The sequence below is a fragment of the Punica granatum genome, chromosome 3 (genome assembly GCF_007655135.1).
Source record: "Punica granatum isolate Tunisia-2019 chromosome 3, ASM765513v2, whole genome shotgun sequence".
Lineage (NCBI taxonomy): Eukaryota > Viridiplantae > Streptophyta > Magnoliopsida > Myrtales > Lythraceae > Punica > Punica granatum.
The window spans coordinates 7,345,940-7,484,350 of record NC_045129.1 but is presented as its reverse complement, the minus strand read 5'-3'; the positions used below and the strand labels follow the sequence as shown (position 1 = coordinate 7,484,350).

Genomic DNA, 138,411 nt, shown 5'->3' with positions numbered 1-138,411 from the left:
TGGCCTGAGTTCAGCACATCTCATTTTTTTGAAGGAAGTGAATACTGGCATTTATCGTCCCTTGTAAAAATCAGAGGTGACAATGAGTTGTGGATGCATGACGAACTACGAGAGCTAGGAAGACAACGACTTGCATGTCAATGTGGTGACACAGATTTCCCGATGGAAATTAAACCTCAGACAACACGGAGAGACCACGGCTTGTTTGAGGGCGTGAAGATGGAAATTAAACCTGAGACAACATGGAAAGACTACGGCATGTTTGAGGGCGTGAAGGTAAACCGTTGGCCAACAAGCTACTACTTGATGTTGTCTGTAATTTTGATTCAATATTAACAAACAAGTAGTGTTAGGGTAAGTTCCGCCAATATTCCTTGTAATTTATGCAAATGACACACAGAGTCCATTGTTTAAAGGTTATTCATATCCTTTGAGCAATCTATAGGAGCAATTTATTGACGCGCTTAATTTCTTGTTGATATTCTTCTGTTGTGTCATGGAACATCCTTTATTTGCAAGGAGACTTTCACTGATTTTCTTCTCAAAATCATTAATTTCTCATGATAGGGAAAGGGGAAAGTTGGAGCACTCATTCCTCAATGTGATGATCTAGCACCATACGAAGATATGAATACCCAAGGGATGACAGGCGGAAGGTTTCTCAATGTGGAAGATGCAAGTATCAATAGATACGATGCTTTTCCAGATTTGAGGTGGCTCCAGTTGCATAGATGTCCTCAAAATTGTGAAGAAGCTATATCATTTCCGAAGAGTTTAGTTATACTGGACGTTTCATGGAGCAACATCGCTGAAAGCTGGGAGGGTTGGGGGCAAATCAAGGTGGTATAACATACATGGCTGTAGCCTCCTTTTCTTTTATATAGATATCTTTAAATTTGTCTGCTCTTACATTCCAAAAGGATAAAAAATTTGATTTGGCCTAATTTTCTCTTGCAACAGATGGTGAAAACGTTGAGAGTTTTGAACCTTACAGGCTGTAACCATTTAATCACTACTCCAAACTTCTCTGGTTTCCCAGACTTGGAGGTACTGATTCTTGAACAATGCTGCCATTTGGTTAAGATAGATCCATCGATTCGCCATCTACAGAACTTAGTTTCACTGAATTTGAACTTCTGCACCGAACTCAGCACCTTACCTAAAGAATTGGGCTTCATGAAGGCACTGAAGGAGCTGTTAATAGATGGAACTTCTGTGCAAGAAATTTCTGCGTCGATTGGTCATATTGAGACACTCCAAACTGTCAGTGCTTCCGGCTGTCTTTCACTCGATCGACTGCCCAGTTCAATTGGTTATCTAAGATCCCTTTTAGTGCTCTCTTTGGATCATGCAAGAATAACCGAAATTCCAAGTTCAATAAAAGAGCTGGTAAACCTTCAGAAGTTGTCATTAAGGAATTGTCGCTCGTTAGGAGAACTACCAATTACCTTCGGAGAACTGGGATTTCCATTATGTGAGTTGGATGTTTCGAAAACGGGCATCTCAGAGTTGCCTGATTCAATTGGAAACCTCAGTAGCCTGAGAGTGCTTAAATTGGAGTCTTGTTTCATTGAGGAATTTCCTTCAACGATTGTTAGGCTTCAAAGACTAGAAGAGATCCACGCCTCATACTGCAGGAGTTTGACGAAGTTCATTCCCTCTGATTCATATAATGTTGCATTTGGGAGACTTATGTCTTTGAAAACATTAAGACTGGGATTTTCTCGTATTTCTGAGTTACCAGAAAACTTCCGTAGCCTGCCGTGCCTCGAGACCCTCGACTTGCTTCAGTGCAACATGCTCAGGAAATTGCCACTTCTTCCCTCTAGCATAACTCCTTTGCGGTATACTTGTAAAGGAATGAAGGAACCAATGCTCTCCTGGTTGGATAATTTGAAAGAAGTGCTTTTGGCAGATACTGACCCTGAGGAACTCATTTGCCGAGAAACGGGTTCTAAGGAACCCACATTTCGGCAACGTAAATTTTCACTTAATGGCGCTCCAAAATTGAGGATTATAAATTTTCGCCTCTCATGGGTCAATGAGATCTCCTTCCCATCCTTTTCCTGGGCTCTTCATTCACTCAAGAAAGTTGTCTTGTCCTGTGTGAACCTAAAATACGTTTCCGCATTTCCTCCAACTTTGGTAAGCTTAACGTTTCAACACTGCCGGTCTCTGAAGAATGTGTACCTCGGCAGGTTGAAAGCTTTGAAGGAATTATACTTGGACCACTCCGCCATGTATCAAATCGGCGACCTCCATGAGCAAGAAGCTTTGGAAATTCTGAAGTTATCCCACTGCAGAGTGGAACATCTGGGGGGGCTCCAGAAGCTAACGTCTCTAAGAAGTTTGACTGTCTCTCACTGTGATCACCTCAGCAAGTTGCCGGATCTATCCAAACTGAAAGCTTTGGTGGAATTAAACCTTGATAAGTCTGCCATCAGTCAGATCTCCGGCCTCTCTAACTTACAAGCATTGGAGATTCTGAAGGTATCCGACTGTGGAGCACTGGAACATCTGGAGGGGCTACAGGAGCTAACGTCTCTAAGAAGTTTGACTGTCTCCCATTGTGATCGACTCAGCAAGTTGCCGGATCTATCGAACCTGAAAACACTGAGAGTCTTAGACATTCCGGGTGGTTGGGATGACTGATGGTATTCAGAGCCTCTAAGGATTTGACATCAGACCAAAACTGAGTTCCTCAATGTTCTTATTCAAGGTAGGAAGGATTAAAATTAGCATACATTTTCTTCTAAATTTCGTGCATGTATTAAAATAAAAAAGGAGAAAGAATTTATGACCTGCTCATTATGAATTCATCGTTGATAGCTGTGCTCGTGTAAGCTAGCTGTGCACATGTTGCGGATCCCAATTGGATGGATAGATCTGACATTTTCTTTTTAAGGATTAGTTCTGCTACGGATCTAATTTTGATACATAGAGATCTGTCTCATTTGATGCTTGCTTTTCTCTTATCAGAAATCTACTGGTAGACTCAAAGATGTTCATTCACTGATGTCGCTCTGCCTACGGATTGCCCAGCAGTTGGCACTTGATTTCCTTGCAGAGGCTCCGGACAATCCGAAGCTTAAGTGTGAATAGCATCTAAAGGACAGCAAATGTAACTCCGCAATGCAACCACAAGACATTCGGCACAATGTCATGGAAAGGGCCCCCACCAGAATAATTTACAAATGCTTGCTCTCTGTACATCTGTGTTTTTTTTTTTTTTTTTGGGATGTGAATGCTCTCTCCATGTCAAGGATGAACACGTTGAGGAAATCTTCCCAACTTTTGGAAGCATAGGCATCATTTACTTTGCTCGGATCACGTTCTTTCTTTGGACATTGACTGCAAAAGTAGTCCTTATGTTTAGTGTTGTTTCCAGTAACTCTTTTCTGCAATGATCAACAAATGGCCAGTGGGTACGGCTCGCCTTACGATTTCCCTAATTGTTACGGCAAACAATCCACACAGTTTTCTATCATAGCCATTAGCCCGCACACATGGCCCTTATGGCTGCCTCATTATATCCTCGACTTATGATTTGAAGCGGTTCGATTAGCTTATGTTCCCTGGATTCGTATTTATACGTTGATAAATTCCAATTATATCGTCGACTTATCTTTGGTTTTATGTGAATCAATCAGTTTTAAGTGTTTGAAAGTCGTGATTTGTCACCAATTGATCTCACTTTAGCCAAAATCCGAGGTTCATGTTTCTGTTCTTCAGCTTGCTACTGCTACTGCAGAAAAACGCCCGAGAATTGTGGATGGCTTCAAGTGGAGGAGCGCTCATGCTGGTGAATTGCTGCTGCTGCCTCTGGGACTTGATAATGAAACACCCTGAAGCATTTGGTCTATGATATTTTTCTGGCGTATATATGTGCTCCGAATCAGTATGCGTGTTTTGGACTTTCAATCCCACCTGTTGCTCAAATATAAATTCACACACAATTCATTTTCTTTTGAAGGAATTATCGAAAACCTTTCCATGTATGTTATAGTAATCCAATTCATTCGCCGAAGAGATAACGAACTTTGTCACTGTCAAACGTATTGGCAGTTGTCGTCCATTTAAACAAGAGCATCCATCAGGTAAGCAAAAGGACCGGACCTGCAAATCGGTTGTCCTGATGTTAGGTCCTTCCAAGTCATCTGAGATTCCATCAGAGAAATGCTTGGTTCTGCATTTCATCGTCTTCGGACCAATGTAGTGAAGAAGGTCGGGAAGTGAATCCGAAGAATCTGCCACATCCATATGTTCCATATGATACCTTCAGACATTCGAGCAAACACAATATCCAGATAGGAAGAGATGACGACCCCATCCAGGCAGCTCACTCAATACACATGAGGCTCCAAAGCGAGCTTACACCGTGGATTAGCATCCTCAGCATTCCATCAAAAACCAAACTTGAGAACTTAGCTCGACTATTTCGGTTTTTTAATTACTTGGATGTCGCGGTAATTATAATGGTTCATGGCTAGGTATATATAGCATGAGTCGAATTGTGAGGCTTTGAAGGCAATGTCGTCCTATGCTCAAATACTAGTTCATCACTCAAACAGCCTCCCAAAAGACGTTATCAAAGCTTTTTATTTGACTTTAAGATCCCAACCGAAGCCATCCTCGACTAGCCAAGGTCGATCTCATGTTTAGGATGTTTCATTTTCTTTAAAAAAATTATTATTATTATTATTATTATTCTTTGAAATAATGTTTTTTTCCATGTCTAATTCTTGTAACTTTCTTGTTCATCAAGCTTAGTTGGCCTCATTTTCTATACGTTCAGTCACTTCCTGCAGCTTCTGTCATATAGATGTGATTGCCTATAAAATTACACTCTTCCTCCAATCATATACGGGCGAATGCAACTATCCAAAAAAAAGAAAAAAAAAAGATAATTTTGATAATTCGACTTTTTTTAGTCCATTTTTGTTTCATTGTATTTGCATTGGACACTCCATATTTTCAAAAAAATAAAAAAAGAAACATAATTTGATCATAGAAAGACTAATCTATTATTTTATTATATTAGGTCTAATGGCATTATTTTTTATTTGCTGAATGAGGTGTAATGGCATCAAATGGAACAAAACTAGCTTCTTTCCAGACAAGACAAAAGCAAGCACATTCAAACATTCTGTTCCCATTGATTAATGAAAAAGGGGGAAAAGGACAAATAGACAAATGGGGTTTAACTTTTATATAGAAAAAAAAGGAAATTAACTTTCATTTCCCCCCACTAGCGCTAGTTGCGGATTATTATAAATTATATTAGTTTTTATTCTAATAAATCTTAGTCATTAAGTTTTTTTTTTTTCTGAAAACTGACATCATGAAATCCTATTGAATTCTGACTAATTCAGTTAAGTTGGATGACTCACTAAAGGGTAAAATTCTTCCGCCGTGAATATTCTACATTTACATGGTCTAGACATTACTTAAACGAAATAAAGATCGAACCGTTTAAATCGCTCCACGTTTGCTCATTAAGTGTATTTTCAATGGTCATATTCAATGAAATTTCAGTACTTTCCGAATTCTAATCTTGTAGCAAAACTTGTATCCAACATCTAGTTAGTTCTGCTTTGCACTGTTCCTTTTTTTTCCCCGAAGATTTTTATAGTTCATAGTGCCAGATAATATCTTCCGCATATGAAGTGCTGGTTGTTTGATTAATTTCAGCACAATTTTCGAGTTCAAAACATATTGGTGAAAAAATTAAATATTAAGCAAAATAAGCGCAGGACATGGAATATATTATTAAAAGTGCATTATTATCCTATGAACGCACTAACGCTCATAGAATAGATTGTAAAAGTAAAATCGAGAGTCGTAAAACCGAGAGCCGAGCGGAAGAAGCACCACTCATTGGGCCATAGTGTAGAAATGTGCTGCTTCTTTGCTTTTCCATATTTGTCTCTCTCTCTTTTTTCAAATTTTAGAGAAAAATGTAAAATCTTTTGGTCTTCCATATTTGACATTACAAATTTCAAAGCCCCGACTCGACCGTTAGACCCAAAACCCCTCACAGATAGACAGACCGATTGAGGGGAGAGACCGAGGCAGAAGAAGAGAAACCCTCTCCCTCCGCAATGCCGACAATGGGGAGAAGACGGGCGACAACCCACGGGCCCGCCTCAACGCCGGACCCACAACCAGAGATCGACCCGACCCCGAAGATCTCCCTCTACGAGCAGAGCAGAGAGAACCGGATCAGGGAGAACAAGGAGCGGCTGCAGAAGCTCGGCATCATCGAACTCTCCGACAAGCTCCGGTCCTCCGCCCCGAGACGCACCCCGCAGCGCCGTGGGTCCTCCAGCGAGGACCGGCCCACTCCCGTGCTGCCACCTATCCCCACCCGCCGCTCTTCCAGGTGATTTTAGCAAATCTCTTGAACTCGCCGATGTTCTGTTGGGCTGTGAAATTGATTGTCTTGCATGGTTGCTGGGACAATGTTGCGGAAATGGGTTGATTTTCAGGACTTTGCCGTTGACTTGGCCTGAGAAAGATGGCACCTTTGCTCGTGTTTCTTGAAAGTATGTGTATGTGGCTGAAAGATTTGGACGTATTGTTCGAAAGCGGGTAGTCTTATCTGGTTAAAGATAAAACCTTGTGGGAAAATTTGCTCATTTTGGGACGTACTGTTACGTGTGTCTGATGAACTGTGCTCTGTTTTTTTGAGGTTTAATTAAGAATATGAGATGCTGGAGTTGTCGAACAAGTAGGGGTCAGTTGAATAAACTATGTCATATTTTCCGTTATTTTGGGTCAGAGAATGCTGATATCTAGATACTTTTTTTATTAAAACTAACATGACGGAATATAGCCATTTCTGGTAAACTTTTCCTAAAAAGTATGTATTTTGAGGGGCAATAGTCTTATATGTTACGTTCATATAAATAGTTTAATCCACTTGGTGCTCGTGTAGTCTTATTTCGCAAAAGTATCAGTCTCTAGATACGTGAAATTTTTTAGCAAAATTGTGTGGATTTACGTTCCCTGAACTGAAAAAGAAAAGTTATCTATTTACACCTAGTAAGTAGTATGCTTACTCTGGCCACCAAGTATGGAAGTAGTTAAGAGCGTTGAATGGTAACCACTGCATTTAGTCTACTTTGTTAAATGTATAATTCGTTTAGTTGTTTTGCCAACTATCAGTGTTTAGATACGTGAGATTTTGAGCAAAATTATGTGGATTTACCGTTCCCTGAACTGAAAAAGAAAAGTGATCTAATTACATAGTAAGTAATACACTTCCTCTGCCCAACCATAGTTGTTTTGCTAAACTATCCGTGTTTAGATACGTGAGATTTTTGGGCAAACCTATGTGGGTTTACTGTTCCCTGAGCTAAAAGAGAAAGTGATATAATTACACGATAGTAAGCAGTAAGCTTACTCTGCCGAGCAAGGATGGAAGCAGTTAAGAGCGTTGAATGGTAACCAGCGCATTTGGGCAGACTTGCCGGAGAACCGTTAATTACGAATCTTGACTCTATTAAGTATAAGAAACTCAATCTGTTCAATTCATTCCTTTCTCTCTCCAGCTGACATCGTAGTACTGAAGCAAAACTAAGGTAAGTACTACATTAGACTAATAGTCAGAAAGTTGCTACACTTATGGGACTTCCATAAAAACTTCCGTTTCTGTTCAGTTCATAATTCACGGATATGCAAACTTGACAGGTTCTATTATCCCTGCAGATGCATTAGTTATTTTTTGGCTTCCCAGATTCAACATACTACATCTGATTTCCAAATCTGTGTTTATATTTTGTCTATTAGGTTGCAGAATGTGACTCCTGTTAGTTATGCGGAAGTACCATTAAAGAAGAAAGAAGGGGGTGGTTCAGAAGACCAGGTCATTGTTCTAGAGGAGGGTGCGAAGCCTGAGATTTACACAGAGGAGCATGAGAAGCTGTTGGGCAGCACTGAGAGGAGCTGGGAACTTTTTGTTGATGGCTATGGGAAGGATGGGAAACGGATTTATGACCCCGTCAAGGGAAAGACTTGCCACCAGTGCAGGTAAGCCCATAGTTTCTCATCGAATTTCTTTTGTTATAGGAGGTGATCATTTGCTTTTAGTGCTTTTCAAATGTTAGATCTTTGAACTTTGGATTTGCACCATATATTATTGGAGAATGAGGAGACTACACGCTTATAATATACAAACCGTCCCCCTAAGGCATACTTTCCTCTCTTCCAATTTCTTCTAGCTGCAAGCATCATAAGGTTGCTATAATATATCGTATTTATGTCAATGTTAACCCAATATTGTGTTAATGCAGGCAGAAAACTCTTGGTCATCGTACACAATGCTGCAAGTGCAACATGGTACAGGGACAGTTTTGTGGAGATTGCTTGAAAATGAGGTAAAATTGCTTGAAAGCATTTTCCAGACATCTGGCCGCTTCTCACGCCCTATGTCTTCCTTTCATTCTTCTTGGCTATGTAGTTGACAACTTGTTCGACTTAAGGGTTTGAAAACAAACATGTTTTGAGACAACAAGACAGGCATGATGAAGACTGAGAATTCACATTTAATTGACCAATCTTAGAGCATCTTTTCAGTATTATTTCCATTGATCCAAACCGTGTGTATAAGCTGCTCTACAGGTATGGAGAGCATGTTCTTGAAGCCCTGGAGAACCCGAACTGGATCTGTCCAGTTTGTCGTGGAATTTGCAATTGCAGCCTCTGTAGACAAGCAAAAGGGTGGGCTCCCACCGGTCCACTTCATAGGAAGGTAAGTCTGTTTCGCTTTGGAAAAAATAGGGGAAGATTTTCCAGCTTTTTATTTTTATTTTTCAAAAATGAGGGAAATGCAGAAAAAACACATGTTGGACATAGAGCATTCCTTCATATGTAGCCTACATTTAGTTCTTGTTCCCTCTTATAGGTATCAAGGTTGGGCTACAAGTCGGTGGCACACTTCCTTATTCAAACCCGACGGGCACAAACAAATGAAGAAGAAACTGATGACTTAGTTATTCACTCATCGGTCAAGAGGTCACTGCCATTCTCAGAAATTGAAGAAACCGTGACTGAAGAACCTCTTGAATCTAATGACAATGAAACTAGAACTTCTGATGGGGAGATCGAGGGAGAGGAAAAAGAGAGCATTCATGCTCATGCAAAGAGGTCACTGGCCTTTTCCGGCAAGGAAGCAGAGGAAACAGTTGACGGTGAAGGAAATACAAGCACTGGAGTACTGGAGCCAAAAGTTGAAGGGACACCCGAGCAGCACAAGAGCGACGAGGATGAACCGGAAGTTCAAGTTATCGATAAGGAAAATAACGCAAAGCCAAAGAGGAAGTATGCTATCAGTGCGGAACCTGGCCAAGATAGTATTGGTGGAAGGCTGAGGCAGAGGCGTAGGATGCAGAATGGGAGCAATGCCTCAGTGGTATAGGAGAAGAGCTCGGAGTTGAAAGATTTAGTGAAAGATTCGTGGTTGGCGCTTGAGATGAGTTCCATGACGTTTTTTGGATGTCGAGAGGATCCAAATAGAAGCTGAAGGGATGATGACAAAGAAGATCTTGACGTACATTTTGGTCGATGGCTCAAACAATGAGCAAGTAGTATATTACTAGAGGGTAGCTAATCTTAGTGTAACCCTGAGACTTATTTCTTTTGTGCCTGCCTGACGGTATATGATATATAATGTCTTCAGATCTTGCCGTTAATCCTTTATGTGGTCTCCATCGTTTCCGCCCATGGAAGAAAGAGCTGAGTTTTGATCGACTAATTGTTTAATTTTACTATCATTCTACAAGTTGTGTCCATTGGTATCATTACGAAGATCTCATATGGTCAGTTCAAGTAGAACGTATTAATTATATGCCTTCTGGAATTATGCGTGGTACCGATCCTTTAGTCAACAATTAAACGATCCGATCCTTAAATTACAGGATGATGATCTATGAGAAGTTGACTTGAAAAGTTAGACTTCTCGAGTAGTTATTTGAGTTTTGGGAAAAAAGAATGTAATTATTTGAGTTTCAGGCGATGTCATTGATACCTGCTTTGACTGATCTGACTCATCGATGAGAACCAAAAGAAGATATTACGAGGAAAAAAAAATTTGTAATAAAAAGATTTCTTTTTTCTTTTTTTTGGTAATTTTTTATAAGAGTAACAAAAGGATTTCTTGTTCAGCTATGTTGTTATAGTGACCTAGATTACTTATCACAGGAAATAACTATTATTTATTAAAAAAATAGCGCTTTGACCCACGTCTAACCAACAGTTTCGGGTTTGGTAATGAATTTTATCAGTTCCATGAATTTTTTTGATAACCAAAAAATAGATAATGATCATTTTCTTTCGAAAAAATTATATGCCTTGTTTGTTAATGGAGTTTTACAACTCCACTCTACTTCAGTTCTTTAAAATTTTAATAATATAATAATTATTATTTTATCTTTTTTTTCTATTTAATAATAAATTTTCACACATTTTTTTCTAATTATTATTACAATAAATTTTTAATAATAATAAATTTCCTCACTCCATTCCATTTTTTTATCAATTCAACCACATAATCATTATTATTTTTATTTTTCTCATATTGTATAATAATTTCTCACACATATATTTTCCTAATCATCATTATAATCTCACTTAAATATATACATTAATATTTAGAATGGAGTAGAATTAAACTTCACTATATTACCAAATGCCACCATTATTTTCTAGATTACAAGACTCTTGAACCTCGCTAAGGTTGAATAATTATCGAGATATCACATATCATCAAGGACAAATCACTCCTCAGTTTTCAACATCATTAAACAATTACCTTTTGCATATGAAAATATTAGACTGCCCAAAAGACAAGTAACAATAAATAACCATTATCTTCAAGGGATTTTGTTGGCATGACTCCGTGTCATAGCACACGACTTCTCCAGCGTTAGAGGCGCATGGGCCTCACGACATATTAAGCATTTAACGGTTCAAAGACCCATGTCATGGAGACACAAAGTCATGCTAGAATTTTTCATCTTCAAGATTTCAAGACACTTGGTGAGGTTGAATTACCGAAAAATCACAAACAATTCAAGGAACAAATGACTCGATTTCTATCGCCAGTTCAAGAACTGTAATTACTATTCAAATAATTGTTTTATGGTCGCTCCTATATAGTTTCTGTTTCTCTAAAATAGTGAGCAACAGTGATGGCAACATTACCGCCTCTCGTTACGCAATGTTCGGGCTCTCATGTTTGACCGCGAACATATCAGACAAACTGAATAACCAACGCAAGCACTAGCCCCGTCATCGTAGTGCCACCAGAGGTTTAGTATAGTTCACAGGAGCCGAAGACGATCCTAAGCTCAAACCAAAGAGCCTACCCTAACATATGTGTGCCTCTCTCTCTCTCTCTCTCTCTATATATATATATATATCTTCCATATAATATTGCCACAAGAGAATACTACGTGCATTTGCCTTCTCTGTATTGCAAATGGGAAGAGACCCGCCACTCAAGCGGAAGAAGAAGGCTCCTTCCTTCTTCAAGCTCTTCCTCGGTGACTTCCCTTCCGAACTCGTACGCGTCTATGATATATGTCTCCCTCACTCTTTCACGCACTTAGCTTACCAAATTCAACACGATACAGTAAAACCATTTTATTTTTTTTGGTGAGACCACAAGTATATGCTCAGCCATTGCGGCATCCGCTAGTAAAACCGTTTTGAGTCATTCGATTTATTTTTAAAACAGAAGGTGCCACCAGCATTCGTCAAGAACTTCAGACGGACGCTCCCCAACAAGGTCTGGGTGAAATCAGACGGACGCTACTTGTCACATGGGTGGGAAAAGATTGCGAGGGACTTGAAACTGAAACTCGGAGATTTATTGATTTCCAAGCTCGTGGCCGAGGAAGCCCTCGAGGTTGTCGTGTATGACCCGACTAGTTGTGAGAAAGAGATCAGTGAGTTGCCACATATATACATTTTGACGTACCATTTTTCTTATTGGATTCCTCTCTTGGATAATGCATCCATTTAGTATACAGTGTCAATGGAGTGTTATTACGTTTAGGGTTCATTCGAAGTTTGGAAGCTCTAATCATTTAATTGATTTGTTTTTTTCTGTGTGAATTTAATTGATTTGTTTTAGATATCGACCTAAGGCGAGGCGGAAAGGGAGAAGATCACCCCGGAGTTAATGTGAATGAGGAGGAGGAAGAGAATGAGGAGGATGAGGAGGACGAAGAGGAAGAACGTGAAGAGGAAGAATGTGAAGAAGAAGAAGGTACCGGCATTGATAGTAGGGTTTCTGATGAAGAAGAAGCTGGGAGAAAGCATGCTGCTCGTGCTGCTGCCAGGCCGTCGTCGTCTAGGGGTCTCCTCCCTTACGAGAAGACCCTTGTCAAGCATGAAATGAAATTCTTCGTAATTTCCCGGATTATCATACTCTGATTTAGTATAATATTTATTTAGACACTGATCTTTTTCTCTTATTTCTATGTGATTGTTAGGGTGTTTTCAGGTACTACATGGCTATGAATTATTTAGCTATACGTCACTTCGAATTGGATATTTTGCTATATATCAAGGGCTCGGATGGTCGGAAATGGCATGTAGCAGTGAAACTGCGAACCAAAGGTTATCGTAGACTCGACTATTCGACGGGGTGGAGCAAATTCATCAGGGACAACGGCCTCTCGCCTGGAGGCACAGTCTCCCTCTACTTCATGGGAGGAAAAAATAATCTGATCGAGGCACGAGCGACTGGGAGGAGCAGAGACCCCTATTGCGGGGCGGCCCCGCGTCTCTCTCGCGGCAGCTGGCCCCACGTGGCGGCTTCCCCACACACTTTTTTTTTTTTCATGTATTTTAAGAATGGGGCAGTTGGGGCACCGGCCAGATTTTGGGTGGTTGAAGCCCAACGGCCTTAATTTTTTTTGAATTTATATTTTAAAAAATTATCTATATAATTACCCCATGTCAGATTCAATTTCCCACCGCTGCTTCAACTTAGCACTCAATTATCTACTTCAACTCGAATTTCACCCCAAATTTCCTCCTCTTTTTTTTCGATGAAAAAAAGGTCGATCCAAACCAATTGAATCGTTTCGAATATTATATGATGAATCCGAACTTCCCCCAAAATCCAAATTCCCGACCTTTTAATGCCTCCAACAACCAAAATAGTAATCATCCCAATCAGACACTTCATTCACGCCCGTATTATCCCCAACCATATGGCTTCCCACTAAATACAAATATTGAATTTGCGGATTCACCCTCTCAATTTATGGGTTGAACGAGTTCGGAATCTGGAAGCGCCAATATAGAGTCCAGTCAATCTCCACAGACGAGTTCTCCTTCGTCATTCTTAATTTAATTATTATTGATTAATATTCATTAAATAATTATTTAATTATTAATAGGATTTAATTAATTAAATTTAATTATCAATAAAAATAATTAGTAATTGTTTTTTTATGTATATTCATTATATGCATACAAATAAGTGTGTGGGCCTATTAAAAGATTTGAAATAAGAAACAGTGACTGTAATAGTGAGTTCCTCTTTTTGGCGAGTGAATTTTTGTCTGACGTGATATTTATGTGGCAACTGTAAGACCATGTTTAAAGACCCGTATAGAGATTAGCATTGCAGATAGTCTAAAAAGCAAATTCGACGTTCACCTAGGCGTTAAAGTAAAGATCGGCTTGGGACTCCATCAAAAATAGATCGGCATGAACCTGGTGTTATCCTTATTAACTATGATATCGCTATAGTGGCCCGAAATATGAACCGTTTTCATTTTTAGCAAGCCGATTTGAAATGTCGGTTTTTGTTTCCATGGTTAGGTTAATGTATATCATCTGACTTCCTCAATGAGCTTGTGTATATTTGCATTATTGTCACGTAAATCTTGGAGAAAACTATCAAAACATCAAATTGCCATCAATTTTGGGCCTTTAGAAATTTTTGCACTCTATATGATTTTTCAAAGATCATATTGTCATCAATTTGGTCATTTAAAGATTTTTGTCATCAATATGGTTCTTCAAAGATCTCATCAATATGGCCCTTCAAAGATCATGTCATCAATCAAATTAATCCTCCGTTAAAAACACCATTTAGTATTGCCTAGCCCCGTTAAATAGTTTCTATTAAAAAAAAACTAGAAAAAGAAATATATCTGCTAAAACAAAAAATCAATAATATTTCTCACTCCAACATATGCGTTGTGATTCTGTCAACCGCCTGATAGTCTCCATCTCCACCTCCATCTTCATTCATTTACATCTTTTCCATTGATATTAAGAAGGAAAAAGACACTAAATAGACACGTACATTTCGAAGATGAACATATACATACTAAGTGTTACAAAGAGAGTGTGAGAGAGACTGAGGGAGAGCAATTTTTTCATCTACCTAATCTTTTTCTATTTTTATTTTTATTTTTATATAAATTATTTGATGGAATTAAATAATTTTAACGGTTTTTTAACGGAGAATTAAATTGATGGCAATATGAAAAAATTGCTCTCTGGTGAAATAACATGTATTAATCTTACTCTGGCGTCGCTTTAATTCAAGCCACAAGATGTCTTAAGTGGGTTTTGTATTTATGTACTGCAAATAAAATGTTTATTAGGAGCTTAATTTGCCATCAAACCACATCATCGATTCATTGCGCTTTGGACAAAATTCATAAGAACGAAACTTTGTTTATCATCCAATGAATTAGTGTATTTTTCTAAAATATAATATTTAATCGTATCAACATATATTAATTTAAGCGGTTCGGTGTTTGTTCCTCTTAGGCAAAATCTCGGATTCGAGTTTTGTGAATGAAAAAAAGTTTGCTTGGGAGAGTTTTACGCTTTAGTGAACCAGACCGACTCAACTGAATTAATCAAAAATATTTTAAACTTCTGAATATCATAGTGCATACTAAAAAAAAACCTAACGGTGTTTGTAACTTTTTTTGACACGGAAGTGTTCAGGGATGTTATTCGGGTTTTGTCTGAATCTCGCCCATGATCCCTTTACAAAGTCTCTAATGTCAGGTCATTTTACATACTCTTTTTTCTTTTTTCCTGTCAATACAGGTTTTGTAATATAAGTTAAATTTACACACAGGTAAGGTTAACTAATCATCGTCAAAATAAGTTAGAAGTTATTACACATCATTGTGAAAAATAGATGTCTGCCTAGGTGCACTGAGATGTGCGCATTTTGGGCATTGTAGTTTGGAAAAGGGCACTAGTTAGAGAGATAGAGTGCAAACTGCAAAGAAATCCCTTAAAATTTAGAATGTCCAACTCGCTATCGCGTTTTCTCCTTATTGCTATCATTACTTTCATCACAAACTATAGAAGTTTGGTAACCAGAAATGTTTTTTTGAGACTGAAAAAAAATGGGGTTGGCATCGCAAAGATTCATCAGTAGAAAAGGAATAAAAAAGACAGATTATTCTAGATCATCGATTTAAAACATGCAATCCATCTATTAAAAGCTCGTATATATGTCACCATATCATGACAAATAGAACTAGCATAATCAAGTCAAAGGAGTGCCAATAAACTTTTGATAAGCCGTCGATCATCGGCTCGTGATATTAGTCGACCAATTAAAAACGTTGGGTTATTGATCGATTTCAACCTGTTAGGGTTGAAAAATTGATCTGACCAATCCGTTTCGACTTACCATTATGGGGCATATCTTGATGGGCCAAAATTGTTAATGAAACCCTATTATGAGTATATTCTCTTGATATCTTTGATATCTCTTATATATTCTATGATGTTCAATTAACATCCTTATGAGATATTATACTATATCTAAAACCTATATTTAGTAAGTATACATACTTGTTGTATGCAATTGAATATTTGATATATAATATCCTATTAGAGATTTGCTATAGTCTCTATACGTTCCAGGTATATCTAAAGCTCTAAAGTTCCATTATTTACTCTTTCAAAGCACTCTTTCATTTAAAAATTGGAAATGGAGATCGAAACTCCCTCTCGATCTCCCTTCTTGCAGGGTGTTCGTGGAAGCTTGAGACTTATGATTTGCACGTAATGAAGGCCCGAATTTTCACGAACCCAACACAACAAAAAAATAAAAAAGTAACCATTAAATGAACGAAAGTCGTGTTATAATTTTTTTTATAAGTATGTTAGAATTTTTTTCGATGAGAACTGATAAGTGGTGTTAGAATTTGAAGAATTTAGAGTGCGTTTGGATTTAGAGTTGAGTTGAGTTGAGTTTTGGTTTTAATTGGTTTGTAATGATTGTATTGTTGAATTATGAAAAAATGTGTGAAAAAGTAATAAATAATTGAGAGAAAGTAATGATTGTGTTGTTGAATTGTGAAAAAGTAATGAATAGTTGAGAGAATTTAATATTAAAAATTGAATTGAATGGTTAAAAAAATTTTAAAAATAAAAAAGTAATGATTGTGTTGTTGAATTGAAGATAAATGGAGTGAAGTTGAGTTGAATTGAATATTTTTTAGAAAACAAACACACTCTCGGCCCCGCGGCACCCTACCCATCCTAGGACAGGGAGACCCCATGTCATACATCAGAAATTCCCTTAATTTTATTCGGAAATTCACCCTATGAAAAAAATGAGCTCTCTGATAGTCCAACTCAGGGTATTGACAAGAAAGAAAGTGCAGCCAATTCATCAAAAATATTTGGGAAGTACAGAGCGGATCCTGGCCATAGAAAAAACAAAATTTTGAGGGTGGAGATTAAAGTGTGTTTGGTTTTAGAATTGAGTTAAGTTGAATTTTGATTTTAATTTATTTGTAATGACTGTAATGTTGAATTATGAAAAAAAATGTGAAAAAGTAAAAAAATATTAATTGTATTATTGAATTGTAGAAAAAGTAATGAATAATTGAGATAATTTATTATTAAAAATTGAATTGAATGATTAAAAAAATTTAAGGAAAATAAAAAAGTAACAATACGCTTTTATTGTGTAGTGAATAAAATTAAAGTTAGAATTAAAATTTTAAAATCAGATTGCGAAATGAAACTTACTATAGATAAATGGATCAGCAACAAGCAGAAAATTTTGAAATTCAAAGGGGAAAGGTTTGAAATGGTTGCGTTTTGCCCGTAATGTTATAATTGACATTGAGAGCTGATTTGATTGGGTGACCAATGAGCGCCAAAATGGTATTCATAAAAATTGATGCAATAAAATTCATCTAAATTACATAACTTTCGTTTTTTCCTGTAATCAATCGAGTTTTTTACATTATTAATTAATTAATTAATTAATATTACGTAGTAAAAGTTTAAAGATAATTGAACTGCACAAGCTCGCAATTGTTCCGCTTATGTTAATACCATTGCCCTAAGTAAGAAGTCTTTGAAAAAAATCCCGATATATTATTATAATCATAAGAATAAATTTTGACGACATCCCGATGTTTATAAAATAATCAGTGACACTCCTCTTTAAAAAATTAATCACACACTACCTGTTCTTTCGCTGATATGGTAACAAGAGAATATTTACTTTGCTACATGTATCTCATATCACGGAACTGCATAAATTGACTAATTACTTGATTTCTTTATCTGAAGCAAATATGATCCAATTTAAGAAAAAGCAGTAAAAATCAACGAAATGAGAAGTGGTGTCCGACTAATTTTGAAAGGAGAAAGTGTCGTTGATCATTTTACAAATTATAGGAAGTGATCACTATCCATTAAGCGTATGTTCCACGACTTTTTTTTTTCGGTGTGAGACCCAGGACAACGTTAACAATTTGTATATTGCCTAAGTTCTACTGTCCAGTTCCACGGAACACTTTTTTTTTGCTAACCCGAGGTGTTCGGGTTTCGTCCGACTAATTCTCGGGATTTCATGAACCCTCAGCGGTGCACGAAACTGGTAATTACGCCAAAAGCACTCCAGTGGCCCCAAAGGGATTCGAACCTGAGTCTCGGTGCAAACTTAGGTGCACATTAACCATTAGGCTGAACCCCTTAGTTCCACGGAACACTTGTTATTGTAAGTGTTACTACCCTGCAGTCTCCCTTCTCTATTCCTTTTCTTCTTTTGACCCATAATACATATATGCATGTACATATATATGCTCCCCGTGTGCATACACACACACACACATATATATATATATATATTTCATGTAATTAACATTTGGCTTTGTCCTTTGGCTGTTCTCTTTGTCCGTCTCTCTCCCAATAGTGCATTGCATCACAGAAAAATGGGAAGACAGCCAAGCAAGCCGAAGAAAAAGATGATCACCCGCCCTTATTTCTTCAAGGTCTTGATCGGTGACTTCTCCACCAAACTCGTACGTCCATCGCCTCTCACCTTCTCTTCTCGTTCAAGCACTCATCATCTTTCCGTTACTCAACATGCACCGAACCATCAGATCATTAATATAAATCTGAACCCATTTTGCATAATTACTTCCAATTTGTTTTGACAGAGGGTGCCGCCGGCATTTGTGAAGAACTTCAAAGAGACTCTCCCCACCAAAGTTCTCTTGAAATCCGACTACGTGGGACAACTGTCATGGTATGTGAAGATGAAGAAGACCAAGAGTGGATGTTACTTCACGGATGGATGGCCGAAGATTGTGAGAGATTTGGAACTGAAACTGGGAGATTTCTTGGTTTTCAGGCTCGTGAACGAGGGAACACTCAAAGCCGTCGTGTTCGACCGGACTTGCTGCGAGAAAAAGATCCGTTAGTAACGTTACTGCTCGAGTTTTTCTGTTACACAATGCATGGATTTACTATGCTATACATATATGTATGTATATATACTATATATGTATGTTTCAGTTGAATCATCCATTTCCAAATTTGGAAGTCCTGTGATCAGTTGACTGATTTATTTCAGATATTAGATCAAAGCGGGACGGAGGAGACGATCACAAAGGAAATGTTATGGAAGGAGAAGATATTAAAAGAAGACATGCGGATTCCCCCGAGGAAGATGGGAAAGGGGCCGCTGCTGGCGCTCCGGCTAGTCCTTCATCTTCATCTAAGAAGGCTCCACCCCGTCTTGAGAAGCCCCTCGTTAAGCATGAGATGCGTTGCCTCGTAATTTCCCAGATTTTTGCGCCTTTATGTATCGTTGGATTTCCTTCATTGCTTAGACATTATGTTATCTTTCTGATCGGGTTAGGATTTTCTTCATTACTAGCACATTTTTATTGTGTTATATGCGGTTTTAGACTCATGCGATGGAGATTGATTTCCTTAGGAGTTCAGCATGATCAATCTGCCTAAATAATCGCACCCGATAATATGTATTGCAGAGTATACCGACGAGAGTTGCAAATGAGGCGAGGCAATGGACAAGGGAGAGTGCGGTGATCAGAGGCTCCAATGGCCGGAAATGGCGCGTAGTGATAAAATTAAGAACCAAGGGTTACCGTCGACTCGACTTTTCAACGGGGTGGTCCAGTTTCATCAGGGACAATGGACTCTCCCCTGGAGACACTCTTCGTCTCGACTTTAAGGGAGGAAGGGATAACCTGATTGAGGCCGAAGTGCTTTAGTTGGGTTTCTAGGTCAGCAAATTCAGCAGACACCTAAAGCGTTCAATGAACCACCATCTCGGATCTTCTCGTTATATATGTTTACGTATAATATATCATGTTGTTAGACCTAGCGGTCGAACTATGGTCCGTTCTATATAGATCTTGTGATTTTATTGGGCTGTGTATTCATGCATTGTTGTGTTCGTTTTGACTAGGAAGCTGGAAAATGAAGATACTGGGCTGCATTGTATGTAATTTCGATCTAATTAGTTGAATGAACTCTGGTGCATTTTATCTTAAAAATCCTAAACCAGTTCATACAACCATACAACATCTCCTTAGGTTATCTAAATTTTGTTGCATCTTATGGATTAGCGATCATGAGATTATAGGGAAAATGTTATGGGAGGATGATGAATTTCTCAAGTGATTCTTTAAAATAAATTGGATAAATCGATGTCTGAGATGGAAATGATCGATGAAAATAGAAGACAGATTACTAAATCAGATAGCTTGGCTATGCTTGTAGTTTTGGAGATCGCCTGGCTATTGTCATGTAAAATTCCGGCATCTTATGGATTAGCGATCATGAGATTATAGGGAAAATGTTATGGGAGGATGATGAATTTCTCAAGTGATTCTTTAAAATAAACTGGATAAGTCGATGTCAGAGAGGGAAATGGTCGATGAAAATAGAAGACGGTTACTAAATCAGCTAACTTGGCTATACTAGTTTTCGAGATTGCCTGGTTATTGTCATGTAAAAATCAGGTAATGTCAGTTTTAGTTGGTCCAAGATATGAATCCATTGGAAGCGTGAACATTACTAATTATTTCAAGATTGCCTGACTGTTATCATTATTAATCTGAATCCATTGACTGTTCTCAAGAACAGTTTGGTTGCTCTCAACAAAGAGACGATTAAAGGGATCACGACCTCCACACTTGGGTTGAGACGGACGCACTTTGGTTACCCCCGACAAACAAATAATTAAAGAGACTTGGCATGGTGTGAGTTCACACGGGCGTTCAAAAGCTTAATTCACTTTGATATATATCATATAAAATTCTACTGATTCAATAAGCAATTGAGTTTATCTCTAGACTAAAAGCACGAGTTTATAGATTGTGAAATCTAATTCTAATATCTTATAAATTTATGCTTTTCTATTTTATTTTTCTGTATGGAATTAACTTTCAATATAAAATTTGGATAAAGTGAATTTTAGTTGTCGGATGAAAATCTGAACCATCGGAAACGTGAACATTACTAATTAGCAATACTCAAGCTGTTGACTACATGGATAACTAGGCTAGCATAATATGATCACGGGCATGAGTAAGAAAATCTGCATAGCAGAAACGCGAATCTATGGCAAACATCACTGCATGTGGATTTCGTGAGATCATGCATAGAGTTAGGGAGGTTCTGGAAGCTGGACAAGACAACACCCAGCTCGTTAGATCAATTGATAGTTTGACTTGATTTTCACCAAAGGGGGGAACAGAAGAGTTTTCCCATGGAAAAGACCGATATTACCCTCCAACAGACATATATATATATATATATACACACACCCATACATACCACACAATTATTCATATTCTTTTTCTTTTCCTTAGGAATATTATAATTATCATCCTCTAATAAATTGATGTTTGTTTTACAAAAATAACCATCGTTCCAGGTATCTTTTCCACAGATTCAACTTATACCATAATAATACATATTACATGGCATGTGCGATAATCCAGGCTCGGTTTTCTACCAACTTATAAAACCCTAATACTCTAAATTATGCAAATTTGTACGCTATCCCAGATACTTGACTTATAAGCTTATGGATAGATGCTATATTTTTCTCCGAAATCTTATTGAGATCGCGGCGACAAGTCCAAATCCTCGATCCAAGTGTAGTTATGACTCAAATTGACATTACGCCGGTCGCTCTCTTGACCTCTTCCCTTTTACTCATTGAAAAATATGTCACGTTAATTTCACTTTTTTTCTTTTTTTTGCTTGACCGTTAATCACTATATCACGACAGTACTCCTTTGACTTTGATTAAGTCAGGTGCTGGATCATCCATTCGTGACATTAGCCCACCAAATAAAACAGTTCGATCTTTAAATTATTCGATTGCAGCGATCAATTTCACCTAAAAATTTAAGTAACGATTAATTAAGAGTAAAGGAAAGGCATGTTAGAATTGGAAGAACAGAGAAAATGGAACTTCAAAGAGTTTGGTTCAATGATAAGAAGTATAGCAACCACTTCATACCGACTTTAAAATCCCTTGAGGTCGCCAATTAGCCCCATTTATCCATCCCAGGCTTAGCAGAGGTTCCCGAAATCAGGGAATCAATAAGACGAAGTCGGAACATCTTCAATCGGGGAAAAAAAAACGGAGAGAGAGAAAAGGGCAACGATCCCAAATTTTATTTTGATGGGAATGCACTGTGTGAAAACATGGGAGAGGGCTCTGATAATCCAAGTCTGGCTATTGACAAGAAAGAAAAGTACTGCAAATTCAAATGCCTATTTGTGAAGTACAGAACCGATCCTGACCGTAGAAAACAAAAATTGATGGCGGAGATTAAATGGATGGATCTGCATGCGAGGAGACAATTTGAAATTCGAAGGGGGGGAAGGCTGGAAATGTTTTGTCCCTAAGAGCACTTGCAATAGCAAGAAAAACCGGCACAGTTGCCGCTGAGTTTGAAAACTGAGCCGGGGTCATGCCCCCGCTCGTGGGGGAACAGGGACATGACCCCCGCCCGAAATATTTGGGCAGCTGGGTTTTTGGAGCGCGCCGGGTGACGTGTGGGGCCACGCCTGTCACCCCAATTCCCCTTTAATTTTTTTTGATAAATTTTGATAATATTCTTTATAATTTATAATACGATCAGCGACATTTCTTCATTTTAAAATTAATTATACACCACTTTTTCTTTTGCTATTTTTTTCTCTTTTTTTTTTTTTCAATCGGGTCTGATTTAATTTGGATAAAGAGATCAGGTGAATTGTCAGTTTATGCAGTTCCATGATATGGAATGCATGTGGCAATGAATGTTCTCTTGATGCCACGTCAGCGAAAGCAAGAGTAGTGTATAAGGGTGTCGCTGGACATTTCATAAACTATAAGAGTTGTTGTCAAAATTTACCCAATTTTTTTACAAGGTTGCCCCTAATTAATTTTTTTTAATCAGACAAAGAGCCGTTTAAAATTGTTCAATTTTCATCCCTATGTATACCAACCCAACATCATTCACAAACAAATTTCTTTCTTCTTTCTCATCTCAAATTCAGGATGGATCCACATAAAAATATCAATGATATTCTCCAATAGCTTCAAAACCATTCTTCTCAAAATCAAAATTTTCTGCAAAATCCAAATCACCCAAAATCATTCTTATTCTCAAGTTCCATCAACCCAAAATCCACAAGCCTTTTAATTTCAAGCCCCGGTCGAAAATGTCGGCACATCCTCGAGGCCATTTCAAGCATAATTTGGTGGTTTGGGATCGGAAGCCACCAATCTCGGAGGGTCGTGTAAGCAATCTCCCCAAACGCCTATGAGTTCACCAAATTCTCAAATGTCCGGCCACGTCGGGTATATCATCGAAGATGATGTCCAAGATGATGTCGAAGATGGTGGAAGAGATCGTGGGATACAATGTCTTAGATTGAACCAACAATGGAGCTGGGAGCAAGACAAGGACCTCATAAAGTGCATATTTAAACACCTCAATCGATGGTAAGGTCAGTACTGGCCAAAATGTCGATCGTTATTGGTAACGAATTGAGCATTATTGCATACAAAGCAATGCCAATTTGATGAACCAGAATGTGGCTGTATGGAAAGGGCAATGCGAAGCAGTAGGAGCGGTATAAATGATGACGACGTTAGAGTGAATGCGTATGCGCATGCAGAGAATACTAGAAGAACGGAGGATAAAAAGAATCACTTTGGAGAGGCACTCGAATATTCCCAAGGATCATCCAAAATGGGCAAGTTCTTTCACCACTAATAGTGGGGGATCGAAGAGAACAAAGACAAGTGCGTCTGGGCAATACTTATCATCTTTAAATCCAGAACAAACACAACCGGTCGAAATGTTGTGGAGTCTCTAGTAAGTCGACAAGGCAACAAAGCAACCAAGAGGAAGGCTAAGGGGAAAAGCAAAACGTCGGGCACCGTGAAGAAGTATGATAAATTGAAAATACAAGTAGTTAGGAGACTATCTCTCATGGAGGATTTCAACAAGGAGAAGGAATGGGGGAATGATTATGTGATCCTTATGGTGGACACCTCTATTATGACCGAAGAACAACGCGGATTCATGCAGCTCAGCTCGCGAAAATTAAGCTTAAGTACATGTAATCCTTAAAATTCAATTTCTCAATGTCATTTCAAATTTCTAATGCAATATTTTACGTGTGGAATATTGTTATTAATCAATTAGTATAATATTTTAACTCAAACTGAATTAGTTATAATTTCTTAAACTATGTTTTTCAATGACCTACAAATTTTAATATTTCAAAATAAAAAATATTCTTAATTTGAAATTAAATTACATAATTAAAATGAATTATAAGATTATTTAATAAATATGAAAATAAATTTATTTAAAAAACATGTGGGTCATAAATGGATCTCAAAGTGGATCTCTTTATTGAGGAAGAGATGGACAATTTTTTATTGAAGACAATTCGGATGAGGTGACATCACGCTGAGTTATCCGAATTGACAAATGACCTCATTAGAACACCATTGCGAATGCTCTAATGTTATAATTGCATTTGAGAGCTGATTTGATTGACTCACCAATGGGAGCAAAAAAAAAAAAGATTTTAAATATCTTTTTATATTTTTTGGCTTAGAATGTTTCTAAAGATCTTGACGTAATAAACTTAAGCTCAATTGCATAAATTCAGCTCAATTGGGCTACTTTAATTATACTTCAGCTCAATTGCATAACTTTCGATTTTTCCTGTAATTAATTGAGTTTTTAATTACGATATTAATATTAAGTAGTTTTTTTGTCACAATATTGCGGAGTTCAATAGTAAAAGTAATTGAACTGCACCTTGTTCCTCCTATGTTATTATCAGTTCCCATGGTAAGTCAAGATTTGCATGGAAAAATTCTTCCTTCTGCTCAACCTAATCCATGGACCGAGGCAATTGGGGATATATATTGACCGCTAATCCATTGCGTATCGATCCACGACAATATTTACAATTTGTATATTGCCTAAGATAAGATCTACTGTCCAGTTCAACAACACTCTTTTGTTAGTGGTGTCATTTCCATGGCATGCAGTCCCTTTTTTCTTCTGGTTTTCTTCTTCTTTTGACCCCATAATAGATACAATTACATATATATGGGAGCTCCTTATTTCATGTTAACGTTTGCCTATATGTCCGTTGGCTATTCTCTCTGTCGGTCTCTGACTCTCTCCCGATAATTGCGATCACAGGGAAATGGCAAGGCGGCCAAGCAAGCCGAAGAAGGAGAAGATCATCGCCCAGCCTTACTTCTTCAAGATCTTGATCGGTGACTTCACCACCAAACTCGTACGTTCATCGCCTCTCTCTTTCATGCACCCATCATCTTTACATTATTCAACATGCAACGAAGCATCGGATCATTATGATAAAAATCAAAATCCATTTTGCCTAATTAATTCCAATATGTTTTGACAGAGGGTGCCGCCGGCATTTGTGAAGAACTTCAAAGAAATCCTCCCCACCAAAGTTCGCCTGGAATATGACTACGTGGGACGTCCACTATTATGGAATGTGAAGATGAAGAAGAATAAGAGTGAATGTTACGTCACGGGTGGATGGCAGAAGATCGTGAGAGACTTGGATTTGAGGGTGGGAGACTTCTTGGTTTTCAGGCTTGTGAATGAGGAAACCCTCGAAGTCGTCGTGTTCGACCGGACTTGCTGCGAGAAAAAGATCAGTTAGTAACATCACTATTAATTGAATTTCTCTGTTTATATAATGTATTAAATATGCTATACGTTATATGAATTTTAGGGTTCATTCCCTGTTTGGAAGTCATCTACTTAATCGGTCTACTAATGATTTATTTCAGATATCGAAACAAAGCAAGACAGAGAATTAGGAGATAATCGCAAAGGGAAGGTCGAGGAGGAAGAAGAAGAAGAAGAAGAAAGTAGTGAAAGTCATGGTGGGGATTCCGATGAGGAAGAAGAAGGGAGAGGGGACGATGGTTGTGCTCCAGCTAGTCCTTTGTCGTCGTCAAATAAACATTATATCGTTCATGAGAAGCGGCTCGTTAAGCATGAGATGCTTTACTACGTAATTCCCTGGATTAATCGTTCTTCGGTGATTGGTTGAATAATTTCCTTCATTGTTTAAGCATTACTATGTGATCCTTTCTCGTTACTTCTATTCCTATCAGTTGGTTTATGTGTTTTCAATCGTACCGCATTGTATATCGCGTTATGTTTTAGGTCGTGCAATGGAAATTAGCTTGCTTTATGTTTTGGGGTGATCGGTTAATGTAGGGAGATTTTTCTGTAAGAAGGTTTTTGGATGTTTTACAGATTCTACCACCAAAAGTTGCTAATGAGGCGGAGCAATGGACCAAGAAGAGCGCTCTGATCAAAGGCACCGATGGCAGGAAATGGCGTGTAGTGATAAAAGTGAGAACCAAGGGTTATTGTAGACTCGACTTTTCAACAGGGTGGAGAAAATTCATCAGGGACAATAACGTCTGCCCCGGAGATACTGTTCGTCTTGTGTTTAAGGGAGGAAGGGATAATCTAGTCGAGGCTCAAGTGCCTAGTAGGGTTTCTAGATCAGCAAATTAGGCAGACACCGAGTGTGTTAAGGCGGTTGATTTATCTCGAGTTAAAGGATTGTCTTGGACCGTTTTGTTTGCGGATAATATAATGATGGAAAGTGTTAGTCTGCTTCCTTGGGTATATTATCTTGTGACTCACTCATGCTGTGTCTTTTTGCATTGTTGGGAAGTTACGGCCCTGTTTGGATTCAGGAACAAAAATTTATAACTTTAACTCAACACACTATACAACAAAAATACACATTTCCCAAGTCAAAAATTTTAACTTTAACTTTAACTCAACACACTACACAACAAAAATACACGTTTCCCAAGTCAAATTTATAATTACATCTCATTTGTCCTTTTCCATAATCAAAATCAAAATCAAAATTAAAGTTATTTTAACTCTGAATCCAAACGCACCATACGTCTTTTTCCTTGGGTATATAAGAACTCCCAGCATGTTCGTCTTAATAGGAACAATGCAAGTTGGCTGCATCTTCGACTTTATAATCCGTTATGTCCCGGTGCACAAGACTGAAGAATGCGATTTATCGGTCAGCTTGATCTAGTAGAAATTTTTTTTGATGCATCTTATGTTATCACTATTTTTTTTTTGGCTTGAATTGACAACATGGTTGTTTTTATTTTCTTGTGTGGTATGGAGTAGATCACAAGAAATGCGGGAAAATGGTCTGGGTTTGTAATGAATTCTCTCGAGTGATTGGGTCCGGTCTTTGGTTCTTTGCCTGATTTTCGTTGAATTGATGTATGTTTTGTGTACATAGCTAATGAAATGATACATACAAAACTAATCAGAAAAATTAAAAATTAAAAATTAAAAATGGTTACCAGTGCTTATAATGAAATCGAATGAATTACTGATATTGATGATCAGGGTTAGCTTTGTGAGCTGCTTATAGTCACGTAAAACTTGGATAATAATTATCAAAAGGAGGGTAACGTAGTAGTATGCGTCTTTGATAATTTCTGATAATTAAGAAATTTCATACTCGATACCTAATGAAATTATCTATAGATCTTTCTTATAATAAAAAAAAAAGATAATAGTTACCAAAATCTGAGGACATGCGAAATTTGCCTAGCCTAAAAAATTTAGGATGTGTTTGGTTTTTAAAATTTTTTTAACTCTACTCAACTCAACTCCACTAATTTTCAATTTAATAACACAATCATTACTTTTTCATTTTTTTTAATCATTTAATTTAATTTTTAATATTAAATTCTCTCATCTATTCATTATCTTTTTCACAATTTATTAACACAATCATTACTTAATCATTACTTTCTCTCAACTATTCATTACTTTTTCACATTTTTTCTCATAATTCAACAATATAATCATTACACACTAATTAAAATCAAAACCCAATTCAACTCAATTCAAAAACCAAACACATTCTTAAATGATAAAATCACATGCAAAACGTACAGTAACAAATCTGCAGCAAAAAGAAACGAGGATCTATGACACAGGGATAATCTACATGGGGATTTTCTGAGATCATGCATTGACAAGTTCTGCAAAATTCTTTGACTCGTTAAATTGAAGTTCCAGTAGTGGGGGATAAGACAATACAACTCTGCACATAAACTTGAAAAGATTGATTTGAATTTTCCCCAAATTAAAGTGAAAAAAATCAAGAGAGAGAGAGAGATTTTTGATCATATGGTTAAAATCGATATTATTTCTGATAAATATATGTAATTGTTTTCCACTGAAGAGATTTTGTAATTTTTTTATAAAAAAATATTTGACCAATGTATCTTGTAAATGGATTCAACTGAATGATGGAGCTTTTGGTTCGAGTATTATCACAAGAACAATATATTAAAAATATATGAAATTATTTTTTTTAAAATTATAGGATGAAATAAGATTGTTATGTTGATAAATATATTAAATTGAATTACTCAAAATATAGATTACAATCCAATGCATAATTTACTTTTAATGTGGGTACTGCGATTATAATATGTGATTGCAATCAGAGTGTGCTTCGTGTGTCTCATATATAACGTTTTTATCAATTATAATTATAAAGTTTTAATTCGAGATAATAATTACAATGCTTCACTTTATACCCTAATACAATACAAATATCCGACGAACTGGGCCACCGAGGAGCTGAGCTGCCTGCGGTGAGTCTCTGTCTCTTGACTCTTGATCTGTGATTATGTTGTAAGCTTGCCTGAGCTGAGCTAATAATTTTCTTGCTTGTTCCTGGATCATTCAACAATGCAACAACAGCCATTGGATACTGCCTTGCATTTAGGAAAGTTTGGAGATGGGATTTGGAGATGGTATCGGACTCTGTAAGTTTTTATTTTTATTATGGTCGGAACATATGGTGATGGATGATCAGATCCGAAAGGAATACCAACTGAACCTCGATTTTCTTTCATGTTCTTCCACGTCTTCTGTTTGAGGGTTCATTTCTAAATGGAAGTGCAGCAGATCAAGGTTTCTCTTTTGTCAACTATCTTCTTCGATTCTCTGAGATCCGCCCCTAATAGGAGAGATGTTTGCCAACTCCATTCATAGGGAAGAGTGAGCTGTATTTGCAGGATTACACACACACTTATATATATATATTTTGTATTTGCAGGATGACACATTAGAGAAAATTGAGGAGAATGAAATATTAAGTGGAGATTTGGTTTGGGCAGAACCCGAGTTAAACAAATAAGAAGTTCTTGTACTTGTATATTTGAAGAAAAGTAGGTGTGTTACTGAACCCATAGATTTAATCTGTCTTTTTGTATATGTGAAAATTCTTGTAATTGTAATTGATAATTGGCTATGAATAATTGCTTTTGCAGATGCTTGTTTTTTTTTGGCCTAATGATAATTATCGATAAAATTGTCAAATATGTTTACATTGTCGTTAAAAAGTTCAGGAAAAATGTAATTAAAAATAAGTTTTTCTTAGGGGTTCAATCTGGCATTTTTGGTCCGGTTGGGGAATCGAATCGAACTGAATGGAGTAATAACCAGTTAATCGAATCAAAATAACCGCTTTGAAAATGGTTCGATTTGAAAAAAATGGTTCGGTTCGGTTTTTGAACCAAACCGCACCATGAACACCCTTATTTATAGGTACGAAGAGTTATTCTAACATTACTCACCGAAAAAAAGAAGAAAATCCTAACATTCATAATAAATAATAAAATGCCCTTCAGGCTTCAGGAGCTGTTATTTTGACATAAAGTTTCAATTTTCATGGGAACTCCGAATTTTCTGACGTATATTATAGTGTTTGTATATAAGGTGAATTCCTATAATTACTTCCGGGGTTAAAATTGGACAATCGTGTTAGAAAAGACTTTTGCATTACCAATCAATATGTGTGCCTCATGGAATTCTAAATTCATACTAACGTAAAGACAAGCCAAACGTCTTAAAGCATGATTCAAATCATGAGTTGATATATACTATTATCAATATATGTAGATTGGACATCTGCAAGATGCACCACCACACAGCGCCATGGACCAATTGAACTTTACTGCATTTTTCCTTTTTTTAATGAGTTCATAAAGTTGCAGTAAAGTAGATATATAGAGCTATAGTTATACCAACGGCCGTTCATAAAGCATGCAGGTGCAATAATTACCACTGGGTTAATCGAAGAGCCATATCTTCTAAGCTGAAAAAGTGTTATATGCATGGCATTATAGAAATCATTATTAGCAAAATCCAGCAGTAATAATTAATGGATAATTTTCCTCCTTTATTATTTGATGGATTGATTCGCTTGAGATGACGGTGGAGTGGCCCTTGGCATTCCTGTCCAGTTCCCTCTGTCCCTTCCTCTTCTTATACAAATAGAAAGTAAACACAGCGCAAGTTCTTATTGCTAATTAACTATATGCAAGTTTTCTCTTCTGACAAGTCTTCTGGGTAATTAAGTTTTGGCAGATCATCCTGATCAGATGGAAGATAATATTGTGCATCGCATCAGCAGCTTCTTCCACCCCACAGCTCCCCATTTCTTCAAGATAATCCTCCAGCAGACTATTCGAACCGGAAAACTTGTAAGTGTTTCCTGAACATGTATACATATGCATTGTATTGGCGATAACTTGTTCAGCATGTCTCCCTCTTCATTTACAGTACCAGAGTGAATTTTGTCCAATGGTCATCGCATGTTACACGGCATGCTTAGCCTATTATATACATTTATACACAGGTGGTTCCGAAGAAATTTGTTAGGAAGTACGGGAAAGACCTGTCCCTGTCGAACGCTGTGATCCTTAAGGTCCCGAATGGGGATGCCTGGGAAGTAGAGCTAAGGAAAGGAGCTAGCGACGTCTGGCTGCAAAAGGGGTGGCTGGATTTCGCAAACTTCTACTCCATAAAACACGGGTACTTTCTCGTTTTCAAGTACGAGCCTGGGAGCTCTAACGGGTTCGATGTGGTGGTGTTCGACAAGAGTGCAACGGAGATCGAGTACCCAATGAAATCTAAGGTGACTTTATCATCGATCAAGGTGGAGAGCATCAACGAAGACGATGATATTTCTGCAGAAAAGTGGAACCCACAGCCTTCCTCAGGGACAAAGAGGAGTTGGACTAATACATGTCCTTGGGAATATATAGGTGCTACAATATAATTAAGATGATGTGTAAAAATATTATATATATATGTGTGTGTGTGTGTGCGTGTCTTTTTTTTTAGCTGCACTAATATTTCATGCTGATGTTATTATATGCACACAGGTGCACTCGAACGCGAAGAAAAACTTAAAGCACTTAAAAGAGCAAAATCTTTCGAATCCTCAAGTCCGTATTTGCCGGTGGTGATGCAGCCTTCTTACGTTCACCCATCCTATAAATTGGTCAGTACGCCTAAATAAGAAATTTATTAAGATTCTCCCAAAAGATTTATTAAGTTGCTCATGACAATATATTTTTTCCTTTAATTTTTGTCAGAAAAAATAATTTATGATAACATTTTTCTTTCTTTTTCTGATCTTTGCAGAGTTTGCCGGGAAGAATGCTACAAAGCTATCTGGGTCAACATAAGAGTGGTAAAATGGAACTTCTTGTTTCTGGAGACAAAAATGGTCCGTGTCATATTATATTTCAGCATATGTAAGCCAAGTTAGGTGCAAAATAGGTAGTGGTTGGAAGGCATTTGTGGTCGACAACAACATTGTTTTGGGTGATGTTTGTGTCTTTGAATTAAAGAGAGGTCTCAAGAATGTCTCACTGAAGGTTTCTATCTTCAGAGCGCCTCGAGTTGCAGATTCCCGCATCTTACGATCACAAGGTGAATAAGAAAGGAAAATAATTTCCTGTGTAGATCAGTTAACTTGGTAGATCTATAATTTCCCAATGATTAAAACTACTTCCTTTGCAGCCAAGAAAAAGCAGAAGATTGCTCAAAGTTCTGAATTTCAACTGGTTGCATTTATTTCCGAGCGACGTCCTTCATTCCAAATGGTCATGACCGAGGGCATTCTCTCGCATAGGTTTCTGGTATGTCTTTCACAATCTACAGGGTATTGTTTTGCATTTTATGCTAAGTATTTTTCATGGGAGGTTCTTGAATCTATTCATATTCGTTAACGTATACATTAAGAAATGTCTGACCAACGTTTTGGACAATTGGACATATAGAGAGAGAGAACAAAAGGGGGGAGATATAACCTATTTAAAAATCTTAAAGATGCCAGCTGGTTCATTATTTTCTTGTTCATATTTTCCTAATTTTACCCATTTTGTTTTTATTAAATCTGTATGCATCGATGACGGACTTTTTGACAGAAATTTTACAGAATGGCAGTTGATTTAATTTCTTTATGTAATCTTGTTAAGAGGACACCGACTAGGTTCGCATAGGTGTCTGGTACGTCTTTCTCGAGCTACAGGGTATCGTTTTGTATTTTATATTTGGTATTTTTCAGTAGTATTTTAGACCATGGGAGGTTCTTTGTTCAATTCATAGTCGTTTACGTATACATAAAGAAATGACGGTCCTTTTGACAGAAATTTCACATAATAGCAATTGATTTAATTTCTTTATGTAAACTTGTTTAGAGGATACCGACCAGGTTCGCAAAGGAGCAAATAAACTTGAAACTCCAGAAACAGATGGCGACTCTTCAGATTGAGGACCGATCCTGGCCGGTTAAGCTGATTATCAGCGGCCATCCTTGTCCACAGGTTATGTTCAGTGGTGGGTTAGGGGCTTTTTTGAAGGATAACTCTCTGAAAGCGGGAGATTTATGCACTTTTGAGCTCATTCAGAAGGCAGAAATTGTGTTCAGAACTTCCATCAGAGCCAAAAATGTGAAGAAGGATTAGGCAAGTGAGAAAGGAGAAGTGTGATTCTGTTGACATATATGGAACGATAACTCGGATGATATATATATATATATGGTGATAGCATGTCCGTATTTTGTACCAGAGCTAGATTTTTGTTGAGAACTTTTAAGGTTAATTGAACTTACGGAATTCAAGATGAATCGACCTGGACAGAAATTTTGATTTCCAGGATAACCACAATCTGGTATTTCTGTACGTGGCCTGTATCAACCATATTTGCCAATTTGAGTCCGGTGTCGACTCTCCCATGGCTCTGTTATCACACATGATGCGAAGCATTGTTGTTCATGAATCCAATTAGCTTAGTTATCAATCTCGACAAGAGTTATCCAGACCACCAATGCCCGAGCTGGCTGCACCATCAGTATTAAAAATTGCGCTTGAAATAATTACAGCTATGGTTGCTTGTGAATATGGTACTTCAAATATAAACAAGCAGCAGTGATTGATAGGAGATCTTCCCATCTGAAGGTGGTCCAATTAAAGAAGTGAGGTAGGGATGGGTGGAAAATCTTCATTCATTACAGCCAAAGTCTCATAGTTAAGGCTTCCTTGCTCATATAGGACAAGCAAAAGATTCGCACTGCAAGCTTCTTGTTGGGCAGATATGGCAAGCCGTACTCTCCAAAAGGAAGATGTACAGAGCCGTTGGTTCGACCCAAAGACTCCTCACTTCTTCAAGATAATCCTCCAAGCCACGATTCAAAGTGGAAAACTCGTAAGCATTCGCTTTTTGTAATCGTGCAATATACGTACAATCGACATGTAGCTAGTTGAACATATCGGTGACATTTGATAACGGAGTATATTATGATTTTATTTAATTCGGCCGGATGAAGACAAAAGAAGTTAGATAAATTTATTATTAAAAATTAATTGTAATGTTAAAAGAAAAAATATATGAGAATTTATTATTAAATTAAAGAAAAAAATAAAAATGTAACAATTGTATTATAAATATTTGAAATAATATAGTATTAAAAGATTAATTATAATAAATATATGAGAATTTAGTATTAAATTTAAAAAAATAAAAAAGTAATGATTAAATTATTTAATTGAAGAAAAAGTAATTTAGAGTTAAGTGGAGAATAATTTAACTCTATTGCCAAACAATACGGAATTTTAAAACATCCAGTTAATCATTTTACCTAATTGGTAAAACAATTATATTTGGCAAATAAGATGCATGAGTGTCTTTAAAAGTATGAATATCGACTTTAATTTACGTTTGACACTTAAGAATTGGGTACAACGTAACCGAACCGATTAATTCTTATCTAGGTTTCAATATTTTAAAAACTGAGTTAATCAGTTAACCGAATCGGAAAAACGGTTGGCAAATAACACATAAGAGTATCTTTGAGGGTATATCTAAAAGAGTTTAAAAAAGGAATGAATTGAAAAAAATTGCACATATATAAGTCTAGATTGAGAATTATTTAGAAAAGAGATCTAATTTGAGAATAAGTTTAAAAATTAAGTCTATTTGAGGCAAAAACTCCAGAATGAACGTAAGACCAAGTTTAAAGGCATGAATAGGAAAAGACTTATCAGACAACAATCCTCCATGACACGGAGTACGGTTGGAACCTTGAGGAATACGGTGTCATTTAAGAAAATCCTTGAGGAGTAAGTTATTTAAGAAAATCCGGCCACCCCTTCTGCAGCCATACGATGCCGTCCCCCATGCGAACCTCCACTTTCCCAAGTGTCATGGTCGGAACCTTGAGGAGTACGGCGTTGGACTTAAATGGACGTGTGCCATATTTCCTAACAAATTTCTTTGGTAAAGTCTATACAGAGGTATTTTTTAGTGTAACGCGGAAAAAGGAATAAATCCGAGAAAGAACTAGGCATCATGTGAATACACTTGCGAGTTTTCCACTTTGAATCATGTTATGCATGATTATCTTGAACTGTGAGGACCTTTCGGGTTGACGAACTTCTCTGTCCATCTTCCATTTAGGGAGTAAGGCTTGTCATGAATTGCCTAATAGAATTTTGGATGTGTGGCCGCTATATATAGGCCAGGGGAGCCATTTCTAATATGAGACTCTGAGATTGTAATCGAAGAAGAACCAGCTTTCCAGCTATTTCTTTGTCCTTTTCTTCTCCTGTCTGTTTCCTAGTTTTGGCAAATCACAGAAATTCTTAAACTAAGTGATTGAATATTCAGTCGCTACGTTCTGTATAATTCTTTTTTATATTTGTAAAATAACGTTTAAGAAAATAATCTTTCTTACGGGACCGACTAAATATTTAAGACTCAATAATTGCCCTTGAAAACAATATACTTACAGAGAATTCTGAGCGGACTTTTCACTACTTCTATGGTGCAACAGGCTGTCATTATCTGGCGGGATATTATAACTCAAGCTATATACATATATATTTATATGTAACATCGGAAATTCAACTGCTATATGTCAAGTATGCTGTCAAGGTTCTAAATGCGGATGATATGCTATCAAATATTATGAAATGAAACTTCCATTAAAATGGAAGCAGTCCCTCCTCTCCAGCTATATTTCTTTTGAAGCAATATTGGATTTTCTTTCTTTGTTTCTTTTTTGGGATTCTTTTATCTACTGTATAGCTTGAATTGTTACTAGGGGTGTGAGAGTTCAGTTTTTTTTTTTTCACGATATCTGAACCATACTCGGTAGGGACGGGTTTTAAGATTTTAGAACCGGATCTTACTCTGTTGGAACTTGGAATTGGAATCTACTCAAAAGCCGAATTACATTACAAGTTTCAATTACTTTGTTAGAACTTGTAATTTTTTTCTTTAAGCACAATAAAATAAATAAATAACTAAAATCGAAAAGATCTCATTCACAATAATACAGAATAAATAAATATTAATTTAGATTAATCGGATCACATCTATCTACAGAACTAAATAATTATATAGATCTTCTTAGAATTATATAATAGACAAAGTAAATACGTAACTAAAAGATTATGTAACTATTTAGTAAAAAAATGATGATGTAACTCTTTTTAGTAGACAAAATAAACTAATATTTTGGAAAAAAATATAGGTCCCAGGTACCGATTCCGTGGGTACCATTTATATTGAAACTGGAATTTAAATATGTTTTCACCGGTTTCTTAAATTACTTCATGGCTCATACATTATTTTCAATTGGAGTTACCCGAATCTTTGCCTATAACAGGTAGGTTCCAATCGATTTCTTATATACTCAGTATCCATGCACCCATTTAATTGTCACATCCCCTAGGAGATGAAACATAATTTGATATATTTTCTTCCCCTTTTTTCCCTTTTTTTCTCCAGAAAAGGAAAAACGAATGGACGTTGGCATGGAAGAATCTCTGCACACACACTCTTTTTTTTATGGGCTCTGCGCATATGCACATTGAGAAATGTGTACAAGTAAAATGAAGTAAAGTAATTTGTAGTGCGTTTGGTTTCAGAGTTAAAGTAACTTTAATTTTGATTTTGATTTTGATTATGGAAAAAGACAAATGAGATGGTATTATAAATTTGACTTGGGAAACGTGTATTTTTGTTGTGTAGTAGGTAAAGTTAAAATCAAAATCATGATTCTAAAATCAAACTCTGAAACTAAACTGCCCTTGAGCTTTGAGGGGTCACTCATGGTCCTTCCCAAGGGGAATCAGGCACATATGCACATTGAAAAATGTGTACAAGTAAAGTGAAGTAAAGTAATTTGAACTCTGAAGGACCACTCATCGTCCTTCCCAAGGGGAATCAAAGGTAATAAATGGGAAGATCTCATATATCTTAACCATGGTTGTTAGAATCGTGATTCGAATAATAGAATCTTACGATTCTACGATTCAAGGGGTGATTAGCGATTCCGATTCCATGGCATAAATCGGGAAAGTAAAATCGTGGCTGAATCGCGATTCGAATCGCAGAATCGTAGAATCGAACCAATTCTACGATTCTAGTTTCAACCCAAAGTTGTATGCCCCCTCTCTCTTCCTCCTCATCTCTCTCATTGTGAGACAGTATTACTTATTGGTTCTCTTATTTTATGAAAAGTTTAAAACTTGTCTTCTGGCTGTAAGTGATAGGGACTTGAAAGGTTTTTCGAACTGTTTCGAATTGAGTTCTAGCCGATTCCTAATTGCCATCTGGTTTGAGATGACTTAAGTTGAATTTTTTTTCGACTTTTTTAGGTGCAGAGAAAGATGACTGCAAGATTTTGACGAACGAAGTAGGAAACAACAAAATTTATCATTTGATGTTTGCTTCTACTATTTCTAACATGAGATTTGGTACATATCTGTATATATTGTTTTTTTAATTACAGGTAAAATCTTACGATTCACGATTCGATTTTACGGTTCACGATTCCACAACCCTCGACCGATTTTAGGTAGAATCGTGATTCTGACAACCTTGATCTTGACTTCTGGTTTGGGCAGGAATGGTCTGTTCAATTCTTTGAGATCGACAACCAGCTTATCTGGTGATGGAGCCATGAAGGATCAATATGAGACTATTTGGCATGGTCGATTGGAGCTATGACACGAAGCCAGTCCAAATGAGCTAAGGAATTCATCGACAGATAGTACTGCTGTTGAACATTGAAAAAAAAATACCCCGAAACTTTTTCCCTGATACGGAAAATCAACGTCAAGTTTCTATGTCAAATTGTTGATTCAGTTCATTGAGTTATAAAATCATCTTGAATATCAAGCTTTCCGTCCAAGTCGATCCCACGTTGAAGGCAGATATTGTTATGTCCGAATATAGGTCCGAGCTTTCACAAGTACAGCTGAGCTATCGAAAACATCATTAGACGGTGTAATTAAGGGAGAGTGGAATCAAATTAAACAAAAGTAAACTTTTCCATATGCTGCAGTGATATCACACTTCTTCTCCCTTCTCTAATCGTTTTGATCCTTTTTTGACCGTGCTGATGGAAGTTCTGAATACCAGTTTTGCCCTGTGAATGAGCTCAAAAGTGCACAAATCTCCCGCTTCCAGAGAGTTTTCCTTCGCAAAAGCACTGAACCCACCCCTGAACCTGGCTCCGGACAATGATGGGTTGCTGATAATCAACTTAGTCGACCATGACCAGTTTCCGACCATTAGAGTAACCATCTCTTTTCTGCTTTCCAAGTTTAGGTGATCCCTTGTGAAGGCAGCTGGTATGTTCTAAACAAACATAAGATCACGTTGACGATTACTTAATGTATAAAACTACTACGAAGTATCCGACAAAGTCTTCGTGTAAACAGAGTATTGAGACAGTTCAATTAAAGATTAGAAGACAGTATATGTGCACGATGCAAGAAATAAAATATACAAGAAACTTCACTAAAGCACCAACTCTGATCCAGAAATGATTTTCCTTAAAAAAGGGGTGATGTTTTAATCCGGTTCCACACATATTTTCTGGATGGCTCTGTTTCGAAATACTATATATCAGATCTATGACCCTAAAGAGTAGATGAACTGAATGATAAATAACATCAGGTTTGCTTGAGATTGAGAAGACCATACCAGGCAGCGATGAGGGAGATAATTCTTCGTCATTGCCATTTGCAATCTTCGTCTTGTTTTTCTGTACTGCGATTGAATGAAACCAATTGAGGAGAAAGGACATGCCTATATGCACAGACACAAATACCCATAACATTGTCAAATCTATTGACATTTGCATGGCAAGACCACCCCCACTACGGCTGGAATTGCAAATAAAGGCAAAAAATCTGCATTATTAACTTAAATTAAGGTTATATATGAGGAAGGACTTATGAAAACTCAATTTAACGAGCCATGACGACTCTGTGGCTCGACATTGAGGTGTATACTTACCTTGTTTCTGTCAAGAGAAGAGCTCTTCTCTTTACCCTTACATTTAGCCCCGGAGCAACCCACATGCCTGGAAGAAGCAGCCTCACCTACAGAAGCTATATATCCCGGAACAACAGGAAACGTGAAAAATAGAAACGAAGGGTTATATCCAGAATACTGACTTTCATGGACAACTAACAGGGAAACCAAATTACATATCACTAAATTTACTGTTTAATTATGTGCATGTGTACCGATTGACCACTCCCTTGTAATTGTAAAGTGCGGGACTTGGCCGGTTGAGGTGCTCTGAAAATGGTGACCTTGAAGGAAATACTTCTGAGACCTCTGATCAATTTGAAGACACAAACATCCCCAAAAACTAAGGCTTTGTCACCTACAAATGCCTTCCAACCACGTCCGACAACTTTGGTTCTTACTTGTCCTCCCCGCACCGCGGTGTAGCATGTGATAGTCCATATCTTGTCCCCCGGAAACACAAAATTTCAGTTCACCACTCCCCTTTTGGCCCATATACCTTCGTAAGAATCTTCCTGGCACATTCTGCAGAACTTAATAATGATTTTCAGCACACACTATCTATGATATCATTTGCCTATAGTTGAAAACAACCTTCCAGAATTCTTTAAAAATAACGTAACGGGAACAAGTTTTGCACATGTGTGAACATAATCGACGTACTGACCAATTCATGGGGTGGACGAACATAATAAGGCTGAATCACGACCACAAAATAAGGATTTGAAGATTTGAAGGACTTTGCTCTTTCAAGTGCTTTAACTTTCTGAGCGTCTATAAGTGCTTCTGAGGGCACGTTGTTTTCATCAGTGGAATAATTTCCGATCAGCATAAGATTTGTTCTTCATTTCATCCTTAAGGATGATCGAAGGTCGTCCCATGTTTGGCTCGGAATAACATCATCTCTATCATCACTGATTTCCTCTACCTTGATCAATGATAAAGTTGCCTTTCAAAAGGTAATCGATATCTGTGGCACTGTTATCGAACAAGCCCACATCAAACTCATTAGAGTTCCGTGCCTTGTACCAGAACACAAGGAAGTCCCCCCGTTTTACGGAGTGGAAGTTCACAAAATCCAGCCACCTTTGTTCCAGCCAAACAGCACCGTCCCCTGTTCTCAGCTCCACCTCCCAGGCATCACTGGTTGGAATTTTGAGGAGCACAATATCGGACTTGGACAGCTCTGCTCCATATTTCCTAACGAATTTCTTTGGTATAATCTGCAAAGACATATTGACCGACGTACTAATCATGTCACGCAACACGAAAAAATGGAACTAGTCTGCATTATAACTTTAAAATGAATCTTTTAGGTAATAATGTAGCATGAAAATAATGCTAATTGGGTTCGACTATGTTGGAGGTAAACTTTAAAAATTCATAATGTGTTTGACTTATGAACAAAAGAAAGACCTATGCCTTAAAATTTTAAGAATTCCTAAAATAACTGAAATAGAATTCATAAAATAATTTTAAAAGTAAAAAGTAAAAATAGAATAAGAAAATTAAAAAAATCGCTTCAATTTATGTTTAATTCTTAAAATTTGTGTCCAATGTAGTCGAACCCAATTAAATTTTATCTAGATTTTAAAATTTTGGTTAACCGATTTATCGAATCGGAAAACAGTTATATTTTGTAAATACAACGTATGGTTATCTTTAAAAAGATGGAAATCGACTTCAATTTACGTTTGACTCTTAAGAATTGCGTACAACGTAGCCGAACTAACTAATTCTTAACAATGTTTCAATATTTTAAAAAAATTAGGGTACCTAATTAATTGAATCGGAAAAACGGTTATATTTATCCAATAAGATATGAGTATCTTTGAGGGTATTTTTGAAAGGGCTAAAATAAGATAGGGATTGCATTAAAAATAATTCCACACATACAATTCTAGATTGAAAATTACTTTCAAAAGGGATGTAGTTTGGGAATAAGTTTAAAAAATTAGTCTATTTGGGGCAAAAACTCTTTATTCTGTTTCTTTTTTGCTTTTTATCACGATGCTGGGCCTATCAATTTGGGCCTGTGAGCCTAGTTTTATTGGGCCTGTATGCCAAATTAAGAAGTTTTGGCCCAAATTGTGAAGTACTGTTTCGATCGAAGTGGAATAAAGAGCAAAGCGTACAGATTGGAGGGGAAAAAAAAAAGCTGTCTAATTCTTGGTGACAGGCCCTGAAATGAGAAATTATCGCAATTCTACGGAATTGTAGTGGCTACATGACATTTCATCGTACCAAATAGGGCCTTGTAGTGTAAAGCTTGTCCAAGGACAATCGAGACTCGAAGCCAACATTTCATGGTGAGACCCAGGGGGAGAAATTCTTGTTATATTGGGTTGTCCAAAAGTACCGCTCCCTGGTATAATCATTACACAGTAACACCTGCCGCGCAAAAGGGAGATTTCTTGCTTGCGGAGCAACAATGTGTCGTGACTGTGGCAATGGCAGCAGCAAGCCGATGCCATTTAAAAGTAAACAATCCTTTTTCAAGATTCTCATTGGTCACTTTTCTTCCAAGCTGGTATTCGCATCCTTTCTCTCTCGATATCTTCGAAAAGCTCTGAAATTTACGCCATGGAATCTCTTGAGCACTCGGGCCTTCTGTTTCTGTAACATCTGATTCAGACTTGAAAAAGTGGTTACTGGGTTTGGATGTCAATATTAACGTTGTTCCTTAGGTCCCAAGTTATCCAGGTTAAATTCATGGTGGCGTATTGTAACCCTTATTTATTATTGAGAATTATAATCCCATATGGAAAAAATAAAAGAATAACCATGAGTTTATATGAAGTTTGGTAACACTTATCAGCTTGAACTTTTAAGTAGATATGGACCCGAGCCCATATGGACCCGAGCCCGTATAAGTCAAATTGAAATTTAATATGGTATTAGAGCGGATTACGTTTCCGCGTGCCCTCGTAGGCTCACATTACGCCAATCCAATATCGAGAGCAGCCAAAAGAATGCTTCGTGTTAGTCTCCCTTGCTCGAGCACGGAAGATGAGCCCGACTTGACCTCAGTTGTTGAGGGCAAATGTTTAAGGGCACGTGACAACGTGTAGGCAGAAATATGCCACACGTTGCACGTGAGGACGAGTGTTGAGAATTATAATCCCATATGGAAAAAATGAAAGAATAAGCATGAGTTTATATGAGGCTTGGGTACTGGCACTTATCAGCTTGAATTTTTAAATGGATATAGGCCCGAACCCGTATAAATCAAATTGAAATTTAATATTTATATTGAGAAATGGGATAATTCGGGCGAATCTCCTTTTCTTATTATTTTGTGTTATATGGTGTTTCAGCCTATAGAGCTTTGGCTAAGAGTGACAGTGCTGCCGAATATATGTAAAGTGAAGATCTTAATTCTAACAGCTTGGCAAGAAAAGTTGGAAAAGTACAAGGATTGTTTATTCTTCAAGGAGGCTGATTTCTTCTTTTTAGGTTCAACTGGAAACACAAATTCTATGTTAGGATATATGGGCTCAGCACATGCGAGAAGGAGTTTGCTCCTGGGGCTCGCAAGACGCATGGAAATTTACTGTCTCGGGCAGAAACAAACAGAAGATCAACTCCTGATGAGATTAAGCATAAAAAATTGCCTCTTGTCGAAGAAATGCACAATGGACCACCTTCGGATGGACAAGACCAATGCAAAAGAGAAACAAACAGTGGAGTGTGTAGAAAAAGATGCGGTCATTCACCCTTGTTTTGAAAGTGTTCTCAGGCAGATGCATATGGAACGTAGATATATGGTTATGTGAAGAATCTGCTTCGGTCTTTGGCATTCAATGAGAAAGAGAGATCGATGCTCCAAGCCTCTAGTAACTCTTACTTTCTAGAAACTACGGTATGTGGATTTCTGTTGAACTTAGAAGACTTAAGCTTCAGTTGATTATGACAAAAGTTTTCCAGAAAATTGAGTTCTCGGGAAGCTGTTTTATCTTCCTGGGAGCATTCTGGTTGGGTATACAACGAGTTTTCTTCCTCTAGAAATGAAACTTGGAAGACCTTTCAGGTAATGCGTTCTCTAAATACTTTACTACATTCTGCAAGAAAACTCCCTAATTATGAAATTTCACTTACTGGATGAATTCTGATGCAGACCATACTGCTAAAGTTCGTGAGGGATTACCTCGGGGCTTGTCCACAGATGTGTCACTCCGGGTTGCAGAGCGGACATGGCCAGTGAGGATGTGCCCGTATTCAGTTTTGCAAGTTTCTTGCTAGGATGGTTTGCTATTATGAAGGACAACAATTTGAAATTGGGGTCTCTGTGTCTTTGAACTGATTCATGCTGGTAGTGATGATGATGTCCCGTTCAAGGTCTCTACATACACAGCAACCGTGAATGAGTGAGAAGAAATATGCATATACTCATAGAATTATGAGATCATAATTAAGTTGTCAGCAGCAGAATGGGATTTGAATTTGCTCTTGCTTTCTAGACAGGAGCTTGCACAATGACTTGGAGTTGGAGGTCCATCTCGTGGACTGCTGAGAAAGAAGCATGTTGCCGTTATACAAGTCATGAATTTTCTTGGCAATTCCGTATAACGAAATCGATTTCAGAATTGTCACTGGCTTTAACAAGAATGCGTGTCTTGCCGTGCAGGTTTCATGCTATTCTGCTCCACCAAATTTTGAACTCTGGTACCCTAACTGTTCTAATCGACAATTTGACAGTCATTAATGATCTGAAATATTCAAGGCAGGTTTAATCACAAACTGAAAAACAGCAGCCTTGTATTTGACTTCACAGTCAAGTAACTATTAGATCGTCAAGGCGAGATCATTGTGCAAGAAAATGGCACAAAATCGTAAACCTTACATTGGCAGAACGTTTGAATCCACATTAGTTTCCTGAATTACGTTTAAATGTCATTTCTGGCTGTCTCCGTTGGATGTAAATTCCATATACATCGATCTCACCTACCTAGGCACATAGGATGGGCTCAGCCATGATCCATTGCCAATGGCCGATGCAACTATTATTGGGCTGGGGTCAGCTTTACTTAAGTACTTCCCGTGTTATCAATCAGCACGCTGTCAGTCGAAAAGTTTCACTCCAAGGACTCGTTCAGACCTGGCAACAGTTGAGACTGAGAGGCAAATACACGACTACAACAGGTTTCCTTGATAAGCACCTCTGATTAATTTGTGGTTAAATCCTTGCAGAGATTGAGAGAAAGTAGGCATGATCCACATTTTTTGTTTTCTAGACTCAACCTTGCTCTATTATCGGGTCAGTTGGGTTTCAGATGTTTAATGGGGCAACAGCTTCCTTCAATCAAAGCCGTGCGCCGGCATTATCATGGCCCAATCTGACCGTGTTCTGGACTAGATTCATGAGCCTTCTATTAATCCTCCACAATGGGCCAGCTTTGCACTGGGGAATGGATGGAAACGGTGTGGTTCCTTAGGGTCCAAGAGAAGTGAAAACCTTACAAAGTGAATAGTAACAGCCGCCTTCTCAAAGGAGTATTCTCTGCTGCAAAGCAAGAATGGATCATATCTCCATGGAAATGAAGCTTTGTAAGGGGAAGTTGTCCCGTTCCCTTGAGAATGACTCCTTAGCGGGGCATCATATTTTCCTGTTAGTATAAAATAAACTTTATCCCTCACTTTTTTTTTTTTGATATGTACTTTATCTATCCCTCACATATCTTTTAAGTGTCATGGTTGATCACTCAGGATAAGCTTAATCCAGTATTGGCGCTTGCTTTCAAAACGTCATAGTCAATATCATGCTAAACGTGGGGGTTTTCTGAGATCCTAGAAAAGTTAATTTTGGACTTTGGGTTATTCCTATTACACCACAGTATGCTCCCGGGAGAGATAATCACTATCAAAAGGAGTTCGATTTAGGTAATGCTCGTCTCCCTATGAACCTTGAGATGTACATTGGACACCAGAGGTCGAAACAAAAACAAAATCGGACTGCAGCAGCGTGTACAGAAATGCATTACAAGACAATTCAGGAATTTCTACTCGCTATGGGTTTTTCCTGGTGAAATGCACAGAAAAAGGGGAGCTTCTGGTATAGAAGAGTCCATTTCTCTTGTGATTGCCGCTTTAGTCTACTTTGATAATACGAATTATGAAAGACGATGGATCAGTTATGTGTGACATTAAGCCCGTAATCCGCCACTTAAAATGACGACTCGATCAATCCTTATGTATTACATAATTGACGAGGAACAATTAATAAACGATCATTGGAGGATAAAATTGAAAATATCAAGGAATCCTTTCCTGCTGCTGTTGTGCACCAGAAAGTAAAGTCCGGCAAAACCAGAGTCAAAGCCATGCCCATGCTGATGCTTATCAGAAAATACGGCAAAATCACATGCAGCTGCCATGCCATGCCACGCCAGCAGCTTTGACTTACCAATGAGGACGAACAAAAAAAAAATTATAAAAGGAAAAAAAAAGGACAAAAAAATACTACTAATAATAAAGTTTTGGCTCCATCCGCAGAAAGGAGATTCAAAGGGGGGAAGAAAGGGATTATTAAGAAAAAAAGAAAAAAAAATGACCAGACTGTCACACCCACTCACATATGCAATTCATATATTATATAGGCTGAACGGTGAACAGAGGAGCCATCTCGGATTCGTTCTCAGTTCCTTTGCCGTTCTTCTCTTCATTTTCTCATCTTTGTCTCTCATAACCATAACCCCAAGTGAAGTCAGCGTCTGCATTATATTGGAGCAACACATGGAATCACAGAAGAAGAAGATCATGGCAAGAGTACGGCCACAGCCAAACAAGCAGAAGCAGGAGGAGGAGGAGGAGAAGAAGAAGAGCCCTTTGTTCTTCAAGGTCATGCTAGGTGACTTCCACAACTCATTCGTACGTCTCTTAGTCTCTCTCTCTCTCTCTCTGTGTCTAATTCTAAGACGAACCTATATATCAGAGAATAGTTGCCTCATCATTAATATTCGACTCGTGCATTTCGACAGAAGGTGCCGCCGGCTTTCGTCAAGAACTTCAAGGGGACCTTCCCCACCAGAGTTTGCTTGAGATCTGCATATGTGGAAGATCCGGTCTCATGGAGGGTGAAGATGAAGCAGAAGGAAAATGGGCTTTACATCACCCGTGGATGGACGCAGATCGTGACGGACTTGGACCTGGACCTTGGAGACTTCTTGGTCTTCAAGCTCATTAGCGAAGAAACTCTCCGGGTTGTCGCGTATGGCCTGACTTGCTGTGAGAAGAAGATGGGTGAGCAGCTCTCTGTTCTCTTTTCTTTTTCTTCGTTTTTTTTGTTGAATTTTCTGTTATTGATGGTGTTAATAATATCGGTTAATGACTCAATTATTTCAGACATCAAACTAAAGCAAGACAGGGAAGGAGAAGCTAATGATCACTGTGGGGGTGGAGGAGTTGAGGTGAAGTCTGAGGAGGAGGAGCATGAAGAAGAAGATGACGATGATGAAGAAGAAGAAGATGAAGAAGAAGAACGTATTAAAACTACCAGTGGGGATTCAGAAGGAGGGAGGGTGGCAACTGTCGGCCGTGCTCGCGCCCATCCTTCATTTTCGTCCAAGAAACCTTATCCGTATTTTGATAAATACCTCAGGAAGTATAACAGTCTTTTCATGGTAATTTCCTATATCGAACTCTCTTGTTCGACCCTCTTCCTTAATGCCTATCTGTTAGTTCAGATGTTTCCCGTCCCTGCTCGGTTCGGATTTCATCCAATATTAGCTCCGCATAGAAGGAGTGTCATGTTAATTTGAGTCTCTTGTGAAACGTGAATGAATTTAAAAGTATTTTACTAAATTATGGAATATATATATTTTTTCTTTTTCTTCCAGACTATACCAGCGACAGTTGCCAGGGAAGCTGGGCAGTTCACCAAGACAGGGGCCGTGATTAGTGGCTCTTCGGGGCGGCATTGGCCTGTCGGCTTAAGGCTAAGAACCAATGGGTGTCGCAGGCTCGACATTTCCTGTGGGTGGAGTCGTTTCGTCGGAGACAATGGCCTAGCCCATGGGGACACTCTTCGTCTCGAGTTTCGAGGAGGTAAGGCAAATCTGATCAAGGCTCGAGTGGTTAGGAGGGCTTCTGGACCGAGAATCATTCCACTTAGACGGAAGAGTTCGAGGAACAACGTGCTTGGTTTATTGATATGAATTCCTGTTTATGATAGGCTCCTATGAAAATGGCATTCTGCTTCCTTGGTTGGATTAGAATTAGATCTTTCTCTTCCTTAGCCTCTGCACGTTTGTGCCGTTGGGATGTTCAAGAACTCATAGGATGCTAATTTCAACTTGAAAAATTCCCACGTTTCGACTATATATATATATATATATATATAATTCATTATTATGTCCATTTTCTTGCATAGGGCTCGTCTTTCATAGTCCTAACTAGTAGAAAGACCCTGGATGTGTTTCAGGGTTCAAAATCCCAAATTTGGTGGAAAAATTAATAGTAGAGGCACTAGAGATTCAGGATATAGGCACTAGAGATTCAGGATATTATCATCTGATCCAACTAATGCGAAGATTCCAGGCTAAGTTAATATAAGTTTTCTCTAATGTAATTGGGCATAACCCCGCATTTCCCCAACAAAGAAAAAAAATGTAAGTTTGTCCTGTCCCGCGACAGGACCATTCTTGGCCCCTCCGAGTCCCCTCCAAGTCGCTACGAGAAATCATGACAAGATTATGGAATCTGCATGGAGACTTTTTGAGGTCACGGAGAAGTTTTGGATGAATCATTTGGGGTGTTAATTTAGAGTCTCGCAGTAATTCGACGAGACAATACAACTCTTGTCTCGAGGTAAATTAGAAGAGATTGTCTTCATGTATGGATGTTATCATTCAGTAAAGGGTAAAAGGCAGAACCTCCCTTGAGGTTTCTGAAAATTGCACTTTCCTCCATATGTCAGTAAAATATGTACATAATCCCATTGGACCATTTTTGACCTAACGGAAAGTAGTTGCCTTTAATTTTGTTATTATTTTTTTCTTTTTCTTCTTTTTTCCTTTTTCACACGTATTGCTGGGAATCACGATACCGATAGGGTCACCACTTCTCTCCAAGCTATAGAAAACGATCGAGGAGGGAACAAGCAAGCACACATCATTGCTTCTCTTCTTCTGGAATTGCGATCGGAATAGAGTATGGAGGAGAGAGATCACAATTGCTTCTCTTCCTCGAGGAAACTGCAATCCGATTAGGGCAAGCAATTGCTTCTCTTCGTTGGCATCGAATTAGGGCAAGATAAACAAAATCATGATTACTCTGCCACAAGTATTATTTATATTTGAGTTGTTAGTGATGGTATTGATGTTTAGTGTTCTTCGTGTCCACTCTTACTATTGTTTACCCTAACTTCTTGAAATTTACATGACCGTTTTAGAGCAATTGACGATCGAAATTTTGAAATTGCTTGTCCTAGCCTGAGCTTCTTGAAAGGTGAAAAAAGGAAAAAAAAAACTAATTATAAAACTAACGGTGTTTACTAATTTCCATTTGGTCAAAAAGGGTCAAACGGGGCTATGTGCATATTTTGCCCATAATGGATGGGAGTGCAATTTTCCTAAACCTCATCGGAGGTTTGTGCTTTTTACCTTTCAGTAAATGTAATCTTTCAAAAAAATAAAAAAAGGAGGAATTTAATCATCATAATATTAGTCTTGGCAGATGCTAAGGCCTACCAAAAGAATTAACAGATAATTGAACCTACTACTCGAAATTGATCTTATCCATACCTACACGGAATAGGAATATGGATAACTCGATATTGATTTGATATCTACATGGATAGGGGGAATATCAATCTGTCAATTAGGCAAACCATTACCATATATAAAGTCCCTTTCGAAAAATATCTCCTAGTGTTTAGACTATAGTATAAACAAATCAAAATCAAATCAAAATGTCGTTTAAAGTTGTCTAAGCAAAAAATGAGAAAACATTATTCCACAAATTAAAGGGATGGCTGCGGATAATTATAGTGTAAATTTGGCATAGAGAATAGACCATATTAGGAAAAAAAATTTAGTACTAATGACGGAGGTTATGGAGATCTTAAGTTTTCCGAGGCGATTGGTCCCAATCACTGTCCTTGTTCCTTAATATCATGAGATAAATAGTTCATAATCCCATTCATAATTTATCATTACAATGTATTCGACTTATACCTCACACATTAAGCACGACAAGATTATCGAACTTAGTTTTCTGCGTATTAAAGTTCCCTAAAAAAGAGGGCTTTTTGCATTTGAATGGGTTTAACGACCACTGTCAGGTACACAGATTGCAGAATGTCTTTATGGACAGCAACTAATAAACCAAGTAACATGGATTGAGTGTTGCGCATGATCAAATTTCATGATCGAAAAAGTTTAATTCCTTCTGTATGTGTTGGAGAAAAAAACAACATAGTCGAAAGTCGTCTTCTTCTGCCAAACCTGAATCCCTGTCGTCGTTTGGGTCCCATACATGCCAAAGCTTCACCAGCAGCAGTTGCCTATTCCCGTACATCATACCTCTTTATCTTATCCCGTACGCTATCCCTCTTCCATGCAAAACACTGTCACATGGTCTGCAATCCGAGACACAGCCCCGGCCTTGTTCCAATTCAACCTCCCATAACTGCCAAGCAAAGTCAACCCACTTTTCGAGGAGTTTTATATCAATATGGACTTACTTATCGTTAAATCTTATTCCCAAATTAAGGAACCTTTGGAATATCATTCCCAAATTAGACTTGTTTTTGAAAATAATTTCCTATCTAGCTAGACTTTTCAATTCAACCCCCATTTTATAAAACTCTTCCAAAGACACCCTCAATACTCGTCAGTCTCATTTACCAAATATAACCGCTTTTTCAATTTGATTAACCAGATCTATGTTTTTTAAAAACATTGAAACCTAGAGAACAATTAATGGTTTGGTTAGGTTGAGTGCATTTATGAACAGTCGAACATAAATTTAAAGCCAATATTTTGTACCCTCAATGACACTCTGACGTCTTGCTTACTAGATATAAGGGTTTTTTTTATATGGTTAAACCTGGTGAACCGTATATTTTAAGAATAATAATACCTTGACAAAAGTTGATCGGTTGGTCCAAATTAAATGCAATTCTTGAGAGTCGGATGTAAATTGAGGAAGAATCAATAAATCGAAGCCCTTTTTCTGTGAAATTTTTATTTTTGTTATTTTATTTTTCAGTTTCTTTTATTAATTGTTTAATTATTCTAGTAAACTTTATTTCATTTATTTTAGTATTTTATATTCTTAGAAACATTTTGTAGGTAATCGCATTGATTTTAATAAGTTACTGATCAAATCATTTTTTGGCTCAAACAAACCCAATTGCAGTAGAACCGATCCTTAACCCACTCCCCACAAATTCTCAGCCGATCTTGAAATCTTGAGACTTGTGATCTCAGGTCTACTAAACCTTGAGGTGGCTTGAATCGAATCAAACCGAATTGAACCATGTCTACACAAGGATTTGTGAGGGGCAGAGGCTTAAGATTTTAATCACTAAGGGAGGATTGGTGTTTCCTTATGGGGTCAGGACTGAAAATCAAATATATTAAGATGGTTTGTGGAATAATAGAGGACTTAAATTAAACAAACTAAAGTGGTTTTTGGGAATATAGATAGATAGAAGAATAGTGTGAGGTGGTGTTTGTTTACTCCAATTAAGTGCTTAAATTAATTTTTCAACACTTAATTTAGCATGTTTGTTTAGCACATAAAATTTGACTTATCTTATTAATTCAAGTAAAAAAAACACTTAATGATTCGGTAATAAAAACCTACTTATTTTATGATTTAATCTTTCAACAAAACTTTTTTATTTTCGTTTTTTTAATTTTAGAAATTATTAAATATAATAAGATAAGAAAGTATTGGATCAAAATAGAATTAAGGGAAATCTTGGGTTACCAATTTTAGACTAAGGAACTTAAATTGTTGTCTAGTTACTCAATATCAAACAATTTTTACTTATTTATATAAGCACTTATTCTAATAAATACTTAAAATTTCAACAGTTAAATTGAGTGTTGAAATATAAGTCTAAATAAGCACCACCTAAATCTATTATGGAAAATAGTTTTACTGTGAAATATTTTGTCAAAAAAAAATCTAATTTGGGCAAAAAGTAAAACTCCTTTTCCATCACCAAAAGAAAAAAAAAGGGTCCTTGAAGAGTTGGGCCATCCCAAAAGAAAAAGAAAAAAAAGTAAAGCTAAAGCCCACTGTACGGGTAGTCCGTCTCTCAGGCCCACTATTCTTTTTCACTTTCACACGTTACTTCAGCATTCATCTTTCTCTGTCTCTGTCTCTCTCTGTGCACGCGATTCCCTTTCCCATTAATTCAAGGCCTTGCTTGGTGATTATACAGCAGACTCATAAGCTGACACTCACAAAACCATTGTAATGCTCATAAACGTTTGCAGTGGCATGCATGCATGGCCCATTTCATGTAATTAAGGTATCGATTGATGATTGATGTTTCCAAGCTTACTCATACAAGGATGGGATCGAATTGTCAGACATGAAGTTCGAAGCTTCTGATTTCTTGGTTTTCAAGCTCGTGCGCCCGGAACCGCTCGAACTTGTGTCCTATTGGCCTGACTTGCTGCGAGAGGAAGATAAGCTGCTCCGACTCTGCTAATTCACTACTGCATTAGGACGACAGTCGAGTGAGTCTCCTTTAGCTTATCCCCTGAACTTTCGAACCTTTCGAGCAATCTTTCGTTTTCGGTGAAACTCTCTATTTGACATTCTATCCGACCGCCTGCTGGCAGATTATGCCTTTTTACGATATCCAAGTGCTGGGTTTTATCTCTTTTCATACGTGCATGCAAGCAAAACGTAGAGCAAATGCACAATCAGTCTTTGCATGGCTGCTGGAGTCTTGTGTCTATCATCCAAGATAACACTTTCATATAATGACATGGTCTCTTTATGTATAATATGATGTTAAAAGGAGATTAGCATGCTATTAATTCCTGGGTTTATAGGGAAATTTTTAATTAAACTTATACTTTTAAATATTACATGATTTTATTTTGAATTTAATTAAGTAAAGATAAAATTATTAAGATGATAATTTTGTCTCGGAAATACTGATGTTGTATTACCCAAAAAAAAAGTATTGATGTTGTTAATTAAAATTTTAGAAAGGAGATTAAAATGCTAAAAAAAAACAGACTTTTATTCATAGGCAATATAAGTTCCAGACTCCAGTACTTAAGGATTTAGGTAATGGTTAACAAATTAGAATATAAAAAAAATGATTTACCTAGTAAGGAGAAAATGTATTTAAATTGTTAAATTGTCAGTCAATAATATTTTTAATACAATATTAACAACGAAAAAAATTATTAGTCCAAAGTGAATATATACATATATATATATAGGGTAAATTACAAAAAAAAACTCAAGTTTTGTAAAATATCTTAATTTTGTCCTAAATTTTGTTTTGTAAGAGAAAAAACCATAAGTTTTCTAAAATGTCTAAAAAATGACCTCCGTTATAACTTCTGTCAATTTTTGCTGTTGATGGTGGGTCCCTTTAACAGTCCACGTAGGTCACAGTCCACGTAGGTCACACGTAGGCTGGTGGGTCCCTTTAACAGTCCACGTAGGTCACACATAGGCAAAAATTGACGGAAGTTATAACGGAGGTCATTTTTGAGATATTTTAGAAAACTTATGGTTTTTTTTGTTACAAAACAAAATTTATGATAAAACTGAGACTTTTTACAAAATTTGGATTTTTTTTTTAATTTGCCATATATATATATATATATTACTGGGGTAAACTGATATAAGAATATTTTTACAATGGTAAGGTGCATTGAATTGCAATTGCAGAGACTTCATCACCAGACGACTTTTCAGTTCTCTCCATCGCTCAAGCTCCATACTTATCCAGTTCCCTTTTAAATTAACTGGGAAACTTTAAAATTTGAAGAATATTGATCAACTAAAATTTCAAGAATAGTCTGTAATATATTTATGAGCACAAAAAAGTATTTATCATAACATTCACAAATAATAAGTAACCCATCAGAAGCTGTTATTTCAATGTAGAGTTTGATTTTTTCCAGGGAAAATTCCGATTTTCTATCATATATTATGGGGTTTGTGCATAAAGTGAATTCTTGCGATTGCTTGCTAGATTAAAATTTTAAGGTCGTGATCGGGAAAGACTTTTTATGTTACCTATAAATTTGGCATGCCTCATTTAATTTTGAACTCATATTAATGTAAAGAAAATCCAAAAGTCTTTAGTATGAACGACGATTCAAATCATGCAATGATTTATACCATTATCAATAACTTAAATATACCAATGTAAATAATTAAGATATTATCAGTGTTTATATATATGAATTAATTAAAGGTCTGCACAACCCGGTACCATTGACCAATTGAGCTTTATTAATGCAGTATTTTTCTTTCACAGAGGTAGAGATACAGCAAAATAGACAACCAACGGCCGTTCATAAAGCATGTAGGTGCAATAATTACAATTGGTTTAACCGAAGAGCCATATCTTCTTATGAGCTGCCAATTTAAAGATTACGCATGGTATTAGAGAAATCATTATAGCAAAAATCCAGCAGGAATAAATGGAAAATCTGCCATCCATTTGCTTTATTAATTAATGCGCTTGAGATCACATACTGTAGAGTGGCCCTCGGAATCCATGTTCGGTTCACACCTCAAAGTTCTTATAGCCAATTAAATTAACTATAAGTTTCTCTTCTTACAAGTCCTCTGGGTAATTGAGTTATGGCAGATCGTCCTGATTAGATGGAAGACGATATTGCACATCACATCAGCAGCTTCTTCCACCCCGCAGCTCCCCATTTCTTCAAGATAGTCCTCCAGGAGACGATTCGAACAGGAAAACTTGTAAGTATATTTGCCGACATATATCGGCGCGTACAGTACTAAAGTTACGACCTTTGTCTAATGCAATTTGTCGTGTTACATGACATGCTTAGCAACGTTCTCTAAACATTTATTATACAGGTCGTTCCGAAGAAATTTGTTAGGAAATATGGGAAAGACCTGTCTGTGTCGAGCGTTGTGCTCCTCAAGGTCCCGAGCGGGGATGCCTGGGAAGTGGAGCTAAGGAAAGGAGACACTGACGTCTGGTTGCAAAAGGGGTGGCTGGATTTTGCGAACTTCTATTCCATAAAACACGGGCACTTCCTTGTTTTCAAGTATGAGGCAGGGAGCTCTAATGTATTCAATGTGTTTGTGTTCGACAAGAGTGCTACGGAGATTGAATACCCAGTGAGATCTAAGGTAACATTATCTTCGATCAAGGTGGAGAACATCGATGAAGACAGTGATAACATTCCAGTCAAAAAGAGGAACACGCGGCCTATTTCGGGTATTATGACGAGAAGTAGGACCAGACTGACTGGTCATTCAAGGATGCCGGAAAATGGGCGGCGAGGTATGTTACCAATTTATGAAGATTCCTATAGTCTTTCAATATCTAGTGATTATATTTAAACATATTAAATTAATTTGGTTTCATATTCTTTCTTTATTTTTTTCTACATTACATATGATATATCTCGTGCTGATAATGAGTTAAATAATGCATAGGTCCGCTCAGAGGGAAAGAAAAACTTAAAGCGCTCGAAAGAGCAAAATCTTTCAAATCTTCAAATCCCTATTTTCCGGTGGTGATGCAGCCTTATTACGTGCACCGATCCTATAGTGTGGTCAGTATGCCTAATTTAAAATTTTACATTTGCTTTTATCTTTTTGCAAAAAATTGAATATATATACTGCAAGATGGAATTGATTCATTTTGAAAATTAGTATTGTCACTATATGACGACTGAGAAATCAATTATATTTATATTAAAAATTTCGGCTGTTCTATTTTTTTTTTTTGCAGTATGTGCCGGGAAATTTTCTACAAAGATACATGGGCCAACAGAAGAATGGTCAAATGAAACTTCACGTTTCTGGAGGCAAAACATGGACCGTCACATATAGAATTTCAGCATATAGAAGCCAAATAAGGGGCAAAATATATAATGGTTGGAAGGCGTTCGTGGTCGACAACAGCATTGTGTTGGGGGACATCTGCGTCTTCGAACTGATCAGAGGGCTCAGAAATGTATCATTTAAGATTTCCATCTTCAGAGCACCTCAAGTGGCCACAAATTCCTGCATTTTACAATCACAAGGCGAGAAAAAATTAAATTGCTTTTTTTTTTTTTTGCGTGTGGTTTTTGTTATTTTTAGCATGTCTATGTCATTACTCTCTATAATACTTAAGGACAAAGTAATTAGTTTTTCTTTTAGGGTGCCAGTCCAAAAAAAATTAGTTAGGATGAACTAAATGTCTTTATATGTAAGTGCTCATACTTTCCATGAACAAGAAGTTATATAGTATGAATGATATTCTTTTTTATTTATGTGTTGGTTTTGTTCGAATAATATATAGCATCTGGAGGTGGAGCTACTCGATCCAAGCTTGAGTGGTGCTCAGGAGCTGCAGCTGAGGATAGAGGGAACAATTCTTCTTTGGATGTGACCAAAGGTATACAGTATAAATGTATGTGGATATGTATTGATTCAACACATCTGGTTTTAATCATCAATCTGATCATGTTAGCTTGAAAACCAAGCCAAATATGGCTTTATTAATTAAATTAAGGTTTTTGGTCACTCGACTTTCTCTCAATTTTTCGATGTGCAAACTGTACAATTTGCGGGTTTTATTACATGGAAATTTGGATCAAGATGGATATATGTATGCATGCTATCGTTATTCAATCTGAGATTTCAGGAGATCTTATGTTAACTTAGTAAGCTTTTCCTTTTAATATTACATGCATAAATAGATACATAATTTCCCCTTAAATGGTTTCAACCAATTTGCAGCGAAGGAACGGCAGAAGATTGTGCAAGATTTTGAGTTTCAACCTGTCAATGGATTTGTTCCTGGGCAACATCCGGTCTTCCAAATGGTCATGACAAAGGGCTGTCTCTCGAAAGGGTATCTGGTATGGTCTTTCTCGAGTAATGGATATTGTTGCGCTAATAGATTCTAGTATTTTCAAAGTGAAATGAGACCCATTCAAGTTGAGAGGATAAAATTAAAGCTATAATTATCTGTAGATATATGATAGTATGTGCAAGTACGGCACACCCTACTAACCGATTGAATTTCTCTATGTGATTTTGTTTAGAAAATAGCCACTACGTTCATGAAGGAGAATATAGACCTGAAACACAAGAAACAGAGGGTGACTCTTAAGGCTGATCATGAGGACAGATCGTGGACGATAACGCTGATTACCGGCCTCAATCCTCGTCCTTGGGCTATGTTCAGTGGTGGGTTCATGGCGTTCTTGAAAGAGAACTCTCTGAAAGCGGGAGATGTCTGCACTTTTGAGCTCATTGGAAGGGCAGAAATGGTGTTCAGAGTTTCTATCAGCAGAGTCAAACAGTAGCAAAAAGATTACGCAAGGGAGAAGGATAGTGTGATGTTGCGGCATATGGAATGATGCTCTAGAACGTATTTTGTGCCGGCTAGAATTTTGTTGAGAACTTCAAGTTAAACATATTAGGGAGAAGGATAGTGCGATGTTGTGGTATATGGAATGATGCTCTCAGATGTATTTTGTACCGGTTAGAATTTCGTTGAGAACTCCAAGTTAAACATATTTATCCGGAATTCAACATTGGATCGACTTAGACAGAAATTTTGATTTTAAAGATAATAAAAAAACTGGTATTTTTTGTGCATGGCTCATATCGACCATATTCCCAATTTGAGTCCTGTATCGACCTCCATGGCTCCGTCATCACCAGACATATGATGCAAAGCCCATTCATGAATCCAATTGGTTTAGTTATCAATCCCGTCAAGAGTTATTCAAACCATCAATTCCTGCTCGAGCCGTGCTTCTTTTGGCTGCACCATCAGCATTAAATATATGGCAGTTGAAACAATTACAATGTACAACTATGGCTTAGTTATCAATCTCATCAAGATTTATTCATCGGATATGATATATATGTTTTGGTGAAAGCTCAGAAGTACATTTTGTGCCAGCCAGATTTTTGTTGAGAACTTCAAGTTAAACATATTTTCCAGAATTCAACATGGGATTGAACATCATAAGAAGACAGTTTTTTTCCCCTTTTCAGATAAACTTCCATAAGAAGGCTCCTTAAAAGAAGCAAATTGCAGAGGGCAATCGGAGAAAGCCACTTCACTGTGTGTCGGATGCTTGTTAGTAAGTTTTCTTGTTAAACAATAAGAAACTTATTAAACTTATTATTTTTTTAATACTTATTAAATCGTAAGAAACTTTTTCTTTTTCGATAAGGTGGTGCACTATTTTGTAAGAAATTTGATAATTTTAATATAATAAGATTCTTGTTAAATAACAAAATTTCTTACGAAATAGCAAGAATCTTGCTATTTTTTGGAGCATCTTTAAAATGGACTTCTAAGGAACATTCTCAAAGTGAACTTTTTGTACGTGTCTCGTATGACCATATTGTCAATTTGAGTCCCGCATCGACCCCCGATGGCTCTGTCACCAATACATATGATGCGAAGCCAATGTTCTTCATGAATCCAATGATGTAGTTTATAAATTAAATCTCGTCAAGAATTAGTTAAATTGACCATTGCATGCCCGACCTGTGTTTTTCTTTTGGCTGCACAATTTATACTAATTATAAAAGTGTGAAGACTGCTCAATTTGTTTCTCCACATTTCACTTCTCAAAATACCCTCAACTTCATTCTAATATTACAATAGTGCCCTTCAGGTGTCTTACAGTGAGCATAGGCAAATCATGCCTCCTTACCACTTTCTTTGTCGCTTCACCGCCACCAAGCCGCTCGATAAAATGCCTGCTATAATCATCCCGCTGTCCATGGTGGTTAGTAATTGCTTTATCACTCACTTAGCCATAGCCACCTCTCTGGTTCTTACTCTGTTGCATCTGGTGACATCTTCCACTCTGTCCCTTTCTAGCATTATTTCCAAATTCATTTTGGATTGGATGAGGCAATCATTATTCTATTCAACTTTACTTATCGAAAATGGATCGCCAAATGCCAGAGAGCTCACACTTAGAAGCCCCTTATTTATTTATTATTTATTATATTTAATCAATTTTGTTGTTGCAACACGATTTTGCCCAAAGGGAGTGCCCATTAATTTGGTCCACGTTGGTTTGTCACAAGGTCTTGTAAAATGGCTTACCCAAAATGCAGAGGCTTCAAAAAGTCGATCGTAAATCGTGATGATCTATAATCAAAAGTCATTGGAAAAGATAAGCTGTTTAGAATGTCATACTATCCATGAACTATAAGCGGCATTGAAGAGGATTGAATTGAAATATGAGGAACTGAATAAGAAGCTTTATGTACTGCGAAGTGTAGAGAACAGCAATAATCCGGATGAATATGGTGTCCTCGCGTTCGTCTATGAACCACCAAAATCACTTCACGACTTCATCATCACTGTAGGGCTCTTCAGGTTAATGCTTTATGTCTCAACTCTTTTCATATATATCACCTTTCCAGCCATTGCCATTAGAGTTGCATCTTTGTAGTGTTATGCATGTTGGGTGGCCTTTTATAGCTGATAAGTGTGATCTTGAGAAAGTACTTAAATTTTTACTTGCTTTTTCATAGAGAACATAATTATGAGGTTTTTTGAGGAGTTACCATGGGAAGGTAGATGAAGATTTTTAACTAAGTGTTTCTTTTGGAATAGTGTTCCTGTTCAGTAATATAAACGTGTAAAATGAGACATAAAAGTTTCTATCTCCATTTTAATTTTTTTCCCTGTCATGTACTTGCATTTTTTACCATTAGAAAGTTCTTAGGAGCTAAGGGCAGCTGTAATGCACCAGGTGCAAAAAACTCTCTATTATTTACAATGGGAGCAATTCCAAGTAATTCACTATGCTGAGGTTCATGAATATTCATAAATAAAACGTAAGAGATATTCCTATCTGATTCTGTTGCAAACAATAGAAAGTTTAGAATCCTAGATCCCCTTACATCACTCCCATTTTTTATCATTGACTGGAAGACAAAACTCTTCCATGGGCCCCATCTCAAGACTAGCAATGACAGTCTTGTTGTGTCTTCTCCACTGTCATACTTGTAATCAATTTTCTTCTTTAGTTCTTTGTATAAATTTCCTAAATATTCCCCTCTTATAATCTATTGTTCATACTTAACATGTACCTAAAAAATACTAACTGTATTCCTATCCTGTTATATAATGTGTGGTCCATTACCTCCAAGTCGGAGACTTTCTATTTTATCATTCATTTCGGGCATATGCTTTGTCCTGTTTTTATTTCTCCCTTTTCCACTTTCATACACGTACTTAATTTTCTTCTTTATTAATTCTTTCTAGATTTTCCAAATATCCCCCTGATATAATCTATCGTTCATATATAATATGTACTTAGAAACTAATGTGTTCATTGTTCTGTTATATAACTGTGTTTCTCATTACCTGCAAGGTGGAGTCGTTCCAATTTATTGTTCATTTTGGCTATATGCTTTTTAGGGTCCATTAAATATATCATTATCAAGCAAATTAATTGTCCTGAGTGATCCTTGATTAAATTTGTCCTGTTATACTGATTCTCTTATCACATGTTGTGGATGACTTTGTTTTTACTTGTTCTAAATGGAGAAATTCCTCTGGAACTGACTTGTGCTATAGCCATGAGCAACCTAAGAAGAGCTTGTATTGACTTACTATGTGTCCATTTGATGATGATATGTTGTCTCTATTTGTCCCTTCTCCATTCAGTTTGGCTTGCCCTTGCTCTCTCCGAGGTCTAGGATGGTACATATTGTTATGCTTGCACTGAGTTTATGGTTTTGCTATTTTGTGCTACAGCATCAAGCCACTTCCACTTTTCTTGCTTTCCGATGTAAAATTTGTTCCTATTTCTTATAGATAGTTGCCAAATGCTCGCCATGATCACTTACAAAAAATAACACTCGGTTCCTTGAAATTCTTACTTACAGTCTTTGTTCCTATTCGCCCCTTTAGGTTATACTTGTGCTTACCACGGTTTTGTGCTGCTTTAACTAATATTCTGTATGGTCGAACCATCGAATCGCATCTTGCATCGAGAGAATCACCTTTCCAATTCAGGCACGGTTTAATCACTTTTTTGATGATATTCATGTGCTGAAATATCCTTGATTTTTCTGTCATCAGGTAATTTTTTGTCCTAAATATTGTTGAAGTGATCAAATTTAATGGCCTTTCATGGTTTCTTGATTGATTACAGGAGAGTGTATCAAACTCGGCACAACTTGCATATATGCTTATACCCAATGTATTCATTCTTTCTGCCACTAAAAAATACAGATGAGAAGGTATGTTAATTCCATAACTTTCTGTTTTGGTTTTGATTGATCTTTCCATCTGCAATCTTCATAGTTTCCTACTCCCAGTTCTATCGAGAGTATCACCCTTCTCAAAGTTATTGTTGGAACCTGAAACAACATTCTCGATGGCCAAGGTACATGTTAAAACAGATTCCAATTGTCCCCTCGCTAGAAACTCTCTTGACGCCGGAGCCTTGACAAATACTGATAGATTACTCAAAAAGATAGGTGCATCCTAAAAAATAGAAGAGCTGCATCCTTTAAATTTCTTTGTAGTTTTGTGAAGTTACATTAGCTTCGTAAGATTTCTCATGAAAATTCACTCTTCTCAACGGTTATCCTTTAGTTTGCCTATAATTAGTTTCTCACTTTCTTACACAGTCTACAGTTGTACAGAATCAATAATTTTTTTGTACAGAACATACACTATGTGAACATACTAAACACGGATTTGACGTACTCTTAACAAAGGATTATTTTGATATCATATTGAAACAGAATCATTTTCATTCTTTTATGATGGGGTCATGGAGGCTTCATGATGTTCATATATATTCTTTATGATGACATGCAGTTCATATTACATCTGGCCACAGTCTTGGGTTATAATTACGAGTGCTGATCTTACTAAAAATCATGGTAGAAAAAAGAGCTACAACTTGAGATTGGATCGATCTTCTGTAAGTTCATTTACTTTCATTTGCGACTCCTTATATGTTAAGAGTTTTGTTAAAATGAGATTTATTTATATACTAATAATAATATAGAAGATGACACTTATACAAAGTAGCAGAAGAGTCTATTATTAATTTGAGAAATTATTCATGCAATACCATTTTAAGAAATATTTTTGCCTTATCAGGATGGGGTCGCCGGCGAGATGGTGCGGGCTTCTCTAGAATTGATCGGGGGAAGAAGCCTGGAGATCAGTGCCCTAGTTCATACGCTCCACTGTTCCATTCTGTTTTTTTTTTTTGTTTTTGTTTTTTTTTTGTTTTTGTTTTTTGTTTTGCAGGTAATTAAGAAATAGAGTGACAATATTACCTTTTTTAATATGATATATCATATGTGAATGGCATGTGCCCTCCTTTGGCCGGAATTTTAGTCAGAATTTGACTAGGGTGCACCTTGCTCATTTTTCGGGAAGGTCAAGGGGTACTCCGCAAAACTATAAAGGTCATGGAGCAAACTCCAACTCACCTCATAGGTCGGAGGGTTAACTGCATTTAACTCTTAGTAATTTTAGGTTTCCTTTTATTGTCTATCATTATGGTACAAATTGACCATTTCGAAAGAGATTAAGTGTATCGAGACATAGTAAAAAAAAGCTCATTTTTTCACCCAAAAGAAAAGGCTCATTTTATTAGAAAGATGAAAAAACTATTTATTCGCGTACAAATGTGGCAATAAGGTTTATAGAAACAAATATAAGAAAGCAGTGAAATCCTTTTGGCACATACAACACCAACTACGACCAATTTAAATTGTTGATGATATTAGTATGTTTTTATGGTCCGCGTTGACAACTGACAGTGACAGTGCAAATCTCAAGGTACAATGCACACAGAAGTGAAACAATAAGATATAGTCATTCTATAGTAGAGTCAATGGTTGCTTTCTATCCAAAAGTATTCAAGATACGCGCTTATTGTGCTCTTTGACGATAGAATGACATTGGAAGTATATATTACATTATTTTATGGAAAATGAAAATCACTGTTTTATCTCTAAAAAAAAATTGGTATTAAATAAATGAGTTCATGTTAGTGAAAACTTACGAAATTAATCACTAAAGCAATGCTCATAGCAGTTAAAATCGTTAAGTATAACTTCTCTTACTACAGAAGAAACAGAAGGCGATTAAAATTGTAGTTTTTGATAAAGCGTAGCAGTTGAAGTCCATGAAGAAGGGGAGAATATAGAGATACGCGTGCAATCCACCTATCTCTTAGTCAGTAATAAATATGGCAGTTGAAATAATTACAATTGTGGTTACATTTGACAGTTGACATAATTAAAAAGCGGCAGTAATTGATGGGAGATCTTCCCATTTATTACCTTGATTTACCTTAAGATGGATCACTGGTTATTAGCTCTTCTGCCAGTACTTTTTCTAGTACTCTTGTAGTGATGGTTTCCTTGCTTTACATAGGGCAAGCCAAAGCCTCACCCAGTACAGAACTCTTATAGGGCATAGATATGGCAAGCCGTACTCCCCAAATGGAATATGAACAGAGCAGTTCGTTCCACCTTAAAGCTCCTCACTTCTTCAAGATAATCCTCCACACCATGATTCAAAGCGGAAAACTTGTATGTATTTGCCGCTTGTTATCGTACAATATACACGTGACATGCAACCTGTTGAACGGGTCTATTTTCATGCTACATCGTTACTTAAAAAAAAAATCTAAGGGTATGCATGACATGATTAGCACGTTAATCAATACATGCATATTTGCAGACTATACCGCAGAAATTTGTTAGGAAATATGGAGCAGAGTTGTCCAAGTCTGATGTTGTGCTCCTCCACGTTCCAAGCGGTGATGCCTGGGAGGTGAAGCTGAGGGCAGGCGACGGTGCCATTTGGCTGGAAAATGGATGGCCGGATTTCATGAACTTCTACTCCATAAAACATGGGGACTTTCTCGTCTTCTGTTACAAGTCCCGGAGCTCTAATGAGTTCGATGTGCTCTTGTTTGATAAGAGTGCCACAGAGATCGAATACCCTATTAAGTTTCACAGGACTTTGTCTCCAATCAAGACAGAGGAAATCAGTGACGATGAGGATGATGATGACGACGAAGATGATGTTCCAAGTGAAACATTGGATGACCTTCAGTCAGCTTCGAGGATTACGAGAAGAACAAGTCTTATGCTGAGCAGAAATTACACCACTGATGAGAACAATGTGTGTCCAAAAGCACTTAAAGGCGCGGAGAGAGTTAAAGCACTTGAAAGAGCAAAATCTTTCAAATCTTCAAATCCATATTTTCTGGTGGTGATGCAGCCTTACTACGTTCATCCGTCCTATAAATTGGTCAGTATACTATTTTGTTTACATAGGTTAAAAGCTTATAAGGGAAAGTGCTGTTTTTCCGTGTATGTAATTTTAAATAAGTTCGGCCAATTGTTCTTCTTAACTATATGCAAATGTTCGTGTATAGTTTGCAGTAAAAATCATTTTTTTAATTGCAGCATGTGCCAGTGAAATTCCTACAAACACATATTGGCGAAAACGGGAGTGGTGGTGAACTGAAACTTCGTGTTTCCGGTGAAAAAGTATGGACAGTCAAATACAACATCTCTGTGCGGGGAACATGGCTACATGCCAAGGTTGTTCCTGGTTGGAAGGCATTTGTAGTTGACAATGGCTTAGTTGTGGGTGATGTTTGTGTCTTCGAATTCATTAGAGGTCTCAAAAGTACTTCATTCAGGGTTACTATTTTCAGAGCACCTCCACCTGCTATTTCCTGCGCTTTACCATTACAAGGTGGGGCAAACAACAGATGGTTCTCATTCTATTTGTTTTTAAATATGATCATATCTTACATCTAAAATTGGATCTTTTTAGACTTTTTGCTGTTTCATGCATGTTTCAAAAGCTGATTCCTTAGTCCGTAACATCAATTTACTTGCAGACGTGCATGAAATTAGACGGAAAAAAAGGGCGATAGATAGAATTTAATTAGCTGTGGGATTTTACAGATATGATAAATGGAAAGAGTGACAAAATAATAGTTAATTAAACACCAACCTATGGGCATGTAAGCGTAATTTGCTTTCATGTTAGTTCTCTCCGTGAACAACTCTATATTGATCCAGATATAATTCATTGTTTCTCTTTTCGTGTTTCCCGTTATCTCGGGAAATAGCTTCTGGAGGTGGTGGGGCTGCTTCTTCCGAGCATGAGGGTTGCTCAGGAGCTAAATTTAAGGGTAAAGAGAAGACCCCTTCTTCTGACATGAAACAAGGTAAGCGTGCTTTTGTCTCAATGCTGGGCCTTGATCGTGATCATAAATTATGCACATATATATTAAAAGCCAACCATGGGATGTAGATATAGAATGTATATGGGTTAATGGTTTCTCTTGTATGCAGTCCGAGTAAACAACCAGAACATTACAAGATGTTTCGATTTTCGACCAGGTGCCAGTTTATTTACATCCGAGTATCCATATTTCCAAGTGGTGATGACGAAGAGTTATCTCTCCCATTGGAAATTGGTATGGTATTCTCGATCTTAAATTGGCGAATATTGCCGTGAATTTGGTTCATCTCTAGAGTTCGTTTATCAACCTTGGAGATACCACATATTCATTCAGTTTTTTCTTGCTTGCACATTCGAGTTCAAATTCATGAATTAATTGACTAGGTTACCGATAGGCACACCAAGATAGCCATACGGAGAGGGAGAAGAGCTAAAATTAGACGAGCACAAATGTGTTTGTGTTATAATTCATAATAGCGTTATGTATGAAGTAATTCTCCATGTGGTATTGTTTTTGTTTATAGAACATTCCATCTGGCTTCGTAAGAGATCACCTAAACTTGGAAAGCAAGGAACAGACGGCGGCTCTTAAGGTCGGCAATCGCTCGTGGCCAACCAAGGTGATTATCAGCTGTCCATCATTGCCCAGAGCTGTCTTCAGTTGTGGCTTCCATGCTTTTGCAAAGGAGAACACTCTGAAAGCCAGAGATATCTGCACTTTTGAGCTCATTCAGAGGGCAGAAATAGTGTTCAGAGTTTCCATCAATAGAGTCAAGAAAGATCAAAAGAAATAGAGAAGGGAGAAGGAGAAGTGAACTATTATCGCAAAATATGGGATTACTCTTGTTTAATTCCCGGAGTCTACCTTAATTACACTATGGTCCTGTTTGGTACGACAAAATGGAATGAAATGGAAAGGAATGGATTTTATATAGGGAAATGCAGTAGTATCGAGTCAAAAAGTGTGATTTTCTTTAATGACCATCACAAAATGAAGGAATATAATTATAATATTAGACTTATTTAATAAGATATAATGTTATATACATTCTTAGATATATAAATTAAAAGAATATATTTGATGATTCACAATATACCTCATGAAATGAGGGAATGACCATTTTCTTTTCTTAATTGAGGGAATGCTCACTCCATCAAAATGAAAGAAAAAGATATAACGAGGGAATGTCCATTTTCAACTTATGTAAGAGACATTAATAAGAAAATGAGGTGCAATGAAGAAATGAGCATTCCAATCCAATCCATTCCATTCCATTCGTGCATACCAAACATGACCAATCTAATGATGTATTCGATAGCTCAGCTGTATGTCTGCATCAGCTGCATTTTGTTGAAAACTTCAACTAAAACATATTTTCCAGATCAATTCACATGGGATCGACTTGCACTGAAATTTCGATTGTCAAGATATCTTTATGACTCAATAAACTGAATCCACATATACAGAAATTTGCAGGAGAAACTCGAGGTCAGTGCCGTATAAAGGAAAAAGAAATTTGGTATATCTTCTTATTTGCTGTCCTAGCTATAAATGAGATAAAAATCCTAAATTACTGCGCTAAATATAACCCCACTGCCCATCACTTGCATTTTTAAAACCAGCAAGTCCACTTCAACCTTCTGCTTTGTACATGGCTTGAATCGACGACCTTTCCAATTTGAGTTCCGTAATGACTCCGGATGGCTTTATCACCGTATACGATGTAAAAACAATGGTCTTCACGATGCAAACCCACTCCTGCCCTGCCCATCCTCTGTTTCTTTTGGCCATTGTACCATAAGTATTCAATTCAAGCCGGCTGTTTACAAGGAAGGAAACATTTTTCTCTTTTGTCTATTTCTTAAATTTGACTTTGGAATTAAATTTACAAGGAAGGATACATTGTACCCCGTAATTTCCCTTTCTCACGACTTGGGTACTTTTTTCTTTTTCTTTTTTTGGATAAGTTGCTTGGTTACATATTACATCAATATGGTAGCTTTTTCTTCTTTCTTTTTTTCTTTTCGATTAAAAGGGAGGCCCGTGAATATAATATAATAAAATAAAAATCTTACACTTTGTTTGTTTTTTGAATTATTATCCAACTGTACCCAACTCAACTCAATTATCGTTTTATTTTTTTCTTCTATTTAATAATACTTTCTCACTCATCATTTTCATAACCATTTTAAAAATATTTTTTAATAATAAATTTTTCATCTACTTTCACATTTGCATATACATACATATATATTTTCATACATTAATATATTTGTCAACATTTACAATCATTGCATAAAATCAAGTTGAGTTGGATCACTAATCTAACTCGAAAACCAAACGCAAGCCTAATAACTAATTAAGGGGCACATGTAGTTTCACTGAGTATCGAACTTAAAAACTTTGATTGCTAGGTAAGAGCGTGCACTACTGTATCATACCCTCTTTTGATGCAGTTTTTTTTTTGGCCAATTGAATATGGCAGTTGAAGTCATCAAAACAGAAACAGAGCACTAAACCTGTAGCATATCATCCCCATTTATTACCTTGATTGATTCTGGCTGTCCTCTCCTCCTTTCTCTGTTATCTATTTCCTAATTTTGGCTTTGAAATTAAATTTACTCACGCAGACTTCTGCGCTGACCTTCACCACTTTTGTGGCTTGTCATTGTGTTGTAGGATAAGATATCTCACAAGCCATATAATATGTATTATATGGATAAATAATACACAAAAGGAAAAACCCAAAGGTTCGTCAAAAAATTTAATTAAGTTTATTGAGTTAACCAATCAAAGAGGGGTGGTAGAGGGACATCTCTTCTTCCCTTGCTTATATATAGCGGCCACAGTATAAAATTCTTCAGGCAATATATGATGACAACCCACAGCTCCTCACTTCTTCTAGGCAATATATGATGACAACCCTTGCTCCCCCAATGGAAGATCGGTAGAGCAGCTCGTTCGACTCCATAGCTCCTCACTTCTTCAAGATAATCCTCTCCTCACTTCTTCAAGATAATCCTGTCCAGCATGATTCAAAACAGAAAACTTGTAAGTGTACGCATGATGCTTAGTTCATCGGACTTATCCCTTTTTTCCATGTTACGCGGCATGCATGCTTAACACCCTTCATCACACACACATATATAGAGGCGATTCTACGGTTTTGAAATCGCTCCGTTAGGTCTAGTTCATTGGTGGAGATAGAGAAGCGAAAGCAAGCAAAGGAAGCCCTCACCAAGATGCAGAGCCAGTGGCAAATGATCAAGCGAGAGCTATCTGCTGTCGGACTTACCCTGCATATATCCGATTGCAGTGCGCGATTTTGAGGTTTTTTGGTTTAATAATTTAATTAATTGTTTTTTGATTTTTTTGTTCTTTTTTTGATTTTTATTTTGGAAATTATAAAATCTTAAAATTTTATTTTCCTAAACCGGCCGATCCTTTCTAAAAATAATGGTGAACCTTGGGCTTCGGCCCCCAATGTCACCTAAAAATAATGCGAAATGGGATCGCCTATTCTTGGGTTTGACCGTGCGTCCTAAAAAATATCCGTGTTTTAAAATATAAAAAATAAAAGTATGGGTGGACAATATTCATATTACATAAATTTCGATAGGTGTATATGGATGAGATTTTTAATTGAAATCCAACGAATGAAATATAGTCAACAATTATAATTGTTTTTTTTTTCCTAATAAATCACATTCAATAGACATTAGGAAGCAAACTCGCGCTTCGCAGCGGAAAAATAGATCTATGTTATAAATATGATTATTATTTTGTGTTTTTCATAAATATTTTATTTTTTGCATGACGATTGATTTTTTTCATACTATTGGCTCTTATTAAACTGGTTTATATATGTCCAATTATTTATTGGTTTCACCACTCATTAGCTCATATAATGCACATATTTTGGCGGCATAGACATAACAAAAAATTGGATAGTTCGCACTAAAAATCTATAATATAGCCAAATTTATTCATTTATAACTCAAACTCAAATTTTAGCATACTTATAGAATTTCCAATCCAATTATCTATGAGTCAATGTTCTGAATGCCTACATGATATCGAAAGTGCTCCTTGCTATTACAAGGGAAGAATTAAAGTTTGTTTCTTTGTGTACCCTTTGATTAGCCGACAATAATATTACAAGTACATGTATTAATTTATACGAATTCAATTTTCTAGTTATGATAATATTTTTGGAAATCATAAATTCTCAATTCAAAATAATTTTTTAGATTTTATATAAAATATCATACGATGATTGTCGCGCCCCAAATCCTATATCGGTTGTACAAGGGGAGATTTTGAATTTACATGTAAGGCCCAATGACCTCAATAAAAGCCAGTAATACTATTATTATTGTTATTGTTGTTGTTGTTATTATATTATTATTGTTGTTATTATTATTATTACTACTACTATTACTATTATTATTTAATAATTAATTTATCAAATAAAGCCAATTAATGCTGGTAGCATGGATAAGTAAAAGAAAAGAAGTGAAAAGAAATTAGAAAAAAATAAAGAGTTACTGCAGTGGTCAACCGATATTCTAAAATCTTGTTTCACTTTTACTGCAGAGAATTCCTCCTGCTTTTGTTAAGAATTTTAAGGGATTGATCCCTCGGAAAGTCACGATCACGAGTCCTGTTGCTAGGAGATCTTGGCAAGCAAACTTAGAAAAGGACAACGATGGTTTATTCTTTAAAGAGGGCCGGCGGAAATTCGTTGAGGAGAACTCACTACAGCTTGGGGATTTTCTTCTTTTCAAGTTCAACTGGAAACGCACATTCTACGTAAGGATATATGGGCTTAGCGCGCGCGAGAAGGGGTTAATTCCCTCGGCTTGAAAGAAGCATGGAGATTTACCTTCCTGTGGAAAACAAGTGGAAAACCAACTCCAGCTGAGATTAAGCGTGAAAGATCGCCTCTTGTCGGAAAAATGCATGATGGACCACCTTTGGATGGAGAAGATCAGGACAAGCCTCCTTCACCAAAGCAAGACCAACACAAAGAGGAAGGAACCGTGGAATTTGTAGAAAAAGACGGTATCATTCATTCTCGTTTGGAAATTGTTGTCAAGGAGCATATGCATCGTAGATATATGGTAACACGACGAATCTGATTCATTCTTTGGCGGTCAATGAAAGACAGTTAGAAGCTCCAAGCCTCGTAACTTTTACTTTCTTGAAACTACGGTATGTGGATTTGGTTGTTTATGACAATTTTTTTTTCCCAGAAAATTGTATTCTAGAAACTGTCTTCTATCTTCCTGAAAGCATTTTTTTTTCCTTTAGAAATGAAGAAAGATCTTTTAGGCAACTGCATCTTTTAAAATGTTTCTCGACATTCTTTAAGATGGAAAACTCCATCACTTTTTGAATGATTTCTGATGCAGAGAATACCGCTGAACTTCGTAAAGGATCACCTCGGGAGTCATTCACAGATTGTGTTGCTCCAGGTGGCGTAACGGACGTGGCCGGCGAGGGTGTGTCCGTACAGGAATTTTGCAAGGCTCTCGCTAGGATGGTTTGCTTTCATGAATGACAACAATTTGAAAGCTGGGGATGTCTGTGTCTTTGAGCTGATCAATGATGGTAGTGATGATGATGCCTGGTTCAAGGTCTCTATAAATAGCGATCTTTGAATGAAATAAAAAATTAATATATTACCTATTATGCATATACAATAAATACATAGAACTATGAGATTTTAATTAAGTTGTTAGCAGCTGAACGGGATCTGAATTTGCTCTTTCTGTTTAGACAGAAGAACTTGAAGAATGATTTGGAATACCATCTTGTGAACTCGTGAGAAAGGAACATGTTGCTTGCTGTTATATTAATCGTGAATTTTTTGGCAGATCAGTACAATGAACTTGAGTTTAGAATTGTCCCCTGCTTTTAAAGAATGCATGTCTTGCATTTTCTGTCTCCACCTAATGTTATACTAAGCCACCATATTTGCTATGGTGGACAATTTGGCCATCATTGATAATCTGAGATATTCAAGCAGGTTTTTAAGCATAAAATTAAGAAACAGCAGCCTTGCTTTTGCTTCACAGTCAAGTAACCATTAAACCATTCCGCAGAGATCTTTTTTTTTTTTTTCTTTTTCCCGGCAAGTATAATGGTATGAAAATGTAGACCTTGCATTGGATCCCAGTAGAATCTTCGGACCTGCATTAGCTTCCAGAATAATGTTTAGTCCAAACTGCATTTTGGCTGTCTTTGTACGATGTAAACTCCATACACATCTTGAGATGTGGATCAGCATAAGGGAAAGATAACTTATATTCTCAAGACCTATTTTAGTAGCCCAGGCACCTAAGATGGGTTCAGAGAAGATACCTGTCCTAACACGTTCCTCAGCACCTATTTCAGTATGTCAATGTGACTATCAATTGGCTGGGGCTGGCTATGCTTAAGTACTACCCACGTTATCAATCAGCACACTGTCAGTTGAACATTTTGTATCATGGACTTGTTTGGAGTTGGCAACAGTTGAGACTGAGACTGAGGAGTGTGAGAGGAAGTAAGCACGAATCCAGTGTCGTCCGGGCATCAGTTGATTGGGTCTGCAATCTTTCAATGGGCACTGACTTCCTCCAATCAAAGGCGTGCACCAGGCATTAGCCACATTACCAAGGCCCAACATGACGATGTTCCATTATTTGCATACTAATCCTCCACGATGGGTCCGTTTTGCATTGTGGAATGGGAAAGGGAATGCGGTTTCGTGGGGTCCAAGTGAAAAGAAACTGTCAGAAGTGAATAGTGACAGCTGCCTTCCAAAGTCATTATCTTGCTAAAGAGCAAGAATGGATCAGATAACGCCATTGATGGTTAAGTCATCCTTCTTCAAGGTTCATATTGGTGACTTCTCTTCCAAACTGGTACTCTCCCACTCTGAATGCGTAGATATTGTGAAAAGCTCCAAAAATTTTTAATTTTAGAATTCGGGCGCCTTTCATTCTCCGTTTTCATATAGGCTATGTTCTCAGAAAAGTCGTAACAGTCCATTCATTATTCTTAAGCAGGACTGAATTGACTGATTTAGACAAGAAAAGAGTGAGCACTGGGTTACAGTTTCAATATAAGATGAATTTTGGGAGGTTTAGATAGGCAATGGCCCAATGGGGCTTAGTTTTGTCATATGTTAACGTGTGAATATGCCATGATGTAGATTTGTTTATCTTGAGATGTGGGATAATTGGATCGAGTTCTTGGGTTTGCCATGCTGTGTTTTCGTGCTTGGAACATTCATTTATCTAAAATCTTGCTGAATGTCTTCTGATCGGCTACAAGTAGCTTTCATGCATTTAAAATTCCAATCTTGAATGTTGACCAATATAATGGCTATTATGCAGATCAATGGAAATATATGTCCTGTTTCAGTTTCACCTTAAACTTGTATCCCCTGTAATAAGATGGATTTTCGACTGAGCTGTGTACAGATTATGGAATTTGCATGGTAATATGAAGATGTGGTACATTCTTTAGAGCCTTCATTCAAGATCTCTAGTGATGACGGAATTTCTAAATACCTTTTCAATGTCTCTGCAGAGAATTTTCCCAGCATTTGCTAAGAAACTTAATGGATCAATCCCCCAGAAGGTCAAGATCGTCAGTCCTGCTGCTAGAAGATCATGGCAAGCGAAGTTGGAAGAGGATGGGATCATGTTTTCTTTAAGGAGAGTTGGTGGGTATTTATCGGAGAACTCACAACGGCCCAAGGAATTTCTTGTTTTCAAGTATAAAGGGAACTCAAGTTTTTCATAAGGATATATGGGATCAGCGTTTGTGACGAGTTCATTCCTTCAGCTCCAAGGAAGCCCAGAAAATTTCCTCCTCGTGAAGAATTGTGTGGAAAATCATCTCCTGCAGAGATGAAGCACCGGAAATCACCTCTTATCAAGGCAACTAATGATGGATTGCCTCCGAAGGAAGTCAGAACAACAAACCACTTTCACCAAGACGGGACCGACACGAAGAGGAATTAACGGTGGAATGTGTAGAGAGAGATGGCGTCCTCCGCCCTTGTCTTAAGATCTTTCTCAAGAAGAGCCATCTACTGAACATATGCCTGGTCATGTTCTCTTGGATTTGGAAATATTGTCCTGCAATAGGTTCTTGGAAAGTTGTTCTCGTTTTTTCTGGAGAGTATGCTTGACATTGTATAAGATACCTCTTTTTTTCCTCTCAAAATGATATGACTGATGAGATGCAATGCAGAACATACCAACCAAGTTCCTGAGGCATCATGTGGAAGCCTGTAAGGATACTGTGTGGCTCCAGGTTGCAGACCAATCATGGTCAGTGAGGCTCTGCTGGTACAAGAACCCTCCGGGGAAGCCATCTGAAGGCTGGCTGGCTTTCATAAAAGGACAGCAAACTCTAACCAGGGGATGTCTGCATCTTTGAGCTGATTGACAGTGATGTTGATGATGAGCTTCTCTTCTGCTGAAGGTCTAGTTGCAGCAACCTCTAGTGAGTTGAAAACCTATACAGGATATACAAGTTCTTTGGCAGTTAAAAAGAGGATTATATCGCAAGAAAAATGTCTGGACCTTTGGTTAGAGTATCATGAATGGCAATGAATTCTAAACTATGTTAAGGGGATAAGGCTGTCTCTCAGGCATAAACTTGATATATCATCCAATTCGTGCTGTCTCTCTTAGTTGAGTTTTGCGTCGTTGACTTGCATGAAGGATATTTTTGTCGACACCGGCTTTATGTTTTTGTTGCTCCAACTCCAACATGGCTCCAGTCCTATATTCAAATTTATCTTCTTGGCTTGCTCTTGCATGGTTAGGCCGCTGTGTATGCATATCACCAGGTCCAGGCCCAACTTTTTTTTTTTTTTTGAACCCTGGTATCCAGAAGTCTAATGAGCCTTGACTAATCCAGTCTAGCCGAGTAGGGCCACTAAGGGGTAAACTCTCCCGGCATGGATTTTCTTTGCTCACAAGACTCGAACTCGAGACCAAATGCTTAAGGAGAACCAGAGCCGACCTTCTTGAATTAACCCACATTGGTATGATCAAATGGACAAAAAATGCAATTCTATAATGAATCTTTTCTTGTTTTTTTTTCCCTCCTACCAAACTGGTTTTGTTAAAAACTTATTGCGTTACTGCCTGTTTGGGTTTCCCAACTTTCTCGCTCTGCAGGATCACTACTCTGGGGGGTGGGGACCTCTTCAGCAGCCACCACCCCTCCTCCGAGGTTGCCCACGGAGGTTGTCGGTCGGTTCCCCCCTCCTTCCTTTTTGGGTGAAGGTCTTTGCTTTGCATTGCTGGTTGGGGAATTTGTTCTCCTTAGGGTAGTAAATGGTAGTCAATATTGAGCTTTTAGATAGAAAAGTTGGATAATCCACAAAATTGAAACTTAAAATAGAATTATAGAATCGTAAGTTTCTATACAAAAATTAATAGTGTTAAAATAATAATTTTATACTTATCTACATGAGCAATAACTATAATAGAGTTAAAATTAAGTCTCAATGTGCATTCCTACTAATGTTCCATAAAGCAAAACAAGTATTACCTCTTCTTTTAAATATTTTTCAATTTGCATAATATGTAAGGTTTGAGAAAATTATGAATTAATTTCTCATATTCTATAAGTTACTTGCTCTGTAAATACTTTGAGCTACTTGCTTTATATTTTTAAAATGAAAATAAGATTCAATTAATTGCACCTATTAAAAATGACAATATGTTAGTTCAATTTTGACTCGGTAGAATCAGAATTTCTACTGTTTTTAATGAACAAAATTGCGTTTCTACTCGAGTTCATTAAGTTTCCATGACAAGTTCTATAAAATAAAAAAATTATGATGAGTTGACTTGCCATAAAAAGGTAAATGTGTAAAATCGCAAGATTAAGAGTTTCTTTTTTGGCACAAGATATTCTAAGAGTTCCGATTTTGACAACAATGAGAAACTGACCGAATTGAGCTTCATAATATCGTTCCAAGCACATAAAATTAAAACTATTTTCCCGAAAAGATTACTTTCCCCGTGAATGATTTTCCCGTTTACATATCAAGTTTGAGGTTCATAATATCATTCCAATCCAAACACATCAAATAAAACAACTTTCCTAAAAAGTTTTCTTTCCTCGTAAATGATTTTGCCATTTACCCCAAACAAACGGAGCCTTAAAGCCGCACGACAGGAAAATCCCTTGGAATTGAATTGTGATATCAATCCTCTTTATTGCTCACCGTAAAGCACAGCAGGCAACCTCTTCTCACAATTACTGCCACGAATTAGAGAGCTCTCTTTCTTCTTGATAAGGAGCTGAGTGAAGAATGGATCGTGTCTACGGTAATGGCAATACTGAGACAGCGCCATCACCAAGGAAACCATCCTTCTTCAAGGTTCTCATTGGTGACTTCTCTAACGAACTGGTACGCTCTCTTCTCTCTGTCACACTCTCTGGACATTGAAAAAACTAATAATCAGTTCTCGACTTTTTCGTCTGTCCTCTGCTCTTGTAGCCTCTGTTCTCAAAATTGGTTCTTGTTTTGTTCATGATAAATGATCAAGGTCAACGGTCTTGATTATTCTCCAGACTATCACGTGGATTGGAACAGCTCTTGTTTTTGCTCATCATGGATAAGACACGTTGTAAGTTTATCTTGGAACTCCTCGATTGGATGCTGCTGTGATCTCACTGGTGATCTGGTGCAGTGCTCTTTCTGAATTGTTGTTGGCATCAGACGATTGCTGTCCACGAGAAAAAAAATATCGGAATTTTCTCTCATAAATGCATCCTTGTTGCCTTTAGATGCTTCCTTCTCAACACCAGTCATTCTGGCTAGAAATCATTAGCATCTAACGCGAAAGGCATGATTATTGTCTTGCCACTGGAATAACTCTCATGATTGGGACTGAAGTTATGGTATGCACAATGATCGATATCCTAGCTTTCTTTTGCTGCAGAGGATTCCTCCAGCTTTTGTCAAGAATTTCAGGGCACCGATCCCACAGAAAATAAATATTTTCAGCCCAGCTGCTAGGAGATCTTGGCGAGTAAAGTTGGAAAAGGACAAGGATGGTATGTTCATCAAGGAGGGTTGGTCAGGATTCGTTAAGGAGAACGCACTACAGCTCAGTGATTTTCTAGTTTTCAAGTACAACAGAAATTGAGACTCTCTGTCAGGATGTACGGTCTCAGTGCCTGTGAGAAGGAGTTCATTCCTTCGGCTCCATGGAAGCCCGAAAATCCAACTCTCCACATAGAAGCACATGAAGAATCGCCTGCTGTCAAGGTAAAGCAGGAGGCATCCCCTCTTTTTGAAGAAACATTCGATGGCCTGTCTTCAAATAGAAACCAACTGGGCAAGTATAGTTTGCCTGAACAGGACCAATGCGAAAAGGAGCAAAAGAAGGAATGCGTAGAAAAAGGTGGCAGCATTTGTCCACTCGTCCTTGTTTCGAAATTATTCTCAAGCAGAGCCATCTGAAGAGTAGATATCTGGTAATATGGACAATCCAATTCTTTGGGAGTCAATATGTGCACAACTTCAATATCAAACGATTTTAACATAGGTTTCTCGGGTCCTGGACACGTGTTTTACTGGTTCAACAGACAATTCTCTCTTGACTCTGAAGTGAAAACAATATTTGAGGTTCCCATTCCTTTTCGTATGTCCCCTTCTCAAACTTGTGGCTGAAGCTTTCCTGTGCATTTTTATGCTGTACATACCTATCCGATTCGTAAGGGATCACATAGGAGTCCAGAAGCAGATCTTGCCGCTCCAGTTTGCTGGCCAGACTTGGCCAGTGAATCTTTACACGTACGGGGTATCTTGAGTTTCTCTAATGGGTGGCTTGATTTCTTGAACAACAACAATATGAAAGCAGGGGATGTTTGTGTCTTTGAGCTGATGGATGGCCGTGATGATAAATGTATCCTGCTGAAGGTAGGTCTCCACATGCAACAACTGCCAAAGAAGTTGAAGAACACGCAGTGTTCAAATTCTCCTAGACTCGAAGTGCAGCATAATATATATGGTAATTGTTCGACATTTGACTCCACTCCGGCTGCCTATGCTGAATTACTTGTGGAACAATTCATGCGGTAGAAGAGGCGGCAAGTCGGTACCTGGAGAAAAATAGGTTCTGACTATCCTATGTCGAGGGAAACGGCATCCGAAGCAAAACTCACGCTTTGCTGTGATTTTTCGATTTTTAAAGCAAATTCCATCGTTTAGGGTCTCAAACAGGCAATTTATGTTATTTAGGGCGTTTTTACAATTTTAGAAAAGTTTATGTTTTTTGTGCAATTTAAGTTTTTTTAAGACCTATTTAAGCTTTGTACAACCCTAGGGTTGAAGACAGTGAATTTCGGATTTATCAATAAAGTTGTGGAGCTACCGTACTCTTTCCCCCAATCTCGAATTTGTTTCGAGTTTGATACTTATTACTGGTATTCGTAGAATTAACAGGTGATAGAAGGTTGTTGTCTGGTATTAATGCGCGAATCAACAGATCGCAATTAGGTTTCGCTGCGTCAACAATTTTGAGGATCGCTTCATTAACTCATAAGTGCAGCACAACTTGATGTTGAATTCGTCATGAACTTGTTGCATCTTGAGTTATCACGCGCAAATCGCAATCACAATGCTCGTCTGCCATGCTTTTCTACTTGCAGTATTTTAGAGCTCAGTCTCCTCCATGTGCTTTACTCAACTAAACAGTTCTCATAAAAGATTTCGTAACTTAAAATGGTCTTAGTTACCATTATGGTCAAGTAATCTTTCGTTTCCAAGGATAGTTTCCATGTCCATTCTAATTGATTGTTGCCTCGGACTTTACTTTAGTCTTGTTGGGTTTGCAATGGATCCCTGCAAAATCTCCAAGCCCGTATGCTGAATTGTGGTGAATTCTGAGCCTATTTTGGGCATGTTGTTGGATGTGAACTTGATACGAGGTAAATGTTTAAGTTAAGCTCATTGTTTGCTTCTAGTTTGTCACCGAAAACTTTTGCACCAGGACACGTTGAAGATGGCAAAAGTTGAGATTCAGATTGTATGGGGTCTGACCAACTAGTTCTTCAGTACATCCATCTTGGTGCAGAGGTGGACATTCAAAAGACAATACGCTCTAGCTTGATATCGTGATGCAGTTTTTTATTAAATGTATCTCTACTGATAATGAAATCTTCACCAATGTGGGTAGTTCAAGCGGTTCGGTGCTTGTTCCGTTTAAGTAATACCTCAGGTTTGAGTCCGTGTAAGTGCAGAAAATCCACAGAACTTTACCTCTTAGTGGGCCGACTCGGCTCAACTAGATTAGTCAAGGCCCAACTAAACTTCCGGATACCAGGATTCACACCAAAAAAAAAAAAGATAATGAAATCTTCAAAGAATTTGAGAGAATGTAGATCACTCTCAATTTAAAACAAACCGTTCAACAATGAATTAATTGGTTATTTTGGACAAAAAAGAAAGAGGGTGTGGCGTAGTAGTGCACGCTTCGTCTGATAATCTACTCAATGAGACTATTAATTTCCCTTTATTAGCTATTAAGATTTTAATTTCATTAAACTAGACCCATAGGCTTTCTTTATAACCCGAAAATATATATACATATATATATATATATATGAGTCAACTGTACATAAATATGAGAATCTCAGCCATTTATATGGGTTTACTCTGCTAATGGGCTTTTTATCTGGAGAGCAAGCTGCAATTTCGATAGAAAACATTCAAAATTGAAGATGCAGCCAGAGGAGAAGAGTCGAGACGATCTCGTTTGGTGAAACTTGATGGCCCCACCATTGGCCACGACCTTGATCAAGGTCACGGGAGCCCTCGAGGTCTCCGGTTCCTTGGCTGGAAGATGGCCAGCTCCATCTTTGTCCACACATTATTTCCAAAATATATGGTAATGTAACAAAAAAGAAAAAAGAAAGAAAACGAACATCGGGATTAAAAGTATTAATCTCTTTATTTTTTTGTATAATTAGAAAAAAAGGAAAAGGACGGATCGGATTTAGTATCCACTATCTTATGGTATATTAATGTCTGTTACCATAGTACAAAATTTTGCGTATCATTATAGAATTTACCCCGAGAAAAAAATAGATCAAATAGTCATTACGATTTTGGCAACTATCGTAGTTATCCAGAAATTTGCATGGCAATCTTATTATGCAAAAGGAAACAAACTGAAGAAAAGGAAATTGAATAATTTAATTTCGAAACCAAAATAATAAAGCAACCGATGGATTTTGGATTCTCCCAATCGGATCAGTATCCCCAAAGATTTCATTATCAGCCCGAAAATAGAACTCTTTATCTACTTCTTCCGTTATTATTCATATTTTGCAGAAAAAAAATTAAAGGGGAAAAAAAAAATCTTTCTTCTCAAATCAGCTGCAGAACCCTTCTTTTTCTTGTTCCAGTGAACTGTAAACAGAGAGAGAAGAGAAGGGAGAAGTTCTGAGAAAACGCATGGAACAGTGCAGCCGTTGCCCTGTCTCTTCCTTTGCGGATGACGAAAGCCTCGAGTTTTTCAAAGTCTTCCTCCCCAGCTTCAGTTCTCATCAGCTGGTCCTCTTTCTATCTTTAACTTATATTCAATGATTTGTTATGTTTATATTAATGCCCTTCTGTTGAACGTGATTCGGAATGTGATGCCAAAGGTTCCTCCGGAAACTTTGTTATTGGTTGGAGTAACTCCAAGCCGTAATACGGGAGCTTGCACCAATGTCCTAGAGGAACTTCAATCTAGTTCTGCTAGGTCGGCAGAACGAACCTTATTAATCAGTCCTGTCTCTTGTTTTCCTGTTTTCATTTATTTGGAATCTTGGAATGGTGGGATAAATGTAGGAAACAAAAGCCAGAGCTCGACCTGGATGCTTCCGGTTTTCCTTTTTCACAGAAAAGCTAGTTTAAACAGGGAAAAACTGAACAATGGTATCAGATGAACAAGGGCCGTGAGAGCACTGTTCTGTCACGGAAGTCCATAGTTCTTGATTTGTTTGAAAATACATGTTTGTTTTTGCTGCCATGCTGATCCGTAGCAGCTGTGGACTGCCTCTTTTACAGCTAATTCCATCGGACTTTCTGAAGCAATTCAAAGGCAAAATACCCAACCAGGCCACCCTTAAGGATCACGCAGGCCGGTCTTGGAGTGTTCAGTTAAAAGAAGTTGGGAGCAAGCTGTTTATAAAGAACGGTTGGGAGGAATTCGTCACTGACCATTCTCTTGGGTTCGGGGATTTTCTCATCTTCAGTTATTACCATAGCACCTCGGTCTTTCATGTCAAAATTTTTGGCAAGAATGGGTGCAGAAAAAAGAGGGCTTGCGCAGCGAATAAAACTTTGCTTATTAATCTTGAAGAGGAAGAACAAGTGGAAGAAAGGGTAGAAGAGACGAGTGCTGGAGGTAGGCTTAAACGACCCGTTCGAAATTGCAAGCGGAAGTATACGGACCTAGACATCAGGAAACTTCATAGTTCACGTACATGTAGATTAAGTATGCTCTCTTACCTATCTTTAAATAATCAAACGACTTTTTTTCTTGGCATTTTTTTAATTTTCATGCTCTTTTTTTCATGCCTTCTCAGGTCCATATGAAAATCACAGAAAAAGACCGAGGATAGGAGCTCTCCAGGGGGGAACTAGTGAAAACAGAGTCGAGAAACCGTTCGTTCCGAAGCACCCTCATTTTGTGTCACCTATAACAAGTTCGACTAATTCGATAATGGTAAGTGATCTTGTACTTAAGTTGCTTTGCGTTCCAAATTTTTGGTATTTCGTGAATGTTTGTGGTTGGCATTATATGACTATTGCGTGGCAATAAGACAGAGTGTATTCTTCAGGGCATAACACCATATTAGCTTGCGTTTGATTTTCGAGTTGGATCATGATCCAACTCAATTTAATTTTGTATAATGATTATAAGTGTTGACAAATATATGGATGTGTGAGAATATATACATATGTATATATGTATATATAGATGTGAAAGTATATGAAAAATTTATTATTAAAAAATTGATTATATAAATGGTTAGAAACAAATATAAGTGAGAGATTGTTATTAAATGGAGAAAAAGACAAAAAAAGTAATGATTATAATGTTGAATTCGTGAAATAATAGAATTAAGTTGGATATAATAAAATTTTTTATTTGAAAACTAAACAAATGCTGACACAGTCGCTTTCAAAGACATACTTGAATCATAAAGAATATTGAAAACTGTAGTCTATATGTTTTCTCTTTCGTATTTGCATTGTTCTCGGAAGCGATAATTGGGGAGCTATACCCAGTTCTCTGAAATCAAGCGGACTCACATATTCAAAACACCATGTCTGAATTTTTGGAAGGGAGAACTAATGACTTCAATTGTCTGCAGCGCATTCCTAGAACTTTTTTGAAGGAGCACAACATAAAACTGGAGAGCGTTGTGATGCTTCAGGATCAGAACGGGAAGCAGTGGCCTTTGAGAATCATGTCCTGGACTCAAGGACGGATCGGCTTTTCTAGTGGTTGGAAAGTTTTCTGTTCAACGAATAAACTTAAGTTGAACGACAAGTGCCTCTTCGAATTTGTGCTGGGTGAAAGGAAAACATGCAGTGAAGTGCTCGTTCGGGCTTTCCGCACGGACATTGAGATCGAAAAACCCAATAATTATTGGGTTTTGAAGGTATGATCTAGGAAAGTCAGACAGTTACTTTGGTTTCATATGGTATGATTGGAGAGGGAAAGGAACGAACTTGCCAATGGAAATAGTTCTTGTCTGTAGAGAATGATCCTTTGAACTGTGCAAAGAAAGAAATTCAGCTTTTAGTCCAGATCGAAAAGGCCATCACGGTAAAGAAGTGATCATCAGCTGGCCTGTGCTACTAATGATCCACTAACTTTGTCTTCATTTTCTTGATGAATGGAGTCAACTAATTGATCCAATGATATGCTGTAAAAGCATGTGTTATATCAATAACTGAAAATTTTGTTGAAGTACATAAAGAGGGACGGCCATGCTAAAGAAGATTAAATCAAAGCGTAAGTCATATCCCAGAAATTACATATAAATTTGAGTTGATTGAAATTTATTTCGTCAATTTCCAATTTTCTAACGACAGAACACCCGAAAGTCTAGCAAACATAATGCTGAATTTAGTGTTTCTGGAAAGAAAAGCACTCTTTAAACTGTACATTCAGATCAGTACATCACTCACATGTAAAAACTTAGTACGGAGTTGTATGGTGCACCTAATTTAATAGCATCTGCAGTCTATTGTCCGTAGAGCTTGACGTTAAGCCTTGGAGCCACCAAAACTTCAAGTGGGGTTGCCTTCAATTGGTCAGACTGGAGCTCTCGTTCATGTCCAGATTAGCATTCCCCACCATACTCACTTCAAAGCCCTGCAACAGGCTAGACAGGGTCAGTAGTATCAGACATAGACCAAGGCCGATCCCGGCACAAGCCCTCCTCCCGGACCCGAACGGCAATAGCTCAAAGCTCTGGCCCCCAACGTCCACATTCTTATGGGCCTCTCAGTAAGGAACCTCTCAGGCTTGAACTCACCTGGATCTGGCCACACTGGTTCATCATGGATCTTAGAGAAGTTCACCAACAAGTGCGTAGGTGCATGCTTGCACATGCTAGCTGCTGCCCATGGAGGTAAAGGTGCAGTCTTCCATGGATTCTTGGAATCCGAGGACTGGGCCTGGAAATAGACGGCAAACTACAAAGGTAACGGACTTCCGTAAGTAAGATTATTAAGGAACAAAACAATGATATGATATTACCTGGTGGGTACAGTTGCGTGGTTTCCTTGACAGCAGCCTGCAGGAAGACCAGGTTTTCGGTGTCAGATTCTTTGATGGGTCTGTGCCTTCTGACGTGGAGGTCCAACTCATCCTGAGCTTCCCTTAATGGTCTCGGTGGTTGAGCAGCAGTAACAAAGGCCCGCGTTAGCACCACCATGGTCGCTGCACTTCCTGCTATCAGAAGATTCTGACATGGAAAATGCAGGTTGCTGAAAGTTTAGTAAGAAAATGGGGAAGCTCTGGTGCAGTAGGCCTCACAAATTAAAGTCTCCACTGTACTCTTATTTAAATTCTAAAACTAGTTTAAAATCGATTTGTTCATCCCTAATGGAAATACAGGTTGGTGAATTTTTCCTTGTTGAAGTCTATGGAAAAGGGTCGAATGGTCATCTCGGTGTCCAGACACTTGATAGGATATGAGCTTTTTTAATGGAAAATTGTTAAACCTCTTGTACTTAGCACTGTCAGTATTTTGTGCTAAGAACAGAAAATGAACTCTCCGTTTGATCCTCACAGTAAACCAGCACAAACTCAATTTGGAAGAGAAAGAGAGAGTGTTAATTTAAGAGAAAGGAAAATCTATCTGCTACTGATTCATCTGAAAACTTCAGTACAATACCACAAAGAAAAACAGTTAACACTTAAAACATAAAGCTGGAAAATAACTGCACCTACCGTGCTAAAACTAAGCACCTGAATACAAGCTAACTGATTCCTTAAAAATAGCCACTAAGGAAAAACAAATGATACTGACATTTGACTAACAAAAAAAGACAAAAAACAGCTCCGATGCATTTATCTCCAACACTCCTCCTTGGATCAGAAGCTGCTGCACACACCAAGCTTCTCCCTTAGGAACTCAAATCTCTCAACATGAAAAGACTTAGTAAAGATGTATGCAAGTTGCTCATCAGTTCTGCAGTACATAAGCTTTACTTCACCACTTTGTTGCACTTCTCTGACAAAGTAGTACTTCACCTTAAAATGCTTAGTCCTTCCATGAAAAACAGGATTATGAGAGATAGCTAAAGTAGCTTGATTGTCTACGTACACCTCAGTTCCTTCCTTTAAGCTTAAATGCAGATCTTGCATCAACTTCCTTAGCCAAAGTGCTTGATTGGCTGCTGCTATTGCTGCTATGAACTCAGCTTCAGCAGTAGATTGAGCAATTGTTTCCTGCTTCTTTGAACACCAGGAAAAACATGCTGAACCGAGATTGAAACAGTAACCAGAAGTGCTCTTCATGTCATCTGCACTTCCTGCCCAGTCACTGTCTGAAAACCAGACAACTTCAACTCCTTACTCTTTGTGAACTTAACTCCATGACAAGATGTTCCCTTCAAATACCTTAGGACCCTTTTTGCAGCAATCATGTGAGATTCTTTTGCACAGTTCAAGAATCTTGACAGAACACTTACCACATATAGAATGTCTGGTCTAGTTGTTGTTAAGTACATGAGACAGCCGACCAAACTCCTATACTGTGCTTCATCAGTTGGTTCTGTTCCATTCTCCTTTTGCAACTTCTCTTTGTAATCCATAGGAGTCTTCACGCTTCTACACTCCTCCATATTAAATCTCTTTAAAATATCCTTCAGATACCTTCTTTGACAGATGAAGATTTCTCCCTGAGTCTGCTTTATCTCCATACCTAGAAAGTAGGCCATTACTCCAAGATCTGTCATCTCAAAGATCTTCATCAGATCTTGCTTCAACTCTCTGATTAGAACTTCATCATTTCCTGTCACAAGCAGGTCATCCACATATAAAGAGATCACAATCTCACTGCTGCAAGCCTTCTTCACATATAGAGTAAACTCACTCAAACTTCTTTGAAAGCCCAAGTTTCTCAGATACTCATCCATTTTACTATACCAGGCTCTGGGAGCTTGCTTCAAACCATACAGTGCCTTCTTCAACTTGTACACTTTGTCTTCCTGATTCTTGACCCAAAAACCTTCAAGTTGCTCAACATAAATTTCTTCTTCGAGCACACCATTAAGGAATGCAGACTTAACATCCAGCTGGTATACTTTCCAGCTCTTCTCTGATGCAACTGCAATTAATAATCTGATGGTGTCAAGTCTGGCCACAGGAGCAAAAGTCTCTGAGTAGTCTACTCCCCAAACTTGTGCATAGCCCTTTACCACAAGTCTGGCCTTATAATTGTTGACAGAACCATCAAAATTTAATTTGGTCCTGTACACCCATTTCACTCCTATGACCTTCCTGTCTTGAGGTCTATCAACCAACTCCCAGGTCTGGTTCTTTTCTATCATGCCCAGCTCCTCCTTTATTGCAACCATCCACTTCTGATCTGCTCTTGCATCTTCAAAACATGATGGCTCGAGCACTGCAACATTGCATCTTTCATATATCTCAGGCAGTGGTCTAGTGCCCCTTATTGGATAATCATCAACATAGTCTTCTATCTCTACCATTTTCTCACTTGACAGTTGTGGTGACCAGCACTGTTGAGTTACACTCTTCTCACCCTTACTGCCTTCTTTCCAGTTCCACTTCTTCTCTTCCAAGAAGGTGACATCCCTACTAATTATCACCTTCTCAGTTTGAGATTGAAATACTCTATAGGCTTTAGACTGCAGGCTATACCCAACAAACACACCAGGCTTAGACTTCTGATCTAGTTTCCTTCTCTTTTCCTAAGGCACATGTGTGTAGCATACACAACCAAATACCTTTAAATTCTTCACAGATGGCTTCATCTCGTGCCAAGCCTCATAGGGTGTCTTCTTCTCCAAGGCTTTTGTAGGGAGCCTGTTGAGCAGAAAGACAGTAGTATTTGCTGCCTTTGCCCAGAACTTTAGTGGCATGTCCTTCTCCTGCATAAGACACCTTGCCATTTCCACTATAGTTCCATTTTTTCTCTCACTTACTCCGTTTTGCTGTGGAGAATATGGGGCAGTAAACTGACGTTCTATGCCTGCTTCATCACAAAGGCACTTAAACTTGTTTGAGGTATACTCAGTACCATTGTCTGATCTGAGTACCTTGATCCTTCTACCACATTGATTCTCAATCCAGCACTTAAATTTTATAAACACCTCAGCAACTTCTGACTTAGCTTTCAGAAAATAGATCCAACACATTCTGGTGAAGTCATCAATGAAAGTTATAAAGTACCTGCTTCCATTTAGAGAGGCTTCTAACATAGGACCACACACGTTTGAGTGCACCAGTTCAAGCTTCTCAGTAGCTCTCCTGCTTGCTCCCTTGAATGGAATTCTTGCTTGCTTGCCGAGTAAACAGATTTTGCAGGTGGAATCCTGTTCCTCCATGACTGGCAGACCCTTAGCCATCTCATTCTTCTACACCAGGCCCTTACTGATAGTGCCCCAGCCTTTTGTGCCAAATCTCTATAGCCTCGGTTTGTGTCTTGTAGGCAACTTGCTTCCCTTCCAAAGGATTGAAAGAGAAACATTTATCCTGCATAGGTATCCTGAACAGCTCCTGGCCACTTACATCAGAAATCAAACACTCTTTTCCTTCAAACATGACCTTATACCCTTTCTCAACTAGCTGACCAACACTTAACAAGTTCTGGTCTATCTCTGGCACATAGAGCACACCAGTGATTGCCTTGGCACCAGTATGACCTTCAATCACCACAGTTCCTCTTCCTTTCACAGCAATGTAGTCTCCATTTCCAATCCTCACCTTTGTAGAAAATGAGCCATCAAACTCCTTGAATAGTCTTCTGTCACTGGTCATGTGGTTTGTGCAACCACTATCCATGAGCCAACCACTACCTGCAGTACTTGAGGCATAGCAGGATGCAACAAATAAGTGCTCAACTTTCTGTGCTGCTTGAGCTTTATTTTGTTGTTGTGTGCTCTTCTCCTTGTAGAATCTGTCGATATGGCCCATTTTATGACATTTTCTACATTTTACATCTGGTCTTCTCCAGCATCTGTAGTGGGGATGATTCGTTTTCCCACAATGCTTGCAAGTGGTCTGCTTTCCCTTCTTGCTTTGATCTTGAGTACTGGAGCCTTCTGATCTTGCTACTAACTTGAAGCCTTCACCGTCTCCTTTTCTTTGACTCCATTTCTTCCCTTTGCCTGTACTGAGTCTTTGTCTTTCATAAACTTCCCCATTTTTTTTCTTTTCAACCGATGTGGGACATTGTGTCCTCTCACATCACCATTTTTTCTCCAACAAAAATTCTATGATAGAGGAGAGTACTTTCATACCATGCAAGTCGCCTTTATTATAGTATCGAATCGAAACCGAAAATTTGACTCCGTCAAGGTTTGTCAATCAATACATCAATGAATCTTTCTCATCATCTTCTACCTCCTTACCCTCTTTCTTCAACACCCTCTTCCTCTTATGTTCCTCAAGCCACCCTCCAATCAAAGCATGTATTTCGTCGGCAGTTTCCTTCATGGATCTCTCATATCCCCATTCATCACCAACCGAGCACAGGGAAATGCATCAGATGGCAAGGAAGCACCAGACATGTTAAAGAAGTTCCTCACCAATCTCCGGCAAGGCTCCCAATCCTTCTCCCCAGAATCTCGATATTGCTTAGCGCCGGCTAAGGGCAGAGTGAAGTTAAGGTTCAGATCTCCGAACCACCTTTTCAGTTCCACAGGAGAGCTCCCTGTTACCGACAGTTAAAAATTGGGAGATGATTGAAGAGGAAAGATACAAAAGTGCATGCGCACCCTAACATGCCCACTAAAAACTTACAAGAGATAACTGAATGGACAATTGTCTGTCAATGTTATTACTAATGAGAACGTGTACATATAGGACCAAGTACAAGGAGAAATAGGAAACTATAAGTAACTAGCCGAAAATACTAATATGTACATAATGACACAAGATACTCAGAATATTCTAGAGAATCGTAATACTCCCCCTCAAGTTGGAGCGTGAGGGTTCCGAACGCCCAACTTGCTGAGAAGAAAACGAAAACGCTCTCGGCCTAATGCTTTAGTAAAAATGTCCGCTAATTGGTACTTCGTGGAGACATGAGCGGTAGTGATGGTGTTGGAGCGAATATGGTCTCGAATAAAGTTACAATCAATTTCAATGTGCTTGGTCCGTTCGTGAAATACTGGATTCGCAGCAATATGTAATGCTGCCTGATTGTCGCAAAAAAGCTGAGTAGGTCGGGATGATAGAACTCCGAGAGAATATAATAGACTGCGCAACCATATTACTTCACTGACCGTAGCAGCCATTGCCCTATATTCGGCCTCGGCAGAGGAACGAGAGACAGTAGTTTGTTTCTTTGTCTTCCAAGAGATAGGGCTACCTCCAAGAGTGATGAAATAACCCGTCAGAGACCTCCTTGTCATGGGACAACTGGCCCAATCAGAATCACAAAAGGCAGATAGCTCGAGAGAATTCGGCCGGATAAAAATGCCTTGTCCAGGCGACTGTTTGATATAGCGCAGTATTCTAATAGCAGCATCCCAATGATCTTGTCGAGGATTCTGCATGAATTGAGTTAGAATCTGAACAGAGTAACTAAGTTTCGGCCTGGTTATTGTGAGATAAAGAAGTCTTCCTACTAGACGGCGATAACAACCCGGGTCAGAGAGAACATCCCCTGAGTTAAACGCAAGACGATGATTCTGCTCCATAGGAAAATCGGACGGCCGTGATCCTAACATCCCGCATTCAAATAGGATATCTAGGGCGTACTTGCGTTGACAGAGAAATAAGCCGGAATCCATGCGAGATACCTCAATTCCAAGAAAGTATCGCAAAAATCCCAAGTCTTTGATGCGAAAACATGAACTGAGATACTCCTTGAATGATGCACATTGCCTAGACGAGTTCCCAGCAATGATAAGATCGTCCACATAAACAAGCACTGCAAGAAACACCGTACCTCTAGAGAAGGTGAAAAGTGAGTGATCTGCTCTAGATTGCTTGAAGCCAAAGGTGTATAAGGCGTCAGCCAGTTTAGAAAACCAACTCCGAGATGCTTGGCGAAGCCCATATAGAGATTTATGAAGTCGACAAACTTGTCCTGGTTGAGTAGAACAAAGACCAGGTGGAGGAGACATGTACACTTCTTCGTCCAGATCACCATGAAGAAATGCATTGTGCACATCCATTTGATGAATTTCCCATTGCTTAGCTACTGCAACGGCAAGAAAGCAGCGGACAGTCACGAGCTTAGCGACTGGAGCAAAAGTTTCATGAAAATCAATTCCTTCAACCTGCGTGAACCCTTTTGCCACGAGACGGGCCTTGTATCGCTCAACAGATCCGTCAGCTCGCCGCTTGATTTTGTAAACCCACTTGCAACTAATGGGATTTTTGCCTGGAGGTAATGAAGTGAGAGTCCAAGTCTCATTTAACTCGAGGGCTCTATGGGTGATGGCAAATTCGACAGTCGTCACATGGATCGCAAACACATTGGAGAAAGATCTTCAACCTAGCATTGCCTGCATCGAGAACGCAAGAGTTCTCTGGGATGACCTGAAACAACGGTTTTCCCAAGGTAACGAAACTCGTATTTATCAATTGAAGTGTGAAATATGTCTCTTAAGGCAGGAAGGGAGACTTGCCTCGGAGTATTTCTCGTTGCTCAAAGGATTGTGGGACGAGCTTGATCATCTCCTTGAAGACACCGCTTGTACCTGTGCGTGTGTATGCGGGATGGGAGCAACCCGAGCTACACAAAGGGAGAAGGAGAAAGCTCATCAATTCTTAATGGGTTTGAACTCTGAATTTTCAACGGTTAGGTCGAATATACTCAACCTTGAGCCGTTTCCTTCGCTTAATCGAATCTTTCAAATGGTTATTCATGATGAACGGCAAAGAATGGTAGTTCGTGCTCAGGAGACAGGGCCCGAAGTTGCTGCATATATGGTGAAAGGAAGCAAAGAAAATCAGAATATTCTAGAGAATCGTAATACCCACATGACCTATCAAAAAAATTCTGACATGCCCACACGATATCGTTCGATCTATCATTTATATTCCGAGAGGTAACCTTTCTAATTAATGAACTAAATATGGTTAATTATTAGGGCAACAAACCAAATCACAGTTCTCAACGTATTATATATTGACTAAACCAAATACATCTGAACAATAATGGAAGATATTACCGATGCATGTTCATAGAGCTCCTCGATCACATTGTCAACCTCGGAGGCCCTCATGTGCCTCGAAGAGGAAAGACGCAAACGGAGCATACTAATATATGCAGATGACAGTACATCAAGACTATAAACATCGTAAAAAATCAAATTCATACATACAGTTCACCAGAAAAAAAAAAAGAATCTCGTAGTTTAACATATCTACATAATTAAAGAACTATATATATTTTGTGGGCTGACATACCAAATCACAGCTATAAATTCCTTATATATCCATTAGACCAAATCACATACGTCAAAATAATATTGAGAATAGAGCCAGATGCAGGTATAAATGTACTGATGCATGTTCATAGAGCTCCTTCATCACATTGTCAACATTGTCAACCTCGGAAGTCCGTGTGCCTCTTTTTGTCGAGTTGGGCGTTTCATTTGAGAGGAGCTCGATGGTAATGAAGACATATATATTTCTGATGATCTGCACGGTCTTCTTTCATTCATTGTCGTTTTCTATGGTCCCTCGATAGGAGGGGGTGCCCCTATAAATCGTTGGATCTCCCTCCTTCCATCCGTCTCTATGAGGTTGGTTCCCATGGAACCATCCCCCCAAGGGATAATCGAATTTCCCTTCATTTAATATGAATGAGTTACGAGGATATACCGCAATCCTATCATGGAGGTCTCACTCCCCGCAGAGCAGTTAAGGCTTCATGTTGGCCGAAAAATATCAATCAGTATAAGAAATAAAATGTGCACTATATATCTTATATATAGCAAACACTATATATCCTGTATGTAATGTTCCATGAAAGAAACTTAAGTTCTACATGCAGATGATTACTTCACTTGTAAGTGACGCGCCTTAATATTACAATGAGGTACGTAATGTGCACATAATGGCATAGGATCGTCCATCTATTGTCCATAGAGCTTGGGGTTAAGCCTTGGAGTCACCAAGACTTCAAGCGGGGTTGCCTTCAAATTAGCCAGGCCGGAGCTCTCTGTCATGTCCACGCTTGCATTCCCAGCCGTACTTACATTAAAGCCCTGCAACAGACTAGCCAGGGCAAGGTGAATCAGAACTATACCCAAGCCAATACCCGCACAAGCCCTGCGGCCCGACCCAAATGGCATTAGCTCAAAGCTCTGACCCCTAACATCCACGTCCCTATGGGCCTCAGTGAAGAACCTCTCTGGCTTGAACTCCTCTGGATCTGGCCACATTCGCTTGTCCCTCTGGATCTTATATACATTCACCAACAACCGTGTGCCTGCTGGGATGTGGTAGCTGCTGCCCGAGGAGGTAAAGATGCAGTCTTCCATGGCTTCTCTGAGTCCAAGGATTGGGCCTGGTGCAGTGACAGATAGAAATATTACAAATATTAAAAAGAGCAACATAGTCTTACGAAACCTTCTATATATGTCCTTGTCACCTGGCGGATACAGTCGCATGGTTTCCTTGATGACTGCCTGCAGGTAGATGAGGTTTCTGATGTCGGATTCTTCCACACGCCGATCCCTTCCAACATGGATGTCCAACTCATCCTGGGCTTTCCTTAACGCATCGCGGTTATTGAGCAGCAGCGACAGGGCCCATGTTAGCACCACCATGGCAGTGTCACTTCCAGCTACCAGAAGATTCTGTCATGGAAATTGTAAAATTTTTGTAATGAATAATCTAGCAAGAAAATTTGGGAAGTACCGGTGCAATATTTGGACTCATAATTAGTATGTGAAGCCGTACATCCTCTAATTAAGAATCTAGACACGCTACAAGGTCAAAATCGATTGGTCCGTCACTGTAGGATATTGTATTCGATATATTCTATCGGATATCATTTTCACAAGACCCCATATGTTCTCATGGAATTTTCCACTTTGATATCGACATGCACAAACAATTTATTTGTGTCCATTTTGCTTTTCCATACAACATGCTCGTGGAAATATATGACAATGTGGATGTTCATGAATTTGACTTTTCTTTTTCCTCTCTCTCTGATAAATACGTACACATGAATTGGATTATGAAGAAGGCGCAATCTAAAAAGGAATGAAGTGGATGTTCGATATTTAATGGGATTATCCGTACTCCTTTATTAACTAATAAGATTTATATTTCATTGTGTTAGGCCCATGAGCTTCCATTGTAATCGGGAAAAAAAAAAGAATGAAGTGCAATGGCTTAGGCACACATATCATCGAAAATTTCAGTATTTAATCTTCATAGGTGAAATTTCTCGTAGTATTATTTCCCCTATCCCTTTTCCTATGGGTCTTTGGACTTCCTCATAACCGAGAATGGATAAAAGGGTCAAACAGGAATGGTTAATCGACAAGCTGTTAATGCTTTTTTTTTTCCTTTGGTTGAATGTTAATGCATGCTTTTTTTTGTTACAGTGGCCTAATATATTGAAATAAAAATCTTAAATATTTAATAAATGGGCACAAGCAATCCTACTGAATATTGAACTTAAGACTTCTTGATAGGCGAGAGGTGCGCCAATGCGTTATACCCTCTATTGAGGTTAATGCATGCTTTTGACTAGCAAGGATAATGCCGTTTACGCAAAAGACGATAATGTTGACTGGTAAATCATGGCAGAAGACAAATTAGTCAAGTTGAAGCACTTGGAACACTGACTACACTTTTGTTTGTTCGATTGATATTTTAAGTGCCAACGCCAATTAGGGCCATGAATTTATATGTCTAATATTAATGGGTTAATTTCCAAGAAATTATCCGGATAGTGACCTTCACCACCACAAGGGGTGTCGCAGGTCCGGCTGCATTTGGCCTCGTCATACCAAGATTATTCTTACATGACCGTCCTCTCGGCATTGTTGAGGCCACAGCTTGGCTCATTGAGATCACTTTGTCGAAGCTGAGTTGAGTATATGGAGATTATATATTCTGTTATGAAAGCCAAAGGATATATAATGTCTTCATAATTTCCTTAACCTATTGAGGAAGGTCACTTATGCAAAGCCTATCCTCTTAATCAAAGCTCAATACTATATTCCACCGATCCTTTGAAGTAATCTCACTCTCTAATTGTTTACTATATAGGATATCATATAGCTTAATGAAAAATTCTATAATAGGATGGAATTACTTACCGCACAAGTCGACTTGATTACAGTATCGGCGTCGAAACCCGACATGCCGGCTCCATCGAGATTGTCAATCAACACAGCCATGAAATCTTTCTCATCATCATCTTCCAACTCCTTGCCCTCTTTCCTCAACAATCTCCTTCTCTTATGTTCCTCTAGCCACCCTCCAACCAAAGCATCCATTCCTTCGGCAGTTTCCTTCATCAACTTCTTATACCCATTCATATCCCACCAACCAAGCATGGGGATTGCATCAGACAGCACAAAAACACCAAACATGTTGAAGAAGTCCCTCGCCAATCTCCGACAGTACTCGGGGTCTTTCTCCTCAGAATTTCGATATTGCTTCCCTCCTACTAAGCGCAGACTGAAGTTAAGGTTCAGATCTCCGAACCACCTTTTCATGTCCACAGGAGAGCTGCCTCTTACCTACAGTTAAAAATTGAGAGATGATTGAAGAGGAAAGACGCAAAAGTGCATGAGCATACTAACATGCCTACATGACCTATCAAAAAAATACTGACATGCCCACACGATATCGTTCGATCTATCATTTATATTCCAAGAGGTAACCTTTCTAATTAATGAACTAAATATGGTTAATTATTAGGGCAACAAAGCAAATCACAGTTCTCAACGTATTATATATCGACTAAACCAAATACTTCTGAACAATAATGGAAGATATTACCGATGAATGTTCATAGAGCTCCTTGATCACATTGTCAACCTCGGAGGCCTTCATGTGCCTCATCTTGTCAAGTTGCGCATTTGATAGCAACTCAACCATGACAATCCTACGCATTTCACGCCAGTAAGGCCCGTAGGGGGCGAAGCCAAACATGGCACAGTTGTAGCCCATGAGCCTTGTGGCGGCAATGATGGGTCGGGTGGAGAAGACCTTGTCATGGACGGTAAAGCACTCTCTGGCGACCTCCCAGCTGCTCACAACCAGGGCTCTGTGTGAGCCGAGTTTTACAGTGAATATTGGTCCATACTTGTCGGCCATATTGGACAGGGTCTTGTGGGTGAGCTGTTGTTTGTGGAACAGGTGGAGATGGCCGATGATCGGCCAGCAGCCTTCGGGCTGTGGCAGTGGCCGGGTGTTGCATGGCCTTCTTGACTTGTGGGACTTGCAGAGTAAGGTTATGCAAGCTAGAACGGCTAGGGCGGAGAGAAAGGTTGCTAAGAATTGAGGGACAGTATCAAAGCTGGTTTCCATGAGAGCTTTGTGTGGTCAAACAACGTTGTCTGACAATATAGCATATGTTGGGCAAGGAAACTGTGAGTTCTTGGTACGAGGAAGAGTACATATATAGATTCCCGCACATGCACGGATCCATCGAGTCGAGTTATTGCCATGTATAATACAATATCGATACAGTCATACATAAATAGCTATTTGGTTAGAAAAAGAATGATATTTTTATGTAATGGTGAGATTTCTGCAATTGTAGACTAAGGGGCACGAGGCCTAGTACTATGAAGCAGAAATCCGAATAGCTAGGTGGGTATCGAACATGGAATTTCTTCGTTATCAGACGATGACATACGCCACCGCACAACACTCTTTTTTGATATCATAATTTTTTTTGGGTACTAGATCATAGTTTTTTTTTCGGGTGAAGATTATAGTCTATTTTACTCTTTCTATAAATTGTACCCATGAATTTTGCCTGATATATAACCACTCTATGAGAACAATGTACTCCAAATTCGCACTATTTTATATGGGTCTGGCCTCCATAAGCTGTTGGTAATGACCTTTTTCTTCTAGCACTCCTTGTGCACTTCCCTCAATTTCTCCTTAGAATTTTCTAGATTATCCACGCCCAAAAGAAGAAAATTTATTTGTACATCACTCGAAAAGATATATTTGTTTGTATATCACCCAAAACATCAATATTTGTTTGTCTCTCACGATCCAAAACTTCAGAAGTTTATAGTGTTTATATTACAATTATATAATCAATCCATTTGCAATTATCAATCAATCCATAAATTATTTTTATTTTAAAAATGCCTAATATAATAGAAAGGTAATTACAAAAATTTTCTCTTTCTTTATTATTCATGAAAAATTGAAATAAAAATAATTTTTTAAATTAAATTATTAAAGTACAACAAAATTAACAATTATATAATCCTGAAAAGAATAATTATTAGTCTCTCAAAATACCCAAAACTTTTAGAATTTTGCATATATTTCAATTATATGATCCATATTCATAGATTAATTTTATTTTTAAAATGCCTAGGTAATATAAGGAAAAGGTAATTACAAAGTGTTTTGTCCTTTTCTATGATTATAAATTAAAATTGAATTAATAACAAATAATAGATGAAATTATTAAAGTTATATTAATATGGATTGGTTCAAGCGGTTCGATACTTATTCCGCTTAAGTAAGGTATCGGGTTCGAGTTTTTGTGAATGCAAAATATCCACATTGGTAGAGCGTTACCACTTAGTGAGCCGACCCAGCTTAACTGAATTCGTCGAGATCCAATTGAGTTTTTGAATAGCAGAATTTACATCGAAAAAAGGAAAAGATATTATTTTTTAAGCGCCTAACAAAACAAACCTTAAGTGCCTAACAAAACAAACTTGCCTTTTCTTTTTACATATTTTTTGTTTTGGAAAATGAACAAAGCATATAATATAATAATAAATGATTAAAGGAAAACATAATGAAAAAAGTTGCAAGAGTATTTTAACATGCCGTACTGTCTTTGCCAAGTTTGAAAAGTCTACAATTTTATATGTTTTTATGGGTAGATGTGTACAACTGTGACTCCAAGCAAAATAAATATTTGTGCATTACAAGACAAATAGGAAGGTCTATAGTGCCATCGGAAGGCGTGAAATGAACCTGATTCAAAAATTATAGCCCGTTATCCTTCACTCCTGGATTTAATTTAACAAATTCTAAGAAAAAAAATTAAAAAGGAAAAAGAAGAAACGAAGAAGCATCAAAGATGAGGATGAACAGCAATCGCAGGACATCTCTTCATCGCTTCGTCCAGAATTAAAGTATATATAAGCAAAACCAAATTTCCATTATACAAACCAAAGTCTAATTAGCAGCGCCTACAAATACTTTACCCTTTTACAAATAACAATTAAGAGGTGAATTTATCAAACCCGAGCTAAGATATATTGAATCCCCAATTGGGATAGCTTTGACTAAGAATAGTAAGGGCGAAAACGACAATGCAACCCCTTCCCGAACAGAACACGAAATTTAATTGGAAACGGGCAAAGGAGGTAATCAATCCACTTGAAAGCAGTCGCAAGAAAAATTCGAGAAGCATGATGAAATGTCCGAAATGCACTTCTTTCTCTGCCATTTCTTCTTCTCTTTTTTTTTTCGACGAAGTGTATTGTGAAATTGAATTTTCATACACATATAATTTTGGAGCTGAAATTCTTTGCATTCTTTGCATTAAAGGTGATTCTGCAAATACATATGTTCATCATATAGAACAAGATACCACCACGTCAAATTTTTGCTTGGATTCAGGAAGAAGGGGAAGAAGAGATGTGTTGCCGCTCTTCATCTTCTTCTTCGTTTGATTTTTTATTTTATTTTATTTTATTTTTACTTTTCTTCCTCTTATTCTTTTTTTGCCTTCATAGATTTTGTTCTAAGAAACTGTTAAGAAAAATCAGAAAAAGAGAAGGATGAATGGAATTGCACTAGTTTCAATTGCTGTGTTTGTTTCAATTGGAGGAAGATGATATTAAAAATTGATAATATGTCCCTGACATGGCATCTAAGTCAATCCAACTCAGAAAAGTCTGGAAAAAGAAATTAAGTTATATCCCGGAAATTAAATATAACTTTAAGTTTATTGAAAATTATTTCGCACAACTTTTCGATTTTCTAACAATGAAACACCCGAAAGTCTAGCAAACATAATGCTGAATGAAGTGTTCCTGGAAAGAAAAGCACTCTCAAGCTGCACATTCAGATCAGAGCCGTCAGACATCACTCATATATAAAACCTTAGTACGAGGTTGAGAAGTGCGCGTAATTGCGTAGGATCTTCAGTCTATTATCTGTAGAGCTCGGAGTTAAGCCTTGGAGTCACCAAAACTTCAAGTGGGGTTGCTTTGAAGTTGGTCAGCCCGGAGCTCTCTGTCATGTCCACCCTCGTATTCCCAACCGTACTTACATTGAAGCCCTGCAACAGACTGGCCAGGGCGAGGTGCATCTGAACTAGACCCAAGCCGATCCCAGCACAAGCCCTACGCCCAGACCCAAATGGCATTAGCTCAAAGCTCTGCCCTCTGACATCCACGTCCCTATGGGCCTCAGTCAGGAACCTCTCTGGCATGAACTTGTCTGGCTCTGGCCACACTCGCTCGTCCCTTTGGATCTTATGTATATTCACTAACAGCCGTGTGCCTGCTGAGACGTGGTAGCTGCTGCCCGATGAGGTAAAGGTGCAGTCTTCCATGGCTTCTCGGAGCCCAAGGACAGGAGCTGGAGTGACAACACGACAGAGCAGTTAATGTTACAAATTAGAATGAACAACATGGTCTCATGAAACCTTCTCTTAACCAATCTTGTATCACCTGGCGGGTACAGTCTCATGGTTTCCTTGATAACAGCCTGCAGGTAGACAAGGTTTCTGATGTCGGATTCTTCCACGCGCCGGTCCCTTCCAACATGGATGTCCAACTCTTCCTGGGCTTTCCTTAAGGCATCCCCGTTGTTGAGCAGCAGTGATAGAGCCCACGTCAGCACCACCATGGTAATGTCGCTTCCAGCTATCAGAAGATTCTGGCATGAGAATTGCAGATCGTTGCAGGTAATCAGCAATAAAATTAGAGAAATTCCGGTGCATTTGGCCTCATAAATCAATATGTCCACCCATATTTGCTCTAGTTAAGAATCTATCACAGAGGACGAACCGACGAGGTTAAAATCCATTTGTCCTTCAATGTAGGATATCATTTTCATGAGATCCTAAATTTTATCCTGGAATTATCGATTTTGATATGGAGATGCATAATCAAGTTGTTTGTGTCGTTTTATTAGGCCACATGACTCATGCTCGTAGAAATATATGACGATATAGGCACATAAAATTGGACCTTAACTCGATCTTTATAAATCTGGATTTTCCTTTTTCTTTCTCTTTGGGTGATATATATGCACACTGAAATTGGATCACGAAGAATATCTTTTTGTATAATGTGATTTTTCTTAACTTAATTTTTTTATCAATCATTTTAACTTAATTTTAAGTGCTGATTTTTTAAAGTGCTCCATGAAATAAGTATTTATTTAATTATGTTAATCTTATCTAGTGAGATAATTGTTATAAATCTTATATTATTTAGTATTCTATTTATAAAAAGGCTCAGAAATTTCTTTTTGTCAACTTTAGCATCAACTACATTTTATATTATTTTTTAAAAAATTAAGGGGAAAAAAAAAAGAAAGGCGGATCAAACTATCTGAGAAGGTTAGGGGGATGGTGGTGGCCCTGACTCGGTCACTACAGTTTCAGGCGAGATTGCCAGCGGTCTTAAGGATCGTTAGCCATCGTGACTAGGCAATGGTGGCTGCCGGCCTGTATCGGGACCACCACCACCCAAATGATCTCCCACTCTCTCCTCCTGTGAAGAGAGAGAGCAAAGACAACCTCCGTTCCAGCTAGCATTATTTAGAATTAAGAGACTTCGAATTAAATTCTCCCTGATAAATTTTTCGGTCCTTTATTTCATTCCCCGGTCCCTGGCTGTTAGATATATGGTTCATCTCACTAAAACGACAAGCTGTCAACGCATACTTTCGAGTATAGCTGGGATAATGTTGTTTATCCAGAAGAAGGAAAATATTAACCAGTAAGTCGTGGCAGAAAAGACAAATTAGTCAAGTGGAAAGAAGCACTTGGAGCTTTGACTATTATCTTGTTTGTTTGATTTGAATTTGAAGTGCCAAGGCCAATTAGGACCATACATGTCCTTTTTTTCCCTCCGTTCCTAGCTATATATGCTCATTGTATCAATGGGTTGATTTCCAAAAAATTATCCTGATAGCGACCTCACCACCCCAAGGGGCGGCTCCAGCTACATCTGGCCTCTCACCGTACCAAGATTGACCTGACAAGACTGGCCCCTCAGTGTTTTCGAGGCCAATTAACAGCTTGGCTCATTGAGATCTCTTTCTCAAAGCTGAGTTGCGTATTGGGGAGATTATTCTCTTATGAAAGCCAAAGCATAGATGGTCACGTCTGGTAAGCTGGAAAAAGAGTGAGATAGGATTTCTATAATATACTAAATTCATTTTATTGGTGACAGCAGGATAGAGATTGGGTTAGGATTTCGCCAAGCATATCCGGACAACCCACCGCAGCATATAATATTATATATCTTCCTTTTTAAGGAGGAGTTTCCGCTCCCAAACCCATGAACACCCGCAGATTCATGGATCTAGGTAAGTCCATGTGCAAGCATATGTGTGGATAGCTTCACTAGTAGCTACGTGCGCAAGGGAGATTTAAACCTACAATCTTATGAACTACACACAAAGCGTACACACGTCCTAACCACTTGTGCTAACCTTGGGGTTAATATTATATATCTTCATAATATACTTAACCTCTTTTGAGGAAGGTCATTTATGCAAAGCCTAATTATCGTCACGGATATATTGCAGCTCCATTAGTACTACTGGAGCGACCTTTGTAAGTCATCTGTCTAGCTAACTGCTTACTATGCATATGGGAAAGCATAAAAATTCTATAGGGGTACTTACCGCACAAGTCGCCTTTATTATAGTATCGGCATCAAAACCTGATATGCTGGCTCCATCGAGATTGTCAATCAACACGCCCATGAAATCTTTCTCATCATCATCTTCCAACTCCTTGCCCTCTTTACTTGACAATCTCCTTCTCTTATGTTCCTCAAGCCACCCTCCAACCAAAGCATCCATTCCTTTGGCGGTTTGCTTCATCAACTTCCTATACCCATTCATATCCCACCAGCCAAGCATAGGGATTGCATCAGACAGCACAAAAACACCAAACATGTTGAAGAAGTCCCTCACCAATCTCCGACAATACTCGGGGTCTTTCTTCCTGGAATCTTGATAATGCTTTCCTCCGACAAAGCGTAGACTGAAGTTAAGGTTCAGGTCTCCAAACCACCTTTTCATATCCACAGGAGAGCTGCCTCTTTCCTACACTTAATCACGAGAGGATTTAAGAGGAATCGAGAGTTTCAAAAATCTGACGATCAAATCCATACATATTTATTGGAATATAGCAACAAACCAGATAAGAGCTATAGAACTCATCACAATAATGATGAATATAAGATGCAGGTGGGACATTACCGATGCATGTTCGTATAGCTCCTTGATAGCATTCTCAACCTCGGAGGCCCGCACGTGTCTCATCTTGTCAAGTTGGGCATTTGAGAGCAACTCAGTGGTGGTAATCCTACGCATTTCACGCCAGAAAGGCCCATAGGGGGCGAAGCCGAACATGGCACAGTTGTAGCCCATGAGCCTTGTGGCGGCAATGATGGGTCTGGTGGAGAAGGCCTTGTCATGGACGGTAAAGCACTCCCTAGCGAACTCCCAGCTGCTCACAACCAGGGCCCTGTGCAAGCCGAGTTTTACGGTGAATATCGGTCCGTACTTGTCAGCCATATTGGATAGGGTCCTGTGGGTGAGCTGACGTTGGTGGAACAGGTGTAGGTGGCCGATGACTGGCCAGCAGCCTTCGGCTTGTGGCGGTGGCGGGGGGTGGCATAGTCTTTTCGATTTGTACGACTTGTATTGCGAGGTTATGCAAACTAGAAGGGCTAGAGCCGACAGAAAAGTTGCTAGGAATTGGAGGAGATCAAAAGTTGCCATGAGAGCTCCGTATAGTCAAACAACTTTGTCCAAATATATAGAGGGTTGCCCTTACCGAAAACAATATATATATATATATATATATATAGAGGGTTGCTAGGGCAAGAATGCTTCTTAAAAGTGTAATTTTAATGGTACTTTAAAAAATAACAAAATCCACTAACGTGGGTTGGTTCAAGTGATTTCGCATTTGTTCCCCTTAAACAATGTCTCGATTCGAATTTTGTGAATGGAAAAAATCCACGCTGTGAAAACTTTATTCCTTAATAGGCTAACCTGAAAATATAACAAAATCCTTATTATTTGTCAAAATAACTTGTTATTTAATAGGAAAATTCTATGGTGCAATAAGCAAATTTAGTAAGATTCTTGATAAATTCGAACTAATAAATTTCTTACAAAAGAATGGACCATCATATTAAAAGATATAAGTTTACAATATCTAGTAGATGCTCTAATTACATTTGAAAATAATAAGTTCTCAAATAACTAAAGAGAGTGTAGCATACTGACGCACGCTAATTAAGTCTTGTTTGGGATTAGAGTTGAGTTAAACTCAACTCTATTCCAACTTTATTTATATATATATATATAATTAACTAAGTTGTCATGATTGTATTATTGAATTATAAGAAAAAAGTACAAAAAAATAATGAATAGTTGAGAGAAAGTAATTATTGTGTTGTTGAATTGTTGAAAAAGTAATAAATAACTGAGAGAATTTAGTATTAAAAATTGAATAAAAAGAAAAAAGTACAATTATGTTGTTGAATTGAAGATAAGTAGAGTTAATTGAAGTAAAGGTAAAAATAAACTCTAAAACCTAACTAAGCATAAAAGATTCAATGTTTGATACTCACTATATGACTATCTGTATCATTTAGTAATTATTAGAATTTTTATATCATTATATTAGGTTAATGAGCATCTTTTCTAACTGAAAAAGAAATATCCCTGATGGAAGTTAATCCCATTCCCCATATATATATATATATATATATAGCTAAGGCATTACAAGACCAATTAGCATTATTCACATGAGACGGCCAGCGACAAAATCGGGTCAATAATTGCTTGTTTTTTCGTATCGTTATAATTGTTTAATTAGGTTTAGGTAGTTTATCATCTAGGTAGCGTGAAAATCTATCCTAATATTCCCCATTCTAAATCCCCCGAAAAAAAATTTCGAGATCCCTTTTCCGAGGAATCATTTCCCTCGAAATTCCCTAAGAAATTCGTAGGAAATGATACCTTTCCATTGAAAAATGTACTTTTCGGACTAATTTTTTGAAGATTTTTTTCTCGGAAATGCCGAAATTTCTGGTAGTAATTTCCATTTCGTTTCTGAAGTCATCGTAACCCCAGTCGGTACCAATCGTACTTCAACAATTAAGGTTGTATAGTATTACTAATTTTATTCATAAAGTTTTCAATTTCCATTTCTTTCATTCTCTATCTATTTATTTTTTGTGAGAGTCACAATTAAATTTTTATTTTGGGTGGAGACACGTACTAGCAATTAGCCATCTCAGTTGCCCGGAAAAATGAACATATTGATGCATGAGAGCAGCACCATTTCAGAGAAAGTAATAAATTTGCGGAGCTATATCTTCTTATAATTATTAATTATTTTCGTGGGATTATTTATAGGATTATATAAAATAATCATTCACTTAAGAAAATCTTTAATTTTTGGGGGAAATTTTAAATCCTCATTCGTGAATATTTATAGATAATAATTAAGTGAACTTTGTTAAAATTAAAACAATAGAAAATTAATGAAATTTATACTGTTAAAGAGTTGTCGAAATGAAACTCTCGCATTTCGCTAACTAGAGATTATTAGAGTTACATCCGCACTACATGCAGAATGATCAAACCAAATAATTCGATTATTATTAATTTAACTTTTTAATATATGAAAATTGTATAGGTTATTCATTACAAGGTGCGACATTAGGATAAAATTGAAAAAATATTTTTTTTTTACTTGTACTGCCTAATTTAAAATAAAACATTTTTTTACATTTTTTAGTTAAAATAAATAATAACTTTACAAGGTTGAAGACCAAAGTTAAAACATTTTTCTAATAAAAAATATGATAAAATGACGAAAATAGAAAAATAATTAAAGGCATAGAATGAAAACGAATAAAAAAAAAGAAGAAAAAGGACTGAAATAGAAAAATACTCAACGGTATAGGAATTTAAACGATAAAAAATTAGAAAAATGATAAAAATAAAAAATTATTTAAATTTAAAGGACCAAATGTATAGTTTAATAATTAACGCGAACTTATCTACTTGTACTGCCTAATTGTTGAGATTTTTTCAAGGAGCTCCTGCACCCACCTAACTAGGACCATCAAATCCTTCCTATTAATGAAACGAATTCAATGATCTAACGGTCGCGATTACATAGAAGTTCCCGAGAATTGGTTGCACTACGTCTAAATAATTATTGTTATCAGAGGGAGATGGAGTCGAATTTACGGGTTGAGAACTGAGAGGCTGATAGAAACAGAGGAAGGAGGGTGAAGGATCTATCAGAGTAGGGGAGGAGAAATCGCCGCCGGAAGTGCCTAGCCGAAGCTGGACGCGCCGGCGGTAGCAGCGACTGTTTTGTTTTGGTATCAGAGTAGGGGAGGAGAAATCGCCGCCAGACGTGCCCAAGCGAAGCTGGACGCGCGGGGGTAGCGGCGGCTGTTTTGTTCCGGTGGTTGTTAAGGTTTGGGGAGAGAGCACCGATAGAGACCGAAATATCTTCATTGATTACCGTATATAGGTATAGGTACACGCCGTCGCTGGTACACCATTTTTTAAGTTTGGGTTAGACTTTCATTGATAAAGATGTGAAATATTATTATATTTCGACACCTTAAACAATTATTGATCCAATCTAATAAGTTCGGCACATGTGACATTTATTGATTTGTCCTGTACTTTAATTTATTAAGTTTTTTAGTTTATCGACAAATAATTCTCGTTCAAATGTTGATTTCATGTCCATGAAATTCTTCTAGTTTGTCTGTTGTTGTAGCGTATTTTCTTAGCAAATGATATTTGAGCCTTGATTGCATGGTCTTTCATGTAACCACGAGTGAAATTGTGACTAAATGTCTAAATGTCAATTAGCCACGGCGATTATGGAACATCGAAAGAATTGCACTAATGGAAGTCATAAGACATAAGTATGTCATGGTGGACTTTGCGTAGCTGCATTTTAACTTCTAGAGAAGTAACTTTAATTGAGAAAAGCTCTACTTTCAATAATTATCTCAAAAAATTTTGAAGAACAATTTTAATTTCTATAGTTATTCGAAATCCTTCTAAACACGATGGGAATCAATAAAAAAAGAAAGAACGGTCTTTTGAGCAAGAAGAAATGAAAGTTGAGAAGAAATATTGATACTAATTAGAGTTTATGACTTAGATTGTGTTCTCAAATTTAAAATATTAATTTTTTCAACTTACTACCTCGGTCATTTTTGTTATTTATCAACAATTATTATTGTAATCCAGTAATTCTATCAAGCGCATAAGCACGGGCATTCATCTAGTTGTGTATAAATACCTCCTTCTCGTACCAAAGAAGCACCCGCAAATACTTATCCAAGGCTTAGCGTCTGTCCGCAAGCTCTTATGGAAACTTCTCTTCTCCAATTCCTAGTAACGTTACTCTCCGCCCCTAGCCTTTCTTACTTGCATAACCTCACTTTACAAGTTCCACAAGTCGAAGAGGCTATGTAAACCCCGGCCACCGCCACAAGCCAAATACGATGCCCTCTGATTCAAGAACTGTTGCCTACGTTAAATCTGCCGTGAAATACGGGCTTTTGGGAATCACACAAATCTGCAGAAGAGGATGAAAAAGGCAAGACTCAAGAATCTGCTTGAAGATTGGAGTATGCCCTAATAACTCTGCACTATTGGCCGCAATTTTGTTTTTCCGTTTTCTATTTTCTGTTGTTTATTTTCTTCTTCTTTTTGTTTTTCCTGCTGGGACGATCTTCATGATTGAGGAAGATATAACCTCTGCTCTTTTTCCTGAACGTTTCTCAGGAAAATTCTATGGTACCGGTGCGGTAGAAGTTGCCCTGCTTTTTCCCTGCTCTCATAATTCATATCGGAATTCTAATACCGTATCATTACTTATGGTTCATTCGCTGACTCAACAAGCTTGTGGCTCTATCTTAGAGCGTCTTGGAATGGTCAGGCCTTCCCAAAAAGAACAAGAACACAGTGAAATCGACCAATGCTGCTCATTTGCTGTCAACAAAAAAACTGCTGTTACTAGCAGTCATTTATGCACCATGCGTTTCTAATGGTGGGCTTAGTCCATGAAGTGTTTTTTCTGTTTCTCTCGCTGGCAAAGGGAACTCAGTAGAAAACCGGGAATAGGAAAATGAAGAATTTTGCGCGAGCTTTCGCATGAATGCAGAACCGAGAATTCCAAGAGTAACAACATATAAGAACACAGGAGGCATCTTCATCAACAATACTAAGCAAGACATACTCTGCCCGATACAATTTAGTAAACTTACCACGGTCTGTCACTAACGGAAGAAACACTACTCATTTCGACAAGACTTTCCTCCTCCAGGTTAATTACCAGCAGTCCAGCACAGGCATCAAGAATAGAGAGGGTATTACATGCACTTAACTAGCTACCAATCAAATACGGATTTGTCATAGTTTTATCGCGAGATGTCTTTTACCGAAACACAGGTTTTTGAATTTCCCTACCACAATTGTTAGGAGTAAAGATCAGTACTCGGAGCGGTATACTGCGTTTTCAGTTTTACTTCCATGGCATGCTTGAGAAGCCTGCAGGCTGGAGGTGTGTCCCATGGTTTGTTCAAGTGGCAGCCAATCCGAGGATCCACGGGAATTCCCTGCCCTCAGCACTGGGCTACTACTCCCAATGGTCCCACCGCCACGTCCTGAGGCAACCTTCGATAAGGCGAAGGAGGGTTCAATTTTTTCGGCTGCCTTTGGTTCCTTCTGACAACCAACACCATCAACTTCTGCATCAGAACTGTCAACTTCCACCTGCAATTGGTCCGGGAGCTCGATGTAAGTGAATTCCAGGGTTACATGAAAGTCATAAATCCTAGGGCCCAAAAAGAAAATGCGGGAAGACAATCAACGTCTGATCCTCCTCTGCAATAAAGGGTTCACATAAGATGGTAACTGAACCTGAAAGGAAGGGTGTTCCATTTCAAACTGACTAGCGGCTTCAGGAGCATTGCCGAACCTCGAGCTGTGCCCCACCTCTAAACACCTCCACCACCTATATTAGCCACAGAGTAGAGGAAAATTTTCATTCACAAATCACCCAGATGGCTCAAAAATAAAATTAACTCAATCAAAATCCAACCATCTACTCATTATCTTTAAGGCTGCGCTTGAAAAGGTGATCGTTTAACATCAAATCAGGAAAGAGAGTTTTTTGCTTCAATGGTAAATGCAGGAAAGAAAGCAAATTAACATTCGGCTTGTGGAGCTATTGAACTATGAGTGAAATCGATAATTCAACTTGCTAGTCAGACTCACACGGACATCTCTTATGATGTCTAAATTGGCCTAGCAAATTATAATCAATTGATCATGGTGAATAACAGGGCTGAAATGAGTATTACGAACTAAATTCAAACCTGTCCTTTCTGATGAACTTGAGGTTGCCCGATACTTCTTCCCTGAGTTGTCAGCCTTCACTTTGGAAGCCGAGGACTGTAATGGTTCATCACTTTCATCACCAGATTCCTCTTCAGTTGAATTTCCTATATCTATCACCGAAGATGGCCTTCTGGCCCTAGCACTCCTGCTATGGGTCGATCTCGAGGGGTATTCAATCTCCATCCCAATTTCGTCCAATATTACTACATCAAACACAGAGCTCCCCTCATACCTGAAGAATACGGAGTACCCCTCCCTCATCTTGTATTTTTTCATAAACTTCCTCCATCCACCACATAACCATATACTGCCACCCAGTTTTCGAAGCACAACTTGCCAAATTTTGCCATTGTAGACCTTGAGAAGTGTCGGGCTTGACAGATCCCTCCCATACTCCATCTCAAACGTCTCCAGGATGGACTAAAAGATACTAAGCTAGCAGTCAGATGGAGTAACATGTCCTGAAGAATATTAAACAGAAATAGTTGCTAAGGAACAGTCGTAATAGACCACATTATTGTTGCAAGTTTCAAATCTTTATGTTCATTTCGGGATAAAATAAGAAACGAAACTGAAAACAGAGCAATGAAGAAGAAACGCCAATTACTTTGCCACTATACCAAGATAATTAGACGCTAAAAGAAATTACTTTCAGCGCATTTGGTCGGAGCAGAAAGAGTATAGGGGTTACTCACAAGCTAGAAATTAGTTAAACAGAATACTAGCTAAGGCTCAGCCGACTCATAACGAACTACATAATCTTCAGAAGTTCAAATCTTTAATTTCTTTTCGGGATAAAACAAGAAGAGAAACTGAAAGCAGGGCAATGAAGAAGAATCCTACAACTACTTTGCTATAAACCGAGATTATCAGACCCTAAAAGTAATGATCTTGGGCGCATTTGGTTGGAGTAGAAAGGTTATAGGGGATACTCACAAGCTTCCCGAGCTGAAGTATCTCTGGATTCAGAATTCTGCTGAAGTGTGGGGTCTCCAGGACACAGGAGTTCCTCCAAGACTGGGACTGAGAGTGCCGGCCTCCCCTTGTGCCACGAGAACCAGAAGCCATGGAAAGAAAGCTCAAAACAAGCCCTTCTTCCTTCCTCTCCCTCTATCTGATCTCAAGAAGTGGTCTCAGTCATAAAGAGAGAGAAGAAACGAACGTAATTGTTGGAATAGAGCCGCTGCCACACATGAAGACAGGGCAGTTGGGATGGAGCTAACAGAATTGTCCTTGTCTGTACGATTGATCTATGTGCCGCAGACATGTTTCCTGCTGGGGGACGATCTTCAATATTGAGAAAACAGAATTTCTGCTCATTCTGAGAGTTTGTTTTATTGTGTGCGTTCGCACTGCAAGTATCGCTGCGATGATTCATTCGCATGGCTCGATAGGCTGGTTGGGCCTCCAGGGAATGAATATGAACACAATGAAATCGAGCAATGCAGCTTGTTAAATTCAAAAGCTCTTGATTTTAGTCCGAGCATTAAATAAATATTACTGTACTTATATTTTGAGTATGTGGTGTCAAACGGGACGAAAGGCCAAATTACGGGGTGCAAAATGGGATAATACTAACTTTAGGGTGCAAAATAAACCCCAAAGAAATCTTAGGGTGCAAAATCAAAATTTCCGCGTGCCTTTTCCGCCCTTTTGCGAGGGAAAGTTCCGCCGAACTGCCGGAAAGAAGCGATAGCCGCCTCCAGCCTTCAGAGCTCGGCAGCTCTGTCCGTGTCCGGTGAATTTCGTGTCTTCTACCCGACAAACTCGCCAGAGACCCGTCAGATTGAGACGTGAGAGGCGGAGAGAGAGAGAGAGAGAGAGAGAGAGGGAGAAAGATAGAGAGAGAGCTACAATCATCGCCATTTCTCATGCAATCCGCTTTCTACGCTCCCCGCCATTTCCAACCTCCACGGCAACCCGACAAAGCCCACTTCGATTCTCAGCTTCCCTTCTCCAGAAACCTGAAGACCCACCTAAAGTTCCCAACTTTCACTAATTCTTTAAGAGCCCCACTTCACTTTGAGCCCGGGGAAGAAGAGCGGGAAGTGAGAAAAGATTCTTCTCCTCCGGGCGGACCCAATTCGCTCGTTAGGCTTCCCGTGGTGGTTACGAGGTCCAGCGAGGTCTCTAGGTACGTGTGGGACGGGACTTGTTTGCGGCTCGTGAGTTTTGGTGGCGTCGGGGGTGGTGGCCGTGCGGCAGCGCCGTTCTGTCTCGATGACTTAGGTGGCGGGGCGAGAAGGGCAGCTAGGGTTTGTGGGGCGGCGGTTAGGGATTTCTTTTTGCCGAAGCAGGTGAGCAGTAACTATGTGAAGTATGTGAAATGGAAGTTCTTGCACAGAGTGTTCAGCTCTGCTCTTCAGGTTCTTGCCACTCAGGTAATTAATTTCCATGTGTTTCAGAGTGAATGATTTGGTTTAACTGCAGACTTTCGCCAATGATCTTTCAAAGCGATCACCATTTGTTCTGATTATGTTTGGTTTGATAAGTCTTCATTGGACGCTGATTATTTCAAGAAAGAATGCTGCTGTCTTGGTGGACCATTGAATGTCCTGTTCTTTTTACTGGGTCGTTGTGTTATCCTTGAGAAAGAGAAATGATGAGGTTGGTGGAATGTCTAGTACGAGGAAAGTGTAGACTATACATGTTGTGATGTCTGGGATGCATATAGTGAACATGTAATATTTTTCTTTTAGTTTGTCAAGCAATCTTATGTTTTGTCCTTTTTCTCTTTTTTTTCCTTTATATTTTTATTTTTTGGCAAGTGGTAAAATTTCATTAGGCTTGGCATGTATACATGGTAACTGGTGTGAATACCAAAAAATTTGATGGCAGGCAATGTTCCGAGCTATAGGAATTGGGTACTCCCGTTCCCTTCCATCTGCTGCTGCTCTGAATTGGGTCTTGAAGGATGGCCTCGGTCGTCTTAGCCGATGCATTTACACAGCTAGCCTTGCATCAGCATTTGACACCAATTTAAAGGTTCTATGTATTTCCATCCCCCCAACTTAATTTTTTGTGGCTTTCTTTTCTGTATTTTGGTTCTACATGTATATGTTTTCATTATTTAGAGCTATGGTTTCCAGTTGCTCCTTGAAATGTCCTATATCTTGGATATCTTTCTCTTTTGACATTGTTTAATCTCTTGTGAAGAGGGTTCGGTTCTCCACTTCTGTTCTCTTCAGTTTGAGCGTCGGTTTAGAGCTTCTGACTCCCACATTCCCGCAATACTTCCTGCTTCTGGCTTCCATAGCCAACATTGCCAAGCAAATCAGCCTTGCCTGCTACTTAGCCACTGGTGTAAGGATACTATCTTTCATTCATATATCTTCGTCTTGTGCTGGACTCTCTTCTCTCTTGAAATTTCTGAAGTAAGTTAAAGACCCGTTTGAAAGAAATAAAGCATATTGTATATGCAAAATTAGCAAAGGAAGTTCAGACCCAGGAATTCTCCTTATTTTTAACAAATACTTTCTACCTTTGTGAAACCAATTGATTGGACTTTGTTCAACATCGTCAATGCAGGGAAGAAGAGATTAAGATATTCGGCATGATTGTCATGATTCTGCATTTATAATGCTTCTTTTAGTGACACTTATTGTGCTTCGTTGTTCGACCAGTATTATCTCTAGTCTCAGGATTTATTGCCCAACTTTTCATCTTATGATATACACAATTTTGACTATTGTGTCTTTTGTCGTTAATATCTTGTTGTTAGTCTGCTGTTCACCGAAGCTTTGCCATAGCAGATAACCTCGGTGAAGTTTCTGCAAAGGCACAAGTGAGATTTTAATACGATGCCTCTTTTTCCGTAGAAGCAGTTCTCATCATCAATTACTGATTTTATTTTCTTACATTGACTGTCAGATTCAATCAGTTTGCTTCGATAATGTCGGGCTTGCGCTAGCTGCGTTGCTCAATATGCTATTCAAGAATAACCAGAGGTTCTCATTTTTCATCTCTGTTTATTTACTTATTTATTTGTTCATTCTTCTTGTTAAGTCGGTTGGTACACAGCTATAAATGAAATTAGAGTTCTTGTTTCTAATCACGTTCCCAGTAATTTTTTATCATTTTGGGAATTAAACTTGAGATGTTTGTCTGGCAGATTGCTAGCAGCTTTACTGTTTGCTGTATACCCAATTTTCACAGCTATAGATCTTCTTGGAATATATCAGGGGCTGAAGCATGTTCATCTGCAAACATTAACTAAGGTGGTCCATTATGCTGTTGAAGATTTGATAGGATAACAATTTTATTTTTTTTCCATGCAAGCACAGTTTATAACACCTTCATTTTTCCTCTATATATATATTGTCCACTTCTCAACCCAAAGACGCACTATGATTCTCTTTCTTGTCTGCTTTATAATTCGAAGACTAAGTCATATAAGAATGATGTATATATTACTCGTCTCCTAAGTGAAGAGATTTTAGTTCAACGGTTAAAGGTTGTTTGGGCCGAATATTCAGGGCAGGCTCGAGATTATTCTGAACAATTGGATCGATTTTGGCTGTGTGCCTTTACCTGCTGAAGTGAGTAATGAGGAAGGGATTGATATCTTTAATGTCAAAGGTGAGAGATCTCTCCCTCTAAATTTTGATGCATTTGGAGTTCTAGTAGGACCTATTTCTGATCTACAATACTGCTAAGAAAAACTAAAAGAAGCATTGCGCTTTTTTTCTCAGGAAAACGAGTTTGGCCTGTCAGAATAGGCTGCTTAGGTACAAAGGTTAAGATTCCTGAATTATCAATGATGACGATGAGGTCCATCAGCAGTAAAGATTATTACTTCATCTGCTTGGAATCGTACAGCAGACTAAACCAAAGCGAGAAGGTAAGTCCAGCTTTGCTCTTTTGCCTCTTTTTTCCTCTCTTTTCTTTATGATGTGTCCTGTTGGATTATATTTTCTGATGCCTTTTATTTGAAATTTTAGCAGAACATCCTTGTTTGCCTTCGAGAAGGTGCTGCCACATCAGATATAATTGCAGGCTTGTTGCAGGTGATTGCAAATATTTCTCTGCCAATTCTCGTCTACAACTGTTTACCCTATTGGTTTTTTACTTGAGCAACACAAAAGAAAGCATGCATAGGACAAATTTCCTTCCAGGCCTGACCTTTTTCCATAATTGCATATTTTTGTTTCTTCACCGAATTTATGTTTGGATCCATAAATTCTAAAATACGAAATCTAGTAGTGTCCATGGTAAATTTAACTGGCATTTATTTGACTCATCTGCAGATGTGATAATCTGCATAGGCACAACTTTACAATCCCAACCGCTCTAATACTCCATTACTTGATTAGTAGCTTGGGTATGGATCTGATATGCTTCTTTCTGTTTTTGTTTTCTTGGGGTGAAGGCATGTTATGTTCGAAAGACTCTGCTCAAGAACAGGACTTTCTGGGATCGAAGTCTAGACTCCTATGCTTCCGACGCAATCTCAAAGGAGTGGTTCAGAGTGACTGAGGACAGTCGGGAGCGTGCCAAAAAGGATCTTCCAATGGTAAGCGAGCAGATCTCGGCAGCGGGCTGGGCAGTCAAAAATGTTCTGTTGAGTACAGAGGAGCAGCTTAGGTACAGTTTTGTAGATGATTGAACATGAAGGCTTGTCGAAAAAGAGTTCTCTGGTTAGCCTTGTAATCTCACTGTGCATTTTTTCAGTTAATGAAATGGAACTACCAAGTCTTGTTGGTCATATTTCGCTTTCATTAAGATATCCGTTTCTATCCATACATTCGATACCATGCCGACCCTTGTAATCAAACAAATCACAAGGGTGTCCCACTGTATTTTGTCAAATAAAATGTGCCTAATTAGTATCTTAAATTATATTATTAGCATTAAACTATTGCATCACTTGTCAACCCTTTGACTTCTGTAGCAATTTGAGCTCACGAGATAGTCAAACCTCCCCCAACTTGCCACAATGCAATGGCAAAAGTAAGAAACGAGAAGGATTACTAATTCTTTATTGATGTATTTCGGTTGAGCAGTCGAGAAATTCTCTCATCTCCCATATGAAAGAATTTTGTGACGTATAAGATTCTTTTGAAAGGCAAATAGTTTTGGTGTTTCCGAGAATAGCTTACTCAGGAATGTCTTTGGGTAACAGTTTCTTACCAGTTGATGCCACTGTACATCTACATATGTTTATCTTGCGGTTTTCTTCGATATGTCATTCGAGATCGATGTTATTTTGGTTTTCTGATGTACATGTACCCTTGTTTATGCTCGATATCAGTAAATAATATTCCGCATGGATAAATATATCTTCGATAAACATGATTTCTTGAAAGATGATTACATATAACTAACTCATCCATGTTTCCCTTAATTTTCATGCATGGATGTAATATACCATGCATGTTGATTGGGGAGTAATGTTGACACTTGACATACAATAATTTCTTTCTTAACTTCTTGGCATTATGTGGCCAACAAGCCCTTGTAATCAATCAATTATTCAAACATGCGCGTATCACAAGAATTACAATTTACATGTTGAAAATTGATATACCGATAATACCGTCAACCCCTCTATTCTAGCTAGGTTCATTTCGGGCTAACCCGACCTTGAGGAGAGAGGCTTGGGGATGCAGACAACCGGGCTGAGCTGCGGCGTTCCATTGATGCCGTCCCCGACTGTTGGGCCCCTCTCTGCATTGGCGGCGCCTGCTCGGACACCCTCCACATCTTCACTGACTTGTCCAGGCTGCCGCTGTACACGATCCATCGTTGCTCGCTCCCGAAAGACTCCTGGTCCTTCTCCGCTGCCAGGCATTTAACGGGGCCGTTGTGGCCCGTTAGCACGGACAGGCAGATGTGGTCGGGGCCCTCCTTCCTCCACACGCATATTCCCATGTCGGCCGACCCGCTCAGCACTAGGTTGCCAGCCGTGATGAGGCACAGCACGGCGAGCTTGTGGCCCCTCAAGACCCCTCCATGCGAGAGATGCTTCTCCCGGTCCCAGAAGTTGACCAGCCCGTCCGACGAGCCACAGTAGACCACTGTCCCGTCCTCGTTGACCGCCAGAGCCGTGACGGCGCACTCCTGCTTGAGCAGGGTCTGCGAGAAGAAATGCTTCGTGCCCTTCCCCTGGAGCTCCCTCCGCCAGACCTTAACCGTGCCATCTGCTGACCCAGTAAAGACTAGGCCGTCAAAGCCCGCAACTACAGAGTTTACGGCATCGTCGTGGGCTGCGATAGACTCCAGGCACTTGAAATCGGATATTCTCCAAACCTTGAATGTCTTGTCCCACGATGCCGAGTATAGTAGCTTCTTGTCCTCACTCAGGCTGAGGCACGAGATGGCGTCAAAGTGCTTGATCCAGACAGCGTTACGGTTCCGCCTCACCTCCACGTAGTTGCTCGGGTTCAGCGAGCTCTTGATGTAATCCCTCAGTGTCGGGAGCGTACCTATGCGCTTGTGGATGTTCGGGCTCTTGGACGAGACCTTCCACACCCTGATCTTACCGTCCTGGTGGCCCGAGAAGATCTTCTCGCCGGCTATGATGATCGCCTTTACCAGCCCGCTGTTGGACTTGAAGCCCGAGAACTCCTTTTGGTTCTTCCACACCCGAATGTTCTTGCTGTCTGAACCCGTGTAGAGTAGGTCCCCCGAGGCGGCAAGGGAGTATATGTGTCCTTCTTCCCGGACAAGAGAACCCATCAGGACGTTCGGGGAGAAGGTCTCGGCCTCCGTTGCTTCCATGGGACTCATGTGAGCTGACCACGGAGACTTGGTGAGCGGAGACGACGTCATAAAGGAAGGAGAAGTGTCCATGAATCCCGGCTCTTCCTTGTCATACCTCGGCGGGTTAGAGGCGGGATCGTCTTCATTGGAGCCGGTGCTTTTTAGTCGGTCAAATCCCTTTCCGCGCGAGCTCCTCTCATCAGAGAATATGCGACCTGCTTTAAAGTTCTTCATAGGTTGTCCCAAGATTTTATGTACGACTAATGTTGCATTACCCGACGTCCTTCACACACACGCTAATACGAAAAAGGAAATCAAAACCCACGCGCTCCGATACGTAGAGGAGCAACGAGACGAATCAATCGATGGAGATCAATTGAAGTGAATGGGATGGAATAAGGAGGAAGCTGAGATTAGAAGAAAACAAGCCTAGGAGGCTAATGGGAGAAGATGAGGAGAGGCATAAAGCGATGGGGCTGGGGTCTTAAATTCAGGGGAGGAAGTTTGGTGTGAAAACTGAAAACAGAAGGGAATAACATGTTTTGGCATCTTTCTGGTCTAACTGATGGGATTTTGTCTGTCAAATGTTTTTTTCTTTTTTTCTTTTTAAGTTTCTTCTAAAGGGAAAAGGTTATCCTATCGATTTTTGTTTTCCAATCTCCAAGTTTTCCTATGACCGGAAAAAAGCAAAAAGAAAAAATGATATGCATTAGGTACTGTTTGGTTGAAATACGGAAGGTAATTTTTTTTATTACAAAAGATGCTCATGAGCTTGATATATTGAAATGAAAATCCTAAAAGCTAATAAATAGGCATGGATAAATCCATCGCTAGTATCGAATTTAGAAGTTCTTAATTACCAAATGAGAGCGTGCGTCATTACACTAATATAATTTTAAAAACCTCTTAATACTTTTTATGAAATAAAATTATTATTGATTACCATAACTGGAAGCAATCTCACGTAAAATGTGGTAACTTGATCTATTTTTGGGTGTTTTCTTCCCATTTTTTGTGGGTAAGATATGGTTTTTCTCTTCCTTTGTCTTGGTTTGTTTTTGTTGTGTTGTGTTTTTCGTTTTCTGGTTTTAACGAAAGAAGCGGAAAAGGAGCGGCATAGGAAATAGAGGGGTTGACGGCCGTTTGGCGTTAAATGGTCAAAAGGAGATGGGAAAGAAATGTGGGGCTATGGCGAATTGTCCATCTTGGGAGGAAATTTCGACCGTTGACTTGGTCTTAAGCACTTTGGGAGTTTTTCTTTTATGGGATTTGAAGAGACCATATTATAGAAATAAAAATTATAATTGTTAATAAAATGGTTCGAACAATGTTATAATGAATATTAAATTTGAAATCTCTTAATTATCATACGAAATTTGTCATTGTATTCCATTCTCTTTATGAGGGTCTTTTGTTTTGGTTGTAATTGCAACAGTGAACTTTCCTTCATTCCTTCTTCTCAAAGATACTCATTTGTCTTTGATCACCAAAGAAGGAAAAACTTGGCTTCATATGAACTGCGACGTATCAATTCCATGATAGTGATCTCTCAAATTGAAATTTCTGGAATATGATTTTGTTTTGATGCCCAACAATAATGCAATTAGCCTAATTGCTTTAGTGCTATGTAAAACTAGTATTTCATAGTTATCTAGTCAATAATAATTATTTATTCCTTACGCCTGATAACCGAGATGATTGCATTGTTAATTAGTGCTGGAGGAGCCCTTTTTGTAACTTACAACATTTTGGTAGTAGTAGCTAATTTGGATTGAAACAATGAATGTAACTAGCTAGGGCCAAGCAATGATGGCTTACTTACAAATGACATGGTTTCGCGTGGTCTCAATGTTAGCCTGCTTGAAATGAAATATCTTTCGATAATCTTACCTTGACATGTGGTATGAAGAAATATAAAAAGAATTGTAACAAACGAAACAAATGAGTTTATTACCTAATACGTGGTGGTCATAAATTTGTACAATGAAAGAATTCTATTTAATAGTGTAACTGATTAATACTAAGTATATATGGAAAGCTATGATATCTTATTATTCCGATAATCAGTTACTCTATTACTGTTGCTTTTTACTCATCGCGTTGGGGGATCATATAAGATTATCTTGCTTGAAAATACAATGTGATTTGAGATCTATCCACCTTTCTATAATTTTTCACCCAAAGAGAAACTCTCGCGAAACTATGAATACTAAAAGGAGACTCTATCCATTTTCAGGACTAATCAAAGTTAAATACAACAGGAGGGACTCAATTAGCGCAAAATATATTTATGGACTCATTCCTAAAAATTAGAAAACTTAGGGACTCAATTGAAACAAAGTGAAAAAGGAAATTCAGAACATCTGCAAGACGAAGCTGAGCTGCAGAAGCTTCTGATGATTCGGCGTGTCGGTTGGTTTTCCCGCTCAGAAATCTTAGGGCACAGAACGCTTTCTTCTTTATCTTCTCGATGAAAGTTGGCATCTTCAGCTGCATAAAGACGATGGTATAGACTCTTGCGAAGCTCAGTTCCCCAATCCTCGATGTTTCTCGAAAGCGTGATTCGTCGGAGACTGTTGTCTTGGCTGTCTCCGTGGCTCCGGCGGTCGCCGGAGCTGGAGCTGAAAGTAGGGATTGTTCGGTCTCATGCGATTGCTAAGGACCTCCAGTTCGATGTTACTGTGCTCAACGACGGCGACTCCTCGATCTACGTCTTCGAGGAGCTCACTATCGGAGAGTTCAGTGTTCGTTTCTCGAACTGGTCGGTCCATTCGTTCTCGATCGAAGTCCGCGATGTTAAAGTCGCGTTGTCAGTCCGGTGAGTTTCTCTCTCAAGTCTCATACTGATATTCATATATAGTTATTGATTATTGATGTGTAGTAACATTGCCAAGTTCAAAATTTCAAGTCCATTAGTCCGTTTAGTGATCCCAGTGTACATTGCTGCTGCTTTGAAGAAGAAAATATTGGAGCTTGGCAAGTTCAGTGGTGAATTTTTTAAGTTAGTTTCGTGAAAAAAGCGAACTTGCAGATAAGTTGAGGTGGTAGTGTAGCATTTTGAGGATATCGTCGTCTAGGCATTTACATTTATCTTTAAATTTCTATTTTTGGGTGCGGCTGCAGAGTATTTAATGAAATCCTCATTTGCAATCCAGTCTGAATGATCTTCCTTCAATAACCTTTTCCTTTCCGGAACTTGTTTACAGAGAATCGGAACGGGAAGGTGTGAGAAATGTGCAGAAATCAAAGGACAGGGGGTCCAATGATTTGGAAAAGAAACTCTCTGCAATGGATCCGGAGGTAGTTTGGCTTTATCCTGCTGGATTTTTTTATCTAAATATCCGAGGATTCTTTTATGCTTCAATGTTCAATATTACCTGAAATCCTTTTGTAATAGTGATGACACTTCTAATAAAATTAGGGTGCTGCTCTACACGAGGCTCTCAGAAAGCTATCAGCTGCTACACCTTCAGCAAATGGGATCAAGGCATCCATTTTAAATATCATATACAGACACTGCCTGCTTGAGATACATGATATTAAGCTGCAACTGCGGTTTCCCATGTTTAATGATGGTATGACATGGGTGTCAGAAGCAAAGGAACTGACTGTTTTTTCTCAGCATCTTGAACGAGGGTGTCTTCTTCGAGATATTATCAGCACAACTATCACACCATTGAGAGAGAGCTCTCTTGTCATGAATTTGAGAGGTTTCGAGATTGGATTCAAGAGAAATGATCAAATAACCAATACTTTCTTCTGCAAAGATTTGTTGAGCTACGCCATGCTAAGGGATCTTCAGTTTGTAGATCTCAATCTTCATGTACCAGAACTAAAAATTTCATCTTCCCCACTTGACGTCACAGTTTTATTTCTGTGTTGGGAAGTGTTGGCTAGAAAGGTCAAGCATCCTCGGAATGGTAGATACCTCTGGAAAGTTGCAGCTATCAGAATCAGCAATATGACTTCAAGTCCGAGAGTCACTCTGTACAGATTGATCACTAATGTAATTCTGTGGTTGCGTTATCTCCACTGCTATGAAGATCTACTATCTCTAGTTGGATATCCTTCCATCCATACATTGGAAAAATCAGCGATGAGGCTTTCTGAAGATAAAACATTTATGGGCATGGTAAGGCACCGGTTAAAGGTGATATCAGACATGGAGAAAGAACTTTACCCTGATGCTATAGCCCGGGCACGCAGAATTGGTCGATATAGACTATCAAAAGAAACTTCTGTGGAAGTTGTAACTGTGGGCAGGTTCACTCATTCATTAAAATTTTTGTATAGTATGCTTGCACTTCTTACTTGCGTTATCAGGGCATTGTACAAAGTGCTCAAGTATATTGTATCCCTGGACTTCTTGAGGACACTTTTACTTCAAGAGCAAGAAGATGATGGATCTTTGGAGGGCCCTTCAGGGAAATCTCATCTAGAAAGTAACTTTGGCCTAAACATTGAAACAGTTTTGTTTACTATTTCACTAAACAAGGAGAGACATCATACTTTAACTGATAATGTGGAAACACAGAGTGGGCTCTTGTACTCAAACTTTCCTTCATTCCATGTGACAATTGGTGCAATCTCAGTGAAGTACAGTGATAACATCTTTGAGCAGTCTTTGCTCTTAGCCTCTGGAAAGTTTACTGTTTCGACAACAATTCTTGGGGCTGCTTCTGCTGGTGGAAGCAGTTCAAGGTCTGCATGGCATGGAGCCAGAGGACATCAAGATGGGAATTTAACCAGTCTGGAAACAATAATTTGGGGCGAGCCTCTAGCAAATCACTTGTCTTCAGTCATTAGAGAATACAAAGATACTGATCCAGCTGTTGCTGGTGGTGGCTCATATTTGCAGAAATTTCTTGGAGAAATGTGGATGAAATGGCAAGCAACTTGCCATAAATTTGAAGAGACTGATGCAGCATTTACGAGTAATCTTTTCATTCTCTTTGAGATCAAAAGCTATGCGATATATCCTGGCCCCAGCAGTTCAGCTTCTGGGTTTCTAAAATGCAACCTGATGGTAGGAAAGTTGAATTTAGCTTTGAGATGTTCATCAACAGCATCAATTGCTTTGCTATTCAGGCAGATGAACCAAGCCTTTTGCTGGAGAGAGGATAGTAGGAATAACTTGCATTCTGCTCATCCCAAAGCCTCTGGGGATCAATCTGATATTAGTTGGAACAGTAAATACAGATACTACCTTGGTGATGTAAAAGAGGCATTGCTTAAAATCCTCCCCGAGAAACATATTGAACTTGGTGCATTTATTGCTGGCCCTCAAATTGAAATTTCATTTCAAAAGGATGGCTTCATCAAAGGCAATAATATGTATGATGATTGTCAATTGGCATTTGAGCTTCATGACATTGAAATTGCTCTTTGGCCAACTTCAGAATCTGATTTAAATAAATTAACCAAATGCAACAAATACGGTGATTCAGAACCCAAGAATGTCATGCTGGACGAGCCTTTCAAACTTGATATTGCAACAGCCGATGAAGAGAAGTACATGTCCAAGATGCTAATATTACTCAGCATATATCTCAGATCGGGTGGCTTAAAGGCATATGTGGAGAACTTCAGAATGAAGCAGAAAATGCAGTTTTTTGAACTGAATCCTTTAATCTTTCAGCTATCATCCTTCAGGTAAGTATTTAATGCCCTCCTGTAACTTATTTTGATTTCTTTGAAGGCAATGTCTCTGAAGACGGTACTCCTGATATTAAAGAGGGTTGAACCCCTAGTAAGATGGATGGAAACCTTCTCCCTTCTGGTTTATAAGTAAATGGTATATGGATCTCCTTAGTGCTAGATATTGCTGCTGCTTTGACTAAATTATACCTGGGTTTCGATTCGTTTATATGCCTATGTTAGGAGACCTGGTACTGCTGATAAATGACAGCCTCTTTGCTCACTGTTGAAAAGAAAGATGAAAATTAATAAATTCTCACCATTAAGCTATTGATAAATGATACCAAGGGAGTGTCAGCCGCAATTCATACAAAACTTTAAGATGGAAAAACCAGATTCTCATAAGTAAAAGGATCGGCAATTTACCATGTCTAGAGGAGGATATATATGATCAGCGTATATCTACCCTTAGCAAGCAAAAGGTCTCAAAACTGTGCTGGAGAAGAGTGTTCTATCCTGCTTTTGCCCCTCAGTTCCCAAGTCTCAATTAGCAACTGAGAAAGAAGTTGCTAATAGCTTGCCCTTAACGAATATCTCTTGCAGGAAGTATGGTCATTCATTTACCGGGAGTTCCATTGCTCTTTCTGGAACTTTCTACGGGATAGCTTCTGGCATTACGACACAACTATATATGGATGGTATCCATATTCTGGTTCAGGTAATTTTTTATGATTAGGATATAGATTGCTTCATATCTGTTTAGTGTCTCTAGTTTTACCCCCCTACAATGCCTTTTGGCAATCTACCCGAATTGCGTAGTGTCAGTGCCTTTTCATTGACTCTTGCTTCATCTGCCACTCTATTGTCAAGAGTAAAACACCCTTTGATCATTCACTCTTTTGCTTACTTGAGTCTGTTCACTGGTTATATACATTTTGAGTCTTTATTGAGTGATGAGTGACTAGTCAATGTTTGGATCTATTCTATTGTTCACTTGAACCTAGGGAGTCTAGAACCTTTGAATGGAAGGAACTGGACTTTTTTGTGGCTGAATTTATTAGAAGAAGACTCATTTTACTGTATTGCTTGGTTTATGCTAATTTTGGAGGATCATTTTCTTTTTTTAATTCATAAAGTATTTGCTCAAACATTGATGATCTTTTCTGTAATTTTGTTTTCTGGATCAAAGTAAAGACATGCTTTCTACCCAATAGCTTCTTCATAAAGGGCTGAGAATAAATCTATATCTTTCGAATGCGGGAAAGAGTTAGAGATGATGATGAGCAGCAAACCTTGAAGGAGAAAGATAGCGATGGATGGATGACCCGCAAACCTTTTGTTGACTTCTTGTTTAGTAATATTTTTCGGAGTCTAGGTCCATTAAACCATTTAATATCCATGTGAATTTGCATTTTTAGGATGATTATCTAAAGAATGTGGATATGGAATTCCTGTTTTATCATATCAATTATCCCATTTTGACTACGTGAAAGCACACTTTGAGGTGATTCTGTACTAATTTATTTATTTTTCACTTGTAATCTGGTTAATGTATCCGTTCTCTAGGAAACTATTCTTTATTTGTGAAATTTCAAATTTCTAAGTCTTGCCCTCTTCATTTCATTGTTTCCATTTTTTTTTTTTTTAGGATAAGTGATTGTTTCCATTTTCATTACTACATTTCCATAGTATTGTTTTTCTCTGTAGATGTTATCATAATTATGGTTTCTGACAGGCAGTTCTTGATGTACTCTCTGAGAGAATACTTTCTGTTGAAACTGTTCCAATTGGTCTCACTCAAGAGTCTGTATTGAAAGATTTGGCCTATGCTGACTCAAAGGATGAAGACGGTGCAATGAAAGAATCACTCTTTTTGGACAAGGCTACTTCTTTTCTTATTAAGGGAGATTTCAAGCTCTGCCAAATTGATCTAATTTTGCAAAAGTCCTGGAGCAGCAACGAATTGGGTTCTTTTATAAAAAGCTCTGATGCCGGAAGGATTGGTGGACACAGTATGCTTGATCATGGTATTAGGATGACACTTAAAGAGACAAGTATTAATATGTTATGTGAAGAGAGCAAAATGGAAGTTCTGCTTGATCTTTTGAAAATTCAGTCTACTGTTTTCAGATATGATAGTAAAACAAGAAGCAGCGATTACTCTCCATCAGAAACTTTGACATTGTCTTCTCTTCATAGCTTGTATGAAACAGCCTTTTCTAATTTGACTGTTACTTTATGCTGGGGTTCCCCTCAGCAAGGAACAATGATCAGTGAAGTTGATGGCACTGTCTCTATATCCGATTCTCATACAACTGAGACAGATGCAATGGCATCTTTTCTGGGGCGCTGGTTAGTCATAAATATATCAATTGGGGAACTCTTACTTGTGAAGAACTCTGTGAAGGATTTTCTACTTGGCGCCCATGAAATGAAAAAGCTCATATTGTCACTTTCTGTTGGGGGAGAGTTCCAACTGGTATCCTTGAAAATTCAGGTGCTGATTTTTATGTACATGTTATGTTGCTATTCTTTTTCAGCTTTAGAATCTGCATTTGTTTGTTTCCTTGATTATTCCCAGTTCAGGAACTGTTCTTGCACCTCTATAAAGTGCTTGAACCACTAGCCAGAAGCATGTAGAATTTTAGGCGAAATGTCATTTTAAATATAATATATATATATATATGTTCCTTGACACACATATGTGGTTAGGTTGATTGGATGAACATATAGAAATTGAATCGAACAGGGAGGCAAGGGAATGAAGGCTATCTTCGTTCTCCGCCAGGAACGACACAGAATCACCTTTCTATTCATCTAAAATATTCTTTCTTTTAGGGTGAGATGTGGCATAGGCCCAAAGTTCTAAAACTTTAAAATTATGCTTAGAGATGGTTGTTTGTCTTCAATTATTTTCCTCATTATCCGAATCAAGAATGGATAATTTCATGGAAGTAATGCATGATCTTGATGAGCAGGGTGGTCTTGTTCTGATTGAGGTTGGTGCTTTGGCTGCCTGCTTTGGTTTATGCGCTTCATATATTCAGTTTGTACAAGATTTTCTACACTCTGTACAATCCTCTTGTAAGCACACTGGCAAAACTGAACATGTGGCCAGTACAATCACTTTGAATGGCAATCCTAGCGAGGATGATATCCGAGAGGTGCTTCATTCTTCAGACCAAAATGGATCGGAACAAATGAAAGTTTTTACCCTACAGATGTCTCAATTTTCTTTAGTTTTGGCAGCAGAAGAGGAATCTGGTAATCCTTCTCAAATTACTAAGTTGTCGCTATGTTGTGTTGTTTTAGTTGGAAGTTGAAGGTTTCATTCATCAGCATTGAGCTGACCTATCTACAGTTTGTAAATGTCCAAGGCTTGCTATCTGTCAGCAAAAGAAACGTCTCCAACATGCATATGTCCCATTATGGTTTCTTGTGAATCTTTTAGAAATTACTGAATAACTACTAGAGATGGACGTGTGATATTATCATGTCAACAAGTTTCAATTAATTATTCATATGTGCAGGTGTTGTTCGAGAAATCATACAAGAGGTCGACTTGAATTTGAAATTTGAGTTGGTGAATAAGAGGAGAAAATTCCTATTTGAACTGCTTCGGATTTCAGTTGCATCGCAAGTTTCTCATGCAAATGACAGTGATGAGATGTATGTTCCCCATTTTTCCTCTACCAAATCTAGGAGATCACCACCCGTCTCCTCATCTGAAAATCTTATCGCAGCACATGGCCAACTGGAGAGGGCTGGTGTAATTGACTGTGAAAGTTCCTCAAGAGATGCTTCTGAAGATAGTTCTGCCATTTTAGTCGTCCGAATAAGCCATAAGAGGTTCATCTTGAAACATTGTCGTGCTTTCATACATGTGGACACAATTGATAATGGTCCTGCTAGTCTAATTGGCGCTTCAGTTGGTGGGGGTTCTATTTCAGGAGTTGACTTGACAATCTCCCTCTCTGAAATAGAAGTGAGTAGATAATCTCTTCTCAATTAAAATGTTTATGCTGGTAGGTCAGAGCTTAAAAAAAGAGTAGTATGATACTTTATAGGAGGATATGTTTTCAAGCAAAAAGGCTTATGAAGACTTTGAGATGGGTAGTGCTAACCACTAAAACCTTACCTTTTTGGTTTAGGTGTGATTTGTGTTATATATACTACCGAGTTAAAGAATTGGAATCTCCTGTTTATATATCTAATTGCTATGCTTGAAAGACGAAAGAATGTATCGCATTGCAACATTTATCAAATCAGGGCATGAAAAATCAGTAAAACAATATTTTTCACCCAGGTTGATAGTAGAGCAATTTATACCATGAATTGGTCCATGTCATATGCTTGACCCGTAAATGTGTACTGACGTTTGGAGCGGTGAAAAATACACCAGTCACCATGATTATGGATATTTAAAATTATATGGAAAAACAAGAACATCGATTTCCCGTAGGAGCTGAGAAGAAATATGTGGCTGCAATGTATGTTGGGAATTATAAGATTAAAGAAATTTTGGGCCAAAAGATGTTCATGTTAGTTGAAATGATCGCATTCTGAAAACTCTTTTCATTTATGGGGTAGATGCTCCTGCGTAAATGCAGATAGACACTTCAGGTGTATAAATCTTTCTTGATGATGATTCATCTTATTAAGCTGATGCATTTACTCACTCATACTTATAATTGTTAAGCTAATGGCTGACTCAGTTTTAAATGCTTCAGATGATCTTATCTGCAGTTGGGTCCTTGTCTAGAATTTCCAGTAAGGGGACCACCAATGAGTCAAAACCCCGGCAGTGGTTTAACAACCAAGAAATTGTCAGTTCTGTTGAAGAACTGGTTCCAAATGGTAATTTCTTCTTACATAAAAGTCTTACAATTTGTTGAAATTGCGGAGTAATGACTGTGCTTTGACAGGAGCCGTCGTTGCTATTCAAGATGTTGACCAACATATGTACTTTGCAGTTGAAGGTGAAAGAGATAAGTATAGTCTAGTTGGTGTTCTTCATTATTCTCTCGCAGGAGAACGAGCTTTTTTCAGGGTATACCCTTTATAGTGCTTAATTTTATTCTTGTGATACTAAAATTAGCAGGAAAGGAATCTCTTTCCCATTTCTTTGTATCAATTTGTTCCTCTAAATCTCTTCTTTTTCTCTATTGCTCTTGCTCAAACTCTTTATGCCCAAGTAAAGTGCTGAAATTAAGATAATAGAGGTCATTAGATCACTTTATTATTGTTCTACAAGAAAAGTCTCATTAACTCCTCTGCCAAATAGTTATGTTGATTATCAATAAATGCTTCTTTAACCATAACATACCATTGCATGTAGGTCAACTACCAAAGTGAAGGCATGTGGCGGTCCTCCAATCAATGGTTCTCCTTGTTATCTCTGCATGCTAAGGATGAGTCAGGTCAACCATTACGACTAACTTATCGTCGAGGATCAGGTTTTGTTGAAGTGTCCAGTAGGTGCGACAGTAGGTCTTCACTTTTTAGAGCAGTCTCCTGTAAGCCTGAAAGCATCAAGGGCGATGTTGGCTGGGATCCTTATAATCAATTGATCAAAGGCACCTTTTACCTCTTGAACAAGAAAAATGATTGTGCTATTGCCTTTGTCAATGGGATCCCTGAGTTTGTTAGGAAGCCCGGAAATCCATTCAAGTTGAAAGTTTTCCAGGAGACAGATTTATGTCATAACTCGATCGTTCCTAATAGTTCTATCGAGGCTTCTACTGGTACTATTCTGCAGCACAATGGAAATATTGCTGAAGGAATGTCCGGGCAAGGACAATGTTCCCCTCTCATTGATATTAAAGTTGAAAAAATTTCTCTCACCATTGTCCATGAACTTTTGGATGAAGAAGACTTGTTCCCTCTCCTGCAGAGTAGTATTGATAATACTCAACTTATTGTGCAAATCTTACCTGCAAAAGTTAGAATTGTTTGCACCATGACGACTTGGCTGGATTACTTTGATTCTGAAGTCACGTCATGGTGAGAATTCTCTCGTTAAGAAGAACCTCTCCTAATTTTAGGATTAGCTTTGACTAAATTATTGCTTGTTTATTGCAGGAGACATCTTGTAAACCCAGTCGAAGTTTGCATTTTTTGTCACAGTAGGTTTCTAGTTGATGACAGAGACATTGTGAAACACGTAGCACCTCTTTATTTCTACTGCAGGACAAAGGAGGTTAGACTCCCAATTTCTTCAAGAATCTGTTGTTTCTGTCTATTATGTGGACTGCTATGCTTCTTACATTTCCCACTTATTCCTGTCTTACAGTTGGATATATCCTTAAATGAAGTTTCTTTAGATATACTTCTGTTCGTTATTGGGAAATTAGACATTGCTGGGCCTTTCTCGGTGAAAAGTGCCACAATCATTCCCAACCGTTGCAAGGTTCGATTTTATTGTATCTACAAACAGGCTTGCTCTGTATTTTGTTTAGTTCTCTAGATACAATGAGTTTATGTTGAATCATCGCTGTGTCCATGGAGACTGCTTCTCTAATATAAAGGGAGTGTCAGAGGTGGGTTGACTATATTGATTCATTCATGACAATGAGTAAAGAAACCCTAAATGCAACAATAGCAACTTTTCTGGACCATGTAGAAGTCAATAATGACTAGAACGAGAAAACCAGGGAGAGTTGGCAATTAAGTGTATTAAAGTCCGTTTCTTTTATTATCGATTCTCAAATTGGGGGTGCTTGATCTTGATCAAAGTATGAGGAAGAGTGTATAAGTTGAATGCAACTTTTACTTTTTAAATTCATTTTGCATAAGTTTTTAGAAGTTGGGAGAAGGCATGTATTTGCCATTAGGCACCCATCTTTAAGACATCTAAAAGCTTGAGTTGATTGAGAAAGGAGTGATTGTTCTAAACATTTAACAATAATTATGGTCCAACAAGTTGAACTTTAACTGGATAGAAGGTGAATGAGGGCATTGGTTAAAGATTTAAAGGTTTCTGATAGTATGATAAGAGCTGCCACTAACCCTCTTTACAAGTTGGTATATTGTGTTTTTGTACTCTGTTTAATTACTTGCTACAAAAGTCGAATTTCTTTATCCTGATAGTGTGTACTATGGCAGGTGGAGAACCAAACAGGTGCAACTCTTCTTTGTCAGTTCTACAGCCAGCAGAGGTTAAAAATCGCTCAGATGCAGTCTGCTTATATACGGTTGAAGTAATTCCTCTACTTTGTACCATTCACTTTGAATTTACTGCTTAATTTCCATCTTATTGCATTTACCTTGGAAAAAATGATGCAACTGAGCCTTCTGCCTTTTTTCCATATACGATCTGCCTTGAAATATTATCATCTTAGCATATAGAAAGAGATCAAAGCTTCATAATCTTGATTGATGTTCAATTATATGAGAGCTGTCGCAGCTTTATAGAATCAATACATTTACAGTATATTTATGAAGCTTCTTACTGTTCTTTTGTAAGGCATTCAGTTTTGGCTGATCAAGTGTCTCCACCTGCTGTTTCGATCCAACTTGGTTTTCTTAGTTCCGTTACAACTGCCCCTATCCATCTTTCTCTCTCTGAAACTCAGACAGTTGCATGGAGGACTCGTATAGTGTCACTTGATGGTAAGCTCAATTAATTTATTGTTTTTCCCTCCAGATGCAACATGATAAGATGTTGGTTCTTTCACCTTTTCCAAATTCTCTCAGAAAAATTTATTCAAGATGCCATTATCTGAGCTGGTTATTTCTGTTCTAGAGCATATTGATCTCCTGTCAGCATCTTTACTTTGTGAAATACTCTGAATTACCGAGGAGTAAGCGTCTTTAGTAATTTGATGAAGTTAGATTCATCAAAAATTTCAACAACTTATACTGAATAAATAGCGACATAAATAATAGCCTGCCTCATCTGTTGCATATCTCACTTAGATCTCCAACCATATTATGTGTTAAAATTTTGAGTTTGCTTTCTCAATGTAATGACTTAGAGTAAAAGTCAACCATCTTTCTGATTTTTGAATTTGGAGGTCTTCCTTCTTTAGTTGGGAATCGATTTACATATCTTTTTCATTTTGTCAATAGGTTCAAAAACTTACCCTGGACCATTTCTTGTCATTGACATCGCAAGGAATGCTGAGGTATCATTCTCAATTCTGTAAAATTTATTTTTCCGATCATGTGATAATTTAAACCTATAGCGTTTGATATTTTACTTTGCTTATGTAGGACGGTTTGTCAATTGTGGTTTCTCCTTTAATAAGAGTCCATAATGAGACCAACTTCTCAATGGAGCTGCGCTTTCAAAGACCCCAGCAAGAAAAAGATGAAGTTGCTTTAGCCCTTTTAAAGAAGAAGGGGACACTTGATGATTCCATGGGTATGTTTGATGCTGTAAATTTGTCTGGGGGATTGAAGAAAGCAATAGCATCCCTAACTCTTGGTATGGTTTTCTGAAATCTTCCTAGTTAATCTATATCTCAATGGTTGGAGAAATTCTCATGGTTGTCTTCTATGTGCAGGAAATTTCTTGTTTTCTTTTAGACCAGAAATCCCACAGGACCTCTTGAATACTGGTAGTTCACTTTCAGTCGAATGGTCAGATGACATTAGAGGAGGAAAAGCAGTTCGTCTCCCTGGAGTTTTTGACAAATTAAGCTACAAAGTCCGCAGAGCATTATCCAGTGAATCAGTAAAAATATCCTTTACTACTGCTTGTTGTACTGTCAACTCCAGCAATTCTTGCATGGGTAAACTGCATTTTTTGATTCAAAGCTGTACTAGGGATGTCCCTATCAGACAGCCTGACGATGGCAATGAACATTCACCGGTTGCTTTAAAGGAGCAGAAGGAGATTTTTCTCCTTCCAACTGTCCGTGTCTCCAATTTCTTGCAGTCAGAAATAATTGTTACTCTATCTGATTCAGGTAAGAGCAGAGAGCTTTAGTCTGACGAAACAAAGTGCACTAAAAGGGTTGAGTTTTGTAGGCAACATTTCATTGGATAATCACTTGTTTTGTGCAGATCAAGTTACAACCACTTTTGGGAATCAGGCAACTTTATCATCTGGATCTACTGCAGATTTTTATGCCAATCCGGCCATAATATACTTCAATGTAACTTTGACTGCATTTAGTTCAAGTTGCAAACCATTGAACAGCAGTGATTGGGTGAAGAGGCTACTTAAGAATGGCAAAGACATCAGCTTTTTGGATGTAAATTTGGATTTTGGTGGCGGAAAGTATATTGCATCTTTAAGATTGTCTCGTGGACGCAGTGGCATATTAGAGGTCTGTACGATGTATCCATCAAAACTTATTCTACCGACTCCTACTAGGGGTCTTTATGATTTATAATTATCTTTTATGTGTTTCAGGCTTTTATTTTCACACCATATGCCCTGAAGAATAAAACTGGCTTCCCCCTATATATATGCACCCCCAATCAGAAGCCTTTACCAAGGTATAGTTAATATAGCTGACACAATTTTAGACTTTTTTTGCTTCCTTCAGTGCATCTGATCAGTGTAATTGTTTGCAAGGGATGAAATGAGGAAGCTTCTTGTCAATCTCTCCCCTGATATGGGGTTATATTTGCCGCCAGACAGCATTACATCATGGTTTCTGAAGTAAGATTTTCTTTGCTATATTCATAAATTTGTGATTGTGCAAGAAGTATTCGATGCAACGATGTCTCTGACTAAATTCATCCAATTGGTTATATATTGCAGATCCACTAAACTGCGAATCCATTTGTTGGAAGATCACATATGTGAGACAGCGTTAGACTTGAATTCTTTATCAGGCCTCTCTGAAGTAAAGTTGGACATGGACAAGGGAATGAAGAACAAATATTTCACTAAGTTTGGGGTTGCTGTAGCACCAGCATTTGGTGAGGTCCCTGCCCAACTAGTCACAATGGTCCCACGATATGTTGTGATTAACAACTCTGAAAAGGATATAATGGTGCGGCAATGTTATTTGGAGGTTGGTCACTGTAAACTTGTTTAAGTATTAATTTTGCAAGCTTTCGTGAACTTTGTTGGATGATATATCTGACATTTATTCTTGCTTTTTGCCTGAAAAGGACGACATGGCGAGCATGATTATTGTTAAAAGTGGGCAAAGGGCGGTGCTGATGCTGTGTGATACAATCAACAGGAGGGAATTCAGTTTATTTGAAAATTTCATCCGAAAGCACAGAAGTTCTAATGATGATTTAGTATTATTTGTCCAATTTCAACTAAGTGGTACTGATTTTGGTTGGTCTGGGCCAGTTTGTGTTGCTTCTCTTGGGCGCTTCTTTTTGAAGTTTAGAAGGCAACGGCTGAATCAAGGCTCCGAATCAAACAAGAATCCTACTGAGTTCGCTAATGTTTATGTGGTAGAAGATGGTTCTTCTCTTATTATGCACTTTCAAAAACCACCGAGTGTGAAACTTCCTTACCGGATTGAGAATCGCTTACATGATGCTAGAGTAACATACTATCAAAAGGTTGTGCTATTGCTGACTATTTATCTTATCAGAGTGAGAATTCTCTTTGCAGTTTTATTCTTAATTAACTTGTGAAAAGTTCTGCAGGACTCATCAGAATTTGAGGATCTTCCACCTGACAGCTGCATTGATTATGTCTGGGATGATTTAACTCTGCCACATAAACTGGTTGTCCAGATTGGCGGTAATTTTTTAAATTTTACGACTGTTGGAACTTTTCATCTTCTCTTTGACCTTTGGATGCCAGAAATACTTACCCTTAACATTTTGAAACTCATTGGGTCTTCCCCTCCCAAAATATTGAGAAGTTTCACGGGTTCTCTTGTTCTATCTAGAATAATCTTTGCATGAAATTCTTTTTAGTTTAACTTTATTTGTGTTCTAGGGAATAAACAGCTGAACAGAAAATTCTTCTAACTGTTATTCTATTATGATACGATTGTCCTACTTAAAGGACTGTTTGATTTTTTGGTAGATATTCATCAGTTGCATGAGATTAACTTGGATAAAGTCCGAGAATGGAAGCCGTTTTTCAAAGTCGGACGATATGAAGGGTTGTCGTCTCATATGCTTCCGAATAAGAAATTGCGAAATGATAAAAGTAAGGTTGTCGGATTGAGAGACTTAATAAAGGTAGGCTATGAAGTATATGCTGATGGTCCGACAAGGGTTTTATGTATCTCTGAGATTTCTGACAGTCAGAAGGTAGACCAAGCATTCCACTCATGTGGAAAGATAAGGCTGAGAATTCCTCATTTGGCTATCCACATATTTGAACTTAAGGTTTGTCTTTATTATCTAATTCTTAATTGAATGCTTGTTAGTTTTAAGCAACATTGTCATATTGAGTTGCTTAACCCATTACATTTATGCGTGTTGGGACTTTTATATGTATATTTTATTTATTTTACCGAGGTGAGTTCATTTACACTATCCAACATTTTTGAAGAAGGTGGATGGGAGTGAACCCTCTGTTGATACACAAATTCTTATATCAAGGCTCAGAGATATCAATATGGATGCACTTTTTACTGATCGCCAGAAGTATAGCCAGATTAGTGTTCAGGTGATGATTTTTCTTTCCTAATTCTTCTGTCCTTTTCAATTAAAAGAATTTCTTCTATCCTTTCAAAAGGTCAAATTGTAGTTATTCAGCCGTATTTACCATCATCAGCTGTTACTGAGAATTTTCTTATTCTGTCGATAGTCTTTGGATGTGGTGCCAAGGTGGGTTGGAGCACCTTTTGCAGCAGTGCTTCGGAGACATCACTTACCTGGTGATGATCCAAATGATTGCATACTCAAAATTGTGATTATCCTACAGTCAACCAATTCTACTGTTAGGCATGTGAAATACTCATCCATCATTCTTCAGGTAAGGAACAAATATTTCCTGTATTCAGTGCACATATATCTAGGAATATTATATTTGCTATCCACAGTCCCCAGTTTGATTAATTTCACTACTATGTATAACAGGTGCACTCCTATTTATTGCCCATATTATAAATATGTTCTGTCAGAGTAAATCATATATTGGGATATCATGTGATTTTGATAGCTGTTCCCATCTTTTCCTTTCCTTTTTACAAGCATGGCAAGTAGCACTAATGCTTCCCCTACTCTCTCTCTCCCTCTCTCTCTTTTGCCCACCTTATCCCCCCGCCCTCCCTGTTCCCCCTCCCTTTCTCTCTCTCTCCCCCTCTCCTTCTCATGAAAGGAAAACTGGATTGATCACTAGTTGTTAAGTTGGTTCTTTTCAAGGGTCATAGGAAAAATAATAACTATCAAAAAGATGCTGTTTTGTGTCAGGGTATTAAAAGTATGATTAGTGCACCAGAAGAACAGATTAGGAAGACAATATATGGAGATATCATGAGAAATCTACAGATTGATTCTCCCATGATAATACGTAGAAAAATCAGTGCAGTAAATTTATGTACATTTTTTTTTCTGTGGGCAGCCAGTTGATATAAATCTGGATGAAGAGACATTGATGAAATTTGTTCCCTTTTGGAGATCATCCCTTAGTGAATCAAATAAACCAAGCCGACAATACTACTTTGATCATTTTGAGATCCACCCAATAAAGGTTTGATGCTTTTTATGATTAAAATTATTGGGTGCTCTCAGTTTGGCTACCTGTAAAATGACCAGCTCATCATATATGCTCCAATAGATCTTTGCAAACTTTCTTCCTGGTGATTCATACTCAAGTTATAGCTCAGCCCAGGAAACTCTACGATCTTTCATACACAGCGTGGTCAAGGTGAAAAGCATTCTGTCTACGACCATTTTGACATGATTCTCCATATGCTTCTTATTTGTATAAGATAATGTGGGTTTTGACATCCAAATTGAACTTCTGTAGATTCCTCCAATGAGAAATGTGGTTGTGGAGCTCAATGGCGTGTCAGTCACTCATGCCTTGGTAACAATGCGTGAATTGTCTATCAGATGTGCACAGCATTATACATGGTAAGCCTTGTTGCAGTTAATTTTTACTTGCCATTCCTTAAATAGTTTGAGTTACATAATTATTATTGTCCAGGTACGCCATGAGGGCAATTTACATAGCAAAGGGAAGTCCTTTACTTCCACCAGGTTTTGCATCAATTTTCGATGACTTGGCTTCATCATCCCTCGATGTCTTCTTCGATCCGTCTCACGGATTGATGAAGCTGCCAGGCTTGACATTAGGTATTGTCTTCCAAATTTGCTGTTTGGTTTCTCATGCTTCGGTAAGATTTCTTCTATGTATATTTTATTCTTGTTTAGAAACCCTGTTTTGCAAAAGGTCTACTAGATCTCTAATTTTAGTTGAGGAAACTTTTAAATTGTGCATATCACTCCCAGGTTCTTGAGACTGCCTAGCAGGCCTCTGTACTTGATATTTTCCTTAAGGAAAGAATATTGCAGGTATTTTAGATTCTTTTGGTTTGCAGAGAGTGTATGTGAAATTTGATCTTGTCATAGGCTAAATACATTTGCAGAGCATGATAAGTTTCTCACCAACTCATTTTTCATCGAGACTGGAAAGTAGCATTTTGTTCATTGAAGTGCCAGGCATATTGTGGAATAATGTTTTGATGTGCATAGCATTTCATTGGACCATTTTGTTGTCTCTGCAGGCACATTCAAATTGCTTAGCAAGAGTATTGGTGGAAAAGGATTCTCTGGTACAAAACGCTACTTCGGTGATCTCAGAAAGACTGTAAGTTCTTCTCTACCTTCTGAATCTGTTTTAGGCACTGCATTTCCCAAACTGTGTTATAATTTGGTGGTTTTGCAGTTGATGTCTGCAGGGTCTAATGTACTATTTGCTGCTGTTACTGAAGTATCGGACTCTGTTCTGAAGGGTGCCGAAACTAGCGGATTTGATGGAATGGTACTTAAACCTTTTTATCATCTATACTAATGCATTACATTGACTGCATTAATTGTTTTCTTTCACCTCATGTAACTGAAAGTTTCATCTACATGTGCTATTCACAGTTTAGAGGTTTTCACCAAGGAATATTGAAATTGGCCATGGAGCCATCAGTCTTAGGGAGTGCTCTACTAGAAGGTGGCCCAGATAGAGTGATCAAGCTTGATAAAAGTCCTGGAGTCGATGAGGTAAAATTCATGCCACTACAATTACGAGTTACTCCTGAAATAAATTTTTCTTTTCTTCTCTCCCTCTTGTTGGTTAAACATTCCTTGAAATAGAATTTGCCAGACAACATAAGTCAACTAATCTTTTATTTCTCTGTATCATTTAGAGGCCTCGTAGCATTTCATAATTAATTCCTGCAGTTTGATCTATTAACCCTAGTGAGTTCTCAATCTGAATCTTATTTGCTGACCTTTCAATTTGTATTTCAATTCTTTCATACCATCAGTAAGTATTATTGAACTCAGCCTGACATGCCAAACAAATAATTCCATTGATTGGTAGAACTATCTATTGCTATGTTCATAACTAGAAGGCAATTCTTACTTGTTCTCTCTCTCTCTCTCTCTCTCTCTCTCTCTCTCTCTCTCTCTCTGTGATCATTCTCTTACAAAATTCTACCGAATGGAGCAGTTATACATCGAAGGGTATCTGCAAGCAATGTTAGATATGATCTATAAGCAGGAGTATCTTCAAGTGAGGGTTATTGACAATCAGGTGAGCATACTGAAACTCTCGATAGGTTTTCATTGGTTACTGGGCCTGCTTAACTTCCGAAAGTGGTTCACGTATTGATGAGTTCCTTGGTGTCCCTCCCACCCCATGTTTGTGTTATCGAGCAAAAGTTCTTTGTAAATGGTTTCGCTGCCAAAATTGGAAAATGGAGTGTACCGAGATGACTCAACCCTAGTTTTGCGGAGTTCATTTTCCTTGCCTTTGGATTATATTCATGCTTTCCAGAGCTGAATAGATTTTTCCGGCATATTTATGCCGAACGCGTAGACAGAGGGGGCGACTCGCTAAACTTTAAGTTTATCTGTTTATTCGATTTCTTTTCAAGCATACAGCATTAAAGTATAGACAAATTAACAGGTGAACCTTAAGAACATGCCTCCGAACAGCTCGCTCATAGAGGAGATCATGGACCGGGTAAGAGAATTTCTTGTGAGTAAAGCACTGCTGAAGGGAGATCCTTCGACTTCTTCTCGCCCATTACGCCATCTCCGAGGAGAAACTGTAAGTGCAACACTATTAGTTCTTCTCATTCTTCAGCTTTCGTCTTCCTCATGTTCGTTTCGGCATTGGTTAATTTCAAGAAAAAACGTGAAGACAAATAGGCATATTTCTTGCTTGTCCAAAGCTATGGATACAGAGTACTGCAACACTTTTATTTCGGGAAGACACAAGTATTAATTGATCATTTTCCTTTCTTGGAATTCACTTAAGTATTCTCCTATTGAATCGACATCTCGCGCATGCAGGAATGGAGGATCGGGCCCACAGTGATGACATTGTGCGAGCACCTCTTTGTGAGCTTTGCGATACGAATGCTGAGAAACCAGGCCTCTAAGGTTACACCAAAAATCAAGTGGAAGAAAGAACCCCAGGAAAGTGGACAAAAGGACGAGGCTGTCGAGGGCCCAATTGGTGAAGAACCACCACCAAAGGGGCGTTTTATCTGGAAATGGGGCATCGGACAATTTGTGCTGTCGGGGGTATTAGCCTATGTTGATGGTCGGCTATGTCGATATATACCTAATCCAGTTGCCCGGAGGATCGTCAGTGGCTTTTTGTTGAGCTTTCTTGATAAAAAAGATGATAAATGAGATCACCTCGATCAAGTTGGACACTTGCCTTTGGCTCTTTCTTTCCTCTGTAAAGAAAAATGGTGAATTGAATGTACAGCTTTCTCTGTGCAGACATATATTCAAGAACTGAAATGGAGAGAAAAATTAGGTTATCCCATCAATGAAAGGTATTCACTTTCTGCCAAATGAACATTAAGGGAAACCTATAACATCTACGACATTCATGGATGAAGGGCAATAAGGGACGATACAAATTGTCACACAATTGCCCAGCCTTAATGATTTTTTAAAAGGTCAATGCAATCAAGAGTTTTGTTAGGACAATGGTTATCAGTAATAAACGAAAGTGCAAAGAATGCTACGGCCCATTGCATTCAGAAGTACTCAATCGGATACACTCAAAAAATGTGATTGTTCAGTAACAAGAGATCGAAGCAATCATCCTCACTTGATGCAGTATATTATCATTTCTGAGTCAACATGCCAGAGTTAGAAAGGAAGCGCAAAGCTTGGTTTGGATTGTTGAGAATCAAGTTCGACCTCGCCACCTGCATTTTCCTTTTCTTGAGAAAATCCAGGGAATTCTGCAAGCACTGGGGAGGCGGTATCTCGTTCAAGATAACTGGCTCTGACCTGAAACCGGATTATGCACAGAATTAAAGAATCATAACTCAGTCCAAAGGCAAAATAGAACAAGAGAGTTGCTTATCACTGAAGCAGAATAACAAGTACTAACCCAGATTTTTTATGCTTCTTCCTTTTAGTGGGCTTAGCCTCAGGTTTCTCATCCTCCGAATCTGAAAGAAATACTTGCCTGCAGATGCATAGTACATCTACCTTAGTAATCAATTGAATGTGCAAAGAACAAAATTTAATATGAGGTGATGCACAGAGGCCATACTTCTCCCGGGCTGCAAGCATATCAACAATGTCACTCGGAAGCATTCCTTTGTTGATTAAGTACTCATTTTCATCCTTATCTGTCCCACTTTCTCCAACTTCTTGAACATCTTCGGTCACTTTGGAGGCCCGTGGTGTCTTCCTTTGGGCCCACAATCTTCGACGTTCCTTTCCTTCTCGTTTAACCCTGTAACATGGAATAATGTATTACATGCTTTTAAAGAACGAGTATAACTCCTAACAAAAGAAATTTGTTTTACAGTCTTCCCATCAGCTGTCTTGTTTCAATCTGGGGCATGAGGAATTCATGCATTTGCAATTTTCCGTGGAAACCACATAGGTAGCCTTTCACTTTCTGCCCAGTAAAATGCCATCAATTTAAATATAACTTTCTTTCAGGTAAATAAATATATCCATCGAGACTTTACATCAACAGAAACTCCGTAATTCTTTCTCAGCGTGAGAAGGAATTTTGATGAGAATACAAAGTCTACAGCATTACGGGAATACACTTAAAACTTTATAGGATGAAACTTTAATCTCCAACTCATACTCGTAAGTGACTAAATCTTCGGCACCCATTGCTGCCACTAATACCAAATTATTTTATATATATACACATATAATCTAACTAATAAAAAGCCACAAGAAGTAGCATCTCTACTCATGTTAGATAACAAAATATTAGAGTACAACACAATTATCAAATCCGCCTCTCTTCTTCACATCACCTTAGGTTTTATTTGTTTCAACACTGTCCTTAGTATCACCAACCATTCGAACTCATAGAACCTAATACCCAAAAGCTCCAAGCAACTCTTTGCCCCAGCTTTTACCCTTCAAATCCTCCTCCATTAAGATACCCAGGCTGGCAACGCCCACAAATTGTGGGAGGTTCCTACATAAATTCCCGCAGACTCCCCAGGAAGTTGCGCAGATCAACTCCTACTAAGAAGCTTCCCGAATTAAACGGAACACAGTTGAAAGTGATAATTCTAGTTTCGTGTGTGTGTGTGTGAGAGAGAGAGAGAGAGAATGATCATATCATCGTGAAGTTAATCGGTTTCTCAAAAACAACGAGCAAAAACAATTTTTATTTTTTTTACACTTCTCATTCCAAGCTCAAACGTAGATAAATGCATTGATGTTCATTCCAGGCAATTAGGGGAAAGTGAAAACCAACAAAAATCACTAATTTTTCTCTCCCACTCATACTCTTCAACCGTTCCTCGAGCTTAAGAAGATCCGGACGAACAATCCTGAGCTAGAAAGCGATATCATATCAAACAAACGGAGAAGTTCTGCGCAGCTCAGCCGAATCAGAACCATTTTCTTTCTTCCTCAACGGAAAGACATGCCCTTTTAACCTATCAGAGACGAAGCAGATAATCCGTACCTGGCCTTATTGTCGCTCTGTATCCTTCTTAACTCTTCGTCTTGGTGCAAGCCCTACGCATACACGCATGGGACAAGATCAGCAATCACACCCAAATTCTCATTCAGGAAGGAAAAAAAAAAAAAAAAAGCATAAGGCAGATATTGAGAGGCGGCGGCAAAAATTGGAGAAAACCTGCTCCGCCGAGAACTCCTCGGGAGCATCAGAATCACTGTCCGACATTGGAATCCGACCAGTTTCTCCTCCTCTCTCGGTGGCTCGCAGGGTTCTGTCCAATGCTAGGGTTTAAGCTCGCCCTTCTCCTCCTCCTCCTCCCCCCCATCACTGCCTGAAGGAGAAAACCCAGCTGCACCATGTTCTGATATTATGCACCCGGTGCATGTGAGCCCATGAATAGAAGCGTTTGATCTCACCGTCGGGCTACATGCACCGGGTTCACCGTATACATCCACGCAGTGCTGTAGTTTCGGCCTGGGCTTTGAATGGGTCCAAGCGGGAATGGGCTCAAGTCCATGATATCTTGGGCTTCTTATTAACTGATTAGTCCTTAAACTTGTAGGTGAAATGCCGTTTAGTCCTCAGGCGATCCATTAAAATTTGCCATTGGATCCTTGCATTTGAAATGAATTTAGTCCATGCACTTATTGTTAGAACAATCTGGTGGACCTCTTATTAGAGATTATAGATGATTGTAATTATTTGCCCTCAGTTAAACGGGTAACATAATCTCTACCGATGAAAAGTACAAGGAAGGCTCATGGGTTAACAAGAGGACAAATCCAACGGGTGAGAGTCAAACTGAAACTTCTTAATATTGAGTTTGTGATTTATATCACTGTATTAAAATCCCTCTTTTTTATTGAGTTTTATGTAGTTTACGTGCCGCATAATCTTCTATACTAGGTTGAAGTACAATCTGGACACAAGTGGTCGGTCCATCAATCGAATCTCTCATTAGTCATTACCTCCATAACCCAAGGCTTGACAGTTCAATGCTTCAGTTTACTTTGCTTCGGTCGCATGAACTGTACCAATTCCTTGCATTAAGTCTGCAATTTATTGGGTGAACTTGGAGCCGAAGGCCAAAAGTACTAGAATATACAAAATCGGGGCAAGACGGCCCCAAAGATATCTCCAGAAAGAAGAGCATTAACGCCCTCCAGTGGTCATGGTAAGTGATGAAGTCCCTAAGAAAGATCTAGAGATTTCCGAGCGAGCCAATTTGGACTTCTCTATAAATGTGATTCACGGGGATGCACCATTCCTTTTGAAGCACTAACTCTACAATTATAATTTCCTCGCTGATGACATGGGCCAGTTCGGCTCAAAGTCAAATTTTGATTCGCTTTGTTTCTTATCGGAACCTTCGAAACAATGTTGTCGCTTCCGTTCTTTAATTTTTAATATGCTTTATTCAGGGGAAAAAAAAAACTCAACAATTAAGCACTGAAGGACCCATGTACTAACGGTCCGTCTTAAATCACCGTTATCACGTGGAGTAA

The 138,411-nt window shown here is 38.2% G+C and overlaps 17 protein-coding genes and 1 long non-coding RNA gene across 24 annotated transcripts in view; 11 read left to right on the top strand and 7 right to left on the bottom strand.

Annotated features, from left to right (window-relative positions):
- Nucleotides 1-3,446, top strand: part of LOC116200781 (TMV resistance protein N-like) — a 5,449-nt gene extending 2,003 nt beyond the window's left edge. Inside the window, exons 4-7 of one of the 2 annotated variants that reach the window (XM_031531683.1) lie at nucleotides 1-276; nucleotides 568-840; nucleotides 961-2,719; nucleotides 2,980-3,446. The exon at nucleotides 1-276 is cut by the window's left edge and continues 871 nt beyond it. In XM_031531683.1, coding sequence (XP_031387543.1) covers nucleotides 1-276; nucleotides 568-840; nucleotides 961-2,652 — 2,241 coding nt within the window. In that variant the 3' untranslated portion in view covers nucleotides 2,653-2,719; nucleotides 2,980-3,446. Of the gene's footprint in view, nucleotides 277-567; nucleotides 844-960; nucleotides 2,720-2,979 lie in introns of both variants that reach the window. The other variant, XM_031531682.1, reaches the window with a different exon arrangement.
- Nucleotides 3,447-5,977: 2,531 nt separating this feature from the next.
- LOC116198758 (cell division cycle-associated protein 7-like) lies at nucleotides 5,978-9,697 on the top strand. Its single transcript, XM_031528989.1, has 5 exons — nucleotides 5,978-6,382; nucleotides 7,792-8,031; nucleotides 8,295-8,378; nucleotides 8,623-8,752; nucleotides 8,906-9,697. Exons 1-5 carry the CDS (start codon nucleotides 6,102-6,104, stop codon nucleotides 9,416-9,418), a joined length of 1,248 nt encoding a protein of 415 aa, XP_031384849.1. The 5' UTR covers nucleotides 5,978-6,101; the 3' UTR covers nucleotides 9,419-9,697.
- Nucleotides 9,698-18,236: 8,539 nt separating this feature from the next.
- Nucleotides 18,237-19,544, top strand: LOC116200332 (putative B3 domain-containing protein Os03g0621600). Its single transcript, XM_031531192.1, has 4 exons — nucleotides 18,237-18,326; nucleotides 18,465-18,723; nucleotides 18,881-19,083; nucleotides 19,302-19,544. The coding sequence occupies exons 1-4, from the start codon at nucleotides 18,237-18,239 to the stop codon at nucleotides 19,542-19,544; spliced, it is 795 nt and encodes a 264-aa protein (XP_031387052.1).
- A 5,473-nt stretch (nucleotides 19,545-25,017) lies between these two features.
- Nucleotides 25,018-26,378, top strand: LOC116200331 (B3 domain-containing protein Os03g0212300-like). The gene is made up of 4 exons (XM_031531190.1): nucleotides 25,018-25,110; nucleotides 25,240-25,501; nucleotides 25,637-25,863; nucleotides 26,112-26,378. The coding sequence occupies exons 1-4, from the start codon at nucleotides 25,018-25,020 to the stop codon at nucleotides 26,376-26,378; spliced, it is 849 nt and encodes a 282-aa protein (XP_031387050.1).
- A 3,835-nt stretch (nucleotides 26,379-30,213) lies between these two features.
- On the top strand, nucleotides 30,214-32,852 carry LOC116201627 (B3 domain-containing protein At3g18960-like). The gene is made up of 6 exons (XM_031532918.1): nucleotides 30,214-30,412; nucleotides 30,568-30,976; nucleotides 31,097-31,215; nucleotides 31,359-31,649; nucleotides 31,740-31,858; nucleotides 32,420-32,852. The coding sequence occupies exons 1-4, from the start codon at nucleotides 30,311-30,313 to the stop codon at nucleotides 31,473-31,475; spliced, it is 747 nt and encodes a 248-aa protein (XP_031388778.1). The 5' UTR covers nucleotides 30,214-30,310; the 3' UTR covers nucleotides 31,476-31,649; nucleotides 31,740-31,858; nucleotides 32,420-32,852.
- A 4,567-nt stretch (nucleotides 32,853-37,419) lies between these two features.
- On the bottom strand, nucleotides 37,420-38,995 carry LOC116201006. Of its 2 annotated transcripts, none has more exons than XR_004155785.1 (4): nucleotides 38,765-38,995; nucleotides 38,532-38,626; nucleotides 38,217-38,321; nucleotides 37,420-37,868 (listed from the first exon to the last, which is right to left on the bottom strand). It is a non-coding gene; the product is annotated as an uncharacterized LOC116201006 (long non-coding RNA). The 2 variants fall into 2 exon arrangements; XR_004155786.1 differs by having other exon boundaries at nucleotides 38,217-38,282.
- Nucleotides 38,996-45,083: 6,088 nt separating this feature from the next.
- On the top strand, nucleotides 45,084-46,865 carry LOC116201005 (putative B3 domain-containing protein Os03g0621600). The gene is made up of 4 exons (XM_031532060.1): nucleotides 45,084-45,416; nucleotides 45,527-45,788; nucleotides 45,891-46,168; nucleotides 46,385-46,865. Exons 1-4 carry the CDS (start codon nucleotides 45,096-45,098, stop codon nucleotides 46,700-46,702), a joined length of 1,179 nt encoding a protein of 392 aa, XP_031387920.1. The 5' UTR covers nucleotides 45,084-45,095; the 3' UTR covers nucleotides 46,703-46,865.
- Nucleotides 46,866-50,949: 4,084 nt separating this feature from the next.
- Nucleotides 50,950-56,277, top strand: LOC116200330 (B3 domain-containing transcription factor VRN1-like). Its single transcript, XM_031531189.1, has 8 exons — nucleotides 50,950-51,244; nucleotides 53,353-53,468; nucleotides 53,589-54,021; nucleotides 54,177-54,295; nucleotides 54,475-54,909; nucleotides 55,026-55,125; nucleotides 55,470-55,591; nucleotides 55,778-56,277. The coding sequence occupies exons 2-8, from the start codon at nucleotides 53,367-53,369 to the stop codon at nucleotides 56,039-56,041; spliced, it is 1,575 nt and encodes a 524-aa protein (XP_031387049.1). The 5' UTR covers nucleotides 50,950-51,244; nucleotides 53,353-53,366; the 3' UTR covers nucleotides 56,042-56,277.
- A 5,900-nt stretch (nucleotides 56,278-62,177) lies between these two features.
- LOC116200329 (B3 domain-containing transcription factor VRN1-like) lies at nucleotides 62,178-64,760 on the top strand. Its single transcript, XM_031531188.1, has 6 exons — nucleotides 62,178-62,288; nucleotides 62,440-63,015; nucleotides 63,174-63,399; nucleotides 63,851-63,949; nucleotides 64,077-64,201; nucleotides 64,491-64,760. Exons 1-6 carry the CDS (start codon nucleotides 62,178-62,180, stop codon nucleotides 64,758-64,760), a joined length of 1,407 nt encoding a protein of 468 aa, XP_031387048.1.
- A 13,695-nt stretch (nucleotides 64,761-78,455) lies between these two features.
- LOC116200328 (putative B3 domain-containing protein At5g66980) lies at nucleotides 78,456-80,730 on the top strand. The gene is made up of 4 exons (XM_031531187.1): nucleotides 78,456-78,554; nucleotides 79,053-79,392; nucleotides 79,574-79,713; nucleotides 80,366-80,730. The coding sequence occupies exons 1-4, from the start codon at nucleotides 78,456-78,458 to the stop codon at nucleotides 80,660-80,662; spliced, it is 876 nt and encodes a 291-aa protein (XP_031387047.1). The 3' UTR covers nucleotides 80,663-80,730.
- A 576-nt stretch (nucleotides 80,731-81,306) lies between these two features.
- On the bottom strand, nucleotides 81,307-81,940 carry LOC116200327 (xanthotoxin 5-hydroxylase CYP82C2-like). Its single transcript, XM_031531186.1, has 3 exons — nucleotides 81,763-81,940; nucleotides 81,417-81,553; nucleotides 81,307-81,375 (listed from the first exon to the last, which is right to left on the bottom strand). The coding sequence occupies exons 1-3, from the start codon at nucleotides 81,938-81,940 to the stop codon at nucleotides 81,307-81,309; spliced, it is 384 nt and encodes a 127-aa protein (XP_031387046.1).
- A 7,672-nt stretch (nucleotides 81,941-89,612) lies between these two features.
- LOC116201003 (xanthotoxin 5-hydroxylase CYP82C2-like) lies at nucleotides 89,613-93,314 on the bottom strand. The gene is made up of 4 exons (XM_031532058.1): nucleotides 92,686-93,314; nucleotides 91,998-92,423; nucleotides 90,311-90,518; nucleotides 89,613-90,226 (listed from the first exon to the last, which is right to left on the bottom strand). The coding sequence occupies exons 1-4, from the start codon at nucleotides 93,214-93,216 to the stop codon at nucleotides 89,793-89,795; spliced, it is 1,599 nt and encodes a 532-aa protein (XP_031387918.1). The 5' UTR covers nucleotides 93,217-93,314; the 3' UTR covers nucleotides 89,613-89,792.
- A 2,486-nt stretch (nucleotides 93,315-95,800) lies between these two features.
- On the bottom strand, nucleotides 95,801-99,905 carry LOC116201004 (xanthotoxin 5-hydroxylase CYP82C2-like). Its single transcript, XM_031532059.1, has 4 exons — nucleotides 99,349-99,905; nucleotides 98,767-99,192; nucleotides 96,576-96,783; nucleotides 95,801-96,483 (listed from the first exon to the last, which is right to left on the bottom strand). Exons 1-4 carry the CDS (start codon nucleotides 99,871-99,873, stop codon nucleotides 96,053-96,055), a joined length of 1,590 nt encoding a protein of 529 aa, XP_031387919.1. The 5' UTR covers nucleotides 99,874-99,905; the 3' UTR covers nucleotides 95,801-96,052.
- A 5,474-nt stretch (nucleotides 99,906-105,379) lies between these two features.
- On the bottom strand, nucleotides 105,380-106,002 carry LOC116200326 (B3 domain-containing transcription factor VRN1-like). Its single transcript, XM_031531184.1, has 2 exons — nucleotides 105,531-106,002; nucleotides 105,380-105,387 (listed from the first exon to the last, which is right to left on the bottom strand). The coding sequence occupies exons 1-2, from the start codon at nucleotides 105,949-105,951 to the stop codon at nucleotides 105,380-105,382; spliced, it is 429 nt and encodes a 142-aa protein (XP_031387044.1). The 5' UTR covers nucleotides 105,952-106,002.
- Nucleotides 106,003-107,218: 1,216 nt separating this feature from the next.
- LOC116200929 (protein root UVB sensitive 4) lies at nucleotides 107,219-111,269 on the top strand. 3 transcript variants are annotated; one of them, XM_031531901.1, is made up of 10 exons: nucleotides 107,219-107,849; nucleotides 108,391-108,537; nucleotides 108,709-108,855; nucleotides 109,274-109,336; nucleotides 109,423-109,499; nucleotides 109,664-109,769; nucleotides 110,028-110,130; nucleotides 110,244-110,392; nucleotides 110,493-110,558; nucleotides 110,921-111,237. In XM_031531901.1, exons 1-10 carry the CDS (start codon nucleotides 107,424-107,426, stop codon nucleotides 111,155-111,157), a joined length of 1,521 nt encoding a protein of 506 aa, XP_031387761.1. In that variant the 5' UTR covers nucleotides 107,219-107,423; the 3' UTR covers nucleotides 111,158-111,237. The 3 variants fall into 3 exon arrangements, with proteins under 3 accessions (XP_031387761.1, XP_031387759.1, XP_031387760.1); XM_031531899.1 differs by having other exon boundaries at nucleotides 107,222-107,933; nucleotides 110,921-111,269; XM_031531900.1 differs by having other exon boundaries at nucleotides 107,223-107,933; nucleotides 110,496-110,558.
- A 533-nt stretch (nucleotides 111,270-111,802) lies between these two features.
- Nucleotides 111,803-113,921, bottom strand: LOC116200930 (protein JINGUBANG). Its single transcript, XM_031531902.1, has one exon. The coding sequence runs from the start codon at nucleotides 113,485-113,487 to the stop codon at nucleotides 112,114-112,116; it is 1,374 nt and encodes a 457-aa protein (XP_031387762.1). The 5' UTR covers nucleotides 113,488-113,921; the 3' UTR covers nucleotides 111,803-112,113.
- Nucleotides 113,922-115,643: 1,722 nt separating this feature from the next.
- Nucleotides 115,644-134,799, top strand: LOC116200899. Of its 3 annotated transcripts, none has more exons than XM_031531862.1 (36): nucleotides 115,644-116,071; nucleotides 116,460-116,553; nucleotides 116,675-118,905; nucleotides 119,494-119,608; nucleotides 120,626-121,387; nucleotides 121,869-122,154; nucleotides 122,421-122,875; nucleotides 123,621-123,747; nucleotides 123,816-123,940; nucleotides 124,229-124,893; nucleotides 124,972-125,089; nucleotides 125,183-125,299; nucleotides 125,995-126,089; nucleotides 126,356-126,501; nucleotides 126,961-127,016; nucleotides 127,105-127,318; nucleotides 127,398-127,802; nucleotides 127,900-128,165; nucleotides 128,252-128,337; nucleotides 128,417-128,503; nucleotides 128,606-128,861; nucleotides 128,962-129,369; nucleotides 129,457-129,553; nucleotides 129,845-130,152; nucleotides 130,322-130,435; nucleotides 130,577-130,744; nucleotides 131,333-131,461; nucleotides 131,549-131,638; nucleotides 131,741-131,847; nucleotides 131,921-132,069; nucleotides 132,501-132,583; nucleotides 132,662-132,757; nucleotides 132,865-132,987; nucleotides 133,439-133,522; nucleotides 133,898-134,041; nucleotides 134,287-134,799. In XM_031531862.1, exons 1-36 carry the CDS (start codon nucleotides 115,797-115,799, stop codon nucleotides 134,629-134,631), a joined length of 9,426 nt encoding a protein of 3,141 aa, XP_031387722.1. In that variant the 5' UTR covers nucleotides 115,644-115,796; the 3' UTR covers nucleotides 134,632-134,799. The 3 variants fall into 3 exon arrangements, with proteins under 3 accessions (XP_031387722.1, XP_031387723.1, XP_031387721.1); XM_031531863.1 differs by having other exon boundaries at nucleotides 115,645-116,071; nucleotides 123,864-123,940; nucleotides 130,319-130,435; XM_031531861.1 differs by having other exon boundaries at nucleotides 115,645-116,071; nucleotides 130,319-130,435.
- A 148-nt stretch (nucleotides 134,800-134,947) lies between these two features.
- Nucleotides 134,948-137,244, bottom strand: LOC116200900. The gene is made up of 5 exons (XM_031531864.1): nucleotides 137,084-137,244; nucleotides 136,910-136,962; nucleotides 135,515-135,700; nucleotides 135,350-135,427; nucleotides 134,948-135,246 (listed from the first exon to the last, which is right to left on the bottom strand). Exons 1-5 carry the CDS (start codon nucleotides 137,129-137,131, stop codon nucleotides 135,078-135,080), a joined length of 534 nt encoding a protein of 177 aa, XP_031387724.1. The 5' UTR covers nucleotides 137,132-137,244; the 3' UTR covers nucleotides 134,948-135,077.
- Between the last annotated feature and the right edge of the window lie 1,167 nt (nucleotides 137,245-138,411).

Coding starts and splice junctions, on each gene's coding strand:
- LOC116201627 (XM_031532918.1), top strand. CDS start 30,311: ATGGAAGATAATATTGTGCATCGCATCAGCAGCTTCTTCCACCCCACA. Junction 30,413..30,567: donor CTATTCGAACCGGAAAACTT/GTAAGTGTTTCC, acceptor ATTTATACACAG/GTGGTTCCGAAGAAATTTGT. Junction 31,216..31,358: donor TTCACCCATCCTATAAATTG/GTCAGTACGCCT, acceptor TGATCTTTGCAG/AGTTTGCCGGGAAGAATGCT.
- LOC116201005 (XM_031532060.1), top strand. CDS start 45,096: ATGACCAGACTGTCACACCCACTCACATATGCAATTCATATATTATAT. Junction 45,417..45,526: donor GTGACTTCCACAACTCATTC/GTACGTCTCTTA, acceptor GCATTTCGACAG/AAGGTGCCGCCGGCTTTCGT. Junction 46,169..46,384: donor AGTATAACAGTCTTTTCATG/GTAATTTCCTAT, acceptor TTTTTCTTCCAG/ACTATACCAGCGACAGTTGC.
- LOC116200330 (XM_031531189.1), top strand. CDS start 53,367: ATGGAAGACGATATTGCACATCACATCAGCAGCTTCTTCCACCCCGCA. Junction 53,469..53,588: donor CGATTCGAACAGGAAAACTT/GTAAGTATATTT, acceptor TTTATTATACAG/GTCGTTCCGAAGAAATTTGT. Junction 54,910..55,025: donor TGCCAGTCCAAAAAAAATTA/GTTAGGATGAAC, acceptor TTCGAATAATAT/ATAGCATCTGGAGGTGGAGC.
- LOC116201003 (XM_031532058.1), bottom strand. CDS start 93,216: ATGGAAACCAGCTTTGATACTGTCCCTCAATTCTTAGCAACCTTTCTC. Junction 92,424..92,685: donor AGCTCTATGAACATTCATCG/GTAATATCTTCC, acceptor TTTTAACTGTAG/GTAAGAGGCAGCTCTCCTGT. Junction 90,227..90,310: donor CATGCGACTGTATCCGCCAG/GTGACAAGGACA, acceptor TCACTGCACCAG/GCCCAATCCTTGGACTCAGA.
- LOC116200900 (XM_031531864.1), bottom strand. CDS start 137,131: ATGTCGGACAGTGATTCTGATGCTCCCGAGGAGTTCTCGGCGGAGCAG. Junction 135,701..136,909: donor CAGAGCGACAATAAGGCCAG/GTACGGATTATC, acceptor TCCATGTTACAG/GGTTAAACGAGAAGGAAAGG. Junction 135,247..135,349: donor AAGAAGCATAAAAAATCTGG/GTTAGTACTTGT, acceptor ATCCGGTTTCAG/GTCAGAGCCAGTTATCTTGA.
- LOC116200332 (XM_031531192.1), top strand. CDS start 18,237: ATGGGAAGACAGCCAAGCAAGCCGAAGAAAAAGATGATCACCCGCCCT. Junction 18,724..18,880: donor TTGCTGCGAGAAAAAGATCC/GTTAGTAACGTT, acceptor GATTTATTTCAG/ATATTAGATCAAAGCGGGAC. Junction 19,084..19,301: donor AGCATGAGATGCGTTGCCTC/GTAATTTCCCAG, acceptor TATGTATTGCAG/AGTATACCGACGAGAGTTGC.
- LOC116200328 (XM_031531187.1), top strand. CDS start 78,456: ATGGAACAGTGCAGCCGTTGCCCTGTCTCTTCCTTTGCGGATGACGAA. Junction 78,555..79,052: donor GCTTCAGTTCTCATCAGCTG/GTCCTCTTTCTA, acceptor CCTCTTTTACAG/CTAATTCCATCGGACTTTCT. Junction 79,714..80,365: donor GTTCGACTAATTCGATAATG/GTAAGTGATCTT, acceptor AATTGTCTGCAG/CGCATTCCTAGAACTTTTTT.
- LOC116200327 (XM_031531186.1), bottom strand. CDS start 81,940: ATGGTGGTGCTAACGCGGGCCTTTGTTACTGCTGCTCAACCACCGAGA. Junction 81,554..81,762: donor CACGCAACTGTACCCACCAG/GTAATATCATAT, acceptor ATGATGAACCAG/TGTGGCCAGATCCAGGTGAG. Junction 81,376..81,416: donor TTGTGCCGGGATCGGCCTTG/GTCTATGTCTGA, acceptor AGCCTGTTGCAG/GGCTTTGAAGTGAGTATGGT.
- LOC116200929 (XM_031531899.1), top strand. CDS start 107,424: ATGCAATCCGCTTTCTACGCTCCCCGCCATTTCCAACCTCCACGGCAA. Junction 109,770..110,027: donor ATCTGCAAACATTAACTAAG/GTGGTCCATTAT, acceptor CCGAATATTCAG/GGCAGGCTCGAGATTATTCT. Junction 110,393..110,492: donor GACTAAACCAAAGCGAGAAG/GTAAGTCCAGCT, acceptor TTGAAATTTTAG/CAGAACATCCTTGTTTGCCT.
- LOC116200930 (XM_031531902.1), bottom strand. CDS start 113,487: ATGAAGAACTTTAAAGCAGGTCGCATATTCTCTGATGAGAGGAGCTCG.
- LOC116200331 (XM_031531190.1), top strand. CDS start 25,018: ATGGCAAGGCGGCCAAGCAAGCCGAAGAAGGAGAAGATCATCGCCCAG. Junction 25,502..25,636: donor TTGCTGCGAGAAAAAGATCA/GTTAGTAACATC, acceptor GATTTATTTCAG/ATATCGAAACAAAGCAAGAC. Junction 25,864..26,111: donor AGCATGAGATGCTTTACTAC/GTAATTCCCTGG, acceptor GATGTTTTACAG/ATTCTACCACCAAAAGTTGC.
- LOC116200329 (XM_031531188.1), top strand. CDS start 62,178: ATGGCAAGCCGTACTCCCCAAATGGAATATGAACAGAGCAGTTCGTTC. Junction 62,289..62,439: donor TGATTCAAAGCGGAAAACTT/GTATGTATTTGC, acceptor GCATATTTGCAG/ACTATACCGCAGAAATTTGT. Junction 64,202..64,490: donor ATCTCTCCCATTGGAAATTG/GTATGGTATTCT, acceptor TTTTGTTTATAG/AACATTCCATCTGGCTTCGT.
- LOC116200899 (XM_031531861.1), top strand. CDS start 115,797: ATGTTTCTCGAAAGCGTGATTCGTCGGAGACTGTTGTCTTGGCTGTCT. Junction 125,090..125,182: donor TCTACTGCAGGACAAAGGAG/GTTAGACTCCCA, acceptor CCTGTCTTACAG/TTGGATATATCCTTAAATGA. Junction 127,319..127,397: donor AATAGCATCCCTAACTCTTG/GTATGGTTTTCT, acceptor TTCTATGTGCAG/GAAATTTCTTGTTTTCTTTT.
- LOC116198758 (XM_031528989.1), top strand. CDS start 6,102: ATGCCGACAATGGGGAGAAGACGGGCGACAACCCACGGGCCCGCCTCA. Junction 6,383..7,791: donor CCCACCCGCCGCTCTTCCAG/GTGATTTTAGCA, acceptor TTTGTCTATTAG/GTTGCAGAATGTGACTCCTG. Junction 8,753..8,905: donor CCGGTCCACTTCATAGGAAG/GTAAGTCTGTTT, acceptor TCCCTCTTATAG/GTATCAAGGTTGGGCTACAA.
- LOC116201004 (XM_031532059.1), bottom strand. CDS start 99,873: ATGGCAACTTTTGATCTCCTCCAATTCCTAGCAACTTTTCTGTCGGCT. Junction 99,193..99,348: donor AGCTATACGAACATGCATCG/GTAATGTCCCAC, acceptor GATTAAGTGTAG/GAAAGAGGCAGCTCTCCTGT. Junction 96,784..98,766: donor TAATAAAGGCGACTTGTGCG/GTAAGTACCCCT, acceptor TTCTCATGCCAG/AATCTTCTGATAGCTGGAAG.
- LOC116200326 (XM_031531184.1), bottom strand. CDS start 105,951: ATGGAGTATGGGAGGGATCTGTCAAGCCCGACACTTCTCAAGGTCTAC.